At 45.2% G+C, this 121896-nt stretch overlaps 2 protein-coding genes across 4 annotated transcripts in view; one reads left to right on the top strand and one right to left on the bottom strand.

Annotated features, from left to right (window-relative positions):
- The first annotated feature begins 477 nt into the window (after positions 1–477).
- On the top strand, positions 478–83394 carry slc44a4 (solute carrier family 44 member 4). Of its 2 annotated transcripts, none has more exons than XM_059639529.1 (22): positions 478–606; positions 40321–40369; positions 47161–47234; positions 51429–51507; positions 52112–52211; positions 57871–57999; positions 59376–59436; positions 59894–60002; positions 61027–61110; positions 63468–63580; positions 65385–65507; positions 66332–66431; positions 68011–68103; positions 69081–69183; positions 71172–71428; positions 73399–73493; positions 74549–74652; positions 74807–74880; positions 76403–76473; positions 78188–78282; positions 78657–78741; positions 79044–83394. In XM_059639529.1, exons 1-22 carry the CDS (start codon positions 564–566, stop codon positions 79157–79159), a joined length of 2157 nt encoding a protein of 718 aa, XP_059495512.1. In that variant the 5' UTR covers positions 478–563; the 3' UTR covers positions 79160–83394. The 2 variants fall into 2 exon arrangements, with proteins under 2 accessions (XP_059495512.1, XP_059495513.1); XM_059639530.1 differs by lacking the exon at positions 478–606 and adding an exon at positions 30564–30605.
- A 36046-nt stretch (positions 83395–119440) lies between these two features.
- The window catches only part of LOC125446672 (CCN family member 1-like), a 13492-nt gene continuing 11036 nt past the window's right edge, over positions 119441–121896 (bottom strand). For both annotated transcript variants that reach the window (XM_048520420.2, XM_048520421.2), the window contains exon 6: positions 119441–120525. In XM_048520420.2, the coding sequence (XP_048376377.2) occupies positions 120220–120525 (306 nt within the window). In that variant the 3' untranslated portion in view covers positions 119441–120219. The remainder of the gene's footprint in view (positions 120526–121896) is intronic.

Genomic DNA, 121896 nt, shown 5'->3' with positions numbered 1-121896 from the left:
GGCGGGGCTGACAGGTGTCCGCGGGCGGGGTCTGAAGGTGTGGGCGTGGTCGGCAGGTGCTTTTGAGCGGGGCTTGCAGGTGTGGGCGGAGCCGGCAAGCGTCTGTGATTGGGGCTTGCAATTGTGGGCGTGATTGGCAGGTGTCAGTGTGCGGGGCGGGGAGGGGTGGGCGTGATTGGCTTGGGTCAGTGGGCGGGGCGGTGGAACGTTGGAGATGATGGGAACTGCAGATGCTGGAGAATCCAAGACAACAAAGATGAAGGGTCTATGCCCGAAACGTCAGCTTTTGTGCTTCTGAGATGCTGCTTGGCCTGCTGTGTTCATCCAGCCTCACATTTTGTTGTCTTGTTGCGGTGGAACGTTGTTGGCTTGGGTCAATGGGCGGGGCTGTGTGGGCACGGCCAGCAGGTGTCTGTGGGCGGGGCCGGCAGGTGTGTATAGAAAGGAGGGTGGTGCAGCTGACGCAGACAGTGGGGAGTTGCGTCTCTGTCGTGCTGTGTTTTTGGAGAGGAAGCAAGAGGGCTAAGGAGCGGTACTGAGCAACCTCCGGCAGCTGGAGCAGGATGGGCAAGAAAAAGAAGGAAGAGAGCACCTCCGAGCCCTACGGTAAGAGAGGAGAAGAAGAAAAACTGGCTGGTCTATCTACAGGGCTGGAGTAGAATGTGAGCAATAGTTGATCAAGGACTGGGCTGGGGAAAGGAGAAACACGAATTAAAGGATGGGTTATGGCAATGGCTGTGGAGTGGGCTTGATGGACGTAGAATTGGGTGGAAGTAGGCTGTATTGTATAAGATGGAGTGGGGGGTAGTGGTTGAGAAGTGGATTTATTGGGCACAGTGTAGCGTATTGAGTATGAACTGTGTATAGCATGTAGTGTGAGTCCATGTTTGGTGTTGGTTAGTTGGCTTTGTAGGGTGAACCTGAGCTGGGAAGGGTGTGGATGATGATTGGGAAGCAGGTTGTCGGGTATAGGATAGGAGAGGAATTGAGCAGTCATGGGATATTGTGCCATGTGGTGATTGAAGGTGAGCATGGAGTCATTCTCTTTTGACTATCTCCATTCAAATTACTTGTCTTTTCTTTGTTGGAGGAAATCTGACTTGAGAAATATTTAATGTCTGAAATTATGTTTAGATTTCAATCAGGCCCTTCCTCCCCCTTTCCACTTCTGTCCCCTTCTGTAAGTCTGTTCAGAAAAGTCAACTCTTCCAAATTCCCTCTTATTTTTGACTGTTTCTGTCTACAACTTGTTTCTTTAAGGAAATGTTTGACTGTAGTCTGTAAGTGCTGTATGAAAGGACTCTGCACAATTGGTAGCCATGGTCTGTGATGACTTATTGTCAGCAGGCATACTGTGTATGGTCCCAGGGTTACTGGGCAATGTGATTCATGTTATGGTGGCTCTTGATTGAATGTTTCTACATGATTTCTGACCAGAACTTTGCCTAAAGTGGTTAAAATGTGAAACAAATGAGTGAATTCCTGCCTGTAAATGATTTATTTGGTTCATGAGAGCTTCAGATGAAGGTTGATGTAGCGATGGCTATCCTCAATGTTTCATTAGCATTTACTCAGTGACTCTAAATTCATGATGGTAAGAATTTTGAACAGGTAACTTAATAGGTTGCACAACACTACAGCATGAAGCAATACATGTTTTATTTAATCTTTGTTTCCTGATCCTGCTTGTGTGACTGTGCACAGTAGATTAGGAAGAGGGAGGGTACATCAAGTTGCAAATGGAAGATAATAATCACAATCCATCCAAACAATATTTCTTACAGGTTGAACATTTCAATATTTAGTGTATTAAAGCTGTCCTTTTTAAAAAGGACAATGACTATTTCACCTCTTGTCTTCCCAAAGCCTGTTCTCCATAGCCCAGGCACAAGTGAGGAGTGTAACACTCAAGAAGCTTGACACCTTCTAGACAATGCAAGCCTACTTTATTTACTCCCCATCTGCCACCTTGAACATTGCGTCCCCTCACCACGGATGCAAAGTAGCAGCAGTGTGTGCCACCCACAAGACGGTGCTGTTAGTCCCTACAGCTCTTTTCAGCACACCTTTCCAGTCCTGCAATCCCTGCAATCTGGAAAGACAAAGTCAACCGATTTTCTGGGAACGCTACCTCCTGTAAGTTTCCCTCCAAACTACACTGCAGTTTGAAGTTCACAGATGAACACAATGAATTCTGGAGCCAGGGTTTCAGCTGAATGTGACTGCATGTGAGCAGACATTTGGAACCAAACTAACTAGCAAACTCAAGAATTCATGAGGTAACTGGACTGCAGTGTTTGTGACACAAAGGCAGAGGGCTGTGTCTCCAGAAAACAACTTGTCGAAGGAACCAAAAACCCTGACATTGATTCTCTGGAAAAGTCTCAGGAGTCTGATGGGCATTAAATGATGCAGCTTAACATTCCCAAGTAAGTGTTGACTGCAGAAAGTCTGAGACCAAGCGCTTGCATTATATTATCCCCAGTTTACTTCTGTCAAGAATTAGGCAATTGTGGAGTCTGCTTGTGAAGGATTTCTGAAGTTGGAGCTAATACAGGTGGAAACAGAGCTGTTTGACATATTCAGTGTTAGTGTGGAGTAGCAAATACCATCAGTGACTTGACTAACTTTTAATTCAATCATTGATAAATTGAGGGGTATTTATAGTCATAGTTGCACTTTAGTCATGAATATTAAAATGCTGATCATGGACTTCTTGTTAGGTAGTTTCACTTCCTTGATATTGAAGAGAATTTATGTGCATCAGGTGATAAACTGTTCATAGACCTGGATACTGACCAGCGAGACTCATACTTGTGAAGTTCACAGACCTGAGTGCAACAATGCAAAGAAACTGTACTTGACCCAGAAGGTGTGCAATGAGCTTTCTCTGTGGGGAGGCAGTGGCATAATGGTAATGTCACCAGACTAGTAACTGAGACCCAGGCACCCACTCTAGGTCATGGGTTCAAATCTCACAACTGGTGGAATTTTAAATTCATGAAATAAATTTGGAATAGAAACTTAGCTTTGTTACTTGGGGTATCATCAGTTGTAAAATCTCACCTGATCGTGAAAGGAAGGAAATCTGCTATTGCAAAAGATAATGTTTCGATTGGCTGGGAAATCCAGAAAATGGTGTCACAGTTTTGCAATAAAGGGTTAGTCAATTAGGACTGAAATGAGAAACTTCTTCAGAGCTTGATAGATCTTTGCAAAAAGAGGTAATAAATGATGAAGCAGGAAGGTGTGGTTTAAGGTAGATGATCAGCCACAATCTTGCTAAGTCTGCATTTGAAGGCTCCTGCTCTCACTTCATGTGAAAGTGCTGACTCCATTCTCTGGGATTGTTGTACGCTTTTAAGAATACAAGAAAGACGACCAGATGACTGACTCAAGAAGCAAATAATTGATCCACACTGCTGTTTGAATTCCTTTCGACTCTGTTATTGGCCCTTTCTGCCCAGTATTGTAGCCATTCTGTGTCCAATCAGTGCTTAGTTACAGGCAGACACTAGTGGGCTCTATCGCTCACTCAAAGGTCAGGGTGTCGCGTGTCCACAGGTTGAAAAGAAGGGAATCAAGGGTGAAGTTGAGGTAAATTTTGAGTTGTGAAAGGAATGTTCCTTATTTTCAGTGTTACCGTGGCAGTTAAGTCATGTGTGTACATCAAATTGTTCATGCGTGGAACGACCTGCTAGCTGAAGTGCTGCATGCAGATAAAAGACATCTGGATAAGTGCATGAATAGGAAAGTTCTGGAGGCAAATGGGCTAAATGCAGGCATGTGGGACTATAGTTTAGGAACATAGTCAGCGTGGACTGGTTGGACTGAAGCCTCTGTTTCCATGCTGTATGACTTTTTGATTCTAAATGGGCAGAAGTATGCCTTCATGTGCTTGTCATCAGCTTATCTAGTTGAGGCGATTGTACCCTTGGAGTATTACAGCCTAGAACCTGACTGGTCCCCTCCCTTCTGAGAAAGTGGAGAAATCCCAACATAACATGGTTCCATTGCAGAAGGATGTTGATCGGTCTGTCTCAGAGCCTGGCCACTTATCTTATAAAAAACATTTTTTAAAAACAAAGTAATTGGTCATTATTGGCAGCCGATGACAGTAACACTGTTCTCATTGTGAAACTTGCATGCATTCCACCTGGGGCAAGGAACACAGTATGTTCAAGAATGTGGAACAGACCAGGGTGGACTCTAGCTCGGGTCTTGATCCAGGTATTAATCCTATGTAGTCGATCAAGTACCAGGGCACAACAATGCTGCTGATATTGTGGCATGGATTTTAAAGTTAGAGGTTCTGGCAGTCAGCTCTCCAAAAAAAACTAGTGAAGAGAAAATGTTGCTTGTAAAATACATGGCAAGGCCACTGCAGTAATGTAATTAAACTTGAGCAGTTGTCCAGAGGAGCGTTCAAATGAATGAAACTTGATATTGCTCATGTTTTGGACCAGTGGTAACTTGGCTGAATATATACTCCCCCCCCCCCCCCCCCCCCCACACAAACACACAAAACCAGCAGATTTTACCACCAAGAAAGGCAAGGGTAGCAGGTGCTTGGAAACCCTGGCACCTGCAAATTTCCCTGCATGCTACTTAATACTCTGACTTGCAACTATATCACTGTTTATTCAGGGTCGTGGAACACTCTCCCTTCGAATGCTGTGAGCATACCCACACCTCATAGACTTCAGCAGTTCAAGAAGAGCAGCTCACCATCTTTTCCAGGACAATCAGGGATGGATAATGTCTGTTGGCATAGCCAGCAATTCTCACCTCCCACAAACAAATATAACTACACCTGAGGTTAATAGAAAGCAGGCATTTACATGCCTAAATGATTTTATCATCCTATGACTGAATAGTTAGCGTCTATTTTTATAATTGCTGCATTTGAACAACAGACTCTTGATCATGTTTTAATTGGTCTCCTACCTAGATTCGGATCTAACAAATTCCAGGAAGTATTGGTGTTTATTGTTTGCTCTATGCCCAAGGGGAATCTTTGTATGTAGAGTTCAAATTCCTGGTGTGACCTTTAGGCAAACAACTTTTTTGTGCAAAGTCTCTCATCAGTGCCTGAGTTAGCGTCAATGTTTGTTTGGTTGTTTTTTTATTTTTAGCACTGCACACAACATCAAAAGGCCTTTCCCCCAAAATGTTCCATAGTCAATTTAAGTGCAGTAACTGGGAAATTGTATGGAGCAGAGTCCCAAAAACAGCAATGACTCACTGTGTTTGTGACATAATTAGTTAAAGCAATGGCACATATTTTGTTTCATTGCTACTTGTGCCTCAACCAAGCTTGAAGAGTTCATTGAAAGTCTGGTTGACAAACTTGGAAGCCAGCTGTGTTTTTCAGCACCAAGTGGATTATTTAATGATTTAGTTTCTTGGGATGCTCCTCTGGATGGATATTCATCCATGTATGAGACCCACTCTCTAACCAGAGGCTATGTGGCATCTGAGCCAACTTGATAGAGGCATTAAGTAACACTTGACTCCAGCAAAGAGAACGTCCTCTGCTTTAACCTGGAGTAGCCATGATCCTGTTGAATGGCACAGCACACTTTAGGCGTAGAATGGCCCACTCCCGTTCTTGTTTCTCATGGTGTTTATACTCTGGTGATCCAGCTCTGCCAACTGGATGGGAGAGTTCTCAACAGAAATCCTTTCTAATCTAGACATTTGAAAATGCAGTGTTTGTTTTCAGATGACGCCCTGCTCTCCCTCACCACCACATCTTGTGACTCCTTCCATTGTTAGATAATCTAACAGCTTTAATGTCCTGAAGGGGATGTGAAGAAACTTCCCCAATCAGATATTGGGATGACTGATGTATTGTTTTTGTTCCTCACTCAACTGTTTCCTACCCATTTGCTCAAGGGATGGAGCTCATCTGCTCACAACTTTGTTTCTGTCAAACCTGAGATAAGCTTCCAAACTCCCCTTTGTACCATTAAGACCAGCACTCTCCATCTCTGTAACTTCACCCTATCTCAGTTCTGCTAATGAAACCTCCTTTTGGTACCTCCAGACTCCTCTCTTTCACTCGGTCATAGCACCAAGGCTCCTTAGACAGCATCTCTCAAATGCACAGTCGCTTCCATCTAGGACAACAGCAGCAGATACATGGAATCGCCAACACCTGCAATTTCTCCTGCAAGCCACTCACCATCCTGACTGCAAAATATATTTGGCATTCTTTAGTGTTGCTGAGTCAATCCTAGACTCCCTCTCTATTGGCATTTTGGGTCTGACTGCAGCAGCTCAAGAAGGCAGCTTGCCATCTCCTTCTCAAAGGCAACTAGGGATGGGCAATAAATGCTGACCTAGTCAGTGATTCCCATATCCTATAAAAGAAAATGAACTTGGAAAAAGGAAAATATGGAGATTTAGCAAGCCCCTGTCTTGGCAACTACATTGAGTCTGGAGTCACACACAGACCAGACCAGGACAGGGCTGCAGATTTCCTTCCTCTCACTAAAGGACATTAGTGAGCCAGTCAGATTTTGAGGACAATCTACTTGTTTCCATGGCCAATGTTATTGGGAGTAGCTTTATATTCTGGATCATTAATTGAATCTAAACTTCAGTTGCTATCATGATTTGGATTTAAGTGAATGCATCCAAGCATTAGTTTTGGGTCTTTGGATTGCTAGTCCAGTGATCACTATATTTTCTCAATGACACTACCATCTCCCCATCACATTATCCAGTAGCAAGGTTGAAGCCTAGACAATTATTGCCTGGAGGTTGTTTAGGGCTGTAGTGTGGGGTTAGGACTGGGAGTTGGAGTTAACCACCTGATATTCACATTACTAACTTGGCCAGCATTTATTTCCCATCTCTAATTGCCTTTGACAAACTGGTGCTGAACTGCCGCCTTTAGCCACTGCCTGTTTTGGGAAGAAATGCCTATAATGCACTCAGGAAGAGAGTTCTCAGACTTTGACCCAGTTCCAATGATGCGTGGTCCCAGAGGGCAGGGGGCATTCCCATGCCTCTTGCCTGTAAGTCTAGGTTGTAGTCACAGATTTGGAAGACTCTATGGAAGGAACATTAGCAAGTTGCTACAAACCCTAGTGCACTTGGCAATGCTCCAGCCCTAATTGGAAATAATTGTCAATGTGTGAGCTTCAAACTTTCCAACCGGACATGTTGGGGAGATGGTATTGTAGTGGTGATAGTACAGTGATGTACACACTGCTGCCGATATCCATCAACAGTGTAGCGAACGAATGTTAATGCTGGTTAATTTGGGTGTGGATCATGTAAGCTGCTTTCAACTGGATAGTGAGTTGCTTGTTGGAACTGCGCTCATCCAGGCAAGTGACGAGTATTCCATCACATGCCTGACATTTCGCTTGTCAACAGTGGACAGGTTTGGGGAGTTAAGTGAATTATTTGCTCCAGTATTCCTAGTCTCTGACCCACTCATAGCTCCTGTTTCTAGTTCTAGTGTAGAAAAAGCTAGAGACAGGTTATTGTGACATGGAATGATAACAAAGCAACATGTGGGGAAAAATATTTCCAAGAACTGCTTAAAATTCCATGGTTGATTTAAGTGTGCTTAAGGTCTGAAATCACTAAAGGGATGCTTGGGTGCTGTCGGATCTATCTAAGTGGGTCAAATGGCCTCCCTCAGCTATATCTGCCCTGAGCTTCAACCATGCTCAGTGTAAATAATTTTTCAGTCTTGCTATCTGTGAGCCTGTGTCTCATTTTGTTGGCAGTTGTTTGTAGTTGACACCATGAAAGAAATATTTGCATTTTTACAGACCCATTTACAACTAAAAGATATCTCCAAAAGACCTTCCAGTTGAAGTAATTTGCAAAGTGTAATTGCAGTTGTGATGTTGGGACTATCCCCTGCTGAGTGAAGTTTGTTATATCTCCGAGTGGGCAAACAGGTTTCTCTTTGACTTCTGGGTGCCTGTGTGCTGCTGGTTAATGATCCAAGACCTCACTTTCCCTGCCAAACTTCAGAACTTCATACTGGATGTAAATTGATTGCTGGGTTGTGCCCTTTGTGTTTGTGCATCATTCAGACAAAACAGGGCTCATTTAAGGCAGAGATAATGGGAACTGCAGATGCTGGAGATTCCAAGATAATAAAATGTGAGGCTGGATGAACACAGCAGGCCAAGCAGCATCTCAGGAGCACAAAAGCTGACGTTTCGGGCCTAGACCCTTCATCAGAGAGGGGGATGGGGAGAGGGAACTGGAATAAATAGGGAGAGAGGGGGAGGCGGACCGAAGATGGAGAGTAAAGAAGATAGGTGGAGAGAGTGTAGGTGGGGAGGTAGGGAGGGGATAGGTCAGTCCAGGGAAGACGGACAGGTCAAGGAGGTGGGATGAGGTTAGTAGGTAGCTGGGGGTGCGGCTTGGGGTGGGAGGAAGGGATGGGTGAGAGGAAGAACCGGTTAGGGAGGCAGAGACAGGTTGGACTGGTTTTGGGATGCAGTGGGTGGGGGGGAAGAGCTGGGCTGGTTGTGTGGTGCAGTGGGGGGGAGGGGATGAACTGGGCTGGTTTAGGGATGCAGTAGGGGAAGGGGAGATTTTGAAACTGGTGAAGTCCACATTGATACCATATGGCTGCAGGGTTCCCAGGCGGAATATGAGTTGCTGTTCCTGCAACCTTCGGGTGGCATCATTGTGGCAGTGCAGGAGGCCCATGATGGACATGTCATCTCGAGAATGGGAGGGGGAGTGGAAATGGTTTGCGACTGGGAGGTGCAGTTATTTGTTTCGAACTGAGCGGAGGTGTTCTGCAAAGCGGTCCCCAAGCCTCCGCTTGGTTTCCCCAATGTAGAGGAAGCCGCACCGGGTACAGTGGATGCAGTATACCACATTGGCAGATGTGCAGGTGAACCTCTGCTTGATGTGGAATGTCATCTTGGGGCCTGGGATGGGGGTGAGGGAGGAGGTGTGGGGACAAGTGTAGCATTTCCTGCGGTTGCAGGGGAAGGTGCCGGGTGTGGTGGGGTTGGAGGGCAGTGTGGAGCGAACAAGGGAGTCACGGAGAGAGTGGCCTCTCCGGAAAGCAGACAGGGGAGGGGATGGAAAAATGTCTTGGGTGGTGGGGTCGGATTGTAAATGGCGGAAGTGTCAGAGGATAATGCGTTGTATCCGGAGGTTGGTAGGGTGGTGTGTGAGAACGAGGGGGATCCTCTTGGGGCGGTTGTGGCGGGGGCGGGGTGTGAGGGATGTGTCGCGGGAAACGCGGTCAAGGGCGTTCTCAATCACCGTGGGGGGAAAGTTGCGGTCCTTAAAGAACTTGGACATCTGGGATGTGCGGGAGTGGAATGTCTTATCGTGGGAGCAGATGTGGCGGAGGCGGAGGAATTGGGAATAGGGGATGGAATTTTTGCAGGAGGGTGGGTGGGAGGAGGTGTATTCTAGGTAGCTGTGGGAGTCGGTGGGCTTGAAATGGACATCAGTTACAAGCTGGTTGCCTGAGATGGAGACTGAGAGGTCCAGGAAGGTGAGGGATGTGCTGGAGATGGCCCAGGTGAACTGAAGGTTGGGGTGGAAGGTGTTGGTGAAGTGGATGAACTGTTCGAGCTCCTCTGGGGAGCAAGAGGCGGCGCCGATACAGTCATCAATGTACCGGAGGAAGAGGTGGGGTTTGGGGCCTGTGTAGGTGCGGAAGAGGGACTGTTCCACGTAACCTACAAAGAGACAGGCATAGCTGGGGCCCATGCGGATGCCCATGGCCACCCCCTTAGTCTGTAGGAAGTGGGAGGAGTCAAAATAGAAGTTGTTGAGTGTGAGGACGAGTTCAGCTAGGCGGATGAGAGTGTCGGTGGAGGGGGCCTGGTCGTGCCTGCGGGACAGGAAGAAGCGGAGGGCCTTGAGGCCATCTCCATGCGGAATGCAGGTGTACAGGGACTGGACGTCCATGGTGAATATGAGGTGTTGGGGGCCAGGGAATTGGAAGTCCTGGAGGAGGTGGAGGGTGTGGGTGGTGTCACGGACGTAGGTGGGGAGTTCCTGGACCAAAAGGGGAGAAAATGGAGTCCAGATAGGTGGAGATGAGTTCGGTGGGGCAGGAACAGGCTGAGACAATGGGTCGACCAGAGCAGGCAGGTTTGTGGATTTTGGGAATGAGATAGAAACGGGCCGTGCGGGGTTGGGGAACAATGAGGTTGGAGGCTGTGGGTGGGAGGTCCCCTGAGGTGATGAGGTCGTGAATGGTGTTGGAGATGATGGTTTGGTGCTCGGGTGTGGGGTCATGATCGAGGAGGTGGTGTCGGAGAGTTGGCGTCTGGCCTCGGCGATGTAGAGGTCAGTGCACCATACTACCACTGCGCCACCCTTGTCTGCGGGTTTGATGGTGAGGTTGGGGTTCGAGCGGAGGGAGCGGAGGGCTGCCCGTTCTGCGGGGGAGAGGTTGGAGTGGGTGAGAGGGGTGGAGAGGCTGAGGCGGTTAATGTCTCGACGGCAGTTGGAGATGAAGAGGTCGAGGGAGGGTAGGAGGCCTGGGGGTGGTGTCCAGGAGGAGGACTTGTGTTGGAAGCGGGTGAAGGGGTCAGTGGAAGGAGGGTTGGGTTCCCGGTTGAAGAAGTAGGCATGGAGGCGAAGACGGCGGAAAATCATTTAAGGCACACAGCTAAAATTGAACAGAAACTCCAGAATATGGTGATTGTAGCCAGGAAGATAAAGCTGCCAGCATTGGGTGTACAAATATGCTTGGTTGTGTAGTGAAATATAGAAACACAAGCAAAGCTATAGGTGAGTGAGAACTCGCCTCTGAGGCAAATCAGAATCCTGAGGCAGGCACACATCACTGGTTAAGGAATGAGACAGTGCAGGAGGAGAGCATTGTGCTGATGCTGGATCCACCTGGAGCTACCCAATTAGTTCCACCTCCCCAAAATGCCTCCACTGGCATTTAACCCTAACTTCTCTCGTCCTTTTATACCATTTTTCTGAATCTTCTCTGCATCTTTTCTCCAGGCCTTGACATCCCTCCTAGTGTGTGGCACACAGAATTGCTCCAGCTGGGTCCTGACTAGTGATTTACGAAGAATTTAGCAGAACGAGTGGGGACTATGATAGAGATAGTTGCATGTTGGTAGCAGCTCAGTTCCTCTCTTCTCTCCCCCCTCCTCCGCATCCTTCCATTCCATCATTCTGTCCTGCCTTCACCTTCCCCATCCTGTTATCCCTCTGCCCTTCACCTATGCTTCCTTTTACTTGAGCCATTCCAAATAAAGTTGCAATGAAGGCTAATAGCATGTCTGCCAGCCCCAATCTTTATCTACAGAGATGCAGCTTGCTGGCAGGTGTCTTCAACTCCAATAAGTCAGTTTCAAGTCGCTTTATATTTACTGAAGCTCAGAGAATCTGTTAATGTCCAGTTTCACTAAATATGAAACACATGAGCCCCCTTCCCTGAAGGGCATTCAGTTAACATGTGTGGCTCTTTGTGCCAAGGAACTCAATTCTTAATGACACAACATTACATAGTCAACTTTATTTTTATAGATGCACCATAGAAATCATCCACCTGGCTGCATTACCACTTGGTGCAGCAACTGCTGTGCCCAAGACTGCAAGAAATTACAGGAAGTTGCAAACACAGCCCAGTCCATCATGAAAACCAGCCTTCCTTCCATTGACTCTGTCAACACTTCCTGCTGTCTCAAAAGCAGCCAAGATAATCAAAGACCCCTCGCACCTGAGTTATACTCTTTCACCTTCTTCCATCAGGCAGACGATATACAAGTTAGAAAGTAAATACCAACAGATTCAAGAATAGCTCCATCCCCACTGCAATCAAATCTGTGAACAGACCTCTCATAGACTTACTCTCTGGCTGTAACACTCTATTCTGCATTCTGTTCTATTACCCTGATATACTTGTGTAAGGTATGATTTGTCTGGTTAGCATGTAAAACAATACTTTTCCTTGTATCTCTGTACACGTGACAACAGCAAATCGTTTTAAATGTAATCCTGACCTTTTGAGTTGCTGTTCCAGCACAGCAACTGTAATACTGGTCTATCTGTCTTAAATAGATTCATTAAATATTGTCAGAGATAATGGGAACTGCAGATGCTGGAGATTCCAAGATAATAAAATGTGAGGCTGGATGAACACAGCAGGCCAAGCAGCATCTCAGGAGCACAAAAGCTGACGTTTCGGGCCTAGACCCTTCATCAGAGAGGGGGATGGGGGGAGGGAACTGGAATAAATAGGGAGAGAGGGGGAGGCGGACCGAAGATGGAGAGTAAAGAAGATAGGTGGAGAGAGTGTAGGTAGGGAGGGGACAGGTCAGTCCAGGGAAGACGGACAGGTCAAGGAGGTGGGATGAGGTTAGTAGGTAGCTGGGGGTGCGGCTTGGGGTGGGAGGAAGGGATGGGTGAGAGGATTATTAAATTCATGATTCATTAAATATTGTGTCTTTTCCCAGATGTGATTCTCCCCTTCACCTTCTAGTACCAAAGCAAGGAGCCCAACATACAAGACAATTCCCTCCAATTTCATTTTCCTAAAATTGCAGTCTGTAATGGAGATGGATAAGAAATGCAGCCTTGCTCAGAAACCAGTAACCCAGCTATCCCCATCAGGGGGTGCTGTCTGGTTAACTGACATATGTCTTCTAATACAAAGATCTGTCGCAAATTTTAATTAACATACAATCCATTGAACACAATTTGGAATCACACCATTCTACTTCTGCCAAGATGATTAGCCTGCACATTCCTTCAATTCAAATTCTTTCATGGTTGTCTCTTGTCTTCTCTTTCTTTCTGTCCATCTCCTTTGTTTTGTGCGCACATTTTTTTCATAGTTACCTCCCATCAGCTACAGTCTGAGGATGTACAGATGATTGACATATGTACATGGTGCTGTTGTGACCGACCAGCTGTTCTGAGACAACCCTGTCTGTGACCACAGGCACAAATCCCTTGGTCCACTTCAGATCTCCAGCTGAACTTAATGACAATGTAATAAAGCTAATTAGCTCAGCACTTGGCAAGCAAGGTAAGATGCATGTCTGATATGATGCACTGAATAATTAGAGAAAGACTGGCATTTTCCAGCAGCTTCAGGCAGTTGTCTCCCTTATTATAGCTAGTTTTGGCAGTTCTCTGATTTGGTGGTTACTAATCTGTTACCACAGAGACCTGTGGTTCAGTATCTGGGCCTTCTAGATGGTGAGAGTTTATTAAGCACCTAGACACTGCCTCCTTTTCTCCATTCAATCCATGAAATTGAAGGTTTGGAAACCATTTTCCCATATCTAGCCCGGGAACCTTGCGTTCCTGCCAATATATTCCTACTGTCAGTGCGGATAATTAGAACTTTCTGCTTGAACTATTGGGTTTTCAGGGATACTGCAGTGTTAAATGCAGGCATGCTCGTAGGGAGATCTCCTCCGTTCTGACTTGCACAATGTGACATCGCAATGAAGGAACCAACGCCATGATTTAACCTGAGACCAACTTTAAAAAGGCCTAGTGCTGAGTATTGCTTTGCATGGAGAATCCATGACGATTCTCTCGAAGATCAGCTCCACTTGTCCTAATGCCCTCCCTGCAACCATTTCCCCCTCCACCACTTCTCCCTACAGTGCTGCAATTCATTCCACTTCAGGGAATAATTCAAATCTCTTCAAAAGCCATGATTGAATCTGCCTCCACCACACCACCTCATGCAACATAATCAGGATTTGCTGTGTAGGAGTTTTTTCTGCTGTCACCAGTGCTTTTTTTGCCAATCACCGCTCCTGTTCGCAATCTTTTCAGCAATGGGAACAGTTTCTCTTTGTCTTCTCCACTTGGAACTTTCCTGATTTTTGAACACTCCTATTAAATCTTTTTTCAACTTTGTTATCCGAGGAATATGGTACCAGCTTTTCCAATATGACTAATATAACTAAGTCCTCCATCCTGGAAGCATTCAGTGTCTTCCTTGTACTGTCCTCAAAGGCGTTTACATTCAGCTTAAAGTACAACACTAGAACTGGATGTAAAACTAGTAGTCCAATTAAGATATATTTAAAGGTGTTCCTAGCTTTTATACTCTGCCCAGAATCCCATGTGTTTTATTAAGAATGCTATCTTACAAACTTTATCTAAATTTACATCAAGTACATATATAAAACTATAAAGAGAGTGCTGATCACTCTCTTAAAGTGTGTAGTGAAGTAAATTAGCCTTCCCTGCAATCTAGTGATAAGAAAATTAACGTCATAATACCAGGTCAAGGACAATCTATCAGGTTTATATTTTCTCCAGTTGCTGTTTTTATGATGTTTTGGCTTCTTTTTAACACACCATTACTCATAAACATTCTTGATGCAAGATTTCCCTACCCTTCAGATGAGAAAATTGTATTCATATCATCAGTTTCTGGTTACCTGGGTTTGTTTTGTTTATTGTTTCATTTGGATGTGGGCATTGCTGGCAAGGTACCCATCCCTAATTTCCCTTTTGACTGAGATTAAAAGGGGTATTCAGTGTTCAACCGCATTGTTGTTGATATGGAGCCTGGAGTCACATTTAGCTCAGAGCCATAGATCCTTCAGTCCAATCAATCTATGCCAACGAAATATCCTATATTACTCTAGTCCCACTTGTCAGCATTTAATCCATATCCCTCTAAACACTTACTATTCAAGTGCCCATCTAGATGCCTTTTAAATGTTGCAATTGTACCAGCCTCCTCCTCTTCATTCCATATTCACACCACCCTTTACATGAATAAGTTGCCCCTTTTAAACCTCACCACATTCCTCCCCCACCAACTTCTGTGTAGGCCAGACTTCCTAAACTAAAAGAAATTACAATGGCTGATAGTCTTATGGTCAACATTACTGAGACTAGCCTATTTAATTCCCAAATTCATTATTAGAATCTTTAAATTAACAAGCCAGTGTTATGGAATTCAAACTAATTTCCCCAGGGCACTTGGAACAAGTAACAGTACAGCACAGTACAGGCCCTTTTGGCCCATGATGTTGTGCTGAACCATTATCCTACTCTAGGATCAAACTGCCCTGCATACCTGATGTCTTACTATCATCCATGTGCCTATCCAAGAGTGGCTTAAATGTCCCTAATGTATCCGCTGGCAGTGCATTCGACACCCCCACCACTGTGTGAAGAACCTATCTCTGACATTGCCCCTATATCTTCCTCCAAACACCTTTTAAAATTATGCCTCCTTGTGATAGCCATTTCCACCCTGGGGGAAAAAGTTTCTGGCTGCCACTCTATCTAAGCCCCTAATCATCTTGCACACCTCTATCAAGTCACCTCTCATTCTTTCTCACTCTAATAAAAAAAAGCCTGAGCCCCCTCAACCTTTCATCATAAGACCTGCCCTCCAGTCCAGGCAGCATCCTGGTAAATTTCCTCTGCACCCTCTCTAAATCTTCCACATCTTTCTTATAACAAGGCAACCAGAACCGAATACAATATGCCAAGTGTGGTCCAACCAGCTGCAGTGAAACTTCACAGCTCTTAAACTGAATCACTCTGCCAATGAAAGGCAACATACCATACGCCTTAACAACCCTATCAACTTGGGTAGCAACTTTGAGGGATCTATGGACATAGACCCCACCCCATAATGGCACAGTGGTTAGCACTGCTGGCCTCAGACCACCATGGATCTGGGTTTGGTTCCAGCCTCGGGCAACTCATCCCAGGAATCATCTGGAAGCTGTTCACTGAAGCTACAATGGCTGATTTCCTCGATTAGAGACATAGCCCAAAATGTGCCCCACCACCCCACCCCCCACCCCACTCCTCTGTTCTCAGCTGTGCGCATGGTTAAATAAGGTCATAAAAACCCAAAACTTTCCACACCTTGAAAGGGTTATGGGCACTTAGCTGGAGGGGCAGGACAAACAGCTTATTTCATGTGGAGATAATGGCAAAGTGGTAATATCAGTGGACTCGTAATCCAAATCCCAGACTCCACTGTAGGATATGAGTGTTCAAATCCCATCACACTTGTTAGTGAAATTTAATGTTAATTTATAGATTTACTCATGGGCTGTGCTTATCACCGGCTGGCACAGAATTTATTACCCATCCCAAGTTGCCCTTGATCAGATGAGCAGCCGCCTTGAACTGATGCAGTCCATTTGCTGCAGATACATCCACAATGCTGTTAGGGAGTTCCAGGATTCTAATCCAGTGACACTGAAGGAACAGTGATATATTTCCAAGTCAGGATGGTAAGTGGCATGGAGGGGAAACTATCAAGTCGTGGTTCTCCTCGATCTGCTGCCCTTGTCCTTCTAGATGGTGGTGAAGGTGGGTTTGTAAGGTGATAGTGAAGGCTCCACAGTGCACTGTGTAGATGGTACATACTGATATAAAGTGAGAGTTGGAGGAAGGGAATGCTTCTGGATGTGGTGCCAACAATTGAATTCTCAGCTGACATCAAACCTGGTCCGGTTATATACATGACCCACTATAACTGTGGGTCTGTGATAGCAAGTGCTGCCCTTGCCTGTGAGGGCCCACACCCCGTGAAAGAAAACAATGATATATGTCTGAGGAAGATGGAGTGGCTTGGTGGCTCAATGGTAAGCACAGCTGCCTCCCATCAAACCAGTGTCGCTGGTGCTTCCGCCCTTGGGTGACTGTGGAATTTGCACATTATTCCTGTGTTTGCATGAGTTTCCTGTGAGTGTTCTGGTTTCCTCTCACATCCAATGATGTGCAGGGTGGGTGGATTAGCCGTGGGAATTGCAGGCTGTGGAGACAGGTTAGTGGACCGGTCTGGATGGGATGCTGTTTGGAGAGTCTGTGTACACACAATGAGCTGAATGGCCTGCTTCCACACAGATTCTATGAAACTGGACCATGAAAATCAGAAAAGAGTAGTAGATAAATAACAGGAAATGTTTGACAGAATAATGGAATGTATTGTACTGTAGCTGATATTGCAGTCATGGAGATCCCATGTTTGATAACACTGCTTTGTGTAGCAACCTGACTGGTAAGACTGAGCCAAAGTAACTTGAATGAGATCCTTTAAATGGAAAGGATCAGAGGGTAATAGTTTTTTTTTTTAGTTAGTTTTGTACAGTACTTGGTTTTTCCCTCCAATGAAGTGACAGTGGGCTTAGATAATTTGTCTCAATGTTTGGTTTTCTACCACGTGAAAATAATGTACAAAAGTAAGCTTCACACAAATTAACACAAATGCATTGATATCAATAATACCACAAAGTGGTAAGGCCTGTAATGTAAAATATATCAAACCTTTTCAGCATGGCTGAATGTGCAAACATTCTAGCTTTCAGAAGGGGCTGGTAATTTATTTAAGTAGGCTAGTTTCAGTTTCATGAGGCCAGCATAAAGTGTATTAATTCCCTGGGCCAAAAAACCAAGAAATTCTTCCATTTCAAAGTTTAGCAGCTCACTTTGAGGAATGCATTTGTCGCCCAGAGTTTGAAAAAACTGGTATGGATTGAGTCATCAGGTCAAAAAACACACAAACACGTGACCCTTGTGTGGATACCCAAAACAGATGCACTCAGCAAGGCAGCAGGAGCGTGATGGGAGGGAGCGGTGAACAAGGATGTGCGTTTAAATTTACAATGCAACAAAGCCAGGCAAATGACAAGCTGTTGAAGTACACTGATGACAACTGGTATTCATCTATCAATCAGATGATGGGAATAGTCTGTGGCTTGTGTAAATATCATAATTTTAAATACCTTCTCTACAGAACCGTGTAAGAATATCCACGATAATGGGAACTGCAGGTGCTGGAGAATCCAAGAATACAAAGTGTGGAGCTGGATGAAGGGTCTAGGCCTGAAACGTCAGCTTTTGTGCTCCTGAGATGCTGCTTGGTTTGCTGTGTTCATCCAGCTTCACACTTTGTTATCTAAGAATATCCACGGTTTGTTGGGATCCGAGGGTGCAGGGAGAATCCCTGAACAGTCGATTTGGATCATTGTTCTTTTGATCTCGATCTATATACCTTCACAAGTGGACTGTCCCGGACGGGTATTAGAGTTTGCTGGAGGTTATATGCCCACTATTATCTGGTGCCCTGTGGACTTTCAGCACTTGGCTAATAGGCTAATATCCCGCCAGCTTTGGAAGGAAGGGATAGCAATAGACACGTGGACCCTAATCAATCTGCAGGGCCCCGCAGGGTGACAAATGCCCTGTTTGTGTGAAGCATATGGTGCAAAGTAAGACCACTGGCGTAATGCACAAAATGCAGACCATATTTTAGACCCAGTGGGTCCAATGACTCATTCCACGGCGACACTCGAACTCGCTAGCTACACCCAGCGCCTCAACGCAGGGAGTTCCGCACTGTCTGTTAGACGAGATGTTTTAAGCTGCGGGCCCCATTCTCCCCCCTTGGGCACTGCCTTGAAGAAAAAGGTGTCCTGGGCCAATATCCATCCCTCAGGCCACGCCGACCTAAAGGAAGCAGGATCCTTGTCACAAGTCTGTGGGATCTTGCTGTGCGTTGCATTTCCTGCAAGAGTGACCATGCTCCGCAGAGACCGTGCAAGTTGCTAGAGGACTGCAAGTCTTTTCTCGTCGTGAGCATGAATACGTAGATTGCAAATCCCCTTCTTTGTCAAGAAATGTCTCCTCATCTCTGCCTTAAGTGGTCTATCCCGAATCCTCAGACTGTGACCCTGGTTCGAGACATACCCACCGTGGGGAACATCCTCCCTGCATCTCCCCTGTCCAGTCCCGTTAAAATGTTAAGTCTGAATGAGATTCCACTGTTTCCCCCCTCCCCCCACATCTGTCTGAACTCTCGCAAAATCAATCCCAACCTAATCAAGTGCTCCTCACAACAGACCCACTATCTGTGCAATCACTATTCCCAAGTTACAAGTAGCTCTTTCCTGTGAAGTTTCCTTCAGGTGAAAAGTGTTTTTAAAATCACAATGTCCGTGGCAACAGTTCGTTTGTTACTACATTTACACCAAATGCCAGTTATACAAAAATTAGGTGTCAGTAAGATCATGGCTGATTCCACTTCCTCAGAGTCCACTTTCCCTATAACCCTTGATTCCCTGACTGAAATTCCTCATCTCGCCACCTTAAATACACACCGACAACACAAGCACAGCTCTCTGGCAAGGAGTTCCAAACGACACTCCCAATCCTAAAAGAAAAAAATTCTCATCTTGGTCTTCAGTTGGCTTCCCTTTATTCTGAGACAATGCTGTGTGGTCCTAGATACTCTGGTGACTGGACTCATCATCATCATCTCAGCATTTACCTTGTAAAGCCCCTTAATCCTATGTTTCCAAGAGATCTCCTCTCATCCTTAACTCTGTAGTGAGTAGAGTCCCAGATTGTTTGCTTAATCCTTGCTGATACGACAAACCCTCCATACCAAGGGTCATCCTGGTGAACCTTCCCTGAACCAGGCTGATTCAACCTGTCTCTGCCTCCCTAACCTGTTCTTCCTCTCACCCATCCCTTCCTCCCACCCCAAGCTGCACCTCCATCTCCTACCTACTAACCTCATCCCACCTCCTTGACCTGTCCGTCTTCCCTGGACTGACCTATCCCCTCCGTACCTCCCCACCTATACTCTCCTCTCCACCTATCTTCTTTTCTCTCCATCTTCGGTCCGCCTCCCCCTCTCTCCCTATTTATTCCAGAACCCTCACCCCATCCCCCTCTCTGGGTCTAGGCCCGAAACGTCAGCTTTTGTGCTCCTGAGATGCTGCTGGGCCTGCTGTGTTCATCCAGCCTCACATTTTATTATCTTGGATTCTCCAGCATCTGCAGTTCCCATTATCACTGATTGTGGGGCTGGTGGGTTTGTTGTGAGGAGCAATTGATTAGGTTGGGATTGTTTTTGCGAGAGTTCAGACAAACGTTGGGGGGGGGGGGGAGATGGTGGTGACGGTGGTTCTCATTCAGACTTAACATTTTAACAGGACTGGACAAGGTAGATGCAGGGACGGTGTTCCCAATGGTGGGTGTGTCTAGAACCAGGGTCACAGTCTGAGGAGTTGGGGTAGACCACTTAAGGCAGAGATGAGGAGACATTCCTTCACCCAGAGGGTGGTGAGCCATGGATTCATTACCAAAACATTAAATGTATTCAAGAAATGACTAGACACAGCACTTGGGCTAAATGGGATCAAAGGCTATGGGGAGAAAGGGAGATTAGCTATGGAGTTGGCCGATGACCCATGATCATGAAGAATGGGGCAGGCTTGAAGGGCTGAATGGCCTCCTCTGACTTTCTATGTTTCTATGAACTGTCTGCAATGAAATAATTTCTTTCCTTTTTAAATAACAGGACCAAAACTGCTCACTGTTATTCAGATGTGGTCTCTCCAGCACCTTGTACAGTTTCAGTAAGAGTTCCTCAATCCATATATAGCAACCCCTCTTTTACATTGGGCCAACATTCCAGTTAGCTGTTCTGGTTACCTGTTGCAGCTGTCTACTAGCTTTGTATTTTGTGGCAAGTGCTGAGTTATTTTGTGTTGCAGCTTTCTGCGGATTTTCTCCTGTTAGTTGGGTGGGCAAAATCCATGCCCAGTAGGCCCTACAATCTTAGCAGCATCAAGTCTGAGCAGTGGTCACTGCTCAGACAGGCAGTCACTGGAGAACAAGCATCTTTTGGAGGCTGTAGTTGGGAGGTCAGTCCAGGCTATCAGGGAGGCATGTTGGCAGGTACCAGTTGGGTAGGGGGCTGTGGTTGGGAGACCAGCTGTAGTACAATCTTACAGGGGATGCAGCTGTTTGGAATAGGAGCTCTCAAGAATGCACCATGCCCCCCACCTACTTTGCTCGACACCAGCATAGCCAGTAATAAACACCAGGATACATGTGACATGGACCTGCTGCTATGGTGGGTGAAATAGTAGTGGGGCAAAGTAAGGCGCATGCATGGTCATTAATTGTCCACGTAAGAGCTTCAGTATCCCCAAGAGCATATGGGCTGTCCAACACCTCCATCCCATGTAAAAGGAGGCAGGTGAGTAGGCTGTACACTGGATTTTGGATCTGAGAGGAACAGGATGCAGTTCATTTTGAAATGATCTGTGGTGAATAAAACAGTCAATAAATGGACAGAACTGAACTAATCACAAAATTATGCTGCTGGCATTGAGAGTGATGGTGTTTTTTTTTTGTAACAAAACTGTTCTTAGCAATGCCTTTTCACCTGAAGGGAATTTCTCATCAAGCAGCTAGCTATAACTGGAAGAGGACTCTTGTAGTGCAGTGGTAGATTTCCCTACCTCTGATCCAGGAAGCCTGAGTTCAAATCCAGTGGTGTGTAGTAATATCTCTGAACAGATTGGTTAGAAAATATAGACCTGTAACATGGGGAATTTTTGTGTGAACAGTTGTGTTAGAGAAAACTTCAGTGTCTGTAATAATACTCACCTGTCAAGAGAGACTGTGTATGTCTTTCATGACCTTACGATACCCCACTGTTTTACATGTGTTCCCGTGTGAAGTGTAGTCACTGCTGCAGGAAATGTACAAACTGACAGCACACCACCCTACCAACCTCCGGATACAACGCATTATCCTCCGACACTTCCGCCATTTACAATCCGACCCCACCACCCAAGACATTTTTCCATCCCCTCCCCTGTCTGCTTTCCGGAGAGACCACTCTCTCCGTGACTCCCTTGTTCGCTCCACACTGCCCTCCAACCCCACCACACCCGGCACCTTCCCCTGCAACCGCAGGAAATGCTACACTTGTCCCCACACCTCCTCCCTCACCCCCATCCCAGGCCCCAAGATGACATTCCACATTAAGCAGAGGTTCACCTGCACATCTGCCAATGTGGTATACTGCATCCACTGTACCCGGTGCGGCTTCCTCTACATTGGGGAAACCAAGCGGAGGCTTGGGGACCGCTTTGCAGAACACCTCCGCTCAGTTCGCAACAAACAACTGCACCTCCCAGTCGCAAACCATTTCCACTCCCCCTCCCATTCTCGAGATGACATGTCCATCATGGGCCTCCTGCACTGCCACAATGATGCCACCCGAAGGTTGCAGGAACAGCAACTCATATTCCGCCTGGGAACCCTGCAGCCATATGGTATCAATGTGGACTTCACCAGTTTCAAAATCTCCCCTTCCCCTACTGCATCCCTAAACCAGCCCAGTGCATCCCCTCCCCCCACTGCACCACACAACCAGCCCAGCTCTTCCCCCCCCACCCACTGCACCCCAAAACCAGTCCAACCTGTCTCTGCCTCCCTAACCGGTTCTTCCTCTCACCCATCCCTTCCTCCCACCCCAAGCCGCACCCCCAGCTACCTACTAACCTCATCCCACCTCCTTGACCTGTCCGTCTTCCCTGGACTGACCTATCCCCTCCCTACCTCCCCACCTACACCCTCTCCACCTATCTTCTTTACTCTCCATCTTCGGTCCGCCTCCCCCTCTCTCCCTATTTATTCCAGTTCCCTCCCCCCATCCCCCTCTCTGATGAAGGGTCTAGGCCTGAAACGTCAGCTTTTGTGCTCCCGAGATGCTGCTTGGCCTGCTGTGTTCATCCAGCCTCACATTTTATTATCTTACAAACTGACAGACCCTGGTTATTACTATCTCTGGTTATTTCAGCAGTGTCATTTGCAGGATAGATATTGACACAGAACTGGGGAAGAATGCCCCAGTGGGTTTTGTCTTGCATCTACACAGGAAGAGGCCGGTGTCGTCTCTTTTTTTATTAAAAAAAATGGCATTGCTGGCAGTGCAGAACTCCTCCTCCTCCTCCTTTTTTAGTACTGTGCTCGGGGTAGCTTGAATTGTAAGCTTGAGCTTTTCTTTCACCTTTTTTCCCTTTCTCCCTCCCCCCCCCCCCCCCCCCCACCCCAAACACCCTCATTTCCTATCAGTTTACACTCCACTCCACTCCACTCCTTTTCCCTTTTCTTCTGACAAACTCTGTCAGCATTAACCTTCTACTATTTTCACCCTGCAGCTTCCCCTCTAAATGTATCCAGCCACATCAACCATTCTGTTTGGACAAGGTCTCACTCTTCCACATTCTGGGTTAAGAGTTTCCTTCTGAATGCGCAGTTGGACTTATTAGTGACTTCCTTACATTGAAGTCCCTCAACCCTGATTTTTGTCAGCGATTGCAAAAATCATCTCCACTTCTAACCAGTCAAACTCTTTTCATAATCAGGAAGAACCGGGTTATCTGTCACTTGTATTACGGTGGCTGTTATATCAGTGGTGAACAGTGCATAATTAAATGTACTTATGCAAATAGTTATATAATACTTTATCACTAGTTATCTCCAGGAAGTTTGATAACTTTTTAGATCAAAGAGCAACATCAATTTTAAAAAACAGCCTGGTGAGAGAGAGAATACAAAGGTTCCTTTAAAGAGCAAAAAGCCATAGTGATGTTGGCAACCTTGCCATCTAAGGCAGGAGCACGCATAGCTTGTAGGTTGAGTGTTTGAGGGTCATGGCAGGGTAGATGCCTAATTGACCTTCGAATAATCAAGTTTCACAGCATTGAGCATTCCTGTGATCCGAGATTACTAGGAAGATAAATGGCCTTGGAAATTGCAATTGAGATTATCAGCACTGAAAGCGTGGAAAGACCGGGGCTCCTTCCTCCAGTAGGAGAAAAGGATGGGTTGGGATTCTTAAAGGGGGTAGGGGTCTTTAAACTTAGAAAGGCATTAGGGGGTTAGATATTGACGAGGTGTTGCCACGGTAAGGTCAGAACAGAGCTAAAGGCTATCAATGTAAGAAAGTCACTAATAAATAAATCCAATAGAAACTTCAAATTCAAACTTGTTTAGCCAGATAATGATGTCGATATGGAACCAGGTGTGACAGGGAGTGGTTCTAGATAGTCAGTCGTAGAATCCCTAAAGGGAAATAAAGACCATTTGGATACCCGGCACATCCCTGGACAATTTTTTGCCTGGCCAACCCACCTAACCGGCACATCTTTGGTCTATGGGAGGAAATTGGAGCAACCATTTAAAAGGAAGCCAGAAAAGTATGTAAAGCAAAAAGGAATAGAATGGTCTCTTGATGACATAAGAGGCTTATGTGAGTAATAAACATCAGCACACCAGATGGGTCAAAGAGCCTGCTGAGTTGTAAATATTTTTGCAACACTAAGTGCAGCTTTAAGTTGATATGTTTAAAAGTAAAACCTCTCCTACCCTGTTAAGCCTAGTTTATAGGACAATACAGTTTGCAGAGTGATAGAAGGCAAGAAATATTCGTGTTTTTTGCCCTCATCTAAAGTACACAGGTTACAGAAGTGTAACTCCCAAAAACACATTGCTGGAGATCTGAAATTTCAAAAGAATCACATTGCTGCATATGAGGTTAGGAGGTGGTGTCTGCAGATAAGTTTTATAGTGTTGTACAGCATGGAAACAGACCCTTCATTCCAAACAGTCCATGCTGACAATAGTTCCACCTGTCTGCATTTGGTCCATATCCTTCCAGACCTTTGTTATTCATGTATTTATCCAAATGTCTGGAAGTTCATGATACACACGAACCACATTTTTAAAAAAAAAGGGTCTTTTTTCTTAATCTTTCTCCTCTCATCTTTTAAAACTCATTTTTAAAATAAGAGTTTCAGCTTTGTATCCTAGGCTGGGACAATTTGGAGGGATATTGGGGTTTGAGCAATTAGGGATGGATAGGATAGGTCTGCGAAAGGCTGGGAGGGGTTAGATGACTGAGTCTACGCACACCAGATGGAGTGGAGATCAGACAAGAAAAGATGTAACTTTTTGAACAGGCCTGTGCTGTTGTGTACAAGGTAAACTAAGAGCCAAAGCGCGCAGAGAGGAGGGAAACAGTTGATGCTATTAAGTTGTTGTGGCTCAGCATTGCTGAATTGAAAAGTACAAATCGTGGAGTTTATCTTGAGCTTCTCTGTTACTGTGTAGCTGACCTACAACCGAGAACGTCTGCCTATCTTGTGCTTCTGATGTTCATTTTGAACAAGTCCTAAGTGTTTTGGTCACGTCCTCCTTGTTCACCCAGTGGGAGGTTTGAGGAAATGGACCCTGCTTGTGTGTGTGGTTTTGGGCACATTTTTTTCCCCTGTGCAGATGAGGTACCAGTGGGCCCCATTGCTGGCCACTCAGATTTGTCGCTGGTCTAACTTGGTTGTCACAGAAGACTGAAAGGGCAGGGAGAGACCATTCAGCCCATTGAGTCAGCACTGACCTTCCAAAGAGCCTCCCACCACCACAACCCTGTATTTCCCATGGCCAATCTACCTAACCTGCACATCTTTGTGACTGTGGGAGGAAACTTGCACAGACATTGGGAGAACGTATGAATGCCACGCTGACAGGTGCTCCAAAGATTCAAATCGAACCCAGGTCCCTGGCGCTGTGAGGCAGCAGTGCTGACCATTGTGCTGCTGTGGAAGAGAGCGCGGCGAAGATTAACAAAGACTGCTGCCAGGACTTGGAAAACTGCAACTTTTGAATAATGATTGAAAGGGCTAGGGTTGTTTGTTTTTCACCCTTGGGGAATGGGAGGCTGTGAGGTGACTTTTTGGAGAGGAGCAAAATTAACGAGGCACTTGGATTGAGTGGGCAAGGAAGACTTGTTACCCTTCAGTGGAGGGTCAGTCACCAGGGGGCCTGTACTGAAGGTGAACCAGAGAAGGGAATCAGTGGGGAGGGCTCTCTTGGTGACATCTACTGCCACACCATCCTCTGGGTTGAGAAGCTTTGATATAAGCCCTGCCCCCTACAGAGGTATGTCTAAACAGGCTGAGGGAATAATTTAGGAAAGATTAGAGTATGCCAGGAAAAGCCCAAGACAAAAGTAGAAATTGCTGGGGGTGTGGGGAGGGCACTCTGTCAGTGGAGAGGGAAAAACAGTCAACGTTTCAGGTCCACTCACACTTCTTCAGAACATGGATGAGAGCCTTTGCATCAAAAGAGAACTGAGAATGCTGTAAATTAGATGCAAAAACATTGTCGAAAATTGCTGGAAAAGCTTAACAGGTCTGGCAGCATCTTTGGAGAGAAACCAGAGATAAAATTTAAAGTCGAGTGACCCATCCTCCGAATGAGACCTGCTGAGCTCTTCCAGCTATGACCAAGTGTAGAGCTGTTTGAACGCAGCAGGCCAAGCAGCATCAGGAACAGGAAGGCTGATGTTTCGGGCTTAGACCCTTCTTCAGAAATGGGGGAGGGGGAGGGGTATCTGAAAGAAATAGGGAGAGACGGGGAGGCGGATAGAGAAGATCAATGGGGAGGAGACAGATAGGTCAAAGAGGCAGGGATGGAGCCAGTAAAGGTTTGTAGATAGGGAGGAGATAGGTCAGTCTAGGGAGGATGGACAGGTCAAGGAGGTGGGATGAAGTTAGTAGGTAGGAGATTGGGAGGTGGGGATGAGCTGGGCTGGTTGTAGGATGTGGTGGGGGAGGGGAGACTTTTGAAGCTTGCGAAGTCTGCTCCACACTCCCGTCCAGCCCCACCACACCCAAAACTTATCCCTGCAAAAGCAGGAAGTGCTACACCTCACCACTAGCCCAGGCCACAAGGAGACTTTCCAAATCAAGTAGATGTTCACCTGCACATCTGCTAATGTGGTATACTGCATCCACTGTTCCCATTGTGGCCTCCGTTGCATCAGGGAAACCAAACGGAGGCTTGGGGACTGCTTTTCAGAGCACCTACGGTCGATTTGCAATAAACTGCACCTCCCAGTCATGAACCATTTCAACTTTTTTCCCCCCACCCCCCATTCCTCAAACGATATGTCCATCCTAGGCCTCCTGCAGTGCCAAACTGATCCTACCTGAAGGTTGCAGGAACAGCAACTCAATGTGGACATCCCCACCTCCTTGACCTGTCTGTCTCCTCAACACCTACCTTCTCTATCCACCTCCTCCTCTCTCACTATTTATTTCAGAACCCCTCTTTCCCCTCCCCGATTTTTCTGAAGGAGGGTCTAGGTCCAAAATGTCAGCCTTCCTGCTCCTCTGATGCTGCTTGGCCTGCTGTGTTCATCCAGCTCTACACCTTGTTATCTTGGATTCTCCAGCATCTGCAGTTCCTACTGTCTGAGCTATTCAAGCAACGTTTTTGTTTTGTGAGGAAAATCTTCCTCACACAGGGAGTGGTGTCTGTGACTTTTTCTTCTTCTGTTTCATGGCCAAAGCAGCAACCCTGAACTTATTTCCAAAGTCAGCAGGTTTATTTGAAATCACAAGCTTTTGGAGCGCAGACCTTTCGATAGGTGCAGGGAGAGGAGAACACATAGACGGTGTTTCTGGGCTGAGAGCTCAAAATATCGTACAACTGATGTGAGTGGAGTGAACAAGCCTAAATTAGCTGATTTACTGCCTCCTGGGGAGTCTTTAACCATTCATACATTCCTGCATTGTAGAAATTGCAGAAGCAGGGTTTGGAGACCTTCCTTAGAAAGGCGATGCAAGTCTTGATTGATTTTAATGTGCAAGTTCCAGAGTCTGTTTCAGGTCACTGCCCTGAGATAATTAAAGGGTCCATCACTGTTTGTGTAACTTATCAAACTTCAGGTCAAGTGATAGGAATATACAAAAGGTGACATCTCCAGTCAGATACTGAATTGTAGGTGTGAGGCCATGTCTAGAATCTGTTTCAGAATTTTAGTCCAGAGTTCGGCGGTGAGATCTATTCTGAAAGCAGGAATTTATAAAACGCCACTTGACTGTGTGGCTACAAATTATTTCTTGAACAAAATAGAATGTATCTGCAAACAAACATCTTGGATGAAATGATTCACCCCATAAGTTTGTGTTTGGCTCCCACAATCTTGCACCCCCTCTCTCTCTCACCCCCTTGTTAATTGTATAAACAATTCAAGTGCTGTCCAAAAAATTCTAAAGGAATTCAGGACTTGAGTGAGATATGTTAGTCACACAGCTGCGCTAACTTCACCTCCACTGTCCCACCCTCTTTTCCTGGGTAACTGTGCAGGTCCTAATGTACATTTTTGAGCTTTGGGATGTAGTTGGTTCCAGATGCAGCAGGACCTGAAACAAAAACAGAAATTGCTGGAGACACGCAGCAGGTCTGGTGGCATCTGTGGGGAGCAAGCAGGGTTAACACTTCTAATCCAGTGACTCTTCTTCAGAACAGAAAGATCTAACTTTGGATTTAGAAGCTGGTGGCAACTGGGGTCTAAAGTCCTGAGGTTACTGAGGAATTTAAATAAAAAGAAAATACCAGGAATGCTCAAGATATAAAACAAAGCACTAAATTCCAGAAAAATTCTGAAGAAAAGTCATACTAGATGGAAAATGTTAACCAGAGACAAAGAAACTGCAGATGCTGGAAAAACCTAGCAAGCCAGGCAGCATCTGGAGGAGGCGAAGTTACCATTTTGGGTGTTACCCTTCAGGACTGAGTTAACCATTTGCTTCTCTCTTCAGCGGCTGAAGCCTCTCCTGTATCGATGCCAAGGAATTTTACCATGAATCCAGAACTGGGAGATGTAATGTTCACCAGAAAGATAGACTTGTGCACCTTTTGATGCCTTTCCAAAATGAAATGTAGGAAGTCCACAAACAACAGTTGTGATTTTTGATTTACAGAATCTCTAAAGTATGGAAGTAGGCCATTAATCCTGTTGAATCCACACCAACCCTCAGAGCATCCCAACCAGATTGATGCTTCCTACCCTGTCCGTCAAAGCCTGCATTTCCCATGGCCAATTCACTTATCCCTGTACGCTATGGACAATCATTAGCATGACCAAACCACCTAGCTGCACATGTTTGGCCTGCAGGAGGAAACTAAAGCACCTGGAGGAAACCCACACAGACACAGAATGCGCAAACTCCACACAGTCATCTGCAGGTAGAATTGAACCAGAGTTCCTGGTGCTGTGAGGCAGCAGTGCGAACCACTGAGCCACCATGATGATGACCAGATAATCCTTGGGGTTTTTTCAAATATTTAAGTGCTGGCCTAACCGTATGCCCACATCCTTTATCACCCATTTCCCATTGCTCATGAGGTGATGGAGGTCTGTTGCTTTGAATGACTGCAGCTTTGGAGGTGTAGGTACACCCAGAGTGCTGTTTGGAAAGGAGTTCAAGGATCACAGGATATAGATTGGCCAGGACACTGGGGATAGTTCTCCATATAGGGCATGGGCCTACCAACATTAATGGAGCTGAGGTGGAGATAGTTGAGAGTGCCAAGTTCCTAGGTGTTGTGATAACCAACAATCTGTCCTAGACCCCCCCCCCCCCCCCCACCTGCCATATTGAAGCAATGGTCAAGAAGGCACTATTGCTACTCCTACTTTTACTTCCTCAGGAGGCTAAGGAAATTTGGCTGGTCTATAAGGACTCTCTCTAACTTTTAGAATGCATGCTATGGTGCATGTATATCTGGGTGCATCAGGGCTTGGTACAGCAACTACTCTGCCCAGGACTCTCTAAGAAACTATAGAGAGCTGTGAACGCAGCCCAGTCCATGATGCAAGCCAACCTCCCATCCACTGATTCCATCTGCATTTCTGGCTGTCTCTGAAAGGTAGTCAACATCATCGACCATTCCCACCAGTTACTGATGTCTTCTAGCCTCTTCTAACAGGCTGAGAATACAAAAACTTAAGCACCGGTACCAACAGATTCAAGAACATTGGGTGCAACTTTTTGTCAGGACTCAGTGTTGACCTTCCTGCTCCTGAGATGCTGTCTGACCTGCCTTGCTCCTCCAGCACCACATTTATTGACTAGCTTCCAGCGTCTTCTGTCCTTACTGACTCCTTCCCCATTGCTGTTTGATGGACCTCTCAAATTTAATGTTTTTGGTTCTTGTTTTTGCACGTATTCTTTGCAGCCGGAACTTTGCATTCCTGGTTCTATCACTCTATCTTCGTATACTGTGATCCGCAGGTGAAACAACACTTTTCACTGTACCTAGGTGAATGTGATAATAAATCAAGACTTTCTCTTTCTTGAAACGGTAACGTGGGATCTTGTGCCTCCAGGCAAGAGAGCAGTCAGGACAACTTCTGACAACTCATCTGAAAGATTCCCCTCCGTGTTGCATTGTGATTGTCATCCGGTGCTACAGTCTCCAACCCACGCACGGGAATTCCTTCCCTCAACCTCTTGGATTCTGTCTCCCAGCCTGCTGCTGTAAAGCAGGGAGAGGCAACAACATGGAGTGGAGACTGTGGTCAGGCCTGCTACAATCGCCGAATGACTTCCCCCATTATGTCTTTTCATGCTGTGTGCGCTTTCATCTGGTGTTGAATAGTGTGGGTTTTGCTTGTGCGCTCAGCCTTTCCCCAGTTAACACTTGAGCTCTCTCATTGAGCGCAACCGCTGTCATTGTTAATTGAGCAGCCTTGCGGAACTGCACTGTTTATGCTGCATACCTGCTTCGAAAGGTAACAGTAAACCCGATTTGTTCTGATTAATTTTTAAACCAGAAGCATGTCCTGGAAAGCTTCCCTTGACTTGAATTTCTAAAGGAGTCACTGCACAGCGTGAATGCACAAGTCTACGCGTGTCAGTACGCTCTGTTTTTTGTGTTGCTCGCAAAGTGCTGCACTCACTTTGAATCATTTTGCGAGGAAGAATTAGCATTCCAGCAGTGGCTTTCCTGAGCTCGATCCTCAAGTAAGTTACAGCCAATGGAAAGCTTTGTGAAATGTAGTCAGGTTATGTTGCAATGTGATCGGTAATTTTTGCACAGCCAACTCCTACAGCAGCAATGAGGTAATGTAGATTAAGGGATAAGTGTTGACTATCGTCTGCAGACAGTCCCTGTGTTCTTACAAACGTGTGAAAAGCGAGAGGTGATCTTATTGAAATAACAAATTTGTGAGGGGTAGTTTGACAGAATAAATGTTGGGAAGAAGTTTCCATTGGTGAGAATGTTGATTCCATGACACAATTACAGAATATAAGGGGACACTCCTTTTAAAACTCGGATGCAAAAAAATTTCTTTTCTGAGTTAGTAAATGTCTGTCTGGAATTCTCCACCTCTGTCGTGGAGGCTAGATCACTGAAAGCGTTTGTTAAAAAGGTATGTAGATTTTTGAAATATTGCGAGTTGAGATTTCTGATCTGGCATAAGAGGAATGGACACTGAGAGTAGATCGGCCAAGATCCAATAGAACGGTGGGCGGACTTGAGGCTGAATGGTCCGTACCTCCTCCTGTTTCTTGTGCTCTTTGAAAAGGAGCAGCAGTAGACCATTCAGCTCATCAGGCTTGCTAAGCCAGTCAATGAATAATGACTGTTATACATCAGGTCACCTGGTTCAGAGCTAGAGACACAATCTTCACACCACAAGAACCCATTGTGACTGATTTTCTTGTAACCTGAAGTCTGCACTTCCACCTTCTCTTCGAATCACCTGACTTGGTGTCTTTTACATCCACCAGAGAGGGAAACAGGATAATGACTCAACAATGTAGCACTCCCTCAATCTTGCATGAGAAAGATCTGCTTTACAGTTGCATCAGTGATCTTGTTAAGGTTTACCTTTCATGAGACTATATAAATCTAAGAGACTGAAGTATGCATTTTTTTTAAAAATTAAAACCCTCTTTTTTTCGCATTGTGATTTGCATTTCATCTTGAGTCAAGGACGTCAGAAACGTTTGATCTACCTTGAAACCTCATCCATATTTGGCCAGCCACCGCTCTGTCAAGAGTAACTGTTACAATGCAGTGAGTGAGGCTACAATTCCTCCAAGCGTGATCTTTGACAGGAAGTCTGAATAGTGCTCTGGCTCACCATCTGGTTATTGTGTTTATTGACAGAGTTGGAGTTGGGGTCAGGTTTGACAAAGAGCTCTGCTCCTGGCTTGGCTTGAGTTGGTGGTAAAGGAGAGAAGCCAATATTTTGGAGGTAGACTGGGAGAATGTTGTGCTCCTGGAACAGGGAGCTAGTGTTCTTTGTTTTTGGTGTTTGCCCAGGGTTGTGATGCTGCTGTCTGGTAAACCTTGGTGCTCGGTTTTACTGATGAGGTGAGATTTATTATGTGCTGCACCATCTGTTCTTCAGTTCCCTGAAGGGACAGCTCCAGTCCCTGTGGGCTGTGAACTGTGTACAACCCAACTGAGTTTCTGTTACCTGACTGAGCACTGTGAAATGTTTTCTTAGCTTTTGGTGATTGATGAGGAAGTATTTATTAGCACCTATTCCATTCTGTCAACTTTAAAACTGTCTAATAGTGTGATCTGGGGTAAATTTGTTATTGGTGCTGGAGGTGGGAGCAGTGCTGCTGTAATTAGTACTGACTTGAATACAGAGGATTAGTAGAAGGGACAGATCTGAAAATAAGAAATAGGAACAGGAGTACTTGAACCTGCTGCACCATTCAATAAGATCACAGCTGATCGTGCTGTAAATTCTGCTCCACTTACCTGCCTGTTCTCCATGACCTTTTAATTCCTTTTAGTGTCAAAAAGTTTATTTACCATTTGCCTTTAAAAAATATTCAATGAGGTAGGCTCCACTGCTTCACCTGGGCAGGGAGTTCCACAGATTTGCAACCCTTTTGGGTGAAGAAGTTCCTCCTCAACTCAGTCCTAAATCTGGTTCCCCTTTTTTTTATTCTGAGGCTATGCCCCCAGCTCTAGTTTCCCCTGCCACTGAAAACAGCCTCCCTGCTCCCTCCCTCCCTTCATCTATTCCCTTAAGATTCTGCCCCCACCCACCCCATTCTTCTAAATTTTCAATCATGTTTAATGTGCAAAATGACTTTTTTCCTCATTTGCTGTCCATCTTGGAGGATTGAAGACTGGACTGAAATGGTGAGCAAACAAGCCTTAGTTTGACCTGGTAAGATATATTGTAATGCCTTTTGGACTAGTTAATCCTGAGACCAAGCCTAATGCTGTAGGGTTATGGTTTCAGATCCCATGAAGAAATTTTAAATAATGCCAGAATACATCTGGAATTAAAAAATTAACTCCAATTAAGCAGTCATCAATTTGTTAGAATAACATCCTTACCCCAGTATGGCCTATATGTGACCAAAGGCAATGTGCTTGACTCTTAACTTCTCTCTAGGGCAAATAGGGATGAACCACACATGCAAAACTTCCCCCACCCTGACCAAATATATATGGGCTATGGGTGGGGTGGGGGGGGGGGGGGGAGCAGGTCAGGAGGAATAAAGCTGCTTGGAGTAGAAAGATGTATCAGTGATAATGGGAACTGCAGATGCTGGAGAATCCAAGATAATAAAATGTGAGGCTGGATGAACACAGCAGGCCCAGCAGCATCTCGGGAGCACCAAAGCTGACGTTTTGGGCCTAGACCCTTCATCAGAAGACAGCCTCACTGAGCCCTGCTGCATCTTCACCATCCCCCCAGACCTCTCTCACTGACTGAGGACGAACAGTCAGTCCTCAGTAAGGGGCTCACCTTTGTCCCCCTACAACCACACATCAATGAATACCCGTCATGGTTGGACATAGAACAGTTTTTCCGCCGCCTTCGCCTCCACGCTTAGCACTTCAACCGGGAACCTAACCCTCCCTCCACTGACCCCTTCGCCCACTTCCAACACAAGTCCTCCTCCTGGACACCACCCCCATGCCTCCTACCTCCCCTCGACCTCTTCATCTCCAACTGCTGTCGAGACCTCAACCTCTCCACCCCTCTCACCCACTCCAACCTCTCCCCCGCAGAACGGGCAGCCCTCCGGTCCAACCCCAACCTCACCATCAAACCTGCAGGGAAGGGTGGCGCAGTAGTAGTATGGCGCACTGACCTCTACATCGCCGATGCCAACTCTCCGACACCACCTCCTACCGCCCCCTCGATCATGACCCCACCCCGAGCACCAAACCATCTCCAACACCATTCATGACCGCATCACCTCAGGGGACGTCCCACCCACAGCCTCCAACCTCATTGTTCCCCAACCCCGCACGGCCTGTTTCTATCTCCTTCCCAAAATCCACAAACCTGCCTGCTCTGGTCGACCCATTGTCTCAGCCTGTTCCTGCCCCACTGAACTCACTCATCTCCACCTATCTGGACTCCATTTTCTCCCCTTTTGGTCCCTACCTACCTACGTCCGTGACACTACCCACGCCCTCCACCTCCTCCAGGATTTCCGATTCCCTGGCCCCCAACACCTGATTTTCACCATGGACGTCCAGTCACTATACACCACCTGTATTCCTCATGCAGGTGGCCTCAAGGCCCTCTGCTTCTTCCCGTCCCGCAGGCCCGACCAGTTCCCCCACCGCCCCCCCCCCCCCCCCCCCATCCGCCTAGCTGAACTCGTCCTCACCCTCAACAACTTCTCTTTCGATTCCTCCCACCCCCTACAGACCAAAGGGGTGGCCATGGGCACCAGCTATGCCTGCCTCTTTGTAGGTTACGTGGATCAGTCCCTCTTCCTCACCTACACAGGCCCCAAACCCCACCTCTTCCTCTGTTACATTGACTGTATCGGCGCTGCCTCTTGCTCCCCAGAGGAGCTCGAACAGTTCATCCACTTCAGCAACACCTTCCACCCCAACCTTCAGTTCACCTGGGCCATCTCCAGCACATCCCTCACCTTCCTGGACCTCTGTCTCCATCTCAGGCAACTAGCTTGCAAGTGATGTCCATTTCAAGCCCACCGACTCCCACAGCTACCTAGAATACACCTCCTCCCACCCACCCTCCTGCAAAAATTCCATCCCCTATTCCCAATTCCTCCGCCTCCGCTGCATCTGCTCCCACGATGAGGCATTCCACTCCCGCACATCCCAGATGTCCAAGTTCTTCAAGGACTGCAACTTGCGCCCCCCCCCCCCCGCTGTGGTCAAGAACGCCCTTGACTGCATCTCCCGCATTTCCCACACACATCTCTCTCACCCCACAACCGCCCAAACGATCCCCCTCGTTCTCACACACACCACCCCACCAACCTCCGGATACAACGCATCATCCTCCGACACTTCCGCCATCTACAATCCGACCCCACCACCAAGACACTTTTCCATCCCCACCCTTGTCTGCTTTCCAGAGAGACCACTCTCTCCGTGACTCCCTTGTTCGCTCCACACTGCCCTCCATCCCCACCACACCCGGCACCTTCCCCTGCAACCGCAGGAAATGCTACACTTGCCCCCACACCACCTCCCTCACCCCTATCCCAGGCCCCAAGATGACTTTCTATATTAAGCAGAGGTTCACCTGCACATCTGCCAATGTGGTATACTGTATCCATTGTACCCGATGTGGCTTCCTCTAAATTGGGGAAACCAAGCGGAGGCTTGGGGACTGCATTGCAGAACACCTCCGTTCGGTTCGCAATAAACAACTGCACCTCCCAGTCGCAAACCACTTCCACTCCCCCTCCCATTCTTTAGGTGACATGTCCATCATAGGCCTCCTGCAGTGCCACAATAATACCACCCGAAGGTTGCAGAAACAGCAACTCATATTCTGCTTGGGAACCCTGCAGCCCAATGGTATCAATGTGGACTTCACCAGCTTCAAAATCTCCTGTCCCCCCCCATGCCCTCCCCACCCCAACTGCACCACACAACCAGCCCAGCTCTTCCCCTCCACCCACTGCATCCCAAAACCAGTCCAGCCTGTGTCTGTCTCTGCCTCCCTAACCTGTTCTTCCTCTCACCCATCTCTTGCACCCACCCCAAGCCGCACCTCCATCTCCTACCTACTAACCTCATCCCACCTCCTTGACCTGTCCGACTTCGCTGGACTGACCTATTTCCCCCCCTCCCCACCTACACTCTCCTCTCCACCTATCTTCTTTTCTCTCCATCTTCGGTCCACCTCCCCCTCTCTCCCTATTTATTCCAGAAGCCTCACCCCATCCCCCTCTCTGATGGGTCTAGGCCCAAAATGTCAGCTTTTGTGCTCCTGAGATGCTGCTGGGCCTGCTGTGTTCATCCAGCCTCACGTTTTATTATCTTGAAGTAGAAAGATACTTTGTTAAACTATTCCAGACACTAGCCAGACCACACCTAGAATCTTTTAACAGTTTTTGGTCTCCTTTTCTAAAGAAAGATCCACTGGAATTGGAGGCAGGCCAGAGAAGGTTCACTTGGTTGATCCTGGGTTTGGGGCATTATCTAATGAGGAGAGATGAGTAGGTTGGGCTTGGTACATTCCAACAAGCATAAGAATGACAGGCGACCTTACTGGGACAAAATAGATCCTTAGGTCACTTGATAGGGTAGGTGCATAAAGATTGTTTCTCCCTTGTGGGAGAGTCTAGTATAATCTTGAAGTAAGTGGTCAACCAGTTCTGATAGAAATGAGGAGGCGTTTCTTCTCTTGGGGAGTGATGAATCTATGGTATTCTCTACTGCAGAGGTCTTCAAGGTTGGACATCAAGTATATTCAAGGCTGAGACCGACCAACTTTTTTTTTAATCAGTAAGGCATCAAGGGCTATGAGGATAGGGCAGGAAAGTGGAGTTGAGCATTATTGCTTAAGCTGTGATCCTATTTCAATGGGAGAACAGCAGGTTGAACAACAAACAATGGCTTGCTTCTTTTCCTTGTGCCTTTTAAAGAGTATCCTAATATTGTTCTAGCAGTGAGGAGTGTGGTGCTAAGATGTGCTGTCGAAGGTGAGTTAGGTACCTTCTGTGTATGTTCGTGGTTCATGAATCATTATCCTCACATCGCAGTCACTGATCGCTCAGATAATGTTTTTATATACACAGCATCTTGCACGCAGGAGCTCAGGTGCTGGTGAGAAAGTGGGCAGATGATTGAAGGAGGAGATCTGTGCAATTTGAAATTCTTGAGACTGAGCTAAATGAATGTAGTTTGGAAAGCAAGGGTTTTGAGCATGGAATTGCAATAGGTATCAACTACAATTTGATTGGTCAAATGACCTCCTCCTGTTTGCACTTTGTTTGTGGGATCTGAGCATCACTGCCTGGGCCAGCATTTGTTCCCATCCCTAATTGCTCTGGAGAAAATGGGGCCCCCTTCTCAAACCACTGCAGTCCTTGGGATATTGAAACACCCACTGTGCTGTTAGGGAAGGAGTTTCACATTTTTGACCCAGTGACAGTGGAATTTGGAATGTAGTTTCAAAAAAACTACGTTCACGGGAAGTGGGCAGTGTTAGCTGGGCCACCACTTATTGCCCATCCCTAGTCTCCTTTGGTGGTGTATTGCCTTCTTGAACTATGCTGTAGATAGACTCTGTTAGGGTGGGAGTTTGAGGGTTTTTGATACAAGAACAGTCAAGGGACAGTGACAAATTTCCAAGTCAGGATGGCGAGTTATTTGGAGGAGAACATGCAGCTAGTGGTGTTCCCCATGTATTTGCTGTCCTTGTTCTTCTAAATGGTAGGTTGGTCCAATCAAAGGATGCTTGGTGAATTGCTGCAATGTAGCTTGGATATGGTAGACTCTTCTAGCATTGTATATTGGTGCTGTGGGGAGTGAGCATTGAGCGTGGCGAATAATATGCCATTCAAGTGGACTGAGGCTAGCTCCAGGTTTATTTATCTGAATGTTAAGTCCAAAAATGGTGAGATTTGAACCCTATTTTCTGAGAAGATTAACAATGTCCTTGATTACTAGTCTAGTGTCATTACTAATTTTCCTCCATCTTATACCAGAGCAGAAGTAGGCCACTTAGCCCACCTGAGTCTGCTCTGCTATTCAATAAGATCATGGTTGATCTCTCCCCAGTGTTACAAGCTGTGCTTCTCTCCCTGCTATCGAACCCTAATCCTTACTGACCCTACGTCTTATATTCTGGTCCAGAGGTTAGGCTAGTCCTGGCTCTTGTCTTGTCTTATAGCCTGTTCAGGTTTAGCTAATCTTTAATTTGTTGGTGGTGCTGTTGGCTTCAGCAAACCTGGTCTTGGACAAAATAGAATTAACTAAAAGGCAGGAGTGGGGTGGAGAGGTCTCATAACCATTTTTAAAAAAAAAATTGAATCTTTGTGAGCAAGTAACAGTGGGTAGAAACCTTCTGTGTCATGTCTAAACTAACCTTTCAAAATGCAAAAGCAGGAAATGCAACATTTTCACCTCTTCTCACCTCCAAGAACCTAAACAGACATTCTAAATGAAACAGTGATTCGTCTGCACTAGTTTTGATTTCAGTTTGTTCATGAACTGGCCTCCCCCTCAGGGTGATCAAATGTGTATTATTTAAGTCCTTTGCAGAATGGATCCTTTTTAACTCTGAGCGCAACTCTGACGTTCAGTTACTGCACTTGAATGTGGACTGTTTCCATATCTGAGGAGTCACAAATGGTGCTGAGCATTTATGCAATCATTGGTGAACATCCCCAACTTCTACTCTGTTAGGTGGAGGGAAGGTCAGTGCTGAAGTAGATGAAAATGTTTTGGGTGTAGGGCACGATTTTAAGGAACTCCTGCAGAGATGTGCTGAAGCTAAGATAACTGACCTCAAACAACCACAACTATCTTCTCACTAGCTAGAGATGATTCCAACCGGTGGCAGAATTTCCAGCCCCCGCCCCCATTCCCATGACATCAGTTGGACCACTTGGTCAAATGCTGTCTTTGATGTTTAATGGCTCGCTCTCGCTCTTGCCCGCCCGTTGTGCATTTCTTCTCCGAGCTCTGCAGATCTGGTCGAATTTAAACTGACTGACTGTCATTGAGCAGGTTATTGCTGACTTTAAATGCTACTCAATAGCACTATTGGTGACACCTTGCTGAATAATGAGCATGAACAAGGGCAGTCATGGATTGCATCGGAGTTGTCTTGCAGATGTGGCATATCTGGGCAAATTTTCCACAGTATCGGGTTTACATACTAACTTTGTACCTTCAGATGAAGATTGGTGTTGTTCCTCTCCTTCAATGTGCAGCCTCTTCATCTGAAATTGAAATACATCAAAGGATTTATGTAAACATTAATCCAGTTTCAGTACCAGAAACTTGTTTGTTTTTTGTTGGAATGCTGAGGGTGTACTTCTCATCCTATTTTAGAAAAATTAGAACTTCCTTTTTATCAAGTTACCAGCTGCTATTCCTCAGTCATAGTCATACAGCATAGAAACAGGCCCTTCAGCCCACCATGTCTATGCTGACTAACAAATGCAAAACAACACTAATCCCTTATGCCTGCACTTGATTCATAGCTTCAATGCCCTGGCATTTTAAGTGCTCATCCAGATACTACTTGGGTCATGAGTACCCACCTCCACCACCCCCTCAGACCTCACATTCCATATTTCTGCCACCCTTTTGTGTAATGTGTGAAATTTTTATTTTTTCCAATCTCCTCTAAATCACTTGCTCCTCACATTTTACTCAGTGGTAAGGACGTGGAACGCCCTGCCTGCAACGCATTAGGGACATTTACACAGTCCTTGGATAAGCATATGGATGATGGAATAGTGTAGGGTGGAGGGGCTTAGGTTAGTTCACAGGTCAGCGTAACATCGAGGGCCGAAGGGTCTGTTCTGCGCTGTATTGTTCTAGCTACAAGTAGCTGCTCCCAGTCTCATTACACAGGATCGGGTAATGATATCGAATTTGGTCCCCCCACCCACTTAGACAGGGAGGTGGTGGCCTAGTGGTGGTATAGCTGGACTATTAATCCACAGTCCCGGTTAACATTCCTGGGACACCGGGTTCAAATCCCACAACCACAATGGTGGAATTTGAATTCAGTATAACATCTGGAATTAAGAATCTTACGATGACCATGAATCCATTGTTGATTTTCACAAAAACCCATCTGGTTCACTAATCTCCTTTTTAGGGAAGGAAACTGTCATCCTCACCTGGGTCTGGCCTACATGTGACTCCAGGCCCACAGCGATGCAGTTGACTCTGAACTGCCCTCTGGCAACTAGGGATTGCCAATACATGCTGCCTAGCCAGTAGTGCCCACATCCTGTTAATGAATGAAGAAAAACTTTTTTGCAGTTTTCTTATTCCTTTCCATAACAACTTGAACTTTTAGAGTTATGACAACATCCCCAAAATGCTCACCCACTGAAACCTCAACCACTTGGCTGGCTTCATCCCCTAGGATTAGGTCTAACTCTGTCCTCCTCTCTAGTAGCACCACACCAGCACAAAAAGCTCTCCTGGATGCACTTTGGAATTTCCACCCATCTAATTGTTTCATGCTGAGGTGATCCCAGTTAATGTAAGCAAAGTCTAAATCCTCAACAGCGATAACACTGTTTCGCTTGCACCTTTTTGTGAGAACATGTTAGTTTGTTTGATCAGTTGTCATTTTAAACCCCTGAGACAGGGGTTGTTGGGTGTTGGGAGGTGGGGGAGGGGTTTGGTTGAGGGGAGGGCGAGTAGTGCAGGGTGTGGAACACTGTTTGCAACTAGTAGCTAAATCGCAGGCTGTTCTGACCCTTGTTTCCATTTTGTTACTAGGGGAACCAGCCAAATATGATCCGACTTTCAAGGGCCCAATCAAAAACAGGTAAGATTAAAAGCATGTACTATCACTGCAGCTCTGGGGTAAATAATCGCGAAGTCACAAACCTTTTGCACGGAGAACACTTTATCTCTGTCCTTTAGCTCCCCGACAAGAAGAAACTAACCCTCAATGCCTACCCTGTTGAATCCCATCAGAATCTTGCATATTTTGTGCAATGCACCTCCCGTTCTAGTAAACTCCACAGACTAATGACCCAATTTAATCTGCTTTCCATTGTAGAACTTTGTAGTTGGGTATCAGAGATAATGGGAACTGCAGATGCTGGAGAATCCAAGACAATAAAATGTGAGGCTGGATGAACACAGCAGGCCAAGCAGCATCTCAGGAGCACAAAAGCTGACATTTCGGGCCTAGACCCTTCATCAGAGAGGGGGATGGGGTGAGGGTTCTGGAATAAATAGGGAGAGAAGGGGAGGCGGACCGAAGATGGAGAGAAAAGAAGATAGGTGGGGAGGGGATAGGTCAGTCCAGGGAAGACGGACAGGTCAAGGAGGTGGGATGAGGTTAGTAGGTAGATGGGGGTGCGGCTTGGGGTGGGAGGAAGGGATGGGTGAGAGGAAGAACAGGTTAGGGAGGCAGAGACAGGTTGGACTGGTTTTGGGATGCAGTGGGTGGAGGGGAAGAGCTGAGCTGGTTGTGTGGTGCAGTGGGGGGAGGGGACAAACTGGGCTGGTTGAGGGATGCGGTGGGGGAAGGGGGAGATTTGAAGCTGGTGAAGTCCACATTGATACCATTAGGCTGCAGGGCTCCCAGGCGGAATATGAGTTGCTATTCCTGCAACCTTCGGGTGGCATCATTGTGGCAGTGCAGGAGGCCCATGATGGACATGTCATCTAGAGAATGGGAGGGGGAGTGGAAATGGTTTGCGACTGGGAGGTGCAGTTGTTTGTTGCGAACTGAGCGGAGGTGTTCTGCAAAGCGGTCCCCAAGGCTCCGCTTGCTTTCCCCAATGTATGGAAGCCACACCGGGTACAGTGGATGCAGTATACCACATTGGCAGATGTGCAGGTGAACCTCTCTCCGATGTGGTATACTGCATCCACTGTACCCGGTGTGGCTACCTCTACATTGGGGAAACCAAGCGGAGGCTTGGGGACCGCTTTGCAGAACACCTCTGCTCAGTTCGCAACAAACAACTGCACCTCCCAGTCGCAAACCATTTCCACTCCCCCTCCCATTCTTTGGATGACATGTCCATCATGGGCCTCCTGCAGTGCCATAATGATGCCACCCGAAGGTTGCAGGAACAGCAACTCATATTCCGCCTGGGAACCCTACAGCCTAATGGTATCAATGTCGACTTCACCAGTTTCAAAATCTCCCCTTCCCCCACCGCATCCGTAAACCAGCCCAGTTCGTTCCCCTCCCCCCCCCCCCCCCCCCCCCCCCACTGCACCACACAACCAGCCCAGCTCTTCCCCTCCACCCACTGCATCCCAAAACCAGTCCAACCTGTCTCTGCCTCCCTAACCTGTTCTTCCTCTCACCCATCCCTTCCTCCCACCCCAAGCCGCACCCCCATCTACCTACTAACCTCATCCCACCTCCTTGACCTGTCCGTCTTCCCTGGACTGACCTATCCCCTCCCTACCTCCCCACCTATACTCTCTCCTCCTATCTTCTTTTGTAGTTGGGTAGTTGTTTTCAACCATGGATGCAATGGGCTGAAGAGACAGTTTTTCCCTTTGCTGAAGATCTCTGTGCCTTTATGAATGTAGTCCTGTCTCCCACCTGTCAAATCAACCGAGGTGAGCCTTCGCTCCGATTCAATTATATCCTTCCTTAAATATTAATACCAAAACTGCAGGCTATGAAGAAACACCAGTTAATTTCCAAATAAGCAATTTATTCTCTGTTGCTTGCAAGTTAGTTTTTAATTCTTGGGGACTTGGTGTGATCCTAGATGGAAGGCACTGATTGAGTCTGCAAGTGTCCCAAGGTGATCAAGTCCCATTTCTTGTTTTTTTTTTTTTGCTTTGGATTTTGAACAGGGTTGACACTCAAATGCAATACACACTTCAACTCATGTGCCCAAGGTATCATGTATCATGATGCAAGGGGACGTAATTTTTAAGGTGAAAGGCTGCAAGTTTAGAGGGGATTTGAGGAATATGTTTGTTCACCAAGTGGATGATGAGGGTTTGCAATGCACAACCTGGGAGGGCAGTTCAGATAGGAAACCTCCAGTCCTTTTTTTTTAAGGAAAAGTGTCCTTGGATGAGCCCTTGAGAACTTTTGAGGCATAACATTCAAAGCTTTAGGCCAAGTGCTGGAAAGTGAGACCAATGTAGATTTTAGAGCCGTAGTTGTCAGTGCAGAATCGATGGGCTGAAGGGCCTCTTCTGTATTGTACAATCCTATGCTTGCTTCCAGGCCTGTACCAATGGCATTCCCTGGGAAACTAGTGTGCGTCCTGATGAAGCAGTTTTCTGAAACATATAACTGGGCACCAAGACTGGGAAGTTCCCACAGCTTCTAAGATACTCTGTAAATTTCAGTTTTCTGGGTTTGATCGGTGTGTGGGGATAGGGAGCTGGTTGACAGGGCAATGAATCACAGACAGAAGCCATCAAAGGTGGTCTGTCAGGCTACAGAAGACTTTAACAAAACAGACAGCCTCAGCATCATACGATCAGGGTTTCCCAAAGTGCAGTTTGGGGTCCTAAGTGAAAATGCAAGATAACATTCAGTCAAGTTCCTGCTGTAACAGACCCATGACAATTTCAAGCCTAGAAATAGGGTCCCATTTGGCAGAAGGACAGGCAGCACTGACCTAAGCTTTTAATAGGGGTTTAGAGTAAAAGAGGAAAGGTGGCTTATTTTAGATTTGTATGAAGCACAGGTTTGGCCTCGCATGCATTGCTTCCAGTTCTGGGCACCACGCTTGAAGAATGGTATGAAAGCTTGAAGCCAGTGCAGAATTGTCCCACAGATGAGGAAGATCAGTTAAATTGAGAGATTGGAGAACGTGGGAATGCTTTCAGTTGAGACAAGTTTTGCTAGAGGTGTTCAAAATCTTGAACAGTTGACAGGGTGGTAAAGCAAACGTTTCCACTAGTGGAAACAAACAGATTTAAGGTATTGCAGTGAGGGTTTTAGGTTCTGGACTGTGCTGCTGGAGGTTGTGCTGGAAGCAGCTTCAACTGAGGCATTTGAGGGTAATTAGATTGTTATCATAAAAGGAAGATTGCGAGGAGAAGGCAGGCAAGTGCCAATATGTGAATTGTTCCTTGAGAGAACTAGGGCTGGCATGGCAGGTCAAATGGTCACAGCACAGAAGGAGGCCATTCTGTGATAGCATTATTTAAGAATGCTAGCCAACATTAATTTGGTTCTTTTTTTATTAACTTTCTGAAACTTGTTTATTGAATATGAATTGTTTTTAAGTGTATGCATAAACTGGGGAGTCACCTGGGATGACTTTAAATGGGAGCAGTCTGTAATTTAGGATTATTACGTTAGGAGATGTGTGTCTGTGAAGAGCAAAATGCTCAAGTCTATGAAAATAACCTTTGTACTTTCCTTCAACTATGTATTTTCTACAGGACAGCTTTTCTTAATCTATTAATGCTTCCCAGTTTTAATAGGTTACAATGTGATTAGAATGGGCAGGGCATGATAGTCAATTTTTTTTTAGTGCTCTGTAGCTGCCTGATCTTTTCAATTTACTTTTACTTCTATTTTGTTTTCCACTTTTTTTCTCACTCTCTGCACACAACCTTCCTCCCTCTTGCCCCTCAAACAAAAATTCAGCTTCCTAGATATTAGAAGGGTATAAGTGACTGTGTGCAGAGCATTTTGGCCCCTTGGTCAGTTGTTGGCCTGATCAGGCTTTTGTAAGCCTATTCTCATAGTCTTGTGTGGCTTGGTTTGAACTGTTTTGTTTTTGCTCCTGCGATGCACCTGAGGATTGTTGTAACTCCAGATGCTTTTTAAATGCAATTATCCCATGGCTCAGCATATAAATGGGAAAAGGTGTTCATAAAGTGGGATTGAAGGGACGGGCGCCTTAATTAATTACAAGTCAGGGTGCAGCCCATGTACGATATAATGTTATTTATAAATGCATGGGACTTGTGTGGTGAAAACACACATAACAGCATTTTCCTGTTTTTTTTATTCACCTTGTGAAATCCAGTTTAAAATAGGCACTGTGGCAGCTGGAAGTGAGCCAGGCCAAAATTGTATTCTGGCCAAGTTTTCACTTTGTGTTTTTGCATGTGAGGAAAATGAATTTTCCAATTGTGACACTGAAACAAAACCTGCTGGAAATATACCTGAGTTTTAATGAAAGGTCAACTCAACCCGACATGTTTAAATTTGTTTCTCGCTCCAGTGGTGGTGTCTGACTTGAGAATTTCCAGCATCTTACAGACCTTTTTTTGTCTTTGCATTTTCAATATCTGCAACTTTTTGTTTTTTGCCTTTTTTTCATTTTTGTTTGTGCTGAAGTGAGACAGCTGTCTAGAGGTTAGGCTGTGCTGCTCCTGTCAGGGGCCCTGGAGCAAGGAATTTAAGGTGCTTATTTTGCCTTTTGTCAAGTTTTTGAAACTTCTTAGCTGAAAGCTTTGAACTCTTCTGTATGTCCAAACATGAATCATCTCTAACAAAGACAAGAGGCGTATTGAAGATAGAGGTTATGAAGATTTTCATAACTTGGTGAACTGGGCATGAGAGATATCTAGGGGAAACAAAAGGGTCTGTTCATGGAAGTTGGCACCAAGCTTGGGGGTGGTTTGATGGAGGGGGGGGGGGTGGGAAGAGGTTGAGCAAGGGAGGAACAGCTTTTTTTTTAATGGTGTGAGCAGTTGTCCTGTGCCTGCTGGCTGGAAGGATTTGAGCTTGTGGCTAACAATGTAAACAGCCAGATCTTGGAAATAGTGTATATCAGAAAGTGCTCAGAGTCCAGGGCAGTCCTCGAGTGACAGTACTTAAGGCAGTTGACATCTTCTTCAAATGGAAGATGAACCAGAAAAAGAGGAGGAAAGCTCGGAAGAGCTTTTGAATGATATGGCCAGGGAGGAGGACTCTGCTTTCACTATTGTAATGCGACCAAGATATTCTGTGGAGCTACTTTATTTTGTTCTCTATCAGTAAACCCCATCCTTTGATTTATCATGAGATAACACTGTAGAGCTGGATGAACACAGCAGGCCAAGCAGCATCAGGAGCAGGAAAGCTAATGTTTCAGTTCAAGACCTTCTTCAGAAAGAACATAGAACAATACAGCGCAGAACAGGCCCTTCGGCCCTCAATGTTGCGCCAACCTGTCAACTAATCTAAGCCCCTCCCCCTACACTATCCCATCATTATCCATATGCCTATCCAAGGACTGTTTAAATGCCCCTAATGTGTGGCTGTGATAAAGAAGGGTCTTGACCCAAAACATTTAACTTTCCTGCTCCTCTGATGCTGCTTGGCCTGCTGTGTTCATCCAGCTCTACCCCATGTTATCTCAGATTCTCCAGCATTGGCAGATCCTACCTTGATTTATCATGTGTTGTTTAAGTTCAAATTGGAATCCCAACAGTGTGGAAACAGGCCATTTGGCCCAACTAGTCCACACCGACCCTCGGAGCATTCCACTCAGTCCCATCCCCTTAAAGCGCACCTAATCTACACATCCCTGAACACTACAGGCAATTTAGCACAGCCAATCCACCTAGTCTGCACAATTTTGGACTGTGGGAGGAAACCAGAGGAAACCCACGCAGGCATGTGGCGATTGCATGTCTGTGTGGAGTTTGCGCAAGGGTGGAATCAAACCCAGGTCCCTGGCACTGAGGCAGCAGTGCTAACAACTAAGCCGGGGTGAAAGCTTTAGCACCTATTGTCTGTAACAAGCAAAGCTCGTGCCGAGGTGATTGATAAGTGAGATATTCCAGTTGTCTTATTGGCTTCCAGCTATAAGCCTTGCTGTCAGAGCTTTGGGTAAAAGAACAGACTACATCTGTGAACAAGGCTGGAAAAGCCAAGATAGCATGAGAGATGTGGACGTTAAAGTGTAGGAATTGTAATACTTGTGCTTTAATCTGTATAAAGCTCAAAGGTGTTTGGTTACCCACAAGTGAGCTTTACACTTCATGAAATGAAGTTTACCACTCTGCACTTATGCATGAAATAAATGATCATAAACCTGATTTATTGAGGCCCCTTTAAATTTGTAAAGTTGACCCCATTGCAGTTGCATATGTTTTCTGTCTGATTTATGTAATGTATCACGTAAACTGCTGAATCTTAAATCTTAACTTCCTTACAAATGGTTCACTTTACACCGGGAAGGACAGCACCTTGGGCTCAGATTAAGGGTGAGGAAATGACTTCGTGGTATTGTCGCTGGACTGCTAAACCAGAGACCCTGAATGTTCTGAGGACTAGAGTTCGAATCCTGCCACGGCAGATGGTGGAATTTAAACCAAATGAAATCTGGAGTTAGGCGTCTTGCAATGACTACAAATCCATAGTCAATTGTCAGGGAAAATCCATCTGGCTTACTAATGCCCTTTAGGAAAGATACTACAATCCCAGTCTACTTTTGACTCCAGGCCCACAGCAGTGTGGTTGACTCCTAACTGCCCTCTGGCCAATAAATGCTGGACTAGCCAGTAATATTTGAATCTCACAAATGAATAAAATAAGTGATTGCCCAGACAGCGCTGATCCTCAACTACCTCCAATGCCCTTGGATGGTGCCAATGTGCCTTCACTTCATTTGTTGATGTTTATTTCTGGTTATGGACTCCGAAGAACCCCTGTCCATCTCTTCCCTGCAGGAGTTGCACCGACATCCTCTGCTGTGTGCTGTTTATGGCCTTCATTGTGGGTTACATGATCGTGGGGATCTTGGGTAAGTATCGAATTGGGTTTAATTTTGTCTTCCTCAGTCACCTGTTGCCAGGATTCTTTTCTTATTTTTAACCCGCACTCCCAGTGGCCTCTCTTTATCACAGGAAGAAGTTCTCCCCCTCCACCCCAACCTTTCCCACCATGACTGAGTGACTTTCATATCTCTGTTCTAAGATGGCAGGTGATCCAGTAGATCTAATCTTTAGGGAAGAGGGAATGTTGTCTGTTATACCCTCCCAACTTTGTGTCCTACCCAAAGAGCATCAGGACAATTTATTCCTTTTTTTAAATCTGAAAAAACCTAAGAAATAGACACTAGAAGAGACCACTCAGCCCTTCCACTCTGTTCCACTGTTCAATCCGATCACAATTGATCTCCTACCTCTAGTCCACTTTGTTGCAAAATTCATGTGTCCCTTGATCCAGGACTGACCAGAATCTGATCTGGACTGACCGCGTAAGTGTGGTGGATGCTGCTGTGTGGTCAGACTAGGAATTGAAAATGCTGAACTCCTCTCCAGTCTCCTAGCCATAAGGCTTAAGTCAAGAGTGTGATGACTTACTTCCTGCTTGTTGGATGAGTACTGCCCCAAAAACACTGAAGAAGCTTGACGACATCCAGCTCAAAGCAGTCTGTTTTGATGCAATCTGTTTAATGTCTAAAAGATGAATTGTATTTTCTTTTTAAAGTTGAACACTACCATTTAACTGATTGCATTATTGCCAGAAAGAACTGCACACTACCCCCACTCCTCAAGTTGTCTGAACCGTAATTTCCATACTGGTTAACCTTTCAAGTACAGAACAGCATTTGCCGAGTGTTTACACTGACTGATGGGTTGTGAATGCTGCAAAGGCTGAGCTCGGTGAATGTTAATGACACAAATATAAATATCTTTGGAATCCTGCCTGTATATTTACACAGCAAGATACAACCAGGACCAGTTAATCCGTGGCACTGAGACATCCTGCTTTTTGTTTTAACTTTAAATAAAGTGGTTCTGTTTGTACAAGGGACTGGTACTGAGAGAACCGCCCAGGATCCCTCACCCACAGTGGTAACTTTTCCTGGCTAGAACATGTTAGTGCCTTTGATTGCCTTGGACCTTTTTTATTTAACTGCAGCATGGGGGAGGGTAGGGGGGTGTGGAGGAAAAGGCCCTGTCCCTTGATTTGTGCACTCCAGAATACCTCTCAATCCCCAAACTACCATGTTAGCACTGTGGCCCTTTGGACGTGATGGTGGTTCTGTAGTCGCATTACTGTTTTAGGACTGCAGACTGATCTCTAGAACAACAGTTCAAACCCAGCCCCCACCAGCTGAAATTTGTTTACAAATTTTTAATTGTAATTTTTAATTAAATGCAGAGTCAGAAATATTATTCTTTGATGCTAATAATCCTGAAACTAGTCATTGACTAGTTTCACAATGTCTTCTCTCCCACCAATCCGCTCCTCCCACCTCACTGGCCAATCCCCATCCCCACTTCTGCCCCACCTCTTTGACCTGTCCATCTTCTCTCCCACCTATCTGCTCCACTATCCCCCTTGTATCACTGCCCCCTCCCCCTCCATTTATTTCAGAGCCCCCTTCCTCTCTACCCCATTTCTGAAGGGTCAAGATCTGAAACGTCAGCTTTCCTGCTGCTTTGCTGCCTGGCCTGCTGTGTTCCTCCAGTTCTACACCTTGTAATCATTGTAAACGTGAACATTGTTATCATGAACCATTACCTGGTTCATGAAGGAAATCTGCTTCCTTGACTTGGTTTGGCCTAAACGTGACTGAAGACCCACAGCAATGAACCTAATTCTTAACTTCACTCTGAATTCGCCTGGCAAATCACATTATGTACCAAACGGCCACCAATGTAATAAAATGTGAGGCTGGATGAACACAGCAGGCCAAGCAGCATCTCAGGAGCACAAAAGCTGACGTTTCGGGCCTAGACCCTTCATCAGAGAGGGGGATGGGGTGAGGGTTCTGGAATAAATAGGGAGAGAGGGGGAGGCGGACCGAAGATGGAGAGTAAAGAAGATAGGTGGAGAGAGTATAGGTGGGGAGGTAGGGAGGGGATAGGTCAGTCCAGGGAAGATGGACAGGTCAAGGAGGTGGGATGAGGTTAGTAGGTAGATGGGGGTGCGGCTTGGGGTGGGAGGAAGGGATGGGTGAGAGGAAGAACCGGTTAGGGAAGCAGAGACAGGTTGGACTGGTTTTGGGATGCAGTGGGTGGGGGGGGAAGAGCTGGGCTGGTTGTGTGGTGCAGTGGGGGGGAGGGGATGAACTGGGCTGGTTTAGGGATGCAGTAGGGGAAGGGGAGATTTTGAAACTGGTGAAGTCCACATTGATACCATTGGGCTGCAGGGTTCCCAGGCGGAATATGAGTTGCTGTTCCTGCAACCTTCGGGTGGCATCATTGTGGCAGTGCAGGAGGCCCATGATGGACATGTCATCTAGAGAATGGGAGGGGGAGTGGAAATGGTTTGCGACTGGGAGGTGCAGTTGTTTGTTGCGAACTGAGCGGAGGTGTTCTGCCACCAATGTAACTACACTTTCAGACGGCAGTGGTTCTGGTAGGTAGCTCACCATCATCACCACCTTGAGACCAATTACAGATAAGCATTAGGCCTTGCCAGTCAATTTTAAAAGTCCAATTCAAAATTCCTGTCTCTTAATTTAAAATGGTAATTAACTGTATAAACCTGTCGTACTAACGCCATAATCCCCAGTGGTGGAAAGATTAAATTGCAGCTATTCCACTTTCCATAGGAATTTACATTTGCAAGTGTAGAAGTAATTTATTCTCATGTAAAGAGGAATCTGCCTATGAAATTTTAATAAAAATGGTAAAATGTCACGGAGCATAGAGAATTAAAGGGACCCGGTCAGTGCTGCTCGTTATTTTCTCCTCCTAAGTGTGCATTCAATTCTTTTTGTTCAGTATTGCTAAAGACATTTTTGTCGTGGTATCTTGTCTTGCACTCACCAGGACAACTTGCAAGTTTTCCTCCAATAGAGTGCGGCCATCAATTCAGAGAGATGTTCTCCCTGTCTCTCCCATGAGTCAGAATGTTCATTTCAGTGCTGGTGTGATGCCAAGTATGCAGACTGGACATCCCAAAGACTAGTGGATCATCTCAAATAACAAATTTATGGCTGTTTGCAACAAGCAAGTAACTAACTGACTGTCTGTCTGGATGGGTACAATGCTTTGAAAACGTACCACAGCAATAGATCTGTTTCTGCAATAAAATGTTTGCTAAATAATCCCGAGTGTGTGAAAAATTTACACTAATAGCCAATTTAGATTGTCAGGTAGGTTCATAGTGTGGTGCACCTGTGCATATTGCTTTATCAATACCTACTTTCATACATGGGGCTCTGTTCTATGCAGATAGGAAAAGAAAATGTGTACACACACTACCTATTTCAGCACAAGGAAATAGATGATATTTTCATCTCTCAGGGCATTGCATTGAGAAGCTAATCAGATGCAGCCTGCATGGGTTAAAATTTAAACCTTGCCTTGTCATCAACTATCAGTCATTGTTATTTGGTGCATTCTCCATTGCAATATCTCCGCACAACCAGCATCCACTTCCCCCTCAGACTACAAAATATTGTTTTCCCTTTCATGTTGGTACTTTTTGCAAATTGTCCTGATGAGTGCAGGAGGAAGTTCTTTTTGACAAAATGTCTTTGCTCCCAGAAAAACTTAAATCTGTTGGCAGTACAGAACTTGTCTTGCAACAAAGATCTCCACAAATGCTGCCAAACCTGCCAAGCTTTTTCCAGCAATACTTTTTTTTTGGGTTCTGACTTAGAACATTCACATTTCTTTTGACTGTCTTCTGGTTCCTAAAAGTTAGATATAATCACAGTTTAGGTGCAAGACATTAGACCTACATGCAGTGTATTCTTTCAGCTCTCCATTTGGACATAAGCTGATAAATTGTTACTTGGCATGAGAACAAATCTGAATCTAGCACCCAGGGTATATATCCATATAATTCAGTTCCCAGCCTTTACAGATTGAACAAAATAGCGCAATTTTCTGTGAAATACATATTCCTTCCTATTTGCATTTGGCACCGGCCTGTTGGCCATTTATTTGGGTAAATCTGATTATGTGTTTGTGTTGAGTTTATTGTCTGGGTCCATTGTTGCCTCCCACTGACTGTGTGTTGTATTTTCCAGCCTGGTTATATGGTGATCCACGTGAAGTGATCTATCCCAGGAACTCCACTGGCATGTACTGTGGCGTTGGGAGTAATGAGTAAGTAACAGCTCTGCTGGGTTTTAGAGGGAGGCAGCTTCAAGATGCATTATGTCACTTGAGCATTGAGGATTGGGAGTAGGCTGTGGGACTCTGCTGGACCTGTTGGTTACAAGTATGTCTGTGTTCATTCAATGCACTTAGACTCCCAAGTTCCTGTAACCTTGTTTTTTTTTCTCTTTTCCTCTCTGTCCTTGTTCGTCCTCTCAAAAGAAAATACTTGATTTCTCTGCCCGGGTTACAGTATATGTTAAATTATATTAGCTCCTCAGAATTGAGGATAGCAGCAGGGGGAAAATCAAACAGAACAGTAGCATCAGAAGTCGCTGGAAAATTCTGTCCTGTGAATTATTGTCTGGCTAATGATGGCTGTAGCTTCCAGGATGTTTCTTGCAGTCAAATAACTTGCCAGTGACTTCCCGAGGCTTGCACAGGAGGTGCATGGTATTTATGAAACTGCTCTTACGAGGTGATGGGATTAAGGGGGTGCCTGCTTTGATCAGTTGATGCCCAGGATACCCACAATTGTGCCAGGGATGATGATGATGATGATGAAATGTTTATTTGAAGTCCACATGCTAACACATGCACATTCTCTTCCAAGGGGTAAACCTTATGCCTTCTACTTCGACATCCTGAAATGTGCCTCTCCGACAGGCATCCTGGCCTCTGCCCTGAATGGCCTTCAGTGTCCAACAACTCAGGTACTGTCTGTGTGAGGATTCTTCCTTGCAGTGCAAGCAATAGGAGTAGCCCATGTCGTCCCTCAAACGTGCCTCACCTTTCCATAAGGTCATGAGTGATTTTTTTTTTCTACCTTGAATCTAGCTTTTTGATATGACCCTCCATATCCCTTAAGCCCCTCAGGCGTTCGATAAGGTTCCCCACAGTAGGCTATTGTACAAAATGCGGAGGAATGGAATTGTGGGAGATATAGCAGTTTGAATCGGAAATTTTCTTGCTGAAAGAAGACGGAGAGTGGTAGTTGATGGGAAATGTTCATCCTGGAGACCAGTTACTAGTGGTGTACCGCAAAGGTCGGTGTTGGGTCCACTGCTGTTTGTCATTTTTATAAATGACCTGGATGAGGGCGTAGAAGGATCGGTTAGTAAATTTGCAGACGACACTAAGGTCGGTGGAGTTGTGGATAGTGACGAAGGATGTTGTAGGTTGCAGAGAGACATAGATAAGCTGCAGAGCTGGGCTGAGAGGTGGCAAATGGAGTTTAATGCAGACAAGTGTGAGGTGATGCACTTTGGTAGGAGTAACTAGAAGGCAAAGTACAGGGCTAATGGTAAGATTCTTGGTAGTGTAGATGAGCAGAGACATCTCGGTGTCCATGTACACAGATGATTGAAAGTTGCCACCCAGGTTGACAGGGCTGTTAAGAAGGCATACAGTGTTTTAGCTTTTATTAATGGAGGAATCGAGTTCTGGAACCAAGAGGTTATGCTGCAGCTGTGCGAAACTCTGGTGCGGCCGCACTTGGAGTATTGTGTACTGTTCTGGTCACCGCATTATAAGGAGGATGTGGAAACTTTGGAAAGAGTGCAGAGGAGATTTACTAGGATGTTGCCTGGTACAGAGGGAAGGTCTTACGAGGAAAGGCTGAGGGACTTGAGGCTGTTTTCATTAGAGAGAAGAAGGTTGAGAGGTGACTTAATTGAGACATATAAAATAATCAGAGGGTTAGATAGGGTGGATAGGGAGAGCCTTTTTCCTAGGATGGTGACGGGAGCATGAGGGGGCATAGCTTTAAATTGAGGGGTGAAAGATATAGGACAGATGTCAGAGGTAGTTTCTTTACTCAGCAGTAAGGGAATTGAACGCTTTGCCTGCAATGGTAGTAGATTCGCCAAGTTCAGGTACATTTAAGTTGCCATTGGATGAGCATATGGACGTACATGGAATAGTGCAGGTTAGATGGGCTGGAGATCGGTATGACAGGTCAGCACAACATCGAGGGCCATAGGGCCTGTACTGTGCTGTTATGTTCTATGTAAGTGTCCTTGAGGTAGACAAATTTTCAAAAGAGCCACAATTGTTTAGATGAATAAATTACTCCTCATCTACCCTGTCAATTGCTCCAGGAATTTGAGGTGTTTTCGTAAAATAATCTCTCATTGTTCTAAACTCTTGGGAATAAGGGCGTAGTCGAATCAATCTCACCAATCTGACCAAATCAGACAATTTCCTCCATTCCAGGAACCAGCCTCATGTAGGTTCATTGCACTGCACTCCTCCCTTAAGGGCAATAATTCGTCTTTGGGTAAGGAGACTAAAACTGTACTCAGAGCAACATTGGCCCCATATTACTGTAATAGGATTTCTTCTTTTTATACTCCAGTCCCTTTTGTAATAAAAACTGACTTCCTAATTACTTGCTGTACCTGCTTGGTAACTTTGATTACTATACAAGGACGGACAGGTTCTGCTGTATGTAATGTCTTGCACTCGGGGCCCTTACAGAGCTCTTTACAACCATACGTATAGAATCACAGAATTCTTACTGTATAGAAGAAGGTCATTCAGCTCATCAGCTGGCATGTGCCAGCTCTCCAAATGCCATTTGTCCTGTCTTCCCCAGTAACCCAACACATTGCTTGGCTGTTTGAAAGGGAACAAGTACCTTTTGAATGCCTTGATTGAAATTTCCTCCACCATATACTCTCAGTGCACTCTACCTTAACTATTTGCTGCAAAAAGAGATTTTACTCATGTCACTTTGTTTTCGCCCCCCCGCCCCCCACCGCCTTTTACTAATTTCTTTTTAAATCTGTTCCCTCTCACTTTTTGATACCATTGTTGCAAAGATCATTTTTCTCCATATGTAACTCAGCCCTCATGGGTCTCTTCCACTGGATCTCCTCCTCCTTTTTCTGAAAACAGGTCTGAGAAGCTGAGACTGTTCTCTCTTCATAACTGAAATTCCCCATCCTTGTAAACTTCATCTGCACTGCTTCCAATGCTTCACATCCTTCCTAAAATGTGGTGCTCGGAACTAGATTACATACTTCAGCTGAGGTCAACTTCATCTCCCTACTTGGTACAGTTGCATTTTTTTTAATAACTTGTGTACACATAGGTTGCAGTAGCTAAGGAACTGAATCTTTTTTGAGTTATACCCCTAATTTACTACCTCCCTAAGTTCTACCAATCATTCCACATTTCTCCATATTGGACTACATTTGCCACCTATCTCCCCACTCCAAAGAATTGTCTGTATCTTTTCTGTTTTTTTTTGAAGTTCTACACATGCCGCCTGAAATTTCATTTCATATTTGCACGTTTTAAAATTGTACCCTATCTCCAAGTTCTGGTTCACTAATATATATCAGGAAAAGTAAGGGTCCTAATGCTGACTCCTGTGAATACCTGCTGCAAACCTCCAGCCTGAAAAGCATCCATTGACGACTAATTTGTTTCCTATCCCCCGACTTACTTTTGTATCTATGTTGCTACTGTCCCTTTCTTATTCTACGACCTGTAACTGCTGTGATTGCGCAGCACTGTATTGAATGACTTTTTGAAGTCTCTGCACACCACATCAACTGCACTGCCCTGATTAATATTCCGCAACCACTTCAAGTTCCACTAAATTAGTCCATCATGATTTTTCTTTTGACCAGTCCAAGCTGGTTCTGTTCAATTAGCTTGTGTTTGCCCATTTGAATATTACCTTTTTTTTTTTCTTCTGAATTACTCTTTCGGAAAGTTATCCAATGCTAACAGTAGTCTGTGTGTGTCGCTGTCTACTATTTTTGAAAATGTTTGCAAATCTGCTGGTCTCTGGCATCACCATTGAGCCCAAGGAACATAAGAAATCGGAGCATAAGTAGGCCATTCTGCCTCCAGTCTGCTCCACCATTCTAAAATGGTTGATCTGCCCTGGGCCTCAAACTTCTCCCTTTTTTTCTATTTTTTTTTCTTCATTTCCTTCTCATCCATTCTTAACTCCTTGACATTTCTGCAATCTATCCACCTCCTCATTAAATACTTTGTGATCTATGCCTTTTGAAAGCTATGGAGGAGAGAATTCCAGATATTCACTAGCCTCTGGGAGAGAGAATTCCTTCACATCTGATTTAAATAAGCATTCCCTTATTCTGTAACTCTTCCATCATCTGAGATTGCCCAAGTAGTGAAACCATCTAAACATTTTACCTGGTGAAGCTCCCCACACTTAGAATCTTGTATGTTTCAATAAGATCACCCTTCACTTGTCAAAACTCCAATGAATTAAACTCCAGACTCTCCAGCTGTTCTTGATATGTCAACCCTTTTTCCCATGAAACAACCTAGTGAATTTCTTTAGAAAACCCCCACCTGTCCCTAAGGCCACCTAAAGATGAGTGGAAAAAATTATGGCAGTGTCTGTTCAACTTCCATTCTTATTTACCTAGCTATCTTTTGGATGCAACTCATCCAGTTTTGGTCTACAGATTGCCTATCTGCCTCTCTGACACCTCCTCCTCTTTGTCAGTTGTGAAGCCTTCTAACAAATGAATTTCCTCCTCTTAGTGTGACCTCGGTAGACATTTATCACTACCTTTTTTTGTTCTTTCCTGAACACCTTGTTTTCAGGAATACTTAACACCCAGGGCCATGTCTAAGCCCTGGAACATTATACCCGGAGCATTATATTTCCACCAGGAAATTTGTACCTTTTTGATTCGCCAGTCTTCCTCACCCAATTCCATGCATTCACTTAAGGGCACAGGAGCCCTGATTTCGACTTCCTTTTAAGTTCTGCCTTACTCTGGCTGGACCATTAACTTGCTTTTCTCTATTCCAGTGCTACCCATCTCTCAGTTTTTTTTGTGCACTTTGGTATGCCTCTCTACCTATGTTTTTCGCTCCAACGTCAGCCACGACTGCTGGCTGTTGACCCTACCTCCCCCCTCTGGTCACCAGGGAGGCAAAACACCATCCTGGATTCACATCTGCAGTCGCAGAAACCACTGTCTGTTCCCCTAAGTATCAAATCACCGACCACTGCTGTCTTCTGTTCTTTCTTGATCCTCCTGCACAGCTCAAACACCCACTCCCTCCACCACTAAAGCTCAGGAGCAGCAGTGTGTGCTGTTTCCAAGGTGCACTTCAGAAATTCACCAAAGATCCTTGGACAGTAATTTCCAAACCAACGACCACTTCCATTTAGAAGGAAAACAGCAGCAAAGACATTAGAACATCACCTGCAAGTTCCCATTGAAGTCATTCACCATCCTGACTTTGAAGAAATGGTGATCTACTTCACTGTTGCTGAGTCGAAATCCTGGAATTCCCTCCCTGATGGTATAGTGGAACTACCTACAGCATGTGAACTGCTGCAGTTCAAGCGCACAATTCGCCATCACCTTAGCAAGGGAAACTGAAGATGGGTAATAAATACTGGCAAAATCCCCTAAAAATTCATTACCATAGACTTGGCTCTGGCTGCACTCTCTCAACTAACAATTATTCTCATCAGAATTCAGAATGGAATCCCCGTTGTGTGTGGGGGGGGGGGGGGGGGGGATGTGCCCAGAGGATTCCTGTACTGCCTGCTTGTTGGTTTTTCAACTGCCCAATGGTCATCCATTCCTGTTTATCCCTTTATACTGTCTCTAGATGCAAGGTGACAAGATCTAGGAGTGCTGTCCATATGACTGTCAGTCTCACTGAGGCACTGCCGTGACCCCCAGTTACTGCTTCAGTTCGAAACCTGGAGTTCGAGCTGCTGCTTCTGATGACATTCCCTGCACAAGTGCTTATCCAGTCTATAGGAAACATCCTGAAATTCCCACATGGCACTGGCTGTGCATTCTCAAGGTCAAAGCCATTCCATTACTTATTAACCTAGCTACTGCCAACAAAACTTTTACCAATATTAATAAACAAAATTAATTACAGTTAATTATAAAACCTTAGTTCCACTGATAAATCTCACTGATAAATCTGACTAATAATTTACACACCTTTAAAGTTGCAATTAACCATATTTAAAACACTTACAGCCTCTGCACTGAATTCCAAGTGAGCCAAATGTGTGACCACGCTCTCCCTATGTCTCACTCAGTCTTCTAATTGTGTCTTTTATGGACGAGAATTGTGAGAACTTTCCTTTCTCTGATCATCAAAGTGCTTGCTTGAGGTTATTGTGTTGTCTTAATGGAGATATTGCTGAAAAACTTCACAGCAATGTCAAGAGAGGGGATTTTAACTTTATTGCTGATCTTATCATTACGGGGCTAATCCTGAGCTTGCTGTTTGTACCTTAGGACCCATGCAGAATAGTGGAAGATGTGACAGGATGGATTAGTACTTTCACAGGCTGTTTCACTCTTATCCCAGTTGAAATGCTCCATCTTTCTTCATTGGCAGATCTGTGTTTCACAGTGTCCCAGTAATTTCTGGATTCCAGCAACGTCATTTGTACCTGGAATTTCACCTTCAAATGTCTTCAATCAGAAATACTGCAACCCTTCCATTGACCTGTCGACCACCACACTGGTGAGTATGGCTGTTATAAGCTTTGCTTAAACAGCGCCTCGTACGACTACTTGGCTCTCTTCTGAGAGAAAATGAGTTTATTACCATACTGCCTTGCTAACTGTATTTCACCCCTCCAGCTTTCAAACTTGCAAATAGGTGGCACACCAGTTTCTATGTGTTAGCTATTTTGTGCTGGGCATCTGTCACAGTAGCTCAATGAGTCACGATTGTGCTGTGGAATTGACAAGTTGTGCCTTCGAACTTCACTCCAGACTTTTGAGGGTGAAGATCAAGGTTATGACCATCCAGTGTTGGTCATTTAAAGGGCACTGCTGTGGCCAAGATCTTGCATGTTCTCTCCAGATGACAGGAAAGACCCAACAAGAACTAGAACCCCTGTTGCATCAAGTGTGGATTCCTGAACACTACTTTTTTATTTCTGCAACAACATCTTAAAAGAACAATTCACCTGGACACTGATCATAATACCATAAGATACAGGAGCAGAATTAGACAGTTCAGCCCCATCAGGTTTGCTGCACCACTTGATCATTGCTGATCTGCTTCTCCATCTCCCTTCTCCCAATAATCTTTGAACCCCTCGGCCAACAAGAACCTATCCATCTGTCTTTGATAAATTTAATGACTTGGCCTCCACAGCCCTCTGCAGCAATAAGTTCCACAGATTCACTACCCTCTGGCTGAAGATATTCCACCTCATCTCTGTTCTAAAGGGGTGTCCCTTTGCTCTGAGGGTATGTCTTGGGGTCCTAGACACTCCTGCTGCTAGAGAAACAGTCCTGCCTGTCGGAGCCTGCTGCAAGCGTATCAGTTGGGGTATGCAACAAATTAACCATTTTCTGTTATATCCTGAGAGTGTGGAATTTTTGTCTTCCTTGCCTATGGGAAAGATGGTGATAATGTCGCCGGACTAGCAAGTCACCACCTGAGGCTTACAAAGGTGAGTGGATTGTGGGGGAAACACAGGTTCACATCCCACCATGGCTTCTTGCAGAATTTAACTACTTCCATGACCGTTGTTTTAGTTATCATCAATTGTTGTGAAAACCCATGTCGCTCAGGGAGGCTTTTGAGGATAGTTTCTCTTGTTAACCTAACTGAGAGTCCAGACCCACAGCATTGTGATTGGCTTTTCACTCCTCTTGAGCTGTTTGGGATGCTGGCCTCCCGAGTGCTCATGTCCCATGAAAGGATTTTTAAAAAATTTTCCTTTATTGTCATGGAACCTCTTCCTCTACTGTTCAGTGTCCTCACTTCTCCTTGTTGTCCCATAGGCTCTTAATGTTCTATCAAAATACTCAAAATTGCTCATCTTCATGTCAGGGAACAAAAATAAACAAACTGAACTTGTCTTCAACTTTGTTTTATTTCAGACACCACAAGATATTTTGTTGAAAGAACTGTGTCCGAAATACACTATTCCAAGCACACCTTGTAAGTGTCTGATATCTCCTGATGATATAGGTTTCAGTGTAAGACTTGTTGCTTGGGGATGTTGCTGTCCTTGCATCTCTACTTTAAGGAACAGTTTCACTGGGTGAAGAAAATGCCTTGGTCAGATTTGGAGTAGCTCCATTCAGCATTTTGACTTTCAGGGATTGAGAGGAATGTTGTCCAAAGGTTCAGGAAGAACTTTTTAAAATTCTCTTCCAAACAAGCAGGCTGTAGGGAGGAATGTTTGTTCTTCAATTTGAATCCCAAGGGTCAAGTAGTGCGTTGAAGGAGCTTTTGAGAAGTTGGTGAGATCTTGCCTGGCACAGGACTGCCTTGTGTGATTTTTCTCCCCAACCCCAAGTGCCGAGTGCCGTGCCCTCTGGAAGTTAAGGGTTGGTGGTGTAAGCGGACTGTGTGTTTTCATCTTGTAAAACCAGCTCCTATTCATTGTTTGCAGTCCTCGGTCGGTGCGTGCCAAAGATAGGTGATGCATTCCCTGCGAACTTTACCCTTAATGATGCTGGCACTGCCAATGAGACAGCTGAACAGGTGAAAAATGCTGTTGGGTAAGTCTATGCCAATTTATTCCACGTCATCGAACTTGGCCCCTGTCTCAAAGCATCTGCCCACTGACTGTTTCAGACCCCTGTCCTCACTTCTAAATTCTTGCATTCCAACGCACTCCTCCTGCCTTTTCACCAAATTGTATGTTTTTCACTTCATCTGCAAACCTGCTACCCATTGCTTTGCTCAGTGCGTACTGCTGTTTCAGCCCCCACTACATCCACCTTCTGCTCACTGACTGCATTGGCAATGGGTCAAGCAATGCTTTAACTTCAAATGCTCACTTTTGTTTTCAAATCCTTGCACAGCCTCAATCCCACCCCCATCTGTGCAATCTCCTTCTGACCCTCTAATTTTTTGTTTTTATTTATGTATGGGATGCGGGCATCACTAGCTGGGCCAATGTTTACCTCCCATCGTTAATTACCACTTGAAATAGATGGCTCGCTTGAGCCACTTCAGAGGCCAGCTAAGAGTCAATGACCACATTGCTCAGAGTCTGTCACATGTAGGCCAGACCAGGTATGGCTGCCTGTTTCACTGAAGAGCACTGGCGAATAACAATTGACAATGTTTGTTTGCCATCAGACCAGCTGCACCATGGTGAGATTTGGATCCATACTCCCCCACTTGTCCTCATTCGGTGGACAGCTCGTCCAGTGACTATACCGCAGCACCATCTCCTCCCCGCAGAATCCTGTAATTCTTGTTCGTCAGTTCACTTTACTTCACTTCTCATCTCAGCCACTCCTTCATTGGTCCCCAGGGATTTTGTTGCTTGGGCCCGAAGTTCCCTCCAACCCCATCCTTCCCCTTTTCCTTCTATAGCTCATCCACAGATAATTGTGATAGTAGCCTCCTATGAATCATGTTGGCGCTATGTACGGTGTTCAAGGCATTATGCTCGTGTGTTGAATTACTGTCTGAAGTGGGGTTCTTGTATAATGTTGGCTGGGAGAGGTGGTGAGATTTATTTCTTAATATTGTTCATGTTGGAGGCTGACTTTTTAAACTTGTCTGTTCCAGGGATCTACTGGGTAGCTTCAATGCCAGGGAGGTAGGGATGAGGATTTTTGAAGATTTTACCAAGTCCTGGTACTGGATATTAATGTGAGTTCACTTTACATCTATCAACTCGCCAGGAACATGGCTATTAGCACATGACTACTTTCTTCAATAATAATTTCCCCGCTGCAGCCTTTTTTTTTGTTTTAAATTTTATTTCCCAGCCAGTTTGTGCACCTTCTGAGGTTTCCCTTTGGATATATCAATGGGACAGTTTAACCATCCATCCATCCATCTATAGTAGGCTGAACAGTTTCATCCTATCCCTTGGCAAGCAAGGGAATCAAAGATTTGTGGGGCAAAAGGGCAGGAGAAAGCATCAATACAACCAGCTCTTCCTTATTGAAAGACACAGCAGACTCTGGGCCAAATGGCCTACACTTCCTATATTGTGCATCCACACAGCTGTGCTTCCTTCCATTTTCCAATTGGTGGATTTCTTTTGTGTAGTCATGTCATACAATTCTTCCTCTGACTGATCCCATCCCTAACAAACTCCGATTACCCCACTTCAAATGTTTCCTGAGGCAGTGTTCTATTGTTGTATAACTGCCTTGTAGAAATCCATTTTCTCTGCATCCCTTGCCATAGAATTCCTACAGTGGGGAAGCAGACCATTTGGCCCTTCGAGACCACCGAACCCTCAGAAGGGCATCCCACCCCATCCCACCAACTCTGCACTTGCCATGGCTAATCCACCTAGACTGCACATAGCTGGACGCTATGGGCAATTTAGCATGGCACTAACCTGCGCATCTTTGGACTGCAAGAGGAAACTGGAACACCCAGAGGAAACCCCCACAAACCGGAGAGAATGTGCAAACTCCTCACAGCCAGTCACCCAGAGTGGAATCAAACCTAGGTCCCTGGCATTGTGAAGCAGCAGTGCTAACCACTGAGCTACCATGCTGACCCTTAAGACTTTGATTAGATCTCTATTTTAATTGCACAGAAAACAGATCTAATTTGTATAATCTCTCCCCATAACTTAATCCCTGATGCCCAGGTATCATTATTGTAAACCTACATGTGCTTCCTCTGAGGCCAGTATATCCTTATCCTGTGCACAGTGGGGTCTATTCAAGATTTTGTATAGATGCAGCATAACTTCTGGAAATCTAAAGAAATCTCTTTACAAGCTCCCCTTTATTTACAATGCACATTATTCATTCACAGTACCCCAGTAAATTGGTTCACAAAACCATGCTGACTCCTCTTGTTTAAGTGTGACAGTATAACTACCTTGATTTTATCACCTTCCCAATGAAGGCCAATTAACTTCCTCTTTACTGCCTCCCCCTCTGCTTGAATATATTCTTTGCTTTTTAGTTTTGGAAAATTAACACCAACACATCGAATGCCACATTGTCCAGCTCCCTGAGACCTCCTGATGAAATTCATGATCCAGGGACCTGTCAGCCTGCAGCTCTATCAGTTTACTCAGTACCACTTCCCTAAGGTTTTCTCTATTCCAGATCCAGATTTACAGCAAAACATTTGGTCATTTTAAGTCACCATTTCCTTTATTACATACTAATAAATACCCATTCTCAATCAGAAGATTCCTTTTTTTTACTTAATTGTAAAAATTCTTACCATTTGTCTTTACATTCCTAGCTTGTGGTCTCTATTATTCTAATTTCTTCCTCCTTTAGAATCATTGTAGGGATTTTATGTGGGAGCAGGCCTTTTGGCGCAGCAGATCCAGTGACCCTCCAAGGAGTATCCCACCTGCTTGCCTGTGCTATCTCTGTACCCCTGCATTTCGTATGACGAACCCACCTAGCCTGCACACCCCTGGACAATATGCACAATTTTAGCACAGCCAATCCACCTAGCCCTCATCTTTGGACTGTGGGAGGAAACAGGAGCACCTGGAGGAAACCCAAGTAGATTTGGGAATAATGTGCAAACTCCACCCAGTCACCCAAGGGTGGAATTGAAAAGTGCCAACCACTGAGCCACCATGCCACCCGGTTAATTATCCTGTCATTCTCTGTGGTTCTTTGGATAGAATACAAACAACTGATTTGCTACTCATCTCCTGTAATTGTATGCTTTTTTTCCTTGTAGTTTGCTTTCTTTAACTCCTTGAGCTAACCACAGATAGTTAGTCCTCCTGATGGATTTTTATTTATGATAGGAATACACCCCTCTAAGTATTCTGAAATGTCCCTTTTGAATGTTTGCCCACTGCTTCTCTATTGATCTGTCCCTGCACCAACCCCTGGTCACTTCAGCCAGGTTAGCCTTATTTTTTTTTTGCCATCCACAGTGTTGTGCCTCCCCACCCTATAAACCTTTTAAGAGCTAACACCAGACCCTTGCTTCTCCTTCTGAAACTGGTGTAAGTTAACACAGGATTTTCTTTCTCTTTCGTCCCTCATTGCCTCCCTTGAAAGTGGCCTGGTAATCGCTATGATTCTGAGTCTGCTGTTCCTGGTACTCCTGAGGTTCCTTGCGGGAATTCTGGTCTGGGTCATGATCATTGCTCTGGTTGCTGTCATTGCTTATGGTGAGTATCCCTTCCACTTTAATTATTTTTCGTCTCTCCACTGCCACCACCACCCCCACCCCCACCTTCCTATGGGCAGATGATTGAGATGCGCTTCCTTCTCCCAGAAGCTACTGTCTCTGCATTTTACTGGGCAGGTGGCAAGTAGAGAGCAGAAGAGGGACTGCAGTTTCCATGCTTTGACTTCCTGACTGCATTTCATTGTGCGGACTCCATTCCACCATCCGCAATTTGCTAAATAAGCGAAGGGTAGCATCAAACTTGAAAGAAAATTGTATATAACCGCACAAAGGCAAGTGGCAGGTCAGTTGATTGGAATATAAAGAAAAGCAGCAAGTGACTACAGCGCTAATTGGAAGGATTGAGAGGAAGCTAACTAGAAATAGAAACAAATAGAAGCTCCTACAGGCACTTAAAAAGGAACAGTGAGTAAAATGTGCCTCGGTCCTCTAGAGAATGAGCCAACTGATGCGACTGATCACCCCAGTGGCTTCTATGCAAAATGTCTTTTCAAAGATGGTTTGCTGAATGCTAAATCAATGATAGTAACCAATGATGGCCTAGTAACCAGAGCCCAGGCTAATGTTCTGGGGAGATGGGTTTTAATTCTACCTTGGCAGATGCTGAAATTTGAATTTAGTAAAGATTTTGCATTAAAAGTTAGTCTGTTAGTTGATGACTGTGTCGCCACTGTTGTAAGTACCTACCTAGTTCACGAATGCTTCGATTTTGACTTTTTTTTTGGGTTGGGTGGGGGGGGGGGAGGTTGCATGGGTGTGAAAATTTGCCATCCTTACCTGGTCTGCCCTACAGATTTCCAGAGCTACGGGAACATGATTGAATGACTCTCAATTTCCTTCTGAAATGGCTGAGTAATCCAGCCCAATGAAGGGCAATTAAGAATGACTAGTGCCGATATCCTGTGAACGAATTAAACAAAAACAATGATGGTGCTGATTGGTCATGAACTAATTGAATGGTGGAGCAGGTTTGAGGGGCTGCATGTTACAATTTTGAAGGCCCTCTCTCTCAACGTTTCACAGGAGTTTCCAGCTAATGCTGCTGGAGATGATCAGTCAGCAACAGAGGCCCTTTCAACAATAAGTAGAGGGAAGCTTCTTTTTTCCCCTTTTTTATTCATTCATGGGATGAGGGCATCGCTGGCCAGGTAGCATTTATTGTCCATCCCCAGTTGTTCAGAGTCAACCTTATTGCTGTGGGTCTGGAGTCACATGTAGACCAGGCCAGGTAAGGACAGCAGCTTCCTTCCGTAAAGCGTATTAGTGAACCAGATGGGTTTGTCTCTGACAGTCGACGCTGGTTTCGTGGTCTCTTAATTCCAGATATTTACTGAATTCAAATTCCACTGTTTGCCATGGTGGGATTCAAAACCAGGAACAATTTCTGGATCTTGAGGCTAACAGTCTACTGACAGTACCACTAGGCCATTGCCTCCCTTTTAGGGCAGAGGCACATGAAGGAAGTTGAAAGATTCCTTTTGTTACTGAAGTGTTCTTCAGATGTGGGTTACACAGACTCTAACTTTTATCTGTACAAGGCTTCAGTCACATGTCAGTTCAGAAATTTCTCTAGAGTTAACAACATAGGGGTTCAGTTTTTGGTAAATCGCACTGCTCTAAAAGTCATTTTTTGAATTCCACATCAGTTGAATGTGGTCTCTTTTTCAGCAATGAGCTGGTTTGAGAATCTTTCTTTGATTAAGTTATGTAGAAACACTGCATGCCCTGGTCCAAATTTTACTGTAATCACTGTGCTTTCAATACTTTGTGTCCTCTCATTTCAGGAATTTGGCACAGCTACTGGGAATATGACAACCTCAAAAAACAAGGAGCTACCATCACGACTATTGGATTCACCACGGATCTCCGGGTCTACGGACAAGTCAAGGAGACCTGGCTGGCTGTCTGTGAGTGTCCTTGGGATGTCACAGAAAAGCATGTCACTCACAGGCACAATACCATCTCCCTGCAGCAAGGGTTAATCTCCCAGCTTCTGCTGTGACGAAGAGAGGTGGGGGAAAGGGGTGACTGCCTGTCTCAGTTTCACTCTTCATTACGTCAACCCTGGGAAGAGTCTCCGGTGAAAATTTCACAGTTGCAGGACGGGTACAGTGCAGAAGGAGACTGTCATGTGTGCCTTGCCTCTTTTGACTGAACAAATAGCCTGCTGCCCTTCCCCTCTGCCTTCTTCCCATGAGCAAGTTTGTCTTCCGTTGTCAGATAATCCATTCCCTTTTGAATGACTTGATTGAAATGACATCCAGTGTGCACTCAGCCAGTCCTCCCTAGATCTTAACTACTTGCTGTGTGGAAAGGATTTTCCTCAGTTGCCATTGCTTCTTTTGTGGATCACTTTGTGTGTCCCAGTGGTTCTTTTTTGCCTTACCGCAAAAGAAACAGTTTCTCCCTATCTCCTCTGCCCGGATCCTTCGGGATTTTTGGCCACCTCTATCAGAACTCCTCTTGACCCCTTATTCTCCAAGAATACGGTCCTGGCTTCCCCAGACAACATTGTGTAACTTCAATAACTCATTGGGGGACACATCTGGAGGTCCTTTCTGTCAGCTCCCAGACATAGCAGCAGATGGCTTAGGAGTGCCTGGAGGCCATTTGGCCCCTTGAACCTTCTCAGTTTCATACTCTCTCTTCTTTACCTCTTTTGGTCCCCTCTTGATTAGAGTGATTGGGAGCAGAAGTTGGGACTGAAGGCGTGAAATCTTGTGTTTTTCAGTGATCATCCTGGCCGTCCTGGAGGTTATCATCCTGCTGCTCCTGATTTTCCTGCGGAAGAGAATCCTTATTGCGATTGCACTCATCAAAGAAGCCAGCAAGTATGTTGGTTGTTTGTTTGTAGCCTGTGCCTGCCCACTTGCAGCATGCATAGCCCACTCTCTGGAAATCCAACTGGTGAAGGGTCTCCCCACATCCAGTAGTGTTGGGTGATGTGCCACTGTGTAGCTTCCAATACCACCCTGCCAATGCAGCTCAAATGGACTTGGAGAGCGAACAGGGCACCCGTCACTCACTGTTCTGAGACGCTCCATCGCCTTGACTAATTTTCAAACCCAGGTTCTCCCTACCTCTTAATCATCCAAGGCATGGGTGACATTCCCTTTTTTTGATCCATAGCAGCACATGGCTCAGGAGTGCCTGGAGGTCATTTGGCCCCTTGAACCTTCTTTGCAATCTTAAGCTGATTTGTGATCTTGACTACTTCATATTCACTCACTCTTGGGATCTGGCCCTGTGTGCTGTAAATCATAATCAGACTTTTCTCTACCCACCCCACCCCAACCCCCAACCCCAGGGGTAAGAGGTAAGAAATACTTCCTCTCTATTTAAAATGGGGGACCCTTTCTCTTTTAAACGGTAATCCCAATTTCTAGATTCTCCCACAGAGAGAAACATTTTCTTCACATCTCTCCTGTCAAGACCCCTCCCTGAAGTCCAACCTGCCACCACCCCAACCCCCACCACCACACAATTGCTGTCACTGGGGACTTTTTGAAAGGACCCACTGCTCTGTCTAGGAATAGGAAGAGGTCACTCAAGTTGAACTGAATTGGAGTGATTTTCGATTAACAAGTGAGTGAAGGGTCACTGGAGCAGGTAGAAAACCCAAGTCAAGACCATAGTCATATCAGCCATGGTGGATGAGACATAATTTCAATTCGAGTCACTCCACGTGATGTCAACAAACAGTTGGAAGCATTGAATACTGACAAAGCTATGGGCTAAGACAACATACCGGCAATCGTACTGAAGACTTATGCTCCAGAACTTGCCACTCCCCTAGCCAAACTCTTTCCAGTACAGTCACAACACTGACATCTACCTGACAATATGGAAAATTGCCTATGTATGTCATGCACACACAAGGCAGGATGAATCCAACCCATCGGTTGCTCTCGATCATCAATGTGATGGGAGGTGTCACCAACAGTGCTATCAAACAGCACCTGCTCACTGATGCTGCCCCCGCGCCCCCCCCCCCCCCAGTTTGGGATCCACCAGGGCCACTTGGCTCCAGACCCCATAACAACGTGAGGCATCCTACTGTTTCCTCTGTTACGTGCGACTGATTGGTCCATCGAGCCTGCTGTGCCATTCTGTAAAGACATCGTGCTCTGATTACTCAACATTGCTGCCTACGCCTCCCCGATTAACGTCTCACCCCATGCTTATCAAAAAACCTAACCCCTTCTTCCTTTTAAAACATGTGAGGACCTTGCTTCCATGGCCTTTTTGAGAAAGAGATTGGGCAAGTTATCATCTCCCCTCTGCCTTAAGTAGGACCTGCGCATGAACAGAGAAGACCAATTTATGTCCTTGGGTTCTTTACAAATGCATGTCAGTATTGATGATCGACATGTGGATTTTTAAAAATTTTCTTTCTCTCTTATCCAACAGGGCAATCGGTCACATCATGTCATCACTTCTCTATCCCTTAATCACCTTTGTACTATTGGTGATTTGTGTGGCTTACTGGGGAATGACCGCTCTGTATCCTTTCAGTGCTTGGCCTGTCCCACCACAACAGACTTGAATGAATTTGAAGGAGACTATGCTGGCCTGAATTTATAATAGAAATGCATCCATTATCTTGTGTTGTGTGTTTGTAAGGGGGAGCGACCTTGGTGCATTGTACTCCCCTCATCCAACAACAACTTTGTTTTTAAAGTGCCTCTAATGTGGACATCTGTGGGCACTGCAGGAGGGGAATTTTAGAACGAACAGCACTGCCGCTGGGCACATAAGGAAATTTTAGGACAGCTGTCCAAAACCACCTCCCCAAAAAAAATGTTTGTGAGGAGTGTCATGAAGGAGGGTGGAGATACAAAGGGAGATGTGGGGAGTGGAGGGGGGGGGGGGCAGCTCTGTAACTTAGGGCTCAGGCCAGTGAGACCACTAGTGATGGACCAGTTCCAGTCGGCCACTTTCAAGGCAGGACACAAATGGGTGCGGGGTGGGCGCGTGGTGGTGGAGGAGTCTGGCGATGTGGCCAAGCTGGAAATAGCTGGCTTTGGATCTGGCAGGAATAGGAAGGAGGTCAGGAGCTCATCTCCAGGGTCAAATGTAACACCAAGACTGAGGACAGAGACAGGCCCTGTCCCCACTGAGAGGGTTAGAACTGATTGCATAGGCAATGGAGTTTGGAACCAAGACCAATGGTGTCAATTTTCTCCTGGGGGTGGGGGAGGGGGGTGTGTTGGAATCTCAGTTGATCCAGCGTGAGATGGACGGTGAGATAAATTAACCACAATGGTAGATTCGAGAGGTGGCTGGTGCTAAGGTAGAGCTGGATGTTGCTAAAGTACACAGTGAAATCAAATGGTCAGCTCTCAGTGGGAAACCACTGCGGGGTCCTGGAAAAGTTAGGATTTGAATGCTGCCTTCAAGGGATGTCTACAGCTCTTTAAACTGTTTTTGTTGAAAAAGCTCCCTTTCTGCCTGTTTCTTTAACGTTTGACGCCATGCAGATATCTTGCCACTTCAGGGGAGCCACTGTATCGGGTGGTGAATTTGGGCCCATCGAATCCCAGCTGCAATGCCATCCTTGGCAATGAAACCTGTGACCCCTTAGTAAGTGGATCTGTCAGAAATATTGGGCACAATCGTGTGTGCGGATGGGGTTGAGGACAAAGGTTTCGATGTTGTCTTCCAGTGTCTTCTGGCCCAAACCAATGAGTCCCCAGATGAGAAGGCCCGTGAATGCGTGGTCGCTAACAGGCATCTATTAACATTGGTCATTCTCACATGTCTGAATTCAAGGGGGCTCAGATTTCAGAGGGCTGTGGGACTGAAGGAGGTTGGGGTCAGCTGGGTGCAAGGCCTGCTGCCTGGAGCTGTTAATAAGCAGACCCAGGAGTGATCATTAGTTTCTAGCTTCACATTTGCAAACCATTTCAACTGCAGTTTGCAGTTCACAGGTTCAGTAACAGTAGAAAGGAGGCAAATCATTGCATTATATCAAAAAAAATTCCATAATTTCTTTAGAAAATAATTTTAAGTTCTCGAGCCCTCTCCATTCCACTTTCAGGCATGTGCTAAGCCAGAAAGTGGCCCCAGTCACGGCTTAGGATCATAAAGTCATACAGCATGGGAATGGACACTTTTTTCATATAACTCATCCATGCTGTCCAAGTTTCCCAAATTAAACTAGTCCCACTTTCCTGTGATGGGCCCACATCTCTCTCTCTCAACCTTTCCTACCATGTACCTATCCAAATGTCTGTCTGTCTTTTAAATGTTGTAAATCTACCTGCATCTACCACTTCCTTTTGATACTGTAGCTCATTCCACGAGAACCAACATCTCTTATTTTAGAAAAAAGTTGTCCCTTGGGTCCCTTTTTCTTTTAAGTTCTTCTCCTCTCACCTTAAAAATATGCCCTGTAGTTTTGAACCCCCCCCCCCCTCACCCTAGCCTAGGGAAAAGACCTTTGTTATTCACCTTATCTATGCTTTCATGGTTTTATAAACCTCTATAGAATAGAATATCCTATATTGTCCTGTGTGCTCACATACAGAGACGTACAGGAATAAAGTGCTAAGTTTATAAGGCCAGTTTCTTCAATTGTGCAGTTGTCATCTTACACTTTGAATTCCTTTCACTTTGCTTCCTTCAAGTGTCTGAAAGCATTGAATATTATTGAAATGTAAACTAATCCATTCTCTCTGGGCACTTACTGTAAATAACAAAGTTCATTACTGAACAAAAAAACTGTAAATGCTGGAAATCAAACAAAAAACAGATTGCTGGAGAAACTCATCAGGTCTGGTAGCATTTCTGGAGAGAAAGCAGAGTTAATGTTTGGGGTCCAGTGACCCTTCTTCAGAAGTCTCTCTTTTTTTTTGTGAAACTATGAAACTGAATTTGTGTTTATTTCTAAGTTCATTGCTGCTTTAACTGACCTCCCAACAGGGAAACGATAGCTTGCACTTCCACTATGTGGGAATGTCAACTTTTGTCCCTTCTCCAATACGATGGAGTATGGAGAAAGTAGATTGACTGACAGATTCCAAGCCCCAACCTGAATCTTTAAACATAGACACCTCCCCAGGGCACACTCTGCTCCTGTGATGTACAATTTAAGATCTGTACTGTTTAGCCTATATTGGCTCTCCTCAGCCTTTTATCCAGATTGTATCACTTCACATTTGCCAGTAAATGTATTACCCACTGCAAGAATAAAGTCAAATTACAGAAAATCCAAACTTAAAGGGCTGGAAAACACTTTTGTTTTGAGATAACATCTCCACTTTAACTCTGTTTCCCTCTCCCCAGATATGCCCTGACTCGCTAAGTATTTCAGCCTTTTCTGTTTGTTTTTCGATTCGAGTTAGCTGATATGAGTCTGTTCATTTCACCAGGCTGCTGAGAGCTACCTGAAACCTCTGTAGTCTTTTACACTTTGTTTTCCTGTTTGCCATGAGAGTTGACATTCCAACCTTGCAGACCTAAATCTGTGCGATTTTTGTAGATTCAGAAGGGTTGGTGAAACTGACAGACGCCAGGGTGTGTGGAAATGATCCTCAAGAATTGCAACTGTTTCTTCCTTCTGTCTGCAGTCCTTCAATGCTTCCAGCTACAACTGTGAGGGTGTAAAATGTGCCTTCTACAAGTACAACGACGAGGGAATCTTGCAGAGGAACCTCTTCAATCTCCAGATTTACAACATCGTCGGCTTCTTATGGTGCATGAATTTTGTCATCGCGCTGGGCCAGTGCACCCTGGCAGGTGCCTTTGCTTCCTATTACTGGGCCTTCAAAAAACCAGCAGATATTCCATATTTTGCAGTGTCTGGTTCCTTCATTCGCGCCCTCAGGTGAGCATACCACCCCTCCACTCACTGCAACAGAACTCCTTTAGAATTTTGAAGGGGTCTGGGTAGTGACTCTGTCTTTTCTTCTATGTCCCATTTTAACACAGGTGACAATAAGTCAAATAGTATGAACTTGCCCACTTTGGCAGGTAGAGTAGCAAGGGGGTGGAAAAACAAATGGAGAATGACTGACTGAAGAACACTGGAGGATCTGGGTGTCCAGGTGCATGAATCATTTTTGAATGTTTGTATGCAGGTCAAGCAAGTAGTGTGGTGGTATTATGGCTTTGAGAGATGAACTCTTCTCCTGGTTTCTTTTTTTTCAGGAAGAGTGGTTGAGACACAGATTGCTCGACACCTCTTCCAAACCAATGAAGTAAATAGCTGGTGAGGCTTTGGTTTTTCAATGTTGGAACAATAGAAGCAGCAATGAATGGGTGGAGTCAAGTCCCATAGAACCAGGATTCCAATTTAACTTTCAGTAGCTGTTGGGGTCTGTAGAATGCTCTATGTCCCTCCCTGCTACAGCCAAACACTTGAGTTTTTTTCCTTTTTTTTCTTTCTCTCCTGCTTTCTCTTTTTTTTTCCCCCCTTCTCTTTTTCTCTCTTAACCCCCCCCCCCAACCACTTCTGTCTCTTGCTTTTTCTCCCCCCCCCCCCACCTGCTTTTTTTTTCTTTTAACCTCATGGGCTGGAGAAACATTGCATGTGAGACACTATGTTCCATTGAATTTTCCTTTGCCAGGCATGTGGTTATGGGATATTACTATCTTGGAACAGCTCATCTGTGGTTTTATTAAGTATTTCAACAGAAGTTTTTTTAAAATTCTTGTTTTGTATTTTAACTGGAGTGGAAGAATGAAATGTGTTTTGCTTCGAGCTTGGTAGTTCGACCAGTCAAATTGCATCAAGAACACAACATCTTACATTGATCTTTTAAAATAAGAACAAGTTGGCATCTTAATTTTCCTCTTTATATATTTTGAGGGGTCTTGGTGTGGCTCATAACAGCAGTTAGCACAAAAATGGTGGCCTTTACTACAAGAGGTTTAGAGTATAAAAGTGAGGAAGATTTTGTTACAATTGTACAGTCATGGGTGAGACTGTTCCTACCCTCCAATGTCCAGTTTTGGTCCCTTGGAAGCAGACAGGCAGTAGCCTAGACTGTTAATCCAGAGACCCAGGTAATATTCTGGCAGAGATAATGGGAACTGCAGATGCTGGAGAATCCAAGATAACAAAGTGTGGAGCTGGATGAACACGGCAGGCCAAGCAGCATCTCAGGAGCACAAAAGCTGACGCTTCGGGCCGAGACCCTGCATCAGAAAAACGCCACGGTCTGACTGAACGGTGGCACAGGCTCTAAGTGCTTAATGCTGCTGTTGGCTCACCTCATGGGTCTTCCTGTCTGACCTCCACAACTAGGCAGGGCGATGATGACACATAGTGGGTTAGTAAACCAGAACACCAGGCTAATTTTCTGCGGAAGGTGGGTTTGAATCTCACCATGGAGCAGATGGTGAAATTTTGAATTCATTAAAAGGGCTAGTCTAATGCTGACCACACAAACACTATTGATTGTGAAAAGAAAATGTCTGGTTCACTAAACATCTAGTCTGGACTGCAGACCAATTTTGGCTGAGGCATTAACACCCATACTCATGAATAGATTGGGGGAGCAAAAAAAAACACTGCAGGATCCACAGAACATCAATCACAGATGCTCTCCCATTGTCTGCAAATTTAGGCGAAACCAGAAATGCTGACACAAAAAACCTCAGAGCATCCTGGGACCTCTTGGTCCATTATAGTTTCCTGGGATGTGGGTTCTGTGTCTCACATGACTGTTAAGTGAGCGAGATGATGAGAGTGTTGGTGTTGCATGTTTGTTTGGTTCTGACGGGGAGATGATCCCTACACATGATGTGAGTCAGTGTTTCGATGAGATTGGCTGACAGTTTATTTGTTCCTAGGTATCACACTGGATCTCTGGCCTTTGGAGCATTGATCCTAACCATTGTTCAGTTCATAAGAATCATCCTGGAATACTTGGATCACAAGCTGAAAAGTAAGAGCCTTGAGCCTTAACACTTATTTTTATGTCTGATGCAGTTTGAGTGGGGGAGAGAGAATGTGTCTCTGAATACGGGTGCAAGGGAGAAAGCTGCCTCGTTAGGGATTGGCGTTCACCATTATCTCCTCTGAGTCTATCAGGGCAACAACGTTTGCTGTGCTGGGGATCTCCAGCAGCCAGCTGGAACTACTGCCTCAGCAGGACACTGTAAATCCCTGTGGGGGTCTTGTGGCCCAATGATAGTGTTTCCACCTTTTTGAATTGGGGGTGGGGTGTGTGGTCTAAGTTCAAGACCTATTTACTCCAGATGTGTTGTAAATATCTTAAATAGGTTGATTAACAATATCTGTAATGTCTTGTGGATCAGTCTCTGTGATGTAATTGGCTTATGTGTTGAACGGTTAACCAAAAGGTTGCCGGTTTAAGACCATTTGGAGATGAAGCCTATGTTTTGGGGGGTCCTGTGGTGTAGTGCCCCCTCTGGGGCAGGAGGCCTCCATTCAAGACCAACCTGTAACAACAACTTTTGACCATGCTGATTTAGAAATACCTGTAGCATCTTTGTAGAATTAATGAGAATCAGTGGCTTAGTTGCTTAACAATCAGGCTAGGTGTGGGTCTTGTGGTGCAGTCCTAGCGTTCCTACCTCTGACCTAGAAGTTCCTGGCTCAAGTCCCACTTGTCCTGGAGGTGTGACATTAGCATGCCCAATTAAATGGGTTGATGTATACAAAAAAAACTTAAGTCAGGTTGGTGGATGCTTTTATTTTGGAGTGGCTTTGGAGCAAACTACAGTTAAATTTAATCGTATTATAGGACAGTATTGAGTGAAAAGCAAAGGCTGGAGGGATTTGATAGAGACCTTTTGTTAAAATAAAGTTTCTTCATCTCTCCTCATGGATTGTTTGCCAATTGTATTTTCTGAAACACCACCTCCTCCTGGTGGAAACCAGTTGGTACTTGTTTTAAAATCCTGAAAACTGTTTCTGATCTCCAACAGTTTGTGGCCTTCCTACTATCTCATTGTTGCTCCTCTCTCTTTCCTGCAGATTATCATAATCCCTTTACCAAATTCCTGCTGTGTTGTCTTAAGTGTTGCTTCTGGTGCCTAGAGAAATTTATCAAGTTCATAAATCGTAATGCCTACATCATGGTGAGTGAGGGGGATGGCTGCAATAGTAAATAACCTCTCTCTCTCTCTCTCTCTCTCTCTCTCTCTCTCTCTCTCTCTCTCTCTCTCTCTCTCTCTCATATTACGGAGTGGTTCCTAGGTGATTCATCACCTCTTTGTCTCTGCCTCATTATAGATTGCTGTCTATGGTAAGAATTTCTGTGTGTCAGCCAAGAATGCATTCAAGCTGTTGATGAGGAATGTGGTCAGGTAAGTGAACGCTACTGAACTCTATGAAATTGAACTTGCTCTGCCTTAATGTTACATCGGAGGGTGAGTGTGGAGGTGGGGGAGTGTTGCAGTTGAGAGGGAGGATGGGTAGTTGGAAGTCAATTCATCAATCTTGGGCTCCAACACATTGTCCAGGTCTCATGTTTGCTGTCTCTCTCATGCACTTTCTCTCGCATGCTGTCCACCTGTCTTTGTTTTCCTGTCGTGTATTCTCTCACTCCTTGCTCTGTGCCTGGTGTTTGAGCTGTCTCTAATCTGCACTTTAATTTTCTCTCACTTACTCTCCTTCATGCGCACTCTTGTACTCGCATAGGTTCCAATAATTTGATTCACTTGAACCTTCATTGGAAAATGACTTGGGTCTTGCCCAGCATTGATCAGAGTGTGTGGGAGGGGGAGCGAGGGGCTCCTTGGGGTTGCTCGTTTGATAGAAGTGAGTAAGATTTCTGGGAGCAGAAATGTTGTCTAGACAAGCGTCAAAGTGTATCTTGGCTGCTGGTGAGAAGGTCTGTCTTCATGCCAGGACACTCAGCTCTTCCACAAGACTGTCCTTTCTGTAATGCTCCTGCATAAAGAGAAGCAGTTTTTTTTTGTGGAGGCTAGTCATCTATAGCGTCATGGTGCAGACCCTTGAGGCTGTTATCAGAGATGCTTGCTGAGGTAACTACCAACTGCAGCTGCGGGTCCATCAACTCCAAAAAGGGCACTCTTGCTCCACTTCCAACGCAAAAGCTATTGATCACCAAGTGTTGTAGCCTGGCACATTCCAAGGTCCAGGACTATGTGCTGAAGGAAGCACTAGGCTTGGGCAGCTGCTTCAGAGCACAGTGGGCAAAGCTAACTTCCACCATAGTCCTCAATGGTTGAAAACTGAGATAAAGGCCTTGGGCTGAAAGCCCCCAGAGAATGTTTTACACAAACTAGAAATGCATAGTTTATATATTTATACAAACTGTAAGTACAGTGAGGCAGTTCCAGTAGTCAATTGACTGAAACCAGGTCTATATTTCACGTTATGCAATGTTCAGTTTGAACTGCTAGGTAATGCACTTTTACACATTATAAATACAGTTTTATATATTTTGGGAGGTACAGTAGGTAGTGGTGTGGTGAAGAAGCAATGCTCGCCAAAGATGATGAGAGAATTCCTTTCTTCAACACGGAGTTGCTGTGGATTAATGTATGCTCACTGGAAGAATGATAGACAGACACTTAAATGACTCTTGAAAGAGAATCTGAGATTAAATTACTCGCCCTCCTAAGTGGACCATCCCCACCCTCTCCTCTTCTCCTGAGCCATCAGATCCTGTGGGGAGGTGGGCACTGCGCTGCTTGGGGAGGAGCGGTTGGGAGCTGTAGAAGACAGTGCTTGCCTCCTGAAGGGTGTGGATGCCTTGTCATGGTTTGAGGGGGGCAGGTTTGGAGTATCAATGTTCTGATCTACAGTCTGGTTGCCAGTGACCCCACAAATCTCTTTTTTGCTTTGGCTTTTCCCCATTAGGGTGGTGGTGCTGGACAAAATCACAGACCTGCTGCTGCTTTTCGGGAAGCTCCTTGTTGTTGGTGGTGTGGGTGAGTAGATGGACTGGACGGACCTGAACTGAGAACCTCCTATGTGCGTTATGTTGGAGACTGCTCTAAATTGGCAGCCACCAAAGGTGTAACAGCTGCCCGTTCACCACCTCCCTCCCCAGTATCCAAGGGCCTAAACATACCTTCCAGGTGAAGCAGCACTTTACCTGCATTTCCCACAATCTAGTCTACTGCAGTCACTGCTCACAAGATGGTCTCTTCCACGTCGAGGAGGCAAAACGAGCATCTAATTTCTGCCCGCAGAAAAGACCGAGCTTCCAGTCACCTGCCATATTAGCACACCACTTTGTTCCCTGGCCAACATCTCTGTCTCAGGCTTGCTGTAGTGTTCCAGCAAAGCTAGCGCAAGCTGGAAGAACAGCACCTCACTTTCTTCTTGTAGACTGCAGCCCTTCGGTCTCGATGTAGAGTTCAATCATTTTAGGGCCTAAACGCTATGTCCCAACCCCGCTACCCCCCACACAAGCCTTGTTATCACACAGTCTGCCATTTCACACTACCTGTTCTGAGGAAGGGTCACTAGAACCGAAACATTGAGTCTGATTTTGGTTTTTTTCACCGATTGCTGCCAGATCTGCTGAGCTTTTCCAGCAGCTTCTGTTTTGTTAAGTTGCCTTCGTTAATGAGGGTAGTGGTGATGTGGGGAAGAAGGATGTTTATAGGATGTTGGAAGATACAGACACTGAACAGAGGAATTAGTCCTACACTCTGGAGAGTTGAGGACCAACAGAATAAAAAAAAAATCAGAAGTAGTCTCTTCAGGAGAGATGTTTGGAAGAGATCTTTTTAAGAGTGGCTCAGTGGTTAGCTCTGCTGTCCCCCCTCAGTCAGGGACCTGGGTTCAATTCCACCACTAGGAAACTCTGTGTCCCTGTCTGTGTCCCTGTGTGTGTCTCTTCAGAGGGTCACTGTGGACTTGATGGGACGAATGGCCTGCTTGCACACTGGGGATTCGATGATTCCTCACACAGAGTGGGGGTGGGGTGTGGAACTCTTTGACTAAGCCTGTACTGTTTAGAGGGTGCTAATCATCTCAAACCAGAGATTGCTTGACTTTTGCAAGGCAAGGGTTGTTAAGGAATTTGGAGCTGGGGAGAGTATAATGATGTGAATGCGGACAAGGAGACTGGGTGCCACAGTGTGGTCATAGCGACTGGGTTGTGGCAAACGCTTGCTGGCACTGTGGGCCATCTGCCTGCAAGGTGGATGCTCTCCACCTAGTGGCATTTCACCCTGCTTCTTTATTTGTCCACCAGTTGATGTAGGTCAGCAAGAGCAGGCAGGGGGAATCGGGACTGGATGTGAGATAGACAGGAGGCCAGCAGAGTTTTAGATGATCTGAGGTTTACAGAGGCTGAACAGCCATCCCTTGTTCCCATATCTCTTCAGGATATGTTGGAGGCCCTGTGATGTCATGACATTTTGTGAGCAAATAAAAGCTGAGGAATTCACAGCAGAGGATGCAATAACTGTTGTGGGAAGTCAATGGCAAGGAGGAATGTTGAAGGACAACACGAAACACTATATTAGTTTGGGAGTTGTCATCTGGAGGATTCTCAATTTCGCCACAAACTAATCCTCCCCGTGTTCACAGGATCACTTCTGTAATCTTTACACAGCCTTTGGTTCTGCAGCATTTCTCCTTTTTCTTTGAAAGAATAAATACATTTGTCTTGTGTTTTTCCTTCCCTAGGTGTTTTGGCATTTTTCTTCTTCACTGGAAGGATAAAAATTCCTGATCCGACATTCCAGGCTCCTACCCTGAATTATTATTGGCTGCCAATACTGGTATGTGTTAATCATGAAGCTGTCGGAGTGCAACAGTGCAGGGAAAGGGGGCCTAGTGCTAACATCAAATGGGCGAGTAACTGTGCCGAGGCTAATTCTTTGGGGCCAGAATTCAAATGCCTATCAAGGCAGCTGGTAGAATTTAGGTTCAGTGACTGTGACCCTTTAATTCCTTGTTTTAAAAAAAAACTGGTTCACTAATACCCTTTTGAGAAAGAACTCAATCATACAATTCAGAAGAGGCCTAACCACATGCAAGAACCTGAATGGAGGGGGAAGACGAGACCTTTCAGTTGGTTGCCCGTTGACTGTGGGAGGAGGAAGGAGTTTGTTATGATTTAACATAACTTCCTCTGTCTCCATGTCCTACACAGACTGCGGTGGTCGGGTCCTATATGATAGCCCATGGGTTCTTCAGTGTTTACAACATGTGCGTCGACACACTGTTCCTCTGCTTCTGTAAGTAACATTTGCACCCATCAGAATTTTTTTGTGCAGAATTGAAAATAAAATAAAATTTAATTTTAAGAAAAAAGCCAGGCATGTTTAAATGCTGGGCACTATCATGCGATTGTTCCTGCGGAGCTTGCTGCATGCTGATTAGCTGTTGCAATACCCTCTCAGTGACTGTATAGCCCACCTCCCAAAGCACTTCACTGAGAGGCTTTTGCTCTGCAGAGCCTGCAGCACAGAGGGCACTATTTGAATGCAAGTCAGTCTTTCCCTGCTCCTCGTTATTTTCTCTCTGTCCTTGCCAACAGTGGAGGATCTCGAGAGGAACGACGGCTCAGCAGAAAAGCCTTATTACATGCCCTCTTCTCTGATGAAAATTCTCAATAAGAAAAACAAACCTGTCAAGTCCAAGGAGAAGAAATAATCTCCCAGCTGCTTGCAATTTCAGATGTTGTAAGACTGAACGCCATTCGTTGCATTTCTGAGGGGAAGAGAGCTGACTTGGGATGGGTTTGGGGGTTGGTGTGGTGGGGAGGGTTAGCCGAAATACAGCATCAAAACTACCCAGTAGAATCCCTTTTCTGGAACGTCCCCTCCCAACAAAACTGGGTGTGGATCAACGGCCCACTCCTAGAGTACATCAGAAATATGAGGCCTGCTTCCCACTTCTGCTGTGATCTTCCCATCGTGGCGACTGCCTCTTCCCTTGTTCCCTTACCAGTTCTGAGGGATTCTACTGATACACTATGGCACCTTATTAACCATGTCCAGGATTGGCTGAGTGATGCCTTCCAGGGCCCATCAGCTGCTCAAAGTAGTACTTTGATTTTATTTAACAATAGTTGACCCAGCAATATTGTTGATTTCAGTCTTCCGTGGCCTTAATCCAGGGGGAATTAGATGTGTTGCTGTTACTATTTACCACTTGTGCCTTTTGAAAAAGTGACTTTTTTCCCCTGAAGAAAATGACCTAATTAAATGCACTTTTGCTCTCGCTCTCGCTCTCTCGCACGCTCTCCCCTCATTTCCTCGCATTCTCTGCTCTTTTTTCCCCCCAGTAGAAAAATATTCTAATTGTTTCTTGTGGCCTAAACAAATAATTTACCCACATGTACCTACCTCCATTATGGAAAGGTTTTCTCTTGTTATAAAATCAAACCAAGCCCTCCGATTATGGATGGGCTCACAGCAGCCAGAACCAGGCAGGAAGTCCTTGATGTGTGGCCCTGAGAGAGCACCAGTGTGAAATTTAACTTCCTCCTATATGCCATCTTTTTCTTTAATGTGCATTTTCACTTCCTTCCTCCCTCTTTGCCTATCTCTTACCTTCCATACCTCCCCCTCTCCAATTTCCTCCCTTCCCCTTACCCTTTTTGAGCACCTACTTGCTCTGTCTCTCTTCTTTGTCTTGACTTCTCCTTGCCCCTCTCCTTCTGTGTCTTTGGCCTTCCCCCTCTTGTTCCAGTATCCCCAGATATGATGTGTAGGGGCTGTTTTATGCCCTAGTCCTTTAAATGGTGTGTACAATTGAGCCAAGTTGGGGCTAGCAGAGAAACATAAAATAAAGACAGGCCCATGACAAGAATGGATCAGACCCCTGTGTACTGATGACTGTCACCAGAACTGTTCTGTACAACGTCTTCATTGAAACCACCGCATTACGTGTGGTTCCACTGGGATTGACATAGGGACAAGGGTGAGGCTGGGTCTGGGGCGGGAAGGAGAGGGATTAGTGTGCAGTGTAGGGGGCCACTGTAGCTGGATCTGATCTGCAGCTCGGTGAATGCCAAGCCTTTTCCAGTCTCTGCTTTCATTAACCCTCTGCATGCTGGTGAGTTTGAGGGAAAGTGATGTCAAGTAGCATCTCAGTACTGCAGCTATTGGCTTTGTTTCTTGGTTCAGATCAATCATATTCTGGAGGGTAGAGGAGTTTGGGTCTGACAGTGAGTCCATTATTGTGGAACTGCCTGGTTCTATTCTGGTGGAAGAAGTGAGGTATTCTGTGCAGCATACGGAACAGCTATAGCTGGAGTTTGGTGACCAGCAACAAAAAGGAAATGATTTTTGACTTCTGCAGTCTGATCTTGGTGAATGTACGTGGGTGGGGTTGGCAAGATCAGTCAGCTGTTAATTGAGCATCTGCAGTACTTTGACCCCCCCCCCCTCCCCCCCACTCCCAATCTACCCCACTCAACCACACAATCTTGAACTCTAATAACATTCACTGGATATCAAATCCTTTTGCTTCTACCGCCTTTTCAGGGGAGGGTGGGACAGCTGTGTTCTTTCAACATAACCTTCCACCTTTCAAAGGATGGAACAAAATTTCTGAATGTATTCTAAAAGCCAAACAAAATCCAGCTGAAAGGTTAAAGTTGGTCTTGGGGTCCATCAACAGTTCGACTCACTGGCTGACTGCTTCAGATGTCTCCCATCTGAGAATTTTTTTTTCATGCACCGGGAGAAAACTGTATCCTTCTGACTTTATTTTTATTCTTTTGTCTGTCTCTCTGTTGAGATGCTCATCTGCCAGTGAGGAGGGGGCTCCCTCATTCCCTGTTGTTGAGACCATTTGGTTAAGACCCCGTACTGCTGACTACTGTTCACAGCCCTGGTGTCACCAGCTTTACTGCCCAGCACTAGTGGTTTAGTTTCACTGACTTTTCATACATCACTGAAGGATCCATTATTTCCCTCTCTCCCCATGTACCCTTCTCTCCCTCCCCATCTCCAGAACGGTATGCCGAAGTCATCCTTCAGGGTGAAAACTTTTCTTTTAAACGTAACTTCTCCAGCTTAAAACATTTTGTTCAAATTCTTGCTCATCCCTCAAATCTCCTTCTATGTGATGTTAATGGTGTGGAGCTGGTTTGTACCAGTATTAATATCAATCTTGGCATTTTCCTGGGCTGTGATTTTACTGCTGGGTTTAAACATGCTTTACACACAATTCTGGTGAATTCCTGATTGGCATGAAATCCAACTTTTAAAAAAAAATTAAATGTTTAATTTGAAACAACAGGACCTTCATTGTAACCTTGTTGGTTAACTCAGCTGCTGGACATCTAGTTTGTAATGCAGGGTGACACCAACGGCACAGGATCAATTCCTGCACCAGATAAGGTTGCACTGAAGGCCCCACCTCTTCAACGTTGGCCCTCACTTGAGATGCGGTGACCCTTGGGTTACACCACTGTCGTCACCCCTCTTTAATGAGGGACCAGCTCTCTGCCCCTACAGTGACTTTACCTTTACTAGCTCCGAGCTGAGTGACTTCCAATTGAGTGAGAATTTCGGGGTGGGATTGGGAAATGGGGATGTGAATGCAGGGAAGGTGGGTGTTGGTTAGGATTTTCCCTAGGAGAACACTTACAACACGCCATATTTGCTGCAAAAGTGAAAAAAGATTGGGAAGATTCTCTACATTTGAAGACCTCATGATCAATCCGATTTCTGTACTGTTTCTCTCTGTCTCTCAGTTTCTAGTATCCAACTGCGATTGCACTTTGAGATTATTTATTTAGGCAGCCAGTGATTGAACAAGGGCGAACAGCTTCTTCTCTCCGAGCCTCATTTTGTGTTGGGGGCATGGGGGTGGGGCGTGCAGAAATGAATTGGCACTCTGACACTTCAACCTGTTCACTGAGGAGGCTGATGATAGCGGCAGGGCCTGACGTCTGCATGAAGCCACTCCTTGGAGCATACTGCTGGATGTATCCACACTGTGAACACAACCTGTATCTGTCTGCATTGTTTTTAACATGTGCCTTGGAGATGATGGGGTCAGGGAGTGGGTGCGTGGTGTAGTGGAATTGGTTTTCTCTTGCTATCTGAGCCAAATTGAGGTGACCCAGTCTGGACCTCAGTTAGTGCATCTAGCAGTTTGGATTAAATTTGCATTTGGGTTGATTTATAATTTTTATTTTCCATTGTGTATTTTAAGATGTGCCTTGCACATCTCCCTGCTTGATGAGCTGAGGATAGTTTGCTTCTGTACAAAATAATTTGGAATGACACCAAGCCAAACACGAGCCTGGTGGAAAATCCTTCCAGATTTTAACTTATGATCATGTGTGGACTGAGAGTTGACTGAGTGCAAGAGTGGGATTGGTGCAGTATATCGTACTGCACCTCAATGCTCAGCCTGACACATCTTTTACATTGAAGTCACTGCCAGTGATTTTTATACCATACTAATTGCTTCCAAGGATGAACAACGTGAATTTTATATCAAAGATTAACATTATTAATCGGCGTGCATTGGCCATGAGTGTGTCATATGAATGCTGATGCTGGCATCCAAGCTAAACTGTTGGAATAGTCATGTTTCTTTTTAAAGTTTTAATAACTCAGTACTTTTTGATCCACCTCCACCCCATGATAAGTGATCAGCCACTCATTTTACAGTAACCTCAGATTCTGTAACCTGATAATTTAATCTAAATGGCACTTTTTCTGAATGAGAAATCAAATGTTTGTAAACAGTATTGGAATTAATATCCAGGCTGTAAACCCTGATTCTCCAGCACTTTCTCAGAATATCATTGCACTAGACTATGGACTGGTTCAGTCATTTTGCTTAGACTGAATTTAGCTGTTGATCAGTTTTTGTTTTCATAAATGTTTCACAGCTGTGTTAATAAAGTTAATTGTGAATGATCCTAGTGTCTCTTGGCCTGCTGTGTTCATCCAACTCTCCACCCTGTTATTACATCCAACTCTCTGCTGCCTACGTCCCTAATACCTCCAAGTACAATATCTTAAAAGGTGATCCTTTCCCACGCTCTGCTGACCACCCCCCCCCCCCCCCCCCCCATTAGCTTTGATAACCACCCCAACTCTCCATCCTCCCTATCTTTGTAATTAGCAAGAGAGCATCTGTAAACTGCAGGAGCATTCCAATGACTGCTCAGGAGCGCAGAACAGTGGCAAATCATACTCCACTGAAAACTTGGCAGGGTCAGCAAGACAGGGATTAGACTATATGGCTGTCTTCAGTTGGAGCCTGGAAAGTATTGAACATCAAGGGCCTGTACTGTGCTGTAATGTTCTATGTTCTATCAAATGGAACTTTTGTTGTGCAGATCCACAGATCTCAAAGTAGCACAGTAAGTAAATTTAGGTGGGTAAGAAGATCTATGGGACACTTGCTTTTATTAGGTGAGACATAAAGTAGAGTGAGAAGATTATGCAGAAACTGACAAAACTGCTTAGGTGTAAAATTGAGGGGGGAGCTGAGACATTTGAGGGGTATAGAAAAGGTAGATAGGAAGCTGCCTTTCCCATTAATACTGAGCTCAATAACCAGAGGGGAGAGAGACAAGGTAAAGATGTAGAAGCCGAAGATGAGGGTTATGGGCCAAAAACTGGAAAATTCAAGTAATGCAGTTAGACCTTAGCCCACCATATCCATGTTGGTCAAAATGACCTCCTGTGCTGTAAATGTCATGTCTATAAATTATGCTCACTCTCTGAAATAAATTCCACATTGTCCCTTCTCCCAAATGCTCAATTATCCATAATTTCTGAAATCCTTTAAATGTATCTGTTGCAATCTTCTTTCCCAATCATCCCTAAAAAGTGTTTCAAATGGCTTCAAACTTTATCAAAATCTTTACCAGCTTCCCAAGAGTTGTGTTAAGCAATACTCTGCTGTCTATCTCTGCTGTAAAGTTGTGACTGTGTTGGTGCTTTTGTCACTCCTCATTGATCAGTCTTGTGGGGTCCCTGATGGGTGTGTTTTTTTTTTTCCCCCCCCCCCCCTTCCACTAGAGTTGGTGGCACTTTATCAGAAGATGGTGAAACACAATAAAAAGCTCTTGGCAACAGAGACAGACACATACTGACAAACAGAATGACACACTCGGGCACAGAAAGATGGCTAGTGACTCATATACGCAAAGTGAAAAACACTTATAATACAGAGACACTGCGCCACACTGAGACAAGCATACATACTGCAGCACACGTGCACGCACACACTTTTGCAATAACATACCCATGTAGCAACAGACATACAGCATGACCCACTCAGACAGAGACACAAACTATCAGATCAAGCACCTTTTGAAAGTGATGAGGGTTTCTTTCTCTACCTTCCTGTCAGTGAATTCCCAACCCCTCTTACCCACTGAGCAAATTGGAATTAGGGAAATTGAACAAATGAATGATCCTTCCACTAAATCACCCCTCCTCAGTAATTAATCAACAACACGATCTTCCCATTCCTTTTATTTTTTCCTTCTTCCTCTCTTGATTTGAAAACCATGGCACCAGAAATGTTGCAGTTCTATTCCTGCCCAGCTATGTCTCAGTAAAGATGACAATGTCTGACTGATCATACTGTGCTCTCAACTTATCCCCCATATTTCTTTTAATACAAGAAATTTAAGTCTGCCCCAATTTTTATGGTCAAATCTTGTTAATTAATTTTACAGCTTGTGATGCCTCTTGCTTCGAAACATGTTGTATTTCTGTCCGTGCTCTTCAGATTGTGGTACTGGGAGAAACTCAATTGATCGAGAGTTAAGCTGCATCTGCAGATGCTCCTGCATGTTTTAGTCTACGACTACGACTACACTACAGTGTACAGTTCTGGTCACCTTGTTGCACAAAATATGTGATCAAAGTCAACGGACTATACGGAATATTTACAGAGTATGTTGCTGAAATGGGAGAATTTCAGAGCTGTGGAAAGATTATATGGGCTGTGGTTGTCTTCTGTGTAACATGTGGCTACAAGAAGATTTAATGGACATGTATTCAATTATGAGGATCCTAGATAGTATCATAGCGGCCTATTACGTTGATTTGGGAGGACTCCAGGTGAGACTGTAGGATAAACATGGATCTTTCATATACCCGGAAGTGGACTAAGACTTTACTGCCTCAGTCGCTGATATGCTTGACAGTATCACTCACCTTTGTGTAACTAGATGCCATATTTGTGTGGAATAAAAATCCAGGAATTCATTCAGGATTCAGGACAGATCTGAGAGAAACAAAAAAGGAAACTGATGTTGAATTTTGAGACACTTGCTTTGTGGAATTTCAAAATTTGCTGACAATGGATAAATTGGAAACACTGACCTGCAGGAAGGATAATTATAGAACTTAGAAGCCCATAGGCAAGGTGATAGAATGGACAACCAAGTGGCAAAATAGGATTGACGTGGAGAAGTGTGAAATAATTAGTTTTGGGTGTACGGACAGAGAGGTACAAACCACAATTTTTAGAGTATTATGTTGAGTTGTAGGCATTACATTCTGGAAGAACAGGGAAGCATTTTGAGAGAATGTAGAAAAGATTCATGAAAATCATTCCGGGATAGGGAACTACAGGAGAAACTGAGGCTATGTACTTTGGAGAAGGAAAGGCTGAGAGGAGATTGGTTAGAGATATTCTAAATCATGAGGCATCTTGCCAGAACAGGCAAAGAAATCTTCACTCCACTCACGAAAGGACTCTGAAAGAGATGGCACAGGTAATTGTCAAAGAAATAACGGTGATACGAGGGAAAATGTGTTCACCTCGGGAATAGCTACCATTTGGGATGCACTGTCTGGGAGTGTGGTGAAGGCAGATTCAATTGGGGCATTCAACAGGAAGAATGTACAGGATTATGTGGATAAACTAGGGGAATAGCACTATTTGAATGCTCAATTGAAGAACTGGGGCAGACAGAGGGTCAAATGCCCTCCATTGGCATTGACCTGATTGTGTGGCTCAGATTTGACACACCAGTTGTATAGTAGTAGCTGGAAGTGCATAGAACATAAACAATACAGCACAGTACAGGCCCTTCAGCCCACGATGTGCATAACTTTTACCCTAAACTGAGGTCTGTCTAACCTCCACCCCTACCTTATACTATCATCCATATGTCTATCTAACAGCTGCTTAAATACCCTTAATGTGGCCAACTCCACTACCCTCTCCGACAATGCATTCCACACCCATACCACACTGAGTAAAGAACCAACCTCTGACATCTCCCCGATATCTACCTCTTTCACTTCAAAACTATGTTCCCTCATAAAAGCTGCCTCCACCCGAGGATAAAGCCTCTGGCTGTCTACTCCATCTATACCTCTGATCATTTTGCACACCTCTATCAAGTCACCCCTCATCCTGCATCATTCGAATAGGAAAAACCCTAATTCTCTCAACCTTTCCCTGTAAGACCTTCTCTCCATTCCAGGAAACATCCTGGTAAATCCCCTCTGCACCTTTTCAAACACTTCCACATCTTTCCTATAAAGAGGTGACCAGAGCTGGACACAATTCTCCAGATGTGGCCGAATCAGGCTTTTGTATAGCTGGAGCATAACTTCATGGCTCTTGAACTCAGTCCCTCTATTAATTAAAGCTAAAATACCATATGCCTTAACAACTTTAGCCACCCAGGTGGCAGCTCTCAGAGAACTGTGAACATAAAGTCCAAGATACCTCTGATTCTCCACACTGCCAAGAATCTTTTCTGTTAACCCCGTATTCTGCTTTCAAGTTTGTCCTTCTAAAATGAATCACCTCACACTTTTCAGAGTTAATTTCCATGTGCCACTCCTCAGCCCAGCTCTGCATTCTACAAATGTCCCTTTGTAACCTAGAACAGCCCTCCGCACTGTCCACAATGTGACCCACCTTCATATCATCCGTGAACTTGCTAACCCACCCTTCCACTCCTTCATCCAACTCATTTACAAAAATCACAAATAGAAGAGGACCCAGAACAGATCCTTGTGGTACACCGCTCGTAACTGAGCACCATGTTGAATATTTTCCATCCATTACCACCCTTTGTCTTCTAAGGGTCAGCCAATTCTGAATCCAATCCCCACATTTCCCCCTATCCCATGCTTCCTTACTTTCTGCATGAGCCTGCCATGGGGAACCTTATCAAATGCCTTACTTAAATCTATGTATACAAAATCCACTGCTCCACCTTCATCCATGTGTTTGGTCACCTCTTCAAAGATTTCAGTAAGGGTTGTGAGGCATGATCGACCCCTCACAAATATCTGCTGACTATCACGAATCAAACTACCTTTCCAAGTGATTATTAATCCTGTCTCTCAGAGCCCTTTCCAATAATTTGCCCACCACTAACGTAAGAATAACTGGCCTGCAATTTCCGGGGTTATCCCTGTTCCCTTTTCTAAATAAGAGAATGACGTTTGCCTCTTTCCAACCTTCTGGCACTATACCCTTGGACAGTGAGGATGAAAAGATCATTGCCAAAGGCCCTGCGATTTCGTCCCTCACCTCCCATGGCACCTTTGAATAAATCCCTTCAGGCCATGGGGACTTTTTCGATCTTCGACTCCCTCAGAATTCCTAGCGCATGTTCTTTACTAACATCAATCTCCTCTAGCCGACTTGCATGTTTCACAACATCCTCCTCTACAACTAGGTCCCGCTGAGTTGTGAATACCAAAGAAAAATATTCATTAAGAACCTCTCCTATCTCTTTAGGCTCTGTGCACAAATTCCCTTTACAATCCTTGATTGGCCCTCGCCATTCTCTTGTTCTACACATACGTGTAAAAAGCCTTGGAGCTTTCCTTGATCCTATCCGCCAAGGTTTTCTCATGCCCCATTATAGCTCTCCTAAGCCCTTTCTTCAGCTCCTTCCTGGCTAACTTGTATCCGTCTAGAGCCTTTTCCATTCCTCTTTTCCTAAACCTTACATAAGCCTCCTTCTTCCTCTTAACCAGTCATTCGACATCTCTCAACAGCCATGGCTCCCTCACTCATCTGCATCTTCTCTGCCTGCTAGGGAAAAAAATATTGAGCACATGCAGTATGCAATCCTTAAACAATCTCCACATTTCAATAGTGCTCTTCCCTGACAGCATCTGTTCCAAATTTGTTACCCAATACTTGCCTAACTGAATTGTAATTACCCTTCTCTCCCCCACCCAATTGTAAACTTTACCCCGCTGTATATACCTATCCTTATCCATAACTGTCATGAAAGAAACAGAGTTATGATTGCTACTGCCATAAGGCTTTCCTACCAACAGGTCTAACACTTGGCCCGGTTCAGTGCCAAGCACCAAATCCAAAGTGGCCTCTCCTCATGTTGCTCTATCTACGTACTGTGTCAGGAATCCTTCTTGAACGCACTGGACAAAATCTGCTCCATATAAACTATTACAACTAAAATGTTTCCAATCAATATTTGAAAAGTTGAAGTCACCCATGAGTACAAACCTGTGACTTCTGCACCTTTCCAGTATCTGTCTTCCAATCCTCTCCTCTACTTCTCTGCAACTGTTAGGGGGTCTTTAAAAAAGACCCAACAAAGTGACTGCCCCTTTCTTGTTCCTGACCTCAACCCAAACTGACTCTGTAGACATATCATTATCGAATGGCCTTTCAGTAGCTGCTATACTTGCCCTGACTGGCAATGCCACTCCCCACCTCTTTTTCCACCCTCCCTATTTCTTTTAAAACATCTAAATCCTGGAACTTCCAACAATCGTTCCTCTCCCTGAGTTACCCAAGTTTCTGTAATGGCCACAACATCACAGTTCCAAGTACTGACCCATGATCTACGTTCATCCACTTTATTTCTGATACTTCTAGCATTGAAGTATACACACCTCAAGCCATCCCAGTGTGCGCAATTATGCTCCATCGACCACATTTCTTTACAAACCACCGCTCCCTGCATTTTTCCCTTTTACCTGCTGTGTACACCACATGTTCAAGAGCTGTCAGACAAAACCCTATACTTACATAGCATATTTAATATAATCAAGTTTTCCAAAATGTTTTTATGAAGCAGAAATTGAGTATGTGATTAGTATCAATGATTAGCTTGGTTGAAACAATTCTCAGGAACAATTCAAATGTTCAAGTAGAAAATTTGAGGGAAATAATTCTACATTTTGGGCTTTGCAACGAAGACAAAGCCTAGGAACGAACAAGGCAGGATCAGAGAAACAAAAATATCGAAGAATTATGATTCTGGATGAGCAAGGTTAGAATAATTTGGGGAAGACAGTTCCGAACTTCTGTGTACTCTATACCTCCAGAATATAAGGTGCGTGTACAAAGTCACCTTGCGAAAGCAGTCGGACACGGTGTTTGAACTTTAATACTCTACCAAGAAACCTCATCATTCCCAGTGGAGCCCACTCTCTAATTTTATGACATAAGGGAAAGATGTATTTAAAAAATAAACAGAAATTGCTGGAAGTTGCTTACCGTAAGTGTCACTGAACCCCAAGCGCTAACTCTGACTTATCTCCACAGATGCTGCCAGATCTGCTGAGCTTTTCCAACAATTTCTGTTTGTCTTTGTGTTTTCGAGTATCCGCAGTTCTTGTGGGAAAGCTGTAATGGCGTCTCAGCCTGCCCATTATGCACCGCGATGGTGAATACGTCCTGTCCACCAAGAAAGCGCCCAGTCGTTATCGCTGCAAGCCGGCAGAAGGGGCGGGGTGTTGTCAACGGCCGGGCTCGAGTCTGCGCAGTTAGACGCATGGCTTTGGTGAGGGCGAGGGAGGCTGACGAGCTTGCGCACTCGCCGTAACGTTCCATGGGCCGTGGAGGGTATAGACCATGCGCACTACGGAGATAGCCCATGAGCATGCGCGGTGCCCCCTTTCCCGCCACAATTGGAGAGCCAAGCATGTGCACTGACACTTTTGGCTGAGAAGGATGGAGAACGTGAATCAGTTAAGATCAAGGGACAAGGGAGGGGAAGAACACAATTCAACACGGGAAGTAGAGATGGATTAACACAGCAGGCCAAGCAGCATCAGAGGAGCAGGAAGGCTGACGTTTCGGCCTTAGACCCTTCTTCATGTCAAGCTTTCCAGCTCCTCTGATGCTGCTCGGCCTGCTGTGTTCATCCAGCTCTACACCTTGTTATCTCGGATTCTCCAGCATCTGCAGTTCCTACTATGTCTCAACATGAGAAGTGTTTGCAAAAACAAACTGACGAATAACTGGTGCTGGGACAATTGGAGTTGCAGTATCCGGGACGTAGAGCATGTTTCATGTGACCAGGTATTGGTTACGACTTCACAATAATTGAATTCTCTTTAAGAGAATGAGGATGAGTTCTCCTCAGATCCAAAGTCAGACCTCCTGAGGTCCCGGGTCAGATAGAGCCATGCAGCACAGAAACAGACCTTTCGGCCCAACTCGTCCATGCCAACCAGGTTTCATAAACTGAACTAGCCCCATTGACCTGCATTTGGCCATATCCCTTTAAGCCTTTCCTATTTGATTTGATTTATTATTGTCACATATACCAAGATACAGGGAAAAGTTTTGTTATGTATATAGTACGGACAGATCATACCATTCAAAGTGCATTAGGGTAACAGAACAGAGTGAAGAAAACAATGTTACAGCTGCAGAGAAGGCACACCAAAGAGCAAGATCAACATTAAGTTTAAAATTTGAGAGGCCCATTTAGAAGACTAACAGTAGCGGGGAAGATGCTTTTCTTAAATCTGTCAGTACGCCTTTTTAAGCTTTTGTATCTTCTGCCCAACGGAAGAGGTTGGAAGAGAGTATAACCGAAATGGGAGCAGTTTTTGATGGTGTTGGCTGCATTCCTAAGGCAGTGAGAAGTCAGTGGAGTCAGTGGACAGAACGTTGGCTTGTGTTATGAACTGGGCTGTGTTCATAACTCTCTTCAAGTGCCTTTATGTCCCTTCATGTTCATTCTATTCATGTACTCATCCAAATGTCTTCTAAATGCCGTAATCGTACTTGCCTTTACCACTTCTTCTGATAGTTCATTCCATATGTGCACCACCCGCTGCGTGAAAATGTTATCCCTTGGGTGACTTTCAAATCTTCCTTCTTTCACTTAAACATATGCCCTCTAGTTTTGGACTCACCAACCCTGCGGAAAAGGCCTTGGCTAACATTATCTTAAGGCCCTCTAAGGTCAACCCGCAGCCTCCAATGCTCCAGGGGAGAAAGTTGCAACCTATCCAGCCTCTCCTTATAACACAAATGCTCCAGTTTGGTAACATCCTTGTAAATCTTTTCTGCACCCTTTCCAGGTTACTAACATCCTTCCTACAGCAGGGTGACCAGTATTGTATGCAATACTCCAAAAATGGCCTCATCAATATTTCACACAGCTGCAACATAACATCCCAACTCTTCTACTCAATGCTCTGACCAGTGAAGGCAAGGATGCTAAAAGCCTTCTTCACTACCCTGTCTATATATGATGACACTTTCAAGGAAATATATACCTACACACGAGGTCTCTGTGTGTGACAACATAACCCAAAACCCTACCATTAACTGTGTAAGACCTGCCCTGTTTGTTTTACCCAAATGCAACACCTCATATTTATCTAAATAAAACTCCATCTGCCATTTGGCATTTTACAGTGGGTCTAGATTCACATGTAGGCCAGACCAGGTAAGGATGGCAGTTTCCTTCCCTCAAGGACATTAGTGAACCAGATGAGTTTTCTGATTGTTGACAATGGGTTCATGGCCATCATTAGACTCTTAGTTCCACATTTTTATTGCATTCAAATTCCACCATCTATTGTGGTGGGATTTGAAGCTAGGTACCCAAAGTGTTATCTGGTTCTCTGGATTAATAGTCCAGTGATAATACCATTAGGCTATCCCCTCCTCTATCTATCTTTATGCATTTTATGACCTCCAGTGCCTCCTCTTCTGTGATGTAGACTCTTTTTCAAGATGTCACTATTTATTTTGCTAAATGCCCTTGCTTCCATGTCGTTTTTCTGCAAAACATACTGATGTGAAGTATTTGTTTAGTATCTCACTCATCTCCTGTGGTTTCGCACATAGATAACCACGTTGATATTTAAGGGCCCCTATTTTCTCCCTCGTTACTCTTTTGCCCTTAATGTTCTTGTAGCATTTTTGGGTTCTCATTAACCCTATCCTCCAAAGCTATCTAATGCCCCCTTCTTGCCCTCCTGATTTCCCTCTTTGGTATGCTCCAACTTGTCCTATACTCCTCAAGGGATTCACTTGATCCCAGCTGTCTATATCCAACATATGCCTCCCTTGTTTTCTTAAATAGAGCCTCAATATCACTAGTCATCCAGTGCTCCCTCCTCCTACCAGCCTTGCCCTTCATACTAACAGGAATATACTGTCTCTGAACTCTTACTATCTCACTTTTGAAAGTCTTTCACTTGCCAGTCATCCCTTTACCTGCGAACAGCCTTTCCCCAAACAACTTTGAAAATTCCTGTCTAATATCATCAAAATTGGCCTTGCTCCAATTTCAAACTTCTACTTTTAGATGAGGCCTATCCTTTCCCACAACTTTTATAAAACTAATAGAATTATGGTCGCTGATCCTGAAGTGCAACCATAATGATACCTCAGGCACTTGTCCTGCCTTATTTCCCAAGAGGAGGTTGAGATAAGACCCCATCAAATCCAAATCCAGGGTCAACTCCTCATGGATGCTGGGTCTGGTTGTCCCCACATTCCTGGGCAACTGGCCCAAAAAAATGTGATACTTTCCATCTTCTAGAGCCACTGCACCAAGATTCAGAAATAACTACCCTCCAAATCAAATGCCCAAAATCCAATCAGTTTTTGCACAACTTGAGAAATCACTTCAAAACTGAGTCAACCCGTGTCAAATCAAAGCCTCTGAAAATCCATTCCCAACAACATTCAGTCATTCCTCCACAATTCAGAGCCAACTTTGCTAAATCCATGCTGAGTGAGCACTCCATGATCAGAGGGTCAGTGTTGAGGTAGTGCCGCATTGTGGGAGTGTTGTCACAGAAGGAAAATCAGGATGTTTGAGGGTCAGTACTGATGAAGCACTGCACTGTTGCAAGGTCAATATTGCATTGTCAGAGAATGATCAGTGAAAGATTGCTGTACCATCAGACAGTCTATGGTAAGGAAGCACCACATTGCCCACCTGGAAAATTATACATCTGACAGTGCAGCTAATTGTGAAATGGCCTTCCTGAAAACTGTGGTGCTTCCTCACTACTGACCCTTCCATTTGTTATGCTCCCTCAGTATTGGCCCTCAGCCAATGGAGGGAAGGTTAATTCCAACAGTATTATACAGGAACTGGATAAATATTGTTGTGTGAGGGTATACCCACATCTGATGTGTCAACATCAGTTAAAGCATGGTTCATCCAAGTTTGGGACTAACATGTTCCTCTGAGGATGAAAAATCAGGGATCAGGATGACAAGATTCTGGATATTGGATGGCGAGAAATGTTGTACATTTAGCCAAAATGAAAAGGAAGCATTTGTAAGGTTTGGGAAACTGAAATCAGAAAAGCTCCTTGAGGAAGATAAGGGAATATAATATAAAGAAGTTAAACAAGAAATTAGAGGTGCTAAAAGTGGTCATGAAGTATCCTTGGCAAGTGGGATTAAGGAGAATCCTCAGGCATGTTATATTAAGGGCAAGCAAATGGCTAGGGAAATTCAAGGACCAGGGGAAGTCAGTGAGGTCCTTAATTAGTACTTTGCATCAGTATTCACCAAGGAGAAGAATATGGATGATGGTAAGATTAGAGAGAGGTAATTGATACGGTAAGACATGTTGATATCGAGAAGGAAGTGGTAATGGGTGTATTGAAAACCATTAAGTTAGATAAGTCTCTTGGGCCTGATAGGATCTATCCCAGAATAGTGAGGGAGGTAAGAGAGGAGATTGACAGAGATCTTCATATCCTGTTTAGCTACAGGCAAAGTCCCAGGAGACTGGAGAATAGCCAATGTTTTTCCTTTGTTTAAGGAGGACAACAGGAATGATCCACAAAATTATCGAATGCTGAGCCTTATGTCAGTGGCAGGGAAACTATTGGAGAAGATTCTTAGGGACAGGAATTACTTGCATTTGGGAAAAAGAAGGACTTATTAGGAATAGTGAGCATGATTTCATGCTGGGGAGGTTTGATTGATTTTTTTGTGAGCAAGTGAAGAAGATGATTGATAGGGCTAGGACAATGGATGTTGTCTAATGGATGCTACTAAAGAATTTGACTGTGTCCCTCATGGTGGGCTGGGCTAGAAGATTAAGTCACATGGAATCCATGGTGAGTTGGTTGGCTGGATACTAAATTGGCTTGGTCACTGAAGACAGAGGGTAGTTATGGAGAGTTGTGTTTCTGACTGGAAGCCTGTGACCAGTGATGTTCTGCAAAATTCAGTGCTGGGACCTCTGTCGTTTGTAATACATGAAAATGATATGGATGAAATTGTCAGTAGTCTGAGTAGTAATTTTGCAGATCGAAGAAAATTGGTGGAGTTGTGGATAGTGAGGAAGGTTGTCAAAGGATACAGCAGGGTATAGATCAGTTGGAAATTTGGGCAGAGAAATGGAGTTTAATCTGGGCAAGTATGAGGTGATGCATTTTTGGAGGCCAAATGCAAGAGCAAAGAATAACGTAAATGGCAGGACCCTTTGGAGCATTGATACACTGAGGGATCTTGGGGTGCCTGAAAGTAGCAACACAAATTGCTAAGGCACTAAAGAAAGCATACAGCATGCTTGCCTTCCTGGTTGGGCATTGAGTTTGAAAGCTGTCAAGTCACTTTGCAGCTGTGTCTAACTTTAGTCCAGCTCCATTTGGAATATTGTGTGCAGTTCTGGTCACCCCACTGTAGGAAGGATGTGGAGGTTTTGCAGAGGGTACAGAAGAGTTTTATCAGGATAGTGTCTGGATTGGAGTGTATGAGCTACAAGGCGAGGCTGGGCAAACTTGGATTCATTTCACTTGAGGGTTGGAGGCAAAGGGGTGACCTGAAAAAAGTATATAAAATCATGAGGGGGGTGGGAGTGGGCATTGGCTGGATTCATTGAGGGTACCCAGGTCTGGTCTCCTGTGGCCACACCAAAGCTGCCAGCCTGGCTGAGAGCAAGCTGGCCCCGCACTCCCAGGGGAGCCTTTGCCCACTAAGGCTGAAGCTGATTGCTTCTGTCTGAGGTGCCAGTGTCTGTGACCAACCCCCCCCCCTCCACACCAACCAACCCATCCCAGTTGGCCGTGCACCTACTTCACCCGGGGACGCTGAGGGGCTGCAGCATAATCTGCTACCAGGCACCAGAGGACGGAGACAGTGACGGAGAGAGGCCGCTGCAGAGCTCGGGGCCAGAGGCCAACCTGAGCAGCGCCTGGCTGAAGAAGCGGCACGGCCTGCTGCTGGAGCTGGGAGCTGCTGGGAGACTGTGCCGATGCCATCCTCGGCGTGGTCGGCATGGTTTCCCTGTGCCAGGTGCATTTCGCCCAGAGCCTAGTGGCCGTCTTCCAGCGCCAGCTGGGCTGCCTGGGGCTGCTTGAGGCCACCTGTACAGAGCTAGTGTCCAAACTGGTGCAACTGTTTAGCTACCACCATGCTTTCCTTTACCACTGCAACAAAATCCGTTGGCTTACTCTGTTTTTCCTACATCCCTCTTCCCAGTGCTTTTTCTAAACCACCAACACTACAACGTCATGTGGCCTACCTTATTGCAGTGAAAATGCCCGAGCCTTCTCATTTTTCTTTCCTTTTTTTTATGCTGTGGTTAACCAACTTGATCATCTTCAATGGGATCTCCTTTTCCCATCTTCAATGGGATCTCCTTTTCCCATCTTCAATGGGATCTCCTTTTCCCTTGTCGCCTGAGGATTTCTGTCTTCCCCAATTTCTGTCCCCCACAGATTGAAATTGATGTTGGACGCCAACTTTGATTTACGAAGCAATTCATAATCAGCCATTTCAGCTGCTAATCTTGCTGTTTTAACTCTCTGCTCTTCCACGTGAGTCAACACTACCTCAGAAAGAGAATTTTTGAATCCTCTATTTTCAATGCGTTTATCCACCTCTCAAAATTACGTTGTTTGATCCTTTCAAATTCAATGTATGTTTGACTAGGGCCCTTCCTTAGATTCCTAAAACATTATCTGTAGGCTTCTGGCACAGCTCATATACAGTTAAGAGAACTTCCTTCACCTCCTCACACTCCCCAGATACTTCTTCTGTTAGTGATACGAATACCTGACTAGGTCGACCAGCCAACTTTGTTTGGATCAACACATGGCCACTGGCCACTTCATTTCTCAAATGAAATGAAAAGACTTCTACATCCTTCTCATCAAATTTAGGCAATGTTTGGACATATTTAAACAGATCCCTTTGGCTATGATGAATTTGCTCCTCATCACTATCCTCCTCAGTAAGCCTTCTACCTTCGCCTCTGCTGTTAAAGTCTTCTAATTGCCAACTTCATCCCTCTCTATCTTCCTCTCTTCTTTTTCCTCTGCTTTTACTAGTAATTCAAATGGTTTAATTTCCTTTTCATATTCAAGCTGCTTCATCTGCATTTGAATTGTAACCATTTCCAAAGATTCTGATGGCATGTCCAGCAAATTTAAATGTTGAGCTGTTGCTGTAATTACCTTCCCGTTTCTCATAAAGGCAACCCCAACTCTAGCTTGTCTGCCAATTCCAACAGCTTTGCCTTACTCACCTTTTGTAAAACTTTTGAAGTCACTTTTTCCACCCACAGAAAAATCTTAATGACCAAAAGAGCCATTACTACATAAGGCACACCCTGTTTAAACCAACCAACTTCAACGCTCATCTTCGGCACCCCTGCAGGTGGACCAAAATGTAGATATACTTATTAACAGCAAGATCTGTCTATCTGCATAAGGATAGATTCCCTGTTTGCATCCCACATATTCTCAGTCTGATCCACCGACATAAAGCCAGTGTTTTCAAATGACCACCGTCTCCTGCTGGCTGACTATCACCTACATTTTGCCCAACAGGCTGGCAAGGGGACCTGGAAGCTAGACGTTGAATTGTTGACCCCAGAAAACACTGAGGATCTTGAAAGGTATAACACAGGTTGGAGAACCATGAAGCCCTTCTTTGAGCCCCCAGCAGTCCGGTGGGAAACAGTCGAGCAGAACATGAGGAAGTTCTTTGTCCTCAAAGGTGCTTGGAGAGGTGGACAAAACTGTCAAAACGCTTGCAAAACCATGCAAAACCTACTCCTGCTGCAGACTATGGGGGTCAATGTCACAGAGCATCTTCAGGAGGTGAAGGGACAGCAAGCCATACTCTTTGCCTCAGGTGTCTCCAAGATTATCTTCCGGTCCAGTGTCCGCACTGTGAAGCAGGACGAGATGTGCTCATGTTTCTTCTTCCAGAAGGTGCACAAGGAAAGCTCCATGCTCAGCAGCCTGAAGGAAGATGATGTTTCGGTGACATCATCTCAGCCTGACATCCTGAGCATCAGCAAATCCTTTTATGCCAGACTGTATGACAGGTAGCCCACAGACAGTGCAGCCTCCCAGTCATTTCTGTCTTCTATTGTGGAGGTCTTGACAATAGCACTCAGGAGAGGCTGGACCAGCCATTATCTCTGGATGAGCCGACCAAGGCCCTCGAGTCTCTAGAAAAGAATAAAACTCCCGGAAGTGACAGCTTACTGGCCAAGTTGGATTCCGCTCTGTGGGAGTTGATCAGCCAGGACCTGCTGGAGGTTTATGCTTCGGGCAGGTAGCATAGTTGAATCCACGAGGAAGGTATCATCATCCTCATCTACAAGCAGAACGGGGAGAGGGAGGAAATTAGAAACTGGTGGCAAATATCATTGCTGAATGCAGACTATAAAATCCTGTCTAAGGTCATTGCCGAATGGGTCTGTTCCGGGAATGATGACCCACCCTGACCAAACCAGTGCTGTATCATCTCCGAGAGCACAGAGTCCTGCATCACGGAGCTGCTTGGGAACAACCTCAACAAAAACCATGGCATCTTCCTCCAGACTTCCACTGCAAAGGCACATTCCAGCAGGAGCACTCCTCAGGGATACAATCGCCTCTGTGCAAGACTGGGTGGGTGGATGTTTGCTTCATCAGCCTGGACTAGGACAAGGCCCTTGACAGGATATCACACACATACATATGAGAAGTAATATCCAAAATGGGCTTTAGGGAGGGAATCTGCACTTGGGTCTGACTGCTCTACACCAACATTGTTAGTACATCTCAATCAATGGGTGGGAATCAGAAAGCTTCCCAATCGGACCTGGAGCCAGGCAGAGCCGACCACTCTCTCCTGCCTTGTCTGTGTGTTGTATTGAGCACTTCGCAGGGAGCAACAGGAAGGATGTGAGCCTGAGAGGGGTGACTATTCTAGGCAGCAGGGGCCTGCAGGTCATAGCCTCTCTGTACATGGATGATATTGCCATTTTCTGCTCAGATCAGCTGTCCATGCGCAGACTCATGAGCATCTGCAACCAGTTTGAACTGGTCTTAGGGTGCCAAGGTAAATCAAAGCAAGACCGAGACCATAGTCTCTTGGAACTGACTGATCCTTCATTCCTTTCACTGTCAGGACTGTAGGTGCGGCGAATATGGTTCGGAGGGGCTGGGGTGTGCACAAAATCTTGGAGGAATGAATTGCCAAAGTAAAGCGGAAACCAGTCCTTTGGGAGCACCACTCCCTCTCCATCGCGGGTAAAATCCTGGTCATTAGGTGTGAGGCACTGTCTTTGTTGTACACAGCACAGTTCAGGCCCGATACCCCAAACTGTGCTGTTTCAGTCACAGAAACCATTCTCCATTTCACCTGGAAGCTTAAGATAGACTGGGTCAGCAAACGCTCCATGTACAATACCCTGGATAATGGCGGTAGAACATACCCAATGTTGTCCTCATTGTGATGGCTGCCTTTGTGTGTGGCTGCATCATGCTGTGCATAGACCCTCGGTATGCAAACACCTTTTTCCACTACGTGCTGAAGATCTACCTGTCCCTGGTGTTGCAAAGGATGGGACTGGCCTCACAGATACAGAATACCCCAAGTAATTGGGCTGTCCTGTATCATCTTCCTTCATAGAAAAATTTGTAAAGGAAAGCACCTTTGATCACAAGTCCATCATGAAGTGGTCAACATGTAGTGTCATCGAGACCCTGATGGTGGATCCTGTCATGTGGTTCCCTGAGCAGACTGTCAAAGTCATTTGGCAGAAGGCCACATCACCAGAACTTTCTAAAAAGCACCAAGACATCGCTTGGCTGATGGTGAGAACGGCACTGTGTGTCAGATTGTTCTTGTGTACTCAGTCAGGCTGTGCCACTGCACGGCGCTCTCAAAGTGGCTGCAGTGGGGTTGAAACTGTCTCCTATCTCCTCCTGGATTATGCCTTTGTAAAGGATGTCTGGAGGAAGATGCAGTGGTTTGTGTCGACGTTTATCCTGAGCAGTTCCACGCCACGGGACTCTGAGCTCGACAGTCTGTTCCCCAGGGACACACACCGAGACAAACATTGACTGCACCTGGAGGATCATCAACTCGGTGAAAGACCCTCATTGGCCTGCCCGAAACATGTTGGTCTTCCAGAGTGAGGAGTTGACCCTGAGCGAGTGTTACTGACTGGTACATTCCAAGGTGAAGGACTACAAGCTGAGGGATGCACTAAAGCTTGGGGCAGTTGTTGCCAAGGGGCAGTGGGGAAAGACTCCTGTCTGAGGTCTTTCTGCTGAAGGTATATTGGGGTCCATTCAGTTATCAAATACATGCGAATATTAGTTTTGGTTTGGTGTATCGTCAATCTCCAATGTTTGTGTTCTGAGGAAGGGTCACCTGATCCGAAACTATTAGCTCTGCTTTTCTCTGCACAGATGCTGTCAGACCTGCTGAGCTTTTCCAGCGACTTCTGTTTATGTTGCTGATTTAAAGCAGCCACAGTTCTTGAGGATTTTATCCGAAGTTTGGGCATTTATTTCATATACAGCCATGCAGAACAGAAACATTTTTTTGTATCAATGTACATATGTTCAGATTTTTTTATGAATAAGGTATATTTTTGAAATTTAAAAAAGCAATCTTCCCAGGATGAGGTATCCCTTTGCACTCTGGGTGTGCTGTCACTTCAGATGTCCCCAAATTTCCCCAATTTTTTAGCAACTATCTCGACTGCAAAATTTGTGATACTGGGGGACTGCAGTCGCGCTCTCCTCTGTTTTACTGATGAAATGTAGAATTAAGTTTTTCCCATTTGATGTAACAGATATCACTGTTTCCTAACCATGTCACTTGTCCCTAAAACCTGAATGCACAAATGAACAAACAGTTATAAAACAACTGGACAGAGATCTATGATAATGGGAACTGCAGATACTGGAGAATCCAAGAAAATAAAATGTGAGGCTGGATGAACACAGCAGGCCCAGCAGCATCTCAGGAGCACAAAAGCTGACGTTTTGGGCCTAGTCCCTTCATCAGAGAGGGGGATGGGGTGAGGGTTCTGGAATAAATAGGGAGAGAGGGGGAGGCGGACCGAAGATGGAGAGAAAAGAAGATAGGTGGAGAGGAGAGTATAGGTGGGGAGGTAGGGAGGGGATAGGTCAGTCCAGGGAAGACGGACAGGTCAAGGAGGTGGGATGAGGTTAGTAGGTAGGAGATGGAGGTGTGGCTTGGGGTGGGAGGAAGGGATGGGTGATAGGAAGAACAGGTTAGGGAGATGAGAACAGGCTGGACTGGTTTTGGGATGCAGTGGGTGGAGGGGAAGAGCTGGGCTGGTTGTGTGGTGCGGTGGGGGGAGGGGACGAACTGGGCTGGTTTTGGGATGCGGTGGGGGAAGGGGAGATTTTGAAGCTGGTGAAGTCCACATTGATACCATTGGGCTGCAGGGTTCCCAAGTGGAATATGAGTTGCTGTTCCTGCAACCTTCGGGTGGCATCATTGTGGCACTGCAGAACGAGGGATCCCCCTCGTTCTCACACACCACCCCACCAAACTCCGGATACAAAGCATCATCCTCCGACACTTCCGCCATCTACAATCCGACCCCACCACCCAAGACATTTTTCCATCCCCACCCCTGTCTGCTTTCCGGAGAGACCACTCTCTCCGTGACTCCATTGTTCGCTCCACACTGCCCTCCAACCCCAACACACCCGGCACCTTCCCCTGCAACCGCAGGAAATGCTACACTTGCCCCCAAACCTCCTCCCTCATCCCTATCCCAGGCCCCAAGATGACATTCCACATTAAGCAGAGGTTCACCTGCACATCTGCCAATGTGGTATACTGCATCTACTGTACCCGGTGTGGCTTCCTCTACATTGGGGAAACCAAGCGGAGGCTTGGGGACCTCTTTGCAGAACACCTCTGCTCGGTTCGTAATAAACAACTGCACCTCCCAGTCGCAAACCATTTCCACTCCCCCTCCCATTCTTTAGATGACATGTCCATCATGGGCCTCCTGCAGTGCCACAATGATGCCACCCGAAGGTTGCAGGAACAGCAACTCATATTCCGCTTGGGAACCCTGCAGCCCAATGGTATCAATGTGGACTTCACCAGCTTCAAAATCTCCCCTTCCCCCACCACATCCCAAAACCAGCCCAGTTCGTCCCCTCCCCCCACTGCACCACACAACCAGCCCGGCTCTTCCCCTCCACCCACTGCATCCCAAAACCAGTCCAACCTGTCTCTGCCTCCCTAACATGTTCTTCCTCTCACCCATCCCTTCCTCCCACCCCAAGCCGCACCTCCATCTCCTACCTACTAACCTCATCCCACCTCCTGGACCTGTCCGTCTTCCCTGGACTGACCGATCCCCTCCCTACCTCCCCACCTATACGCTCTCCACCTATCTTCTTTTCTCTCCATCCTCGGTCCGCCTCCCCCTCTCTCCCTATTTATTCCAGTTCCCTCCCCCCATCCCCCTCTCTGATGAAGGGTCTAGGCCCGAAACGTCAGCTTTTGTGCTCCTGAGATGCTGCTTGGCCTGCTGTGTTCATCCAGCCTCACATTTTATTATCTTGGACAGAGATCTATATCATTCTTAGTTTTAAAAAGACATCCTTTTTACGCGCAGTTATGTGTTGATTAAAATACTCTTTGGGTAGGTATAGAATTGCTGGGATTACACAGATAATGTGTAATGTATAATGTATCGTAACATGAAACAGAATTTTACATGACAGAAACAAGCCAAATGGCCTAAGAAATTGATACTCCACATCAATTTCTTTGACTCACCTCGACTTTATCTCACCCCATCAGTATATCCTTACACTCCAACAGAAACAACAGGGAGTGAGGGGTTGTTTATATAGAAATGCAGTCGATGGAGCGTAACTGCAGACACAGAGATTGTTTGAGGTGTGTATACTTCAATGCTAGAAGTATCAGAAATAAAGCAGATGAATTTAGAGCATGGGTCAGTACTTGGAACTATGATGTTGTGGCCATTACAGAAACTTGGGTAACTCGGGGAGAGGAATGGTTGTTGGAAGTTCCGGGATTTAGATACTTTAAAAGAAATAGGGAGAGTGGAAAAAGAGGCAGGGGAATGGCATTGCTAGTCAGGGCGAGTATAGCAGCTACGGAAAGGCCGTTCGAAAATGATGTGTCTACAGAGTCGGTTTGGGTTGAGATCAGGAACAAGAAAGGAGCAGTCACTTTTTTGGGTTTTTTTTAACAGACGCCCTAATAGTTGCAGAGAAGTAGAGGAGTGGATTGGGAGGCAAATACTGGAAAGCTGCAGAAGTCGCAGGTTTGTAGTCATGGGTGACTTTAACTTTCCAAATATTGACTGTAAACATTTTAGTTGTAATTGTTTGGACGAAGCGAATTTTGTCCAGTACATTCAGGAATGATTCCTGATACAGTAGGTAGATACTGTGGAGGAGAGGCCACTTTGGATTTGGTGCTTGGCAATGAACTGGGCCAAGTGTTAGACCTGTTGGTAGGAGAGCATTATGGTAGTAGTGATCATAACTCTGTTACTTTTACAATATTCATGGAAAAGGATAAGTAGATGCAGCAGGGAAAGGTTCATAATTTGGGGAAGGGTAATTACAATTCAGTTAGGCAAGTATTGGGGAACGTAAATTGGGAACAGATGCTGTCAGGGAAGAGCATGATTGAAATATGGAGATTGTTCAAGGATTGCGTGCTGCGTGTGCTCGATATGTTTGCCCCTAGCAGGCAGGGAAGATGAGGTTGAATGAGAGAACCATGGTTATCAAGAGAGGTTGAACGACTGGTTAAGAGGAAGAACAAGGCTTATGTAAGGTTTCGGAAACAAGGAATAGGAAAGGCTCTGGAGGGATACAAGTTACGCAGGAAAGAGCTGAAGAAGGGGCTTAGGAGAGCTATGGGAGAGCTATAAGGGAACACGGGAAAATCTTGGGAGATAGGATCAAGGAAAACTCCAAGGCTTTTTACACATATATGAGGAGTAAGAGAATTACCAGAGAAAGGGTAGGGCCGATCAAGGATTGTAAAGGGAATTTGTGCACGGACCCCAAAGAGATAGGAGAGGTTCTTAATGAATATTTTTCTTTGGTATTCAGAACTCAGAGGGACCTAGTTGTAGCGGACGACATTGTGAAACATGCAAGTAGGCTAGAGGAGTTTGATGTTAGTAAGGAAAATGTACTAGGAATTTTGAGGAACTTGCAGATAGATAACTCCCCAGGGCCTGATTGGATTCATCCAAGGATTCTATGGGAAGCGAGGGAAGAGATCACAGGGCCTTTGGCAATGATCTTTTCATCCTCACTATCCACAGGTATAGTGCTGGAAAATTGGAAAGAGGCAAATGTCATTCCCTTTTCAAAAAAGGGAACAGGGATAACCCCGGAAATTACAGGACAGTTAGTCTTATTTCAGTGATTGGCAAATTATTGGAAAGTGCTTTGAGAGACAGGATTAATAATCACTTGGAAAGGCAGTTTGATTTGTGATAGTCAGCAGGGATTTGTGAGGGGTCGATCATGCCTTAGATACTTTGTTGAACTCTTTGAAGAGGTGACCAAACACGTGGATGAAGGTGGAGCAGTGGATGTGGTATACACGGATTTAAGTAAGGCATTTGATAAAGTTCCCCATGGTAGGGTCATGCAGAAGGTAAGGAGGCATGGGATAGGGGGAAATGTGGCAGATTGGCTTCAGAATTGGCTGACACTTAGAAGACAAAGAGTGGTAATAGATGGAAAATATTCAACATGGTGCTCAGTTATGAGTGGTGTGCCACAGGGAACTGTTCTGGGTCCTCTTCTTTTTGTTACTTTTGAAAATGATTTGGATGAAGGAGTGGAAGGGTGGATTAGCAAGTTCGCGGATGATACAAGGTTGGGTCATGATGTGGACAGTGCAGAGGGCTGTTCTTGGTTACAAAGGGACATTGATAGGATGCAGAGCTGGGCTGAGAAGTGGCAGATGGAGTTTAACTCTGAAAAGAGTGAGGTGATTCATTTTGGAAGGACAAACTTGAAAGCAGAATACAGGGTTAACGGAAATGTTCTTGACAGTGTGGAGGAGCAGAGGGATTTTGGGGTTCATGCCCACAGTTCCTTGAAAACTGCTGCCCAGGTGGATAGAGTTGTTAAGAAGGCATATGGTGTGTTAGCTTTCATTAGTAGAGCGAGTGAGTTCAAGAGCCGTGAAGTTATGCTCCAGCTATACAGTTCTGGTCGCCTCATTACAGGAAAGTTGTGGAAGCATTGGAAAAAGTGCAAAGGAGATTTACCAGGATATTGCCTGGAAAGGAGGGAAGGTCATACGAGGAAAGGTTGAGGGAGCTCGGATTTTGTCTTTAGAACAACAAAGGATGAGAGGTGACTTGATAGAGGTGAACAAAATGATCAGAGGTATAGATAGAGTGGACAGCCAGAGACGAGGGTAGAGGTAGATGTTACAAGGGGGCATAGTTTTAAAGTGAGTGGAGGTAGATATAGGGGAGACAGCAGAGGTAGGTTCTTTACTCAGAGAGTGGTAAGGGCATGGAATGCATTGCCGCAGAGGGTAGTGGAGTCGCCCTCATTCGGGGCATTTAAGCGGCTATTAGATAGGCAAATGGATGATAGTATAAGGTAGGGGTGGAGGTTAGATAGACCTTAAGATTAGGGTAAAATTTCGGCTCAACATCGTGGGCTGAAGGGCCTGTGCTGTGCTGTACTGTTCTATGTTCTTTGCCCATTGAGTCTATTCAGCTTTCCCTTTCCGACGCAGTGATACCTTTCACCTTAACTATTCCTCATGGCAATGAGTTCCATATTCTAACGACACTTTGGTTGAAGAAGTTTCTCCTGAATTCCTGACTGATTTGTTAGCGACTATCTGAAACTGGGATACACAGTCCAACAAGAAACAAGACAGCTGGATCCGAGCGAAATGCTGCGTGCAATATGGGAACCTGCCACCTGGTGGCGATGCTGCCCCACTTTCCGGGCTGAATACCGCTCTCCTGCAATATTTGACTTGCCCATTGCAATGCGGTCTCGGCGTCTACTCATTATTTTCCCTCCACCCACGACTTGTATGGGTGTGTGGAGATGATTCTGAGATTAGACTGTGAAAGTGCAAGAGTACAAGTGTTAGTGTGTCTGTTAGTGAATGCATTAGTGTGTGTGAGCTAGTGCAAATGCGAGAACCTGGCATGTATGAAAGTGTATGAGAGAGGTTGAGAGTGAGATCAGTGTGTGAACTGATTGAGTAAGAACATGTCAATGAGTGTGATTTCAAATAATTTTGTGAGTGTATTGAGAGTGTGTGTGTGACTGTGGAAGTGTGCATGAGTGCACGTATGAGTGGTGAGAATGTCTGTGTGGACATTTGTGAAAGTCTGTGAGAATGTATGTGTGAGAGAAATGGGAGAGAATGTGACTAAGTATCAGTGAGTATAATTAGTGAGTTTGCAGGAGAGTGCACGTGTGTGTGTGTGTGAGAGAGAGAGAATGAGTGTAAATACTAGCATGTGATTTGAGTAATTTTGAGAGTGTGAATGTGAGGGTGTAATTGTGTGAGCCAGTCAGAGAGCACAGAAACAGACCCTTTGGTCAAACCAATCCACCCAACCACATTGCCAAATTAAAGTAGTTCCACCTGCCTCGGCCCATATCCCTCCAAACCTTTCTTATTCACATACTTATCCAAATGTCTCTTAAACATTGCAACTGTGCCCACATCCACCACTTCCTCTGGCAGTTCATTCTACACAGGAACCACACTGTGTGTTAAAAAGCTGTCCCTCATTCTTTTTAAATGCTTCCCCTCTCACCTTAAAAATATACCCCCTAATCTTGAAATCCTCCACCCTTGGCAAAAACACCCAGCATTCACCTTATTTATGTGTCTCATGATTTCATAACCCTCTACAAGGGTCACCCCTGAACCTCTTAGTGAAAGAAGTCCCATCATATCCAGCTTCTGCTTAAAACCGAAGCCCTCCATTCCTGGCAACATCCTGGTCAATCTTTTCTGAACCCTCTCCAGCTCGATAATTGCCTTCTGTTTTTTAGCTGGACAAGTCAGATAAATCCGACCAGAACATCATGAATGAATTCACCCAGGTGTCCCACAATACCAAAACAGTCAAATAACTACAAACGCAATCTGGTTCCAATGCAAAACAGCCCCCAACTTTATTAGGAAAAAAGTTACGATAACCTTTAATACTAAGCATATTAATCTTATTTGGCCCCTTAAGCTTACAATACTTCCGGGGTCTCTTGTAGATTTACACAGTCATTCTGTTGTCTGTGAAGCTGGAACTTCCTGTAGCTCTGGCCAATCAGGGACACTCACAATAGTTTGAAACATTGTCAATTATTGGATAGCTTGCTACTGTTTGTTCATTTGTGCAGCAGGACCCTTTGTCTGGGCCCTCTTTTGGTTCATGGATAAGTGGTTGGAGGTAACATTCCCCGGGATAACTGTTGTCTTTGACATTATGCTAACACCATCAGCACCTGCCTGCTGTGTTTGCACTGTGTCCGGTGAGTGGGTTTTGTGATTTCAGAGTTTTACTTGGCTAATGTACCCAGCATGCCTTCCTGAACAAGGCCTACCAACGTCCCGTACGACCTCACCATGATATTCCAATCCTACACTCAAAGGTCTCAGCAACGAAGGCAAGCATGCTAAACGCCTTCCTCATTGCCGTGGCTACACGCAATGCAAACTCCAATGAATTATGTACCTTCACCCCCAGGTTTCTCTATTCCATAACACTTCCCAAGGCCCAACTTTTAATCGTGTAAGTCCTGGCCTTGTTTGTTTTACTGAAATCAAATACCTCACATTTATTCAAATTAAACTCCATCTGCCATTCCTCAGTCCTTTGATCCAATTGACCAAGATCTCTTTGTAATATTAGATAACGTTCTTCACTATCCACTGTACCACCAATTTTGGTGTCATCCGCAGAGTGTGTGAGCATAAGCATCAGTGTGTGTGATTTTGAATAATTTTATGCTCGTGTGTGAGAGTGTAAGACTCTGTAAGCATTAGAGAGTATGTGTGTGTAAGTGTCAGTAACAGTGGGTGTGATCACGGATAATTTTGTGAGAGTGCGTGTGTGTGAGAATGTGAGTGCATGTTTGTATAAATGTGTGCTTGCATAAGATTTCGTGTACACGAGACTGTGTGTGCGTGTGAGAGTATGTGTGTGTTTCTGTGTGTGTTAGCGCATGTGTACATGAGAGTTTTCGTGAGTGTGAAGGGGAAGAGAGAGTTAGGTGTTCTCTTATGGGATCATTGACACTAAAGCCGTACACTCAGATAAACACAAACAGGCATGGTCTCAGACACATACAGATAGTCTTGCTCATGGTCAGAAACTCCATCTGCATCACACACACACAGACACACACACACACACACACACACACACACACACACACACACACACACACACACACACACACACACACACACACACACACACAAATAGACACATGAGTTCAGAACCTCATTGGGTGACCCATCTTCATGCACTGTGTGTAATGCCCACATTCTCCGCAGCCTTGTGTTGGGATAGGGGTTTAAAGGGCAGTCATGTGCCAAACATTTTAAACTCTCAAACTTGACTGAGAGATCCAACATGAAGATAAGAGATCAAAGTTTGAAAGTCAGGTTTGAAAAGGCTGCAAACAGCACAGAACAGGAAGAGACAAGGAGAAACAGAGAGAGAGAGGGAGAGAGAGAGTTAGATCTGGAAGTCACACTGACAGCAGAAAAATCCTGAAAGAGAACCTTAACAAATATTACCACGATCTGAGATAACATGGTGTGGAGCTGGATGAACACTTCAGGCCAGGCAGCATCAGAGGAGCAAAAAGCTGATGTTTTGGGCTTGGACCCTTCTTCAGAAATGTGAGAGGGGCAGGGGGCTCTGAAATAAATAGAGAGATGGGGAGGGGGTGATAGAGGGTGGATAGTGGAGCAGGTAGGTGGGAGAGAAGGCGGACAGTTCAAGGTGATGGGGATGAAGCTAGTCAAGGTGACTGTATGTAGGGAGTTGGGATGGGGGTTGGTCAGTGAGGAGGGAGGGGCGGGTAGGTGGGAGACTAGACAGGTCAAGGAGGCGGAGACGAGAGGGAGTGCTGGTCTTGGAATGAGGTTGGAGGTGGGGAGATTTTGAAGCTTGTGAAGTCCATATTGACACCCCTGGGCTGCAGGGTTCCCAAGAAAAATATAAGGCCCTGTTCCTCCAGCCTTCAGCTGGCATCGTTTGGCACTGGAGGAGGCCCAGGTTGGACATGTCATCTAAGGAGTGGGAGGGGAAGTTGAAGTGGTTCACGACTGGGAGGTGTTGTTGTTTGTCACGAACCGAGCTGTTCTGTGTCTGTCGGGAGGGATTGCAGGGTCAGAGAATTTATAGGCTAGTGTGGGACCAATTTTTTTTTATTCATTAATGGGGTGGGTGTTGCTGGCTAGGCAGCATTTACTGTTAATCCCTAATTGCCCAGAGGGCAACCACGTTCCTGGAGTCACATATAGGCCAGGCCATGTAAGGATGGCAGTGATAATGGGAACTGCAGATGCTGGAGAATCCAAGATAACAAAATGTGAGGCTGGATGAACACAGCAGGCCCAGCAGCATCTCAGGAGCACAAAAGCTGACGTTTCAGGCCCAGACCCCATGAAGGCTTGAGGCCCGAAACGTCAGCTTTCATGCTCCTAAGATGCTGCGGAGTTTGAGATAAGTTAGTTTCTGGAATTACAGCAGATAGTTAAAACTTAAGCAGCATCGCAGAGGAGAAAGGAACCAGATTATTGGGCCAGCTGCTGCTATGTTATTGAGGAATGGGATCTTGTTGTGCAAGGCTGGCTGCAATGTCATCATTGGGGGCAGTGAGTGTTTTAATCAACTAATTCGACATTTTATGACATTTTTTTAAAGTGTACGGAAGGAGAATCCAAACCATAACTAAAGTATTGCTGAGAGATTGTCTGTAAACTGCTGAGAGAGGAAATCCTGGGATCTTGCTGTGTCATCTCTCTCTCTCTTGCTCTGCCTTTTAACTAATCCCGCCTTATGTCTCCTGTGGAATTGTTCACTCGGAAAATCTGAAGAGAGAGAGAGTCTAGGGCAAGGTGACCTTAAAACAACAGCATCATCAGGGAGTGGGTACAGGGTCCTGTGATCTGAGGCCTGTTTGACAGGCTGTACAGTCTGGGGCCCACGTGAGTGTGTCTGTTTATGACCCAGAGGTTTGATTTCCTCTGTGGGAACTTGGTCTTTTTAGGGGGGGGATCTGGTTAATTGGGCCCTGTCGGATTGCGGCCCTGTCATTACGGATTTGAAGCCTGGGGTTAAAGTAACTGGGGCCTGGAAATTTGACACAAACATGTTCCTCCTCCACCCAGCAAGCATTGGACAGATGGGACTCCACAAAGAGGAAATTAAAACCCTAAATGTGAAACACTCCTTACAGACTTGCTATAATGTCAGAGTAATGTGGGATGTGAATGGGGCAGGGCGATAGAATTTGAGAGCCAAGTTGGACATTTCCAATCAATTCACTGAGGATCTGGGAGGGTGCCTCTCTTCTCGATGGTGCTCTTCAGCTTTCTTTTGTCGTTTTATCAAACAAATAGTATCTCCCACAGGCAACAATGTCCGTCATCACTATTTTAAAATGGGGAGATAGAAATGATTTTCATTACAGTTGATTTCTGAGACAAAGCGGTAAGAAAGACATGGGCAGAGAGAGAGACTGTGGGAGGGACGGAGGGGAGAGAGAGAGAGAAAATTTGTTTGGAACAATCCCAATTGTCACTGAATGGACAAAGTGGCAGCAGAGAGAGAGAGAGAGATAGAGAGAGAGAGAGAGAGAGGGAAGTAAAGAGACATAGACAGAGAGAGACAGACAGGATGAGCCAGGATGTGAGGGAGAGGTGGTCGGCGGTGCAGTTTTCTGTCACTCCATCTCTAGAAACAGCCCCCAGTACGTTAGTGAAGATTATGGCCTGGGATAGAGAGAAAGAAAGAGACATTGACAGAGAGAGAGGGAGCGTTAGGGAGTAAAACAGACAGGGATGGAGGGAGAAACAGAGATACTGAGAGACAGAAAGGAAGAAACAGACAAGAACAGAGAGAGACTGTACAAAACAAGGACAGAGGGATACAGAAACAGAGACAGGGACTGAGGGAGAGAGAAAGAGAAATAGGTGGAGAGATGGAAAAAAATCAGAGGCAGGGACAGTGGGAGGGGTTGGGGTTGGGGAAGAGAGGGAGAGAGAGAGAGAGAGAGAGAGAGAGACAGACAGACAGAAACAGGCAGGGGCAGAGAGAGAGACAGAGACAGTATGAAATAGGGGCAGAAAAAGAGAGTAAGAGGAACAGAGAGGGAGGGAATGATACACAAAGGTGCGGTGATGGTTTCTCAATCTCCCTAACCTCTGGTTTATTACTGTGGGATAAGCTCCCATTGGAATGCAGCGGCACAGCATGTGGGATCTTACTGTGCAGTTTGCTTCTCATCCCAACAATAGCCCTTTGATGAGGGTAAGGGTGGGTTGTTGGGAAAGGGGAGGGTGGGAGAGGTGGAGTTGGAGAATGGCATCAGGCGCCTGTGAGAGAGCTCATATGGAAGTCAGGTCCATAGCACGGCCAGTGTTCTAAGGAAGGTGCAGACACCACTTGAACGCAGCTTGTAGTTGATCTGAGGTTGAACAGGGAGGGAGAGCAAGACCTCCCCCCCACCCCTGTCTCTGTCATTCCAGCTGATTCTTTTTGATATTTTGACTCAGGATTTCTCTAAGAACACCATTAGGACTTGTCCCTATTTTAATTGGGATTGAGGGAGAGGGAGGGTGGATCTTTGTTCTTTACTTGGACTTCAGCAATGCTTTTGGTAAGATCTCACATGGGAGACTGATGGGAGACTGATAGGATGGGGGAAGGGACTGAGCTCACATACCCCTATAATGTTACACTCCCTGGTTCTGGCCCCTGTCATATCAGAGAGAGAGGTTTGGGCGCTGGTGGGGGAAGGCGTGTGACATCAGTGGAGGATCTGGGAATGGAGGAGTTGGTGGGAGATGGGGGATAATTACCTTGTAGAAGGCGTAGTAATCCTCCCTCCTACCTGGGATTCAGGATGCCAGCAACTCCCCCTCAGTTGACGAGTGGCCATTCTCACATTGCTGTTTGCGGGATGTCGCAGAGAGAGAGAGAGAGGCTCAGAGAGAGCGTCAGAGTGAGTGTGTGTCTGTATGTGTGAGTCAGAGAGAAAGAGAGAGAGAAAGAGGCATCCATAATCAGAAGCTGACTGCAACAGTGCTGGCAACATTGGGATCTTGCTGTGCAAAACAAAACTAGAAGCCCTGCAGCACCACCTAACCCATTAACATGTTCAACTCCTTCCAGTGTGGGCTCGATGTCTTGTGGGATCCTGCTGTATTGGATTTTCCATCAGCTGTTGATGAAGTCAATCTGTCTCACAGTCTCTCTTTCTCCCTCCAGTTGCTCCCCCCTCCCTCCCCAAGCACCCTGTCTAATCCCCTTGTTCCAGAAAAACCCAACAAATCAATCCATTTGATCTCATGAGATAACAAAGTGTGGAGCTGGATGAACACAGCAGGCCAGGCAGCATCTCAGGAGCACAAAAGCTGACGTTTCGGGCCTTGACCCTTCATGATAGGTGAGAGTGAGATGTTCCATTGAACACAGCGGTAAGGGCAACACACAGGAATTGGGGGTTGGGGGTTTGTGGAGAGGGAGACAGACACAGAGAGGAGTAAAAGAGAGGGAGGAGGGAGGAGTGGAAGAGAGAGAGGGGGTCTGTGAGAGAAATGGAAGGTGAATTGTTCATATTTAACATGGAGCCAGCACCAATCGCAGAGAAAGAACAAAACAGAGCGAAAAGAAAGGGGAGGAGAAAAAGAGAGGTAGAAAAGAGAGGGGGAAAGACAGAGAGAAAGGGGGACAAATAGAGAAAGGCACCAAGATAGAGAGGCAAGAGAGAGAAAGAGATAGATAGAGGGATGAGAGGGGGCACTTTGAGAGATAGAGGCAGAGACACAGAGAGAGAAAGAGAAAAATAAAAAAGCAAGAGATGGAGAGAAGAAAATGTCAGTCAGAGACAAACAAGAGTTCAGGAAAGACACAGAGAGACTAAAGATCACATAACAGTGCTTCTCAGCTCCCTCTCTCTCCCTTGTTTCTCACACTCTATCTCTCCCATGAGGGACAAGCACTGGTCCTGGGGTTTGCTTCAGTCTGGGGCTCCTTCAGGGAACAGGTAAAGGATCCAAACTGACATTGAGATCCAAATAGTTCTCTCTCTCTCTCTCTCTCTCTCTCTCACACACACACACACACACACACACACACATACACACACACACACACACACACACACACACACACACACACATTCACTGATGCTCACCTCCTGCCGGTCCACATGGCAAAGCAAGTATGACTGCCATCAACTGGTTTAAAACCCCCAGGTTTGTCACTAAAACCCCTCTGTCCTCCCAAACCCAATTCATTCAGTCAGCACAACAAAATGTGAGGCTGGATGAACACGGCAGGCCAAGCAGCATCTCAGGAGCACAAAAGCTGACGTTTCGGGCCTAGACCCTTCATCAGAGAGGGGGATGGGGTGAGGGTTCTGGAATAAATAGGGAGAGAGGGGGAGGCGGACCGAAGATGGAGAGAAAAGAAGATAGGTGGAGAGGAGAGTATAGGTGGGGAGGTAGGGAGGGGATCGGTCAGTCCAGGGAAGACGGACAGGTCAAGGAGGTGGGATGAGGTTAGTAGGTAGATGGGGGTGCGGCTTGGGGTGGGAGGAAGGGATGGGTGAGAGGAAGAACAGGTTAGGGAGGCAGAGACAGGTTGGACTGGTTTTGGGATGCAGTGGGTGGAGGGGAAGAGCTGGGCTGGTTGTGTAGTGCAGTGGGGGGAGGGGATGAACTGGGCTGGTTTAGGGATGCAGTAGGGGAAGGGGCGATTTTGAAGCTGGTGAAGTCCACATTGATACCATTAGGCTGCAGGGTTCCCAGGCGGAATATGAGTTGCTGTTCTTGCAACCTTTGGGTGGCATCATTGTGGCACTGCAGGAGGCCCATGATGGACATGTCATCTAAAGAATGGGAGGGGGAGTGGAAATGGTTTGCGACTGGGAGGTGCAGTAGTTTGTTGCGAACTGAGCGGAGGTGTTCTGCAAAGCGGTCCCCAAGCCTCCGCTTGGTTTCCCCAGTGTAGAGGAAGCCACACCGGGTACAGTAGATGCAGTATACCACATTGGCAGATGTGCAGGTGAACCTCTGCTTAATGTGGAAAGTCATCTTGGGGCCTGGGATAGGGGTGAGGGGGGAGGTGTGGGGGCGAGTGTAGCATTTCCTGCGGTTGCAGGGGAAGGTGCCGGGTGTGTTGGGGTTGGAGGGCAGTGTGGAGCGAACAAGGGAGTCACGGAGAGAGTGGTCTCTCCGGAAAGCAGACAGGGGTGGGGATGGAAAAATGTCTTGGGCGTACAACGCATCATCCTCCGACACTTCCGCCATCTACAATCCAACCCCACCACCCAAGACTCCAGACTGGCATGTACCAAGGTGCCTTAGATATCATCTTGTATAAGTAACAAATGCCTTTTATTTGTTTGTTGTTCAGAGTCAAACTCCAATGTTTGTTGCTTCTCCATATGCTGTTGTACAGAGGTTTTAGTGACTGTACACGTATAAAGATATTTTTATGAATAAAAATACTTTTCAAATAAAGACAATGGTGCTTCCAGGATGACACTATCCCATTGCACTTCAGTAGTCCTGATGCCTCAATGTCCCCAAATGCAGGATACTTGACTGCAAAATTTGTGGTAGTGGGGCTGTGTTTGCATTCTGTGCTGATTTACTGTTCAAAGGTAGATTAAATTTTTCTCACATATTGCACCCGATGTTGCTATTACTTGCTACAATTTTTCTTAATATTTTTAAACCTTTCAATTCCTGTCTTCTACCTGCTCAACGACTGAAATTCCAGTGTAAATAAATTCATCCACCACCCCACCCCCGGGTATTTTGAAATTATTTTGAAATTTTGTTCCTAGATCTAAACTGACCAGCCCATGGAAACCTCAGAACCACAACAGATGTCACAGCCTGCAAGCATTTTCTAGATCTCGATGCGATCACCTCTCCTTCAAACCTGTAAACATTACATGCATATTATCCTCAAATCTAACTTCATAAAGCAATCTACAACTTCAGGGATCAACTTAGTGAACCTCTGTTGTACTTCCTCCATGGCATATATACTCCTCCTTAGATAAGAAGACCAGGAGCGATTACAGCAATGTTCTCATACAATTCTTGCAAGATATCTTCACTTTGTTAAAGTGTTGTTTAAGCCCTGCCCTAATTTGCCGTACCAAAATGCAACACTTCAGGTTATCTAAATTAAACTCCATCTGCCACTCCTCGGCCCACCTGATCAAGGTCCCATTGTAATTTGAGATAACCTTCACTGTCCACCACACGACCAATTTTGGTGTCACCTACAAACTTACTAACCATTCCTCCTATATTCACGTCCAAATCATTTGTATACATGTCAGAAAGCTGTGGACCCAGCACTGATCCTTGCGGCACATCGCTGGTCATGGGCCTCCAGTCCAAAAAAAAACCTCCACTGTCACTCTCTGTCTCCCACTTTCAAGCCAATTTTGTATCCATATGGCTAGCCCTCACTGTATTCCATGGGATCTAATCTTTCCAATCAGTCTATCATGTGGAACCTTGTTGAATGCCTTGCTGAAGTCCATGTAGACAACATCCACTGCTGTGCCTTCATCAATCTTCTTCAAAAAACTCAATCAAGTTAGCGAGACATGATTTCCCATGTTGACTATCCCTAATTAGTCCTTTTTCCCCCCAAATACATGAAGATCCTGTCCCTCAGAATCCCCTACAACAATTTACCTATCACTGACTTCAGGCTCACCAGCCTATAGTTCCCTGCCTTTTCCTTCGTATGTTTCATAAATAATAGCGCCATATTACCCACCGCTCAGTCTTCTAGCACCTCACCCACGGTAATTGGTGATACAAATATCTCAGCAAGGAGCCCAGCGATCACTTCCCTAGCTTTCCACAAAGTGCTGAGATACACTTGATCAGGTCTCGGGTTTCATCCACCTTAATGCATTTTAAGTAATCCAGCACCACCTCCACTGTAATGTGGACACTTTTCAAAACATCATGACTTATTTCTCCAAGTTCTCTAGCTTTGATGTCCTTTTCTACCGTAAATAATGATGTGAAATACTCATTTAGTATCTCATCCATCTCCTGTGGTTCCACACATAGATGGCCTCATTAATCTTTAAGGGGTCCTATTCTCTCCCTTGTTACTCTTTTCCCTTAATGCAATTGTAGAATCTCTTAGGATTTTCCCTAATCCTATTTGCTAAAGCTACCTTACATCCCGTTCTCGCCATCTGATTTCCCTCTTGTGCACATGTCTGCTGCCCTTATATTCAAGGATCCACTTGAGCCCAGCTGTCTATACCTGTCATATACCTCCTTCTTTTTCTTGACCAGTGTCCCAATTTCTTTAGTCATCCAGCATTCCCTGCTCCTACCAGCCTTGCCCTTCATACTAATAGAAACATACTGCCTCAGGACTCTTGTCGCCTCATCTCAGAAAGCCTCCCACTTTCTAGCAGCCTCGTTACCCGTGAATAGCCTCTCACAATCAGCTTTTGAAAGTTTAGAAATTTTCCTTTTAGATCAGGTCCAGCCTTTTCCATAACTATCGAAAAACCAACATAATTATTATCACTTGCCCCAGAGTGGTCTGCCACTGACAATTCACGTCACTTTTCCTGGCTCGTTTCCCAGGACTAGGCCAGATTGAGATGTCTGACCAGTGCGGACGGATCCGGCCGAACGGTCTGGTTGTATCACTCTATGACTCCTCAGTTGCTTTAGACATCAACACTTCACAACCTGTCATCCATTTATTTTTCTACCAAAGTGCATAACTTGTACTTACTCACATGATATTCCATCTGGTGTGTTCTTGCCCAGTTATTTGACCTATCTAAATCTGCTTGAAGCCTTGCATCTTCTTCACAAGTTACATTCCCATCTCATTTAGAAATATTACAATTGATCTCCACATTCAGATCATTAATATAGATTTTGAGTAGTTGTGGACTTAGAATTGATTGCCTGTCATTGTAAGAATGATGTGTTTATTTCAACACTTCGCTTTCTGTCTGCTAACCAGTTTTCAGTCCACACGAGAATATTACCCCAATTCCCATGCGCCGTAATCTTATGTCTTAACTTCCTGTGTGGGTCCTTATCAAAAGCCTCCTGAAAACCCAAATACTTGTAATCATTGAGCATTTTCCTTAATAACATCCTCAAGAGCAGTATAGCCTTTTCATTAAGTTGATGTTGACTCTGCCTGATTGTACTGTTATTTTCTGAGTCTCTAGTTATCACACCTTTTATAATTGATCCGAACATTTTCCCAATGTTAAACTGACATATCTGTCGTTTTCCACGTTCATTCCTTCAACAACAATTTTTTTTAAAAAAAATCACTCATGGGATGTGGGAGTTGCAGGCTAGACCCATCTCTAATTGTCCAGAGAGTAATTAACAGTCAACACATTACTGAGTCACGTGAAAGCTAGGCCGGGTAAGAGCTATATTGAATCAGGAAAATGGTTTCATGGTTATCATTAGACACCTAATTCCAGATTCAAACTTGGGTCCACAGAACACTTCCTGGGTTTTTGGATGAATGGTTCAGCCAAAGTAAGATTAGGTCATCACCTCCCCACCCCTAATGTTACCAGGCTACACTTACTATAACATTTTGATAGACAGCCATCAATGCTTCCATTATCTTTCAAGCCCCTTTCAACACTGCAGGATGTAGATTATTTCAGAGGATTTATCAATTTCCTTGGACGTTAACTTTCATGAATTCCCTGGTTGTCAGGGCTGGGGTTTTGTACATGAACTCTTGAGTTCACATTGTCTTTTGTCTGAAAAAACAAGTGAGAAAGCATCTGTGTATAGGTTTCATTATTAAAGTTAAAAAAAAGTTTACATACAGTTGTATGTTTATTAAAATATCTCTTCTGGCTAGGCACTGAATACACTCAAATTTGTTGCTGGGATTACATATACAATGTAGCATAGCGTTACACAGAATTTTACATCTCGGGAACAGGCCCAACAAGTTAATGCTCCACATCCTTCGACTTTATCTCACCCCATCAGCATATCCTTACACTCTTGCTCCCTCAAATGTATTCAGCCTCTTCCTTACAATGCAGTGCTCCATTTCATGTTAACTAATCCCCGGGGTAATAAGTTCTACATACTAACCACACTTTGGCTCGAGAAGTTTCTCCTGAATTCCAGACTGATTTATTAGTGACAATCCGAAACTGGGATTCCACAGTATGGGGTAACATTGAGAATGTGACAACACAGTGAAATGCTGCCTGAATGTGGACATGGTCAAAAATCAGACCAGACCAGGTTACAATCCAACAGAAGAAGACACAAGCTTTCAGAGTTCCTCTGCTTCTTCAGGTTTCAGTGAGAGACGTGGCATCAGTCACAGAATTTATAAGCAAAAGATCAAAGGGTCATAGAACTGATGCAAATGTGTTGAGCAAATTCAAGCTGGTTCTTAAATCGGTTAGACAGGATTAATATACAAACTCAAGAATTTCTTTCAAGTTACTGCGCTGAAATTGCTAAAGGTTTTATCAATTCCCTCAGTACACCAGATGTGGCATCCCAGGTCAGACAATGTACTTTAGGTGTGAGGCCCTGTTTAGAACTTGGCTGTGAATCAACTTGGAGTCAGGCTGGTTTTATTTCCAAAGCAGAAATTTATAAAATGCCACAGTGACTGTGTAAAAATTGTGTGCTTTTTGAAAAAATCAGAATGTATATGCTACTATAAATGTGAAAAAGCAAATGCATCCCATAGATTTATATGTGTGTCTGTGTGCACATATGCCCACACCCTCTCTCTCTCTCTCACACACACACACACACGTATAATTCATAGGGTAAATTTGCATTTGCTACCTCTCTCACTGACACCTGAAGAAGCAGCGAGACTCCCAAAGCTTGTGTCTTCAAATAAACCTGTTGGACTATAACCTGGTGTGTTGTGATTTTTGACCATGTCAACCCCAGTCCAACATTGGCACCTCCACATCATGCAATATGAAAACATGCCACCTGGTGGCGATGCTGTCTCACATTTCAGGCTGAACACAGCTCTCTGTAATACTTCCCCACTGCAGCACAGTCTTGGCCTCTAAACATTCATCGCTTCACCCACAATTAGTTGCTTGGATTGCCAGTGTGTGTCTACACGCCAGTGGACCCAGATCCTGAATGTTTGGGGAGCAGGATACTGACTACAATCAGATTGCAATGATGGATTGTTTCAAGGCATTTGTTTCTTGACTTTATTTTGCGTAAAACATACAACAGCAAGCTCAGCAAGACTTAGACAATAAATGCATATTTCAAAAGGTGGTATAAAAAGAGACAGGAATCTTTACATAATTGAAAACCTTGCTACCTTCAAGGAAAGGTGTCAAGAATGAATTTGAAACTGCCATGGGACATGCTGAGTTTCTGGGCACAGTGCTGTGTCTGTCATCTTAACGTGGAAATTGTTAATTTACAATCGATGCACTTGATTGTCAGGTACATTACCGCTTCCAGGCTTTTAGGAATTTAATTTTAAAATGTGAAAGGTTTTCCCAACACGGATACCAAAGTGAAATGTGTCATAGCAATGATACAGCAGAACAATACTGTGTCAGAATAGTTCCCCCTGAAAGAGGGCACTTGGCATTCAGACTCCAGTGGGAGGCCTGTGGGCTAACTTCAGAATCCGCTGTTTATTCACTGGTTAGCTGTAGACTTTATACCATTTAGCTCAGGGCAAAGCAGAAAGTGAGTTTTAAATCATCTTCACAATTCTGGATTAGAACTGCACTATCCAGCACGTGAACAAGCCCTTCAGCCCACAATGAGTTTCTTAGGTCTTTCTGCAAGTTTCTGTTTATTTTAGTGCTCGGATGCTGCTCCTAAGCTTAATCAATCAAGCACAGTGATCATAGAACAATCAACAAGCCAAATACAGATCAATGAAACCATTGAACACTGCAGGTCAGTTGTAACCTGGAATGTACCAAGGGTTTTAGAAATTGCCACGGATTCCTTTAATGGATCTGCTGGTCAATGGATCCATATGGTTCCTCAACGTCTAGCCAGAAGTGGATATTCTGCTGCTGGCATTGCTGGCTGCATTCGCACCTCTTGATCTTCATGACACGCTTCATAATGAATCCTCTGACCAAGCAGTAGAAACGTACTTTCGTGGTCCTGGTCTCAGCTGGGTAACAGCAGCGGCCATCTGTGCACAGGCCACAGTACTTGGGCTTGTATTTCCTCAGGCTGGTGCAACTTTCGTAAGTAAAGAACTTGGGCTCCATCTCCTTCAGGCTATTCAGGCACTTCTTGCCTCCCTGTAACACAGAAGGAATTAGCCCATTGTGTGAATAAGCCAAAGTGAAGATTGCTTAAATATGTCAGGGTCCTTGAAAAGATTGTCATTGTGTTTACAAAACATCAATCTAGTTTCCAAATCTCTCCTTGAACTTCCCCTCCCAGGTCCCAGGCCTGTCTATAATCTCCTCCAATCCTACACCTTCCTGACAAAGGATGTGGAGGTGCCAGTGTTGGACTGGGCTGTACAAAGTCAGGTGTCACGAGACACCAGGTTATAGTCCAACAGGTTTAACTGAAATCACAAGCTTTCATAGCTCTGCTCCTTCATCAGGTGAACATCACATTGTAGTTCAGCCCATCACATTGGTCTAGAGCAATATGTGGCAGTATAAGATACCACATTGCTCAATACGTGATGGAGTTGGCTATTACACAGACATAAAGCTTTACATTATGGTTCAGACCAACCGTCATGTGTAGGTCTAGAATTACACTGTCATGGTACAGACAGTCACCATGACCTAGTTCTGTTCATTACAGTTCAGGATTCCACATTCATCGATAACTATACATTACAGTTCAGGATTCCACATTCATTGATAACTATACATTACAGTTCAGGATTCCACATTCATCGATAACTATACATTACAGCTCAGGATACCGTATTGGTCCAGAGCCATACATTACAGTAAAACTGTCACATTGATCGAGAAATATACAATTATGGTAAACGGTGTTATATTGGTCTGGAGGTAGTTCAGGATGCAGTGTTGATCTAGACCTTTACGTTGTTACAAAATCCACAACCATTCACTACAGTAGAGGTTATCATGTTCTAGAGCTATACATTATAGTTTATTTTGTCTCAATGATCTCAAAATACACTTTACAGTTTAAGTTGTCATGTTGATCTGGGACTATACCTGACACAGAACGCTGCCATGTTCATCCAGTGCTATACAATACAGTGGAAGTTGTCACATTATATAACTACACTTATAGTTCAGGCTGTTATATTGATCTAGAACTCAACATTATAGTGGAGTTTGGCACATAGGTCAGGAACTATATCTTAAGTTGCACATTCCAACACTGTAGAGCATAACATTACAATGCAGCCTTTCACACTGTTCACAAATCACAGTGAAGACTGCCACACTGTTCTAGAACAACACACCGCTGCGAAGACTATCAAATTGATCTAGAGTGGTATGGGACTAGTATAATTTGGGAATGTTGGTCGTAACAAAGGGTCTGTTTTCTGTGCTGTATCACTGTATAACAAAATGTTACAGTGAAGACTGTCACATTGATTGAGAAGAAGACATTACTGTATTGCCTATTACATTGATTAATAAGATACTGATTTGGTTCAACCAGGTCTG

Source organism: Stegostoma tigrinum, chromosome 34, assembly GCF_030684315.1.
Source record: "Stegostoma tigrinum isolate sSteTig4 chromosome 34, sSteTig4.hap1, whole genome shotgun sequence".
Classification (NCBI taxonomy): domain Eukaryota; kingdom Metazoa; phylum Chordata; class Chondrichthyes; order Orectolobiformes; family Stegostomatidae; genus Stegostoma; species Stegostoma tigrinum.
Note: the sequence above shows the minus strand (reverse complement) of the source record. Positions and strands in the feature narration are given on the sequence as shown.

Bases quoted from the DNA above. Each gene is read 5' to 3' on its own strand.
- slc44a4 (XM_059639529.1), top strand. From the start codon at position 564: ATGGGCAAGAAAAAGAAGGAAGAGAGCACCTCCGAGCCCTACG. The intron at 66,432-68,010 runs GTATGTTGGTTG...CTTATCCAACAG, and splicing joins CTCATCAAAGAAGCCAGCAA to GGCAATCGGTCACATCATGT. The intron at 74,653-74,806 runs GTGAGTGAGGGG...GCCTCATTATAG, and splicing joins ATCGTAATGCCTACATCATG to ATTGCTGTCTATGGTAAGAA.